Here is a 144,179-nt window from a genome sequence, read left to right as displayed (position 1 = left end):
CCCCACAGCAGTTACTGTCTAGTAAGCCTTGAAGAAAACTGTCTTGTGCAGGCACGGCTCGACCCTCAGCCATGGGTTCATGGAAGTTTCCAACACAGATTTTTGGGGTCTACTTCTCTGCACTTCTTCCTCTGCTTTGTGCCTTACTCTGTAGAACCTATCATTTCACCTTTCCTGAACACTGATGTCTGCCTCCTCATCTCAACAGGACTGTTGAACTCTGCTTATCTCCTGAGTTTCCCTTTCCCCAGAAATTGCAGTCTTGATTTTGTCCAGTTTTATTGTTGTTTATGGTGGAGAAGATAATATACTACAGATTACTCCATCATGGCTAGAAACTGAGATTCTATCAGTCTGTTTATGTTTTCTCAGTTTTGTATCATACTTAGAAAAACTGTCTCCATTCTAAGATTGTAATACAATTTTCTCATGTAATTTTTTAGTACTATTTATGGTTTTAATTTTTAAAGATTTTAATTTTTGATCAAACTAACATTTATTTAGGAGGAAATTTGAACCTAATTTCATTTCCCTCAAAATGGCTGCTTTGTAGTCCCAAACCAATTTATTAAAAAAATCCTTAATTTTTAACCACTGAGTTGGAAAGTCCTATATATGTATTATGTACTATATTTTTGTTATTATTTGAGTACATTTTGGGAAACTCTACTGGGCACTTCCACTCTGTCCTATACAGTTGCTTTGAGTCAGAATTGACTCAATGGCAGTGGGTGGGTTTTAGATTTATTTAGTTTTCTTATTTGAGAACTTCGTAGTCTGTTACATTGATCCGTCTGTTCATATACTGTTGTTGTTGGGTGCCATTGAGTTGGTTCCAATCCTGATACCACGTTCTTCTTCATATAGTACAGTTTCTCGGATTATTCACTCAGCACACAGATTGAATAAGTATGATGAAAGGATACAACCCTGATGCATGCCTTTCCTGACTTTAAACCATGCAGTATCCCCTTGTTCTGTTCAAACAACTGTCTCTTGATCTATGTACGGAGTCCTCATGAGCACCTTTAAGTGTTCTGGAATTCCTGTTACCCATAATTTGTTACAATCCACACAGTTAAATGCCTTTGTGTAGTCAATAAAACACAGATAAACATCTTTCTGGTATTTTCTGCTTTGAGCCAGGATCCATCTGATATCAGCAATGACATCCCTCATTCCATTTCCTCTTCTGAATCTGGCTTGAATTTCTGGCAGTTCCTTGTCAATGTATTGCTGCAACTACTTTTGAGTGATCTTCAGCAAAATTTTACTTGCTGTAATATTAATGATATTGTTCAATAATTTCCACATTAATTTGGATCAGCCTTCTTAGGAATAGGCATAAATATGGATCTCTTCCAGTCCGTTGACCAAGTAGCTGTCTTCCAAATTTCTTGGCATAGCCAAGTGAGCACTTCCAGTGCTGCATCTGTTTGTTGAATCATCTCAGTTGGTATTCCATCAATTCCAGAAACCTTGTTTTCTGCCAGTGCTTTCGTTGAAGTTTGAACTTCTTCCTTCACTATCAGTGGTTCTCGATCATATGCTATCTCCTGACATGACTGAATGTCAACCAATTTTTTTTGGTACAGTGACTCTCTGTATTACTCCCATCTTCTTTTGATGCTTCTTGCATAGTTCAGTGTTTTGCTCATGGAGTCCTTCACTGTTGCAGCTTTAGACTTGAGTTTTTTCTTCATTTCTTTTAGCTTGAGAAATGCTGAGTGTGATCTTCCACTTTGGTTTTCTAACTTCAGGTCTTCACATTTCATTATGATATTTTACTTTGTCTTCTTAAGCCATCTGTTCAGCTCTTTTACTTCTTTTCTTCCATTTATATACTAGTTCGTATACAAATTCATCACTATTTAACCAACTTTATGATGAACTTTAACATATGATCAAGTTATTTTCCCCTTATTAATCTTTCTTTTAACAATTTTACTGGCTCTTCTTGCTTATTTGTTTTTTCCATATCAACTTTAGAATCAAATTGTATAGTTAAAAAATTCCATTGTTATGCATTGAATTTATAAATTAACTAGGAAGAATTTATGTCTTTGTGATGTCATCCTGTTAAAAAAAGTATATTGTCATTTTATTTACTTAAGAATTCTTTTGTGTCCCTCAGTAGCATGTTTCTTATTAAATTTTATATCTAGGTACATCCTTGTGCTATTTTTTATAAAGGTCATTTGTCTACTGTATCTTCTTATTGGTTGTTGTTTGTGTATATGAAAATCTTTGGATAGGATATGGGCTTCTATTTCTCATTTTCAACCAATTTTTAACTATTCACTGAGATGATACACGTGTTACCCCATTTAATCTAGCAATATCGCGTTTGAAAAATTAAAAAAAAACCACAAGACAATAACAAGTGATATTAATTACAATATTATCCCTCTGACTTGAAAAGCAAATAAAAATACAAATCTTTTTTCGTTCTTGAGAAAATTGGAGTTTTTGGATACTTTTTACTTCATACTTCAAACTGCTGTCATTTGGCCGGACCCCAGCAGACTTTAAACTTTTTCTTTCTGAGCAGTTCTTCTGTACAACTTCAAACATCTGAATAGGCGACCACGCATCCTAGAAACATCAAGAATGGTTGGTATATTTCTTCATTCCAAAAGCACATCTGAGTTTCTGAGAAACAGCCTATATGGCTTTCACCTTCTATTTCCCACTTTTTTTAGTGGAATTTGGACCCGTTTGCTGTCCAGATTCTCTGCATTCACCTTTGACTGCCTGGCAAGCTTGGTAGCAGACATGGCAGCTGTGCTACCTAAACTTCCACCTCCCCAGGTCTGCCTTTAGGGCTGCTCACCCTTTCATTTTTACCCAGAGAAGTTTAGACCTTGGCTTCTAGTATTTTGGGAAACAGTGAGGAAAGAGGCTTGACTCTCAGCCCTCTCCTTTGTGGAAAGTCCCTCTAGAACTCTAAAGGAACTTTGTCAGAAGTCTCTCTCTAGAACTTCCTGTACCAACACAGACAACTGTGAAGAAAAAAACTGATTATAGATACTGTTTACACTGCCAGTGTTTATCCCTAGAGATTTTATTCCAGGGGCAAGTTCCTTTTTCAATTCTAATGTTATCACTGACACAACCTTCTCAAACTGTTGCTTCAGTCACCCTTTTTTGCTTTCAGTCCTGAGAATGTAATGGGTGCTAGGAAGAAGTTTCAAGGACTGGGGATAACTCATGACACTGAAGGGGTGAGGTCACTGAGGTGTCCAAGTAGAGAAATAAGAGAATAGTGGGTGACAGGGGACATTCTTTCCTTATTTTACATTTTTTGCCTTTGTATGGCCCTACTTTGACAAGGATTTAATAAATATAAGATTAGAGAAAACTCTCTGATGTATCATTTCTCCATTGCTATATTCTGGCTGATGTGGCCATTTTTAATTCCCACATATTTACTCTCTTCCCCACCTAGTCCTCAGGTGAGCATGGTGGTGCCTCAGCTTCACTCTTTCCTTTTTCATCTTTACGGTATTGCCTGTGCTGGGAATGTTGAACTGTCCAACCCCATCACTTTACAATTGAAGAAACTGAGTTGTGACTTTCCCGAGATCTCTTATCACAGACTTCATCACATAAATAAAACAAAAGACAAGAACCACATGATCTTATCAATTGATGCAGAAAAGACATTTGACAAATTCCGACACCAATTCATGATAAAAACTCTCAGCAAAATAGGAATAAAAGGGAAATTCCTCAGCATAATAAAGGGCATTTATAAAAAGCCAACAGCCAACATCATCCTAAACGGAGAGAGACTGAAAGCATTCCCCTTGGGTTTAAGAAAACTAATACAAAGTAAAAAGAGTGTTGTTGGTATAAAGCATGAGAAATGCTAGATAACTATATGATTTATGTCAGGGTTGTATGCAAGGATTATGCAGGTGTTTGTTTACCTAATACTTCAGAATGAATGTTGTTGTTATCAGAATGGGAGGAAGGGATACTATGGGAGGAAAGGATACTACGAAAAGAAGGAAGTAGATCTCTGGAGACTTGAACTAAAGAATGAACCTGAAGATCAAAGTCATGGCTTGTTTGCTTCCCTGTGTTTTTTCTCTTCTTTTATTGTCAACGATGGGTTTAACTTTATCGTGTCAGATTCTCTATCTTTTTAAACAAAGATTATTTCCAAAGACTCTATCTGTATATTTACCTACCCATCCATTTATCTATCGTCTAGTATCTCACTTTGAACTGCCATGACATTTTTTATAGGTTTATTTATTTTTCACATTGTATGGTGATTTGTCTAATTACATGTCTTTTCTTACACCAGGCTGAATTCCTCGAGGAGAAGGTCCATGTCTTATTTGAACTCCGTGGAGTCTATCAGAGAGAGCTTTGGAATAAGTGAATGAGATCATAATGTAAGAGAACAGAGACTAGACATACAGTCTTTTTTTTTAAATACTTGTGCGTGTGTGTGCATGAGCGCGTATAAACTAAGTGACTAATGTGTGGAAAAAACACAAATTAACATAATAAAAATTATGTTAATTGAGAAAAGAGAGAGGGCAAGAAGGCTGTATAAGGATTAGACCCTCAGATAGTCCTTGAAGGATGAAGAAGACTTGGATCAATGAAATGAATGTTAAAAGATGCTCCAGGAAGGGAAAGTGATGTGGGCAATCAGAGGCAGGAAGCAAGGTTTGTTTGGTGAGCAGTTTGGATCAGTGTGCTCAAGGTGGATGACTTGTGTTTGGTAATGATGGTCAAAAGGGCCAAAATTTGCCCGTCCATTGGCAACTTTGATATCTGTAAGAAATTTGTATTTTGTCTTTCAAGCACAAATGAGGATGTTGTGGTATGAAGCAGATAGAAGGCACGAGCAGTTTTGGAGAAGTGCTTTGATGAAAGCACGGGTTCAAGAAAGAGTTTAAAAGCAGTTTGTTCATTTCATACATTTTTATATGCCACACACACAAATACAATACATAATATTTATTATTATTTGTTAAAACCAGTTGCTGTCAAGTCAATTCCTACTCATGGCAACTCCACGTACGTCAGAGTAGAACTGTCGTCCGTAGGGCTTTCAATGGCTGATTTTTTGGAAGTGGATTGCCATGACTTTCTTCCAAGGTACCTCTGGGTGGATTCAAACCTTCAACCTTTTGGTTAACAGTCAAGTATGTTAACTGTTCGCACCACCAGGGAATCCATTATTTACTGTAAATACTAAATAAATACATAAACAAAAAAAAATTTCTTTTTTGTTTATATTTGTGTAAATATACACAAGATATAAATAAAATAAGGAGAAGAAGAGGATGGAGGGGAGGTGCAGGGAGTGGTGACTGATGGATTTGGAAAGGTGAGTATGAAGATCCTGGCCTGCAAACCCAACCAAGTCAGAGATTATATAATTACTATTTTAAAAATTCTTCCTTATAGTCTTCTCTGAGGACTTCATCAACTTACCTCTTTTTCCTTTACTATGTCATCTAAATTTGTTGTATTCCCTTTCCCCTAAGAATAAAAGCTTTCAGGCACCCAAGTCAAAACCAGAGGACTTCTGTCCACAAGATTGATAGATTCCAGTTTTCTTAATTGATATTCTAAACTCTATTAATAAATTTCTAATATTATTATCATCCTTGAGTTCCTGGATTAAACCTGTTTTACTAAAAAAATATTTTTCTGATGTTGTTGGGTTCATTTATCACTACTTTATTTTACACTTTTGCTTATACATTTGCAAATGAGATTGTTTTGCAGCTGTGTTTTATGTGGTCTCAATGAGAATTCATGAAAGACGAGTAAAGTTTGTTGAAATAAATTGGGCACCTTACCATCGTTTTCCATTGTCTAATATATTAGGAAACCCTCGTGGTGTAGTCGTTAAGTGCTATGGCTGCTAACCAAGAGGTCGGCAGTTCGAATCCACCAGGTGCTCCTTGGAAACTCTATGGTGCAGTTCTACTCTGTCCTGTAGGGTCACTATGAGTCGGAGTCGACTCGCCAGCAGTGGGGTTTTTTTTTTAGTATATTTTAAATAGTACAGAAATAATCTTTCTCTGACATCTTGAAAACTTTGTTATTTAGTAAGATAAGCTACTAATGATATGAATTTTCCTCTGAGAACAACTTTGACCCCAAACATAAATTTAGTTCTATAATGTTTGTATCTTATTTTCCTGGATAATCTGCAATTGTGGTTTGTATTTTCAAGAAATTACTTAAAGGTGAGTTTTCTATTTTTTTTTTTTTTTAATTTTATGCCAGCGTTTATTGAGAGTCAAGCACGGAATTGAATACACAGTAAGTGCTCCACAAACATTTGTTGATTGAACAAATATATCAGCAAGGACTTCATCAATACTCTAAGTCTGTCCTTGGAACAAACGACATAATTTTGAACATGTGCTTCAGCTTGAGCTTTACTTGGCTGTAAAAAAGACTTGATTTGAAATGTCTTTTAGCCCTGACATTCTATACTCATGTAAATCTCTATAAACTAAATATTACTTGTGTTGAACAATTACCCCCTTACAGCTCCATTTTGTGGGTGTATGTCTAAGCCTCCATTACTTTAAAGCCCTGTTGTGGGTACCTGTCTTAATTAATTAATTTTTTTGTGTGTGTGTGTTTTAGGTGAAATTACAGCTCAAGTTAGTTTCTCATACAAAAATTTACACACACATTGTTATGTGACCCTAGTTGCTATCCCTGTCATGTGACCACACATTCCTCCTTTCCACCCAGGATTTCCAGTGTTCATTCAACTGGCTCCTATCTCCTTCTGCCTTCTCATCTCACCTCCAGACAAGAGCTGCCCATTTAGTCCCGTGTGTTTTTTTTTTTATCTACTTGAACTAAGAAGCACACTCTTCACGAGTATCATCTTATGTCTTATAGTCCAGTCTACTCATAGTCTGAAGAGTTGGCTTTGGGAATGGTTTTAGTTCTGGATTAATGAAGAGTCTGGGGACCATGTCTTCAGGGCTTCCTCCAGTCTCAGTCAGACCATTAAGTCTGGCCTTTTTACTAGAATTTGAGTTCTGCACCCCAATTTTCTCCTGCTCCGTCAGGGACTCTCTGTTTTATTCCCAGTCAGGGCAGTCATTTGTGGCAGCTGGGCACCATCTAGTTCTGGTCTCAGGCTGTTGGAGTCTCTGGTTTATGTGGCCCCGTTGTCTCTTGGGCTAATATTTTCCTTGTGTCTTTGATGTTCTTCATTCTCCTTTGCTCCAGGTGGGTTGAAACCCATTGATGCATCTTAGATAGCCGCTTGCTAGCTTTTAAGGTTCCAGATGCCACTCACTAAAGTGGGATGCAGAACATTTTCTTAATAAACTTTGTTATGCCATTTGACCTAGGTATCCCCTGAAACCATGGTCCCCAGACCCCTGCCCCTGCTACTCTGTCTGGTTGTGTTCAGGAAACTTCTTAGCTTTTGGTTTAGTCTAGCTGTGCTGACTTCCCCTGTATTCCCTTCACCTAAGATAATTCTTATGTACTACCTCGTTTTACCTCGTTAGTGAATTCCCTTCTCCCTCCCTCCCCACCCTCTTAACCATCAAAGAATGTTTACTTCTGTGTTTAAGCCTTTTCTTGAGTTCTTATAATAGTGGCCTCATACAATGTTTGTCCTTTTGTGACTAATTTCACTCAGAACTATGCCTTCCAGATTCATCCATGTTATGAGACGTTTCGAGGATCCATCTTTGTTCTTTATCATTGCGTGGTTTTCCATTGTGTGAATATATATCATAATTTGTTTATCCATTCATCCGTTGATGGGCACCTAGGTTGTGTCCATATTTTCGCTATTGTAAACAGTGCTGCAATGAATGTGGGTGTGCATATGTTTATTTGTGTGAGGGCTCGTATTTCTCTAGGATATATTTCAAGGAGTAGGATTGCTGGATCATATGGTAGTTCTATTTCTAGCTTTTTAAGGAAGCACCAAATCAATTTCAAAAGTGACTGTGCTATTTTACATTCCCACCAGGAGTGTATAAGTATTCCAGTCTCCCTACAATCACTCCAACATTTATTATTTTGTGTTTTTTGGATTAATGCCAGCCTTGTTGGGGTGAGATGGTATCTCATTGTAGTTTTGATTTGCAGTTCTCTAATGGCTAATCATCGTGAGCACTTCCTCATGTATCTGTTAGCTGCATCCGTGTCTTCTTTGGTCAAGTGCCTGTTCATAACTTTTGCCTGTTTTCTAATTGGGTTGTCTTTTTGTTGTTCAGGTTTCCCAGTATCTTGTAGATTTTAGAGATTAGACCCTGATCGAATATGTCATAGGCAAAATTTTTTTCCCAGTCTGTAGGTTGTCTTTTTAATGTTTTGGTGAAGTCTTTTGATGAATCTTAAGTGTTTGATTTTTAGGAGGTCCCAGTTATCTAGTTTCTCTTCTGGTGTTTGTGCATTGTTAGTTAGGTTTTGTATTCTGTTTAGACCATGTATTAGGGCTCCTAGCATTGTCCCTATTTTTTCTTACATGATCTTTCTCATTTTAGATTTTATATTTAGGTCTTTAATCCATTTTGTGCATGGTGTGAGGTATAAGTCTTGTTTCATTTTTTTGCAGATGAATAGTTATACCAGCACCATTTGTTAAAGAGACTGTTTTTTCCCCATCTAATGAACTTTGGGCCTTTATCAAATATCGGCTGCTCACAAGTGGATGAATTTACATCTGGATTCTCAATTTTGTTCCATTGGTCTATGTATCTGTTGTTGTACCAGCACCAGAATGTTTTGACTACTGTGGTGGTATAATAGATTCTAAAATCAGGTAGCGAGACCACCCACTTTGTTCTTCTTCTTCAGTAATGCCTTACTTATCTGGGCCTCTTCCCTTTCCATATGAAGTTGGTGATTTGTTTCTCCATCTCATTAAAAAATGCCGTTGGAATTTGGGTCGGGATTTCAGTGTATCTATAGAATTTTTTTTTTTATAGAATTGACACTTTCACGATGTTGAATCTTCTTAAACAAGGTATGTTTTTCTACATATGTAGGCCTTTTTTGGTTTTGCAGTAGTGTCTTGTAGTTTTCTTTCTATAGGTCTTTTATGTCTCTGGTTAGATTTATTCTTAAGTATTTTATCTTCTTGGGGAATATTGTAAATGGTATTGATTTGGTGATTTCCTCCCTGAAGTTCTCTTTGTTGGTGTAGAGGAATCCAACTGATTTTTGTATGTTTATCTTGTATCCTGATACTTAGCTGAAATCTTTTATTAGTTCCAGTATTTTTCTTGTGAATTCTTTGGAGTTTTCTGTGTATAAGATCATATCATCTGCAAAAAGAGATATTTTTACTTCTTCCTAATTTGGACACCTTTTATTTATTTATCTATTTATTTATTTTTTATAACCTAATTGCTCTGGCTAGGACCTCTAGCACAATGTTGAATAAGAGTGGTGATAAAGGGAATCCTTGTTTGGTTCCTGTTTTCAAGGGGAATGCTTTCAGTCTCTCTCCATTTAGGATGATGTTGGTTGTTGGCTTTGTATAAATGCCCTTTATTATGTTGAGGAATTTCCCTTTTATTCCTATTTTGCTGGGAGTTTTTATCATGAATGGGTGTTGGACTTTGTCAAATGTCTTTTCTGCATCAATTGATAAGATCATGTGGTTCTTGTCTTTTGTTTTATTTATGTGATGGATTACGTTGATTGTTTTTCTAATGTTGAACCATCCCTGCATACCTGGTATGAATCCCACTTGGTCATGGTGAATTATTTTTTTGATATGTTGTTGAATTCTATTAGCTAGAATTTTGTTAAAAATTTTTGCAGCTATGTTTGTGAGGGATATTGGTCTGTAATTTCCTTTTCTTGTGTTGTCTTTGCCTGGCTTTGGTTTCAGCATTATGCTGGCTTCATAGAATGAGTTTGAGAGTCTTACTTCCTTTTCTAGGCTTGGAAATACCTTTTAGTAATAATGGTGTTAAATCTTCCCTGAAAGTTTGGTAGAATTCACCAGTGAAGCCATCAGGGCCAGGGTGTTTTTGTTGAGAGATTTTTAATTACCTTTCCAATCTCTTCTTTTATTATAGGTTCATTTGGTTGTTTGTGTTAGTTTAGGTTGGTAGCGTGTTTCTAGAAATTTGTCCATTTCCCCTAGGTTTTCAAATTTGCTGGAGTTCAATTTTTCATAGTATTATTATGATTCTTTGAATTTCAGTTGTGTTTGTTATGATATTGCCCCTTGCATTTCTTATTCAGGTTATTTGCTTCCTCTCCTGTTTTTTCTTTTGTCAGTTTGGTTTATTTTGTTGATCTTTTCAAAGAGCCAGTTTTTGGTCTTTTTAACTCTTTCAATTGTTTTTCTATACTCTGTTTCATTTAATTCTGCTTTAATTTTTATTTTTTTTTTCTTTCTTCTGGTGCCCAAGGGCTTCTTTTACTGCTCTTTCTACTTGTTCGAGTTGTAGGGTTAATGTTTAATTTTGATCCTTTCTTCTTTTAGGATGCATTTATTGCTTTAAATTGGTCTCTGATCACTGCTTTTGCTGCGTCCCAAAGGTTCTGATAGGATGTGTTTTCGTTCTTATTCGATTCTGTGAATTTCTTTATTCTGTTCTTAATTTCTTCTATAACAGCTTTTGAACAAGGTGTTGTTCAGTTTCCATGTGTTTGATTTTTTTCCTTTCTTTTTCTGTGCTTGATTTCTACTTTTATGGCTTTATGGTAAGAAAAGATGCCTTGTAATATTTCGATGCTTTGGATTCTGTTAAGGCTTGCTTTATGGCCTAATAGGTGATCTACTCTGAAGACTGTTCCATGTGCGTTGGAAAGAAAGTGTACTGGCTGCTATTGGGTGGAGCGTTCTGTATATGTATATGATATCAAGTTGTTTGATCGTGGCATTTTGATCTTCTGTGTCTTTATTGAGCTACTTTGTGGATGTTCTCTACTTCATGGAAAGTGTTGTATCGAAGCCCCCTATTATTATTGTTAAGCTGTCTATTTCTCTTTTCAATGCTGTTAGAGTTGTTTTATGTATTTTGGAGCCCTGTTGTTGGGTTTGTAAGTATTTATTATGGTTAAGTTCTCCTGGTGTGTATTGACCCTTTAATCATTATATAGTGTCCTTCCTTATCCTTTGTGGTAGATTTTACTTTGTAGTCTATTTTGTCAGAGATTAATATTGCCACTCCTGCTCTTTTTTGATTCTTGTTTTCTTGATATATTTTTTTCATCCTTTGAGTTTTAGTTTGTTTGTGTCTTTGAGTCTAAGTTGTGTCTCTTGTAGACAGCATAAAGATGGTTAATGTTTTTTATTCATTCTGCCACTCTCTGTCTCTTTGTTGGTTCATTTAGTCCATTTACATTCAGTGTAGTTATTGATAGGTATGAGTTTAGTGCTGTCATTTTTTTTTTTTTAAGTTTTAACCAATCTTTTATTTCTTTATATTGCCTTGACTTCCTCTCCATATGAAAGATCTATGACTACTTTTTGAGCCCCTCTTTTTTGTTTTAATGCTATTGTCTTTTACATATTGACATCTCTGTTTCCCTATTTTCGGTGTTTTAGCTTGGATTTATTTTTGTGACTTCCCTTTCTGGGTTGATATCTGGTTGTTCTATCCTGTATTTCTAGTCTTGAGTTGTTATCTGACGTTATTCTCTAATTGGAGGACTCCCTTTAATATTTCTTATAGTTTTGTTTTGGTTTTTACAAATTCCCTAAACTTCTGTTTATCTGGAAATGCCCTAATTTTGCCATCATATTTGAGAGACAGTTTTGCTGGATATATAATTCTTGGCTGGCAAGTTTTTTCCTTCAAGTCTATGTATGTGTTGTCCCATTGCTTTCTTGCCTGCAAGGTGTCTGCTGAGTAGTCAGAGCTTAGTCTTACTGGCTCTCCTTTGTAGGTCTCTTTTCTTTTACCCCTAGCTGTTCTTAAAATTCTCTCTTTATCTTTGGTTTTGGCAAGTTTGATTATGATATATCTTGGTGAGTTTCTTTTGGGATCTACTTTGAGTGGGGTTCGATGAGTTTCTTGGATAGATATCTTCTCATATTTCATGATACCAGGGAAGTTTTCTGCCCAAAAATCTTCAACCATTCTCTCCATATTCTCTGTTATCCACCTCTGTTCTGGTACTCCAGTCACTTGTAGGTGATTCCTCTTTTTAGAGTCCCACGTAATTCTAAGGGTTTCTTCATTTTTTTAAATTCTTTTATCTGATTTTTCCTGAAATAAGTTGGTGTCATGTGGTTTATCTTCAATCTCACTAATTCTGACTTCCATTGCCTCAATTCTGCTCCTATGACTTTCTATTGAGTTGTCTAAAGTTGAAATTTTATTGTTAATCTTTTGGATTTCTGTTTACTGTCTCTCTGTGGTTTCTAGGTGGTGGTGGTGGTTTCTTACAGCCTGTTAAATTTGTCTTTATGCTCTTGTATAACCTTCTTAAATTCCACTATTGCTTTTTCTGTGTGTTCCTTCATTTTTTCTGCATTTTGCCTGATGTCCTCCTAGTCTCTTGAAGAGTTCTGTATATTAGTCTTTTGAATTCTACCTCCAGTAATTCCAAGAAATAATCTTCCTCTGGAAAGTGTCTCAATTCTGTTTTGGTGGCTAGATGAAGATATCAGGGTCTGTGTCTTTATGTGATTTGACGTTGACTGTTGTTTCTGAACCATCAATAAGGTATTATATTTATTTACTTTATGTTTGCTTATTGTGTCCTAGCTTCTTGTTTTGTTTTGATATGCTGAAATAGGCTGGTCACGTGAGCTAGTTTTATTATTGGCATCTCTGAAGTTCTAACATCTTGTCTCCAGGTGGCTAGAGCTGTTACTAGGTGTCTGAGCCCAGGAATCCATTTATTTTTCTTGTGTGGATTCTGCTCAGGTGTCCAGGTCATTGGTTACTGAGTGTGTGGTGCAGGCTCTCACCTACAGTCCTAGACAGGGAGGGGCGACTAGAGTAGGTACAGCTATCTGGCTGCAGTAGGAGGTCATGGGCTGATCACAGTAGGGGGCTGACTGCTGCCCCTGAGTGTCTGGGTGGAAGGCATGTCCCTGTTCCCTAAAGTGCATGGGTAGATGGGTTTTGCAACTGGACTATGGGCACCCAGTGCTGTTGTCTGTAAGGACCAGGAGTTATCACTTATGTTTGGACCCATGTTGCAGGTGGCTAGTTGGTATAAGTGGAGCCACCAGTTCTCAGCCACTGATGTGGGTAGGTGAGGACCCACCCTAATGGGCAGGGCAGTTATGCCACACCCCTTATAACTGATACAGATGTAAATAGGCTTCCAGTATAAGTCCTGTTGTACTTTGCTAATGAGGGTTTACACTGTTTAAAGGGGTTCACACAGGTCTATGCAGGGGTTAAAGGCACTCAAAGTCCATGGACCTCTTATGCCTGTGCCTAGGCAAAGGGGCACTGCCTGCCCTCAGTTCCTGGCCTAGGGGAGCTACAAAATGTTTTTTCCTGTTTGTTAATTTTTTCCCTCTTCAAAGCTGGGATAATGGCTCAGGGTGCATGAATGGTCCTACTACTGGCCCAAGGAACACAGCAATCATTGAAGCTGGACCAGGACCCAGAGCTGAGTGGGGAGGGGGAAGGTAAATGGGGAAGTGGTACTTCCCAAAAGGGCTTTTTTTTTTTTGGATTCAAGCAGTAGGTTAGACACTTGTACTTATTGTTTGCCAGTTGAATGCTGTTTCTTGCTGGTTCTGGAGGTTTGAGCAGACCCTCCGCCACTTGGTCTCTCCTGATGTGGAAAATGTGTCCCGAGCACCACTGTTTGCCTCACCTCCTGTGTGCTAGCTGATTCTTCCTACAGGGTGCTGGTGGCAGCTGGGTCAGGTCTGGCAATTCCTAGCTCCTTCTGATCCATCTCTCCCTTCCCCTACTGCTCAATTCGATTCCTCGACCTTGTCTTTGATGTTCAGGGCTCCTAGATTGTCATATAGAACCAATTCACTTTTTTGGGGGGAGGTCTTTGTTGTAAGAGGGACCACAGTAAGTGTCTGACTACTCTGCCATCTTAGCCTTGCCTCTAGGTTTTCTAAGTTTTAAGTTGATTTTGTCTCCTGATTTAAAATATTGCTATATATGTATATATATATATTTTTAGAAATCATACTATGGTCATAGATTTTGGTTTAAGTCAGGAGTAGACAAACTTTTTGTATAGGGTCAGATAGTATGGCTTTGTAATCAGTAAGGTCTCTGTCACAACTGCTCAACTTTGCTATTATACAAAAGCAGCCATAGGCAGTATGCAAACAAATGAACTGTGCTCCAAATAGTTACGCTCCAATAAAACTTCATTTGTAAAGCAAGCAGCAAGTTGACTTTTGCCTGCAGGTAATAATTTGCTAATCCTAGTATAGACTATTTTTATTTTTATAACTTAGTGACTTTTTGAAACACTAATGTTATGATTAACTATTATAAAAATTCCCCAATGACTAGAAAAGTAGGTATATTCTATATACATATGGTACAATTTTGATATATTAAATCTTATTACAATAATTTAAAGCATTTTAGCCTTATTTTTTGTCATGTTTCTTAGTCTTGGACAAATCAGGTAATTTTTATCAATTATACCAACTTTATTTCATGCAAAATCTTAATATATGTTATATCATGGGTTTCCAGTTGTCTTCCAAACATGTGCATAAAGAGAGAACCAAAAATCTTTCAATAAAACATTGCAAACTGGTAGATAATCTCGTTCACACTTATTTTTGTTTGGCATGCACAGTTTTTTGCTTTATTGCGGTCTGAAATTAGTTACCATCTAGATATCGGGAGATATCTGATATGGCATTCATTATTTTCAAGACAAACCACTATTTTATGTACCATGTTGCAATCTGCTTCCATAAAGATCATAGCCTTGGAATCCTTATGGGGCAGTTCTACTCTGTCCAGTAGGGGCTCTATGAGTCAGAATTGATTAGAAGGCATACAACAGCAATAACAACGGAAGAAAAAATAGCTGCCAATTGTAATTGCAAGACACCACTGATTGTAAGACATATCTTAATTTTAAAGATGTTAAAACGTGAAAAAAAAGTGTATCTTAGAATCAATGAATAATGGTAAAGATCTTTACCATACAATTATGGCTTCCTATAAATGTGCTAGATCTGATAACATTGGGACCACATTGTCATATTACAGTGATAATGCTGGAGTTGAATACTAGCTTCCCCTCTTGATGGTGTTGGGCTTTGCATTTTCCACAATCCCCACCTGGCCCACTAATTTATGTAAATTACCTGCAGGTGAGACCCCTGATCTATGGAGATAGACTCAATCCAGAGGTACCTCCCCTCTCTCCCCCATGGAAATAGAGTGGTTCATTGCAATATTGAAGACAATACAGTACTTATCACGTCATTCAGCAGCATTTGAGTTGTGATGACTTCGCCAGAACCTGGAGTGGCAATGGTACTTTAATCAAGCACATCTGCATGACTAAGACACTTAGAAATGCCCCCCAGAAAAAAATCGACTGCCCTTTATCCTTAGATAAATTTGAGCTCTCAAACTAAGAATCACAGAAAACGATCTGGCAGTCTTCGAATAGCAATTTTGTCTCTATTTCCTGCCACAAATGATCAGAAAGTTTGAGGTCCTTTCTCTGAGTACCGTAGTTCATAGTCTGGATTTTTTTTTTTTTAGATAATTAAAGAAACAGACACTTATGTTCCTAGTAGACTTTATTTTTGAGGTAAAGACAGGAAGCTAAAATATTTTACTGTTCCATTTAATACTAAACATCTAGCAATCTGTTTACATATTCACTGTGAGTACACCCTCTTCTCACTTATCAACATGGTTAGGTTCCAAAGACCAGGTTGTTATGTGAAATCAGTGTTCTATGAAAATGGAAAATGACCACATCAGAATACAAAATGAAGGATGACTACATCATTACATGTTTGCCAAATTACATCATTACATAACTGCCCAATTACATCATTACATAACTGCCCAATTACATCATTACATAACTGCCAAACTGCTGAGAATCGCTGCCCAGCCAAGTCATAACATCATCTTAACCATTAAAGCCACTGTTACTCTCACCTTGCACCTCGGCATTCATTACTGCCAGATGTACATAGTTAATGCACAAAATAGTCGGATAGTAGATTTTTACTATTGTCACGTGAAATGTTGTATAACGAGATAGTTGATAAGTGAGGAGAAAGTATACTACCGTTTAGCACCGTAACATAACCTTTTTGGAATGTTTTATGCTTTTCGCTATGAATTCTAATTTTGTCTGCTATAAATATAGCTATCCCTGCTTTATTTACTGCCAGTTAACCTGACATAGCTTCGCCTGTTCTTTTATTTTAGAACTTTCTGGATCACCACTTTGTTTTAGGCTTGTACTCATACCTAACAGATGACAAGAAGTATGGCATCTCCCAGCATGTACTGTTCCTAGGGCTTCTCTTGTCTTTTCCCAGCCTACAGTGCTTTCTGCTGTTTTCTGGAAGGCAGTGTACCTCTGCCTCCCTTCTTTCAGCTCACTTATTCCTGTAAAATATCTTTTCCTACTTGTTTCAAACAGTGAAGCCTGGTTTTTGCCTGGAGAATTATGATTTGTGTTTCTCAATCCAACTTTCCATAATGGAAATTACTGATAGAGACTGATTATAACTACTAAGCCTTAGTTTTTAGTGTTGTAATTTTTCATATTTCTCTGTACCTTCAGGGATGTTTTAGCGTGAGTTTGGTAGAGATGGGCACCATTTAAACCAGGAAACTCTAAGGGTTGTTTTTAATCACTAATCCTTCTTCAGCTAGAAAGGGAGTTACTAGCTGTGGGGTAATGCTTCTGACTTCAACCTTTTTTTTTTTGTTGTTGTTGTTCAGCATGAATAATTTGGGTAAAAACAATTTTTTTTGTGCTTGTTATTTCCCTTTCAAGAAACATCATGTACATTATCACCATTACTTAGAAATAATACAATAGTTTGTTTGAGTCTTGTGTGTATGGTATGTGTGTGTATTTTTCTAAACAGATATTGAATAAAATCTTCAGAAGGTCATGTGTGAGGCAGAATACTTAGAAGAATGCATCAGGGCCCAGCCAACTTTAAACAACTTGCTAAATCCATTGTTTATTAAAGTGAAACAATGGGAAAGAGGAAGTGGTGGAAAGCTGCTCGGTTAATATTAAATGAAAGTCATCCCTCTCCCCCACATAAGAGATGTCAAACCTCAGTAAATTATAAGCTAAATGAAGTTTGGGGAGCTGGTTCAGAGTTCTTTGAACCAAACCAAAACAATACATATCCTTAATTGTATGAGTTGGATGTGAAATATTTGCCAGGTTGTTTACTACAGACCAGCAGTGAGTCTGCAAGAGGTGGATTCTTAGGGTCAACCTTAGAATTATTCTGCCAAAGGGGAGAAGAGATGTAGCTGGTACAAGCCTCCAGAAAAGTAGATTTAGGAAGGCAAGGAAAATTTTTCTGTTGAAGCAGAAGATCTGGCTTTACTTTAAGTTCACTCAGTGTTTGCTTTTAATGTTCCTTCAGCTAAGATCAAAACATCCACTCGAAGTAGGCTGAGCACTTCCTGGAAAGTCAAGCCACCAGACAGAGGGTGCAGGGTTGTAGGGATAAAGATGATTGATCTCTGGTTTCCTTTCCAAAGTATAAAGAAGATACATTACTACACAGGCCACCTAGGCAAGTGCCAACTCCTCCATTCTTTGATAATAATTCAGCCACCTTCCCCAAGCCTAGCAGTCAGGTTACACTTGAATTTGAGAAGCTCCTGTAGTGGCTCCCCATCGTCTACAGGCTTCTCTGGCTGATAATTAGGATCCTTTACAGCCTGGCCTCATTGTACTCACTATTCCCCTCTAACACAAGACCTCTGCTCTAGGCAGACAGTTTTTTTACTCTACCTGCATTTGCTAGAAGAATTCCCTCTTTGGCACCTTGATACATTCTGTTTCTCATGCATGGAATGGACTGTTTTTCCTTCTTCAAATCCTCCCACTCATTCAAAGCACAGCTCAAATTCTGTCTCCTCCATGCAATCTCTTCTGACTCTCCCTGTCTCAACTCCACTCCCGTCTCTAGTCAGCAGCACGTTGTAATGGCCTATTTCTCCAATATTGCTTCAAGTATGCATTTTCACCATAGGCTCCTTCTGGAGTGCTCACTGCATGAAGGCATCATCCAGTACTTGACAACTGATGGCTGAAAGAATTGTCACCTGGGGTTATACAACTTACTTTGGGTCTCCTAGACTCACAAAACCAAAAAACTGAACTTGTTGCTGTTCAGTCAATCCCAACTTATGGCAGTCCCATATGTTATAGAGTAGAGCCGTTCCACAGGGTTTTCTTGGCTCTGATCTTTTATTTACGGTAAAAATATATACAGCAAAAGAGACACCATTTCAACATCTACACGTACAATTCAGTGACCCTGATTACATTCTTCAAGTTGTGTAACCTTTCTCAGTTTAAAGATCATCTCAGAGCAATAGTTTCAGGGGTTAATTCAGCCTCCATGGCTCCAGAAATCTGGATTCCATTCAGAATTTGAAATTCTTTTCTGCATTTTCTCCCCTTTTGATCAGGATTCTTCTATAGACGCTTTGGTAAAAACTTTCAGTGGTGGTTTGGCTGGTTGTAATCTTTGTGGAAGCGGATCACCAGGTATTTCTCCCGTAGGGCTTCTGGGTGGGTTCAAGCTGCCAACCTTTAGGTTAGCAGCTGAGTGCAAACCATTTAAGTCATTCAGGGACCTCTCCTAGACCCATAAAAAAAAAAATTTTTTTTTTTTTTTTTTTTAGTTACACCTTAATCTGTACAGTCTGCCACATACTTTTTTTTAGGAGAAAATTGTCCTGTCTCTATGTGACTTCAGTGTGAACAATGGCAATGACCTTCTAGCACTTATTGCCCATGTCAGTCATTAATAAATTGCCACTTACTGCCTTGGGGCAGCTCTTGGCATAATTCTTTTTTAAGGTGTTGTTTGCTTATCCTGTGCTTTAATATTTCACCAATTTGCATCTCAGAGTTAAAGACTTTTAGTATGTCTCACAGTGCCTTGCACAGAAAGGGCTCTCCATTACACAAGCCATGATATAAAGAATACGGGGAGATGTTGTAACTCTTTGCTGCTATCTTTGGCCCCCAAAGTTTCACCAAGAGAAGACCCTTCATCCTGGCCTTGGATCATAGTGAGTGGGCATGAAGGAAATCAGGTTCAAGATTTTCTACCTGTGTTCAGGAGGTTGCTTTAAAATTCTGTGCTATGGCTTTGTAACATATCATGTTTGTCCATCAAATGGTTCTGCAATTTCTTCTGTCCATGAGTGTAGCCATAGTTTTTAAAGAAAATATGTTTGAAGAAGATTTTAGACACAGAACAGATGAGAAAAATATTAGGGAGTGAAAAGCCTGATTTCCATCAAAAGGCTATGCTCCATCAAAAGATTCAAGGACTTTTCATATAAGCCATCTCAGAAGAAGTCCCTTTTCATGTTGAACTGAAGTGTGTAGATGTGCCTCTAATCTTGAACTCTGAGAAGCCTCATCTTTGATAAATGAACTCTGGCTTTCTCCCTGCTTTCCGTTTCATGCCCCCTGTTCATCCAAACTGTATAAGACCCCGGTTACATTTCTGAAAACTCAACTTTAGTATTTATTTATGCAACAAATAATTGAGTGGCTACTATATACTAGGCACTTCAGGTGCTGATTGTGTTGTTTTGCTCCTTAAAAACCTTTTGATTCCTCTTTGCTCCTAAATTAAGTTCAAAGAACTTCTGCTGTAGCTGTCATCACTCCACTCATAAGCTGTGTGTTCTAGTGACAAACATTCCGTGTTGTTCATACCTCCCTGCCTTTGTTCACATAGCTTCCTTTACCCAAAATATGCTTCTTCCTTTTTTCTGCCTAGAAACTCCATCCTTTTTTTTTTTGGTTTTTGCAATTCTTTGTTATGGAAATCATCGCTTAAACACATAAGGAGAAAACCAAACCTGTTGCTGTCCAGTCCATTTCAACTCATAAGGCAAGAGTATGGTTTAATGCCATGTGTTTCACATTTCAGCGTGAATTGGAATCACGGATCAGAATTCCCTGAAGGACTTGGTGAAAGACACGTTGCCGGGCCCCACCCCCAGAGTTTTTTATTTAGTAGATCTGAGGTCTGTGGCAGCCTGAGAATTTGCAGCTTAGAGTTCCCAGGTGCTGCTGATGTTGCTGGTCTGGAAACCACACTTGGAGATCCACTGGTATCATAAATTCTCAAGTAACCCTCGCCCAGCTTCAATGTGTACGCTTTCCCCGCCATGTTTTTTCTGTTCACATCCTCTCCCCTGCAAATTGTTTTGTTTGCTGAAGAACTTTAAAGCAAACCCTGGACATCATGTTATTTCACTCTTAAGGATGATTTTTAATTCAGTAGTAGAAACTCCATCTTACCCCTCAAGGCTCAGCCAAATTTCACTCTTCTGTATGCTTCCTTTTCACTGAGGCTGTGCTAGTTAGTTACTCCTTCCTCTAAACCCTTGAAGCACTTTGCTAACAGTTCTGCTGTGGCACTTGAGTTGTGGTTATCTGCTTCTTTGTACTTCTTTCTCAGTCCTAGACCCCAGTAGGACATAAGGCCCTTGAGGGCAGAACCTGTGTCTTACTCACCAAGGGCAGAACCCGTGTCTTACTCATCTCTGAATCCCTAATTCTTGGTACACAAAAACCAAACCAAACCAAACCCATTGCCAAAGAGTCACATAATAGGTGATAAATAGATGTTGAATAAATACATGAAGACTGAATGCTATTTACACTTGAATATGCCTCTTTTTGGAGTCTTGACTTGCAAATGGGATGGAAGTCTATGTGGTACTGTTTGAGGAGAGGTCTTTCTGATTTCCTAAATACCTTTTTCAACTGCCCAATGATTCTGTTCTCATTGACTGAAGAACATGTTTTCCTTTACTGGGGTACAATAACCTTCTTTTTGCTATTAGGAAGACTATTGTAAAATTACCTTGGGAGAGGTTATAAAGCAACTGTTGTTCACGTTGAATGGTACCATAATTAACAGCAGAGCTTTACCTGAAAGCAGACTTTGGTGGATGATGAGGAGGGAAGTGAGAAAGAGCACTGCCCAGCCCATTGCCATTGAGTCGATTTTGACTCCCAGCGACTCTATAGAACAGAGTAGAGCTGCCCTATAGGGTTTCCAGGGAGCGACTGATGGACTCAAACTGTCCACCTTTTGGTTAGCAGCTGAATGCTTAATGACTGTGCCACCAGGGCTCTGGGAAAGAGTATTAGGATCCTGGATATTTGATGGGTTGGGGTAAGAGGTCATAGAAAATGATGCTGGGGTTTTCAGGACAGCTGCATTTGACCACTCTAGGAACTCCTCTGTGGCATTCTAAAATCGCTACAGGCAAGATTGACTTCGTGCCCCTGCAGGTATGTGTTTATGTATTTTTACACAAATAATGCACCAGTTATTATTATTATTTTTTTTTGCCAACCATTCAGCACCACCCCCCCTACTATTTTGTTAAGAGAGCTATGCTGTTCTTTATATGTGTGGGCATGTTATTTGTGATAAAAATATGGTACTTGTCTTAGTTATACCAACTCTGCCACATTCTAGTCACACAATCTCAAAGTATTTAAACCAACTGAGTTTCAATCACCTTATTTATAAACGGGGAATAGAATATATTATTCAGAAATCTGTTGTAGAGATTAAATAAGATCATGCATATGAAAAATAATTTGACTCTTTGCAAGAGGAACAGATTAATATGTTATGTTGTATTTGTTTCCAGTAACTAGCATCATTCCTGGCATATAATGGGTATTTTTCTTTTTTGAATGCCACACGTGATCGTGCAATGGACAACTTGTATGACCATATGCAGTGACCCTGGTTTGGATTCCTTCAAGCCAGTTTCTTGGAATGAATGAGGAAAGAGGTTTGTAAGAGGAATAACTGACTCACCTTTCCTTCCGCTAAACCTTTCCTTCCACTAGTAAGTATCATGCCCCCCCACTTTCTGATGACACAACACAACCCACCTGAGCAGCCATAGACTCCTGTTCTCCTTTTTCCCATTGGTGGATATATATCTTTTTTTTTTTAGAACCCTACATTGTTCCCTGGTGGGCACCCGTAACTTGGCAATTTTTTTTTTTTTTCCTCAGGGCCTCTTCCTGATGACAATGCAGACTGTTATGGATCATGGCTGGGGAGTGGGCCATGGCTGGTAAGGGCTTTTGGAACACAGTCATCAGCATAAATTTTCATCAGTCTTGGGGAATGGCCATGTTGGAGACTCTTAACCACTGAGGAGATCTCTTGCAGTTCCTTTCCTATCCAGAGGTTGTTCCATTGTTCCTGAGCCCATATTAATATTCATTTTTAAATACTGATCTGGTTTTTAAAAAATTATCCCTCCTTTCCTGAGCTATGGTGGAAGGGACATTTGAGTTTGGGGATAGAGGAGTGGTGTTGAGGGGAAAAATGTGGTTGGAATAAGGCCAGAGCCTGTCCCTCTGCAGGATCCCTTGGACACTACGGAAAGGACCCCACAAAGACAACAGCCAGAATGTCTTTAGCATGCTCATTTCTGCCCCACCGTCCAGCTGCAAGTAGTCTCTAAGAGCTGGAATATACTTGCATACCTCCTGAATATGTATTGGGAAATGGGAACTAGCAGGCCCACAGGCTGTAGTTCACTGGTCACCTTGGGAAGATTTCTCTAGGAAGAAGGGGATGGTATCAAACAAGAAGTTCTTCTTGCCAGGTGACAGGGCTTGCTGGATTTGTGATGCTTTGTGGCTGTAACTGGACTGTGTGTGGATGTGGCCAGTGCTGGTCTCCACGCACTGCTCTGAGCTCTGCCTGACATCTGGAGTTAGACCAGCAGGAGTTGATAACAATGTAAAGTTCACAGGGAGGTTATTCTACCAGCTCATGTGGCCATATCTGGTGCCTGGTTCCTGATTCCTGTCTTGTGTTTCCAGTTTGGCAGACTAGAATTTCTGGTGCTCAAGCATGGACTGACCCAGGGCAGTGTTTCCCAGAAGGGAATTTTCTAGACTATTAAGAAATCTGGAGCCTGTCTGATAAAAGGGCCTAAAACCCATTGCCATTGAGTCGATTTCAACTCATAGTTGACCCTATAGGACAGAGTAGAATTACCCCATAAAGTTTCCAAGAAGCGCCTGGTAGACTTGAACTGCCAACATTTTGGTTAGCGGCCGTAGCACTTAAACACCAGGTTTTCTGATAAAAGGGCCTGCAAGGAGACATATGAGGATAAAATCAATAGAGTACTAGGATTTGAAGGGAGCCAGTACAGCCTAGTGGCATAACAGGAACAAGAACCCAATCAGATTTTATGAACTGCAGTTTTTGCCCCAGTGTACCTATTGGTATGTGTTCCCTAAATAACAACAAAATGCTCTTTTTGATTCTAGGCCTCAATATTTTTAAGTGTGAGAGGTTCAGAAACTTTTCCCAAAAGTGAAAGAGATGGGACTGTCTAGGGAAACATATATACTCTCTATGTACTATTTTATTCAATTGTAAGGGCAAAAGTCTAGAAACAAGTCTAAGGTAGAATCAGGGTCAGTGGAATAGTTCCTCATTTTAGTTATGCTATTAATGCACGAGGTGACCTTGGGAAAATCACTTAATTGCTCTCGGCCTCTGTCTTAGTTACCTAGTGTCACTATAACAGAAATAGCACACCTGGGAGCGTGGCTTTAAAGAACAGAAATTTATTTTTTCACAGCTCAGGAGGCTAGAAGTCTGAATTCAGGGCACTGGGTCTAGGGGAAGGCTCTCTGTCTGTCGGCTCTGGGGCTCTTACAGCTTCTGTCTCTTTCTGCTTCTATAGCCCCAGCATTCCTTGGCATCTATCTTTCCTCCCACCCCTCCCTTTTTGCTCGCTTCTGTGTCTAATCTGTTCTTATTAACTCAGAAGTGATTAGGTTTAAGACACACCCTACACTGGTATGACCTCATTAAAAGAAACCCGATTCCCAAATAGGATTACATCCACAGGTATGTTGTTGCTGTTGTTAGGTACCATCGAGTAGATTTCAACCTGTAGCAGCCCTATGCGACTGAGTACAACTGCCCCATAGGGCTTTCTAGACTTCAATCTTTATGGAAGCAGATCACCAGGTCCTTCTCCCAAGGAGCTGCTGGGTAGGTTCGAATTGCCAACCTTTGGTTAGCAGCCAAGCACTTGACTGCTGTGTGGTCAGGATTCCAACATACATTCTGAGGGGTGGGGTGGGGGGACACAATTCAGTCCCTAGCAGCCTCCTTTTCTCCACTGTGGTTCAGACTCTTGCCTCTCAAAATGTGGTCCTTGAACCAACAGCAGCATGTGGAAGCCAGTTAGAAATTTAGAATTTTGTGCCCTCCCCAGACCTATTGAACTGCATTTTAATGAGATGGCTAAGTGATCTATTTGCTATATCAAAGTTTGACAAACGCTGGTGTAGAGGAAAGAGCAGACGTTTTGGAGACATTTAGACACTACTATTTTTTTGGCCTTGACACTCCTGTGTCACTTTGGACATGTCAGTGAAATGCTCTGGGCCTCAGTTTTTCTATCTGGAAACTAAGTATAAAAATATCTGCCTACCAACCTGATACAATTTCCATGAGGATCAAATTAATTTATAATAACATATATGTTGAGTAAATGACTTTCATGTGCTTAGCCCTGAGCTAAACTTTGCAGGGTACAGAGATGAGTCAGACACGGTCCTTGTATCCAGGGACTCAGCCTCTAGCATAATGAGGAAGTATGGATGAAAACACTTTGTAAATGCAAGGGCCTACCTAAATGTTAGCTATTATTAGTATTAATTGAGATAATAATACTTGCCCTACTTATGCTGCATGCTTATTACAAGCTCAAGTGAGATAAAGCATGCCAAAGCCATTTGAAAAGCTGAAAAGTTCTGACGTCAGGACTTATTATTAGCAACATTATTGCCATCACTGAGTGAATGATAATTAAGTCCAATAGGGGAAAACCTAGTTTTAATTACATTCACTCAGGTTTCAGAGGATCTTGAAGTTTAGATACCCAAGCTGGGACTCTTGAGTTGAACACTCAAAGGGATTCTTGCTTGCCTTTCGTTCTGCAGGGGAGCTGCATCGAAAATTAACAGTCTATTAATACCTCTGCCATTTCAGACTATCTGATCCTAGATGCAGGGATTTCTTTGCAGTTTACTGGCGACCCACTGAAATGCATCCACCTGTGAGGTGGAATGTTCTATCTGATGGGCAGCCTGACAGGAGCACTACCCTACAAGTTAGGATGTGGTCAGGTAGAAAAAACACAGATGGCTTATGTGAGGTCCTCTGTCTGGGCACATGCTCAGGGGCAGCCTCCTGCTCTGTGTATTACTGCCTACAGCCCATGGCATGGTGCTAAAACCCTGGGGAGTCCAAAGTTGACAAAAGAACTTGGGAATCATCTAGTCTAATTCTCTCATTTCCAGGTGAAGACACTGTGGCCTGGAGAGTTGATGTGCTTTGAATAGTTTGCTCCAGACCACAGTGCAAGTAGATGGAAAAATCAGAACTCAAAAACTCAGTTTTCTCCACTCCCAGGCCAGTGCCCTCTCATTCCTGATGCATTAAACCAGTTGCTGTTGAATGGTGCCATTGGGCGATGCTTTTTTGCTTTGAGCAACATCCTAGGAGGGAGACAGGTGTCACTGCAGTTTTGACCTAGATGTGTCTCAGGTTTTTACCTCTTTGCTCTTTGTTCTTGATAGTGGGGCTGCAGACCCTGCTCTTCTTCCTTACTGGTTGCAGGTCTTCTCTGTCAACGCTGCCTGTGACACAGTCAGGGAAAACTTTAATGAGGCAGAGAAAAGAGCAAGATTAACATTCCCCTCCCCTACAGTCTTCATGCATGTTCTTTATTCTTTTGTTGCACACTTACTATGGTCTGCTTTGATTTTGAGTTATTCTACCTCTCCCACTATATTCTAAGGCCTTGGGACTCTGGAGGTGGTAGCTCCACTGTTGAAATCCAGCTCTGTCACTTGCTAGCTCTGTAATCTTGGGCAAATCACATCATCACCCTGAAACTCATTTTTTAAAAAAAATATTGAGAACAATCATACCTAACTCACAGATAAATAATACATGTGACATCATTTGCCCATTGTAGTTATGGCTAATTCATTTGAATCTGCTGCTGTCAGATGTGGGTTTGAGGGGGAATGGTATCTGGTTAGCCACAGCCACCCTCTCCCTATCTCCCCATGCTATACCCACCCAAACAGACTCTCAAAATAAAAATGGCCTGAACTCCCAACATCACAGGCCTATTGAATTACCCATGAGGTCACTTCTCCTAACTCCTGTTTTTTTATTCCCCCCCAGGGAGAATGGGTCAGCTTCCTCTTGGACCCTTAACTACTATTTCCTTTGACCCTTTGTTATTGTTTTTCAGCTCTGGATATCTCTCATCCACACAGTTCCAAGCTCACTCTCATTTTGTTTCACAGGATGATGGTTCTTTCAGGAGAAAAATACTGCCTACTTACCCGTATGTGATATAATGTGTACTGAATTGATACTAGCTGGATGCTACCTGGCTGTGAACTCTTACCTGAGTCTTGGCTCCTTATTCATGGCATATTTACAATCAAACTTCTTCCTAACCCGAAGCTTACAGCTGGAAGTGGCCTCTTCTTCATTTAATCCTTTGCTTTCTGTGCTGCCCACACAGATTACATGCATCTCAAGAGCAGGCGTGCCTTATCCTCCTCGGCCCCTGCAAGCACCTTCCATCTAGTAGGAACTCCGTCTACAATTCCTGGATTCCTGCTTCTTGAACTTGGTGTTCCTCCTTTAATTCAAAGGACATGTTTCCGCCTTAGCAGTGGATATTAGCTCTCTTCCTTTTGTTAGCCCACTTGGAGTAGAAATTTAGCCTCCAGGACCTGGATGCCTGTTGGTGCCAAAGTTTCTAAAGGAGAAAGATACCTTGCTTAATACAGGGGAAAGTATTTGGTGCTGGGTAAGGGGGAATTCAAGAGGGAGGAAGAATAGGGATAGGGAGAGAAGGACTTAGCGGACGGGTGAGTGGGATGGCAGAATGCTATGCCCCTTATGATGTCACCTTTACTCTGACTTGTAAATAGAGCGGCCTAGTGTACCTGGATCTCTGTGCACACTGGGGAAAGGCTCCTTCTACCTGGGAGCTGACATCTAGAGACTGTAAATCTCTATGAATTCATAGAACCATGAGGGAGGAGCACAGATAGGAAACAGACTTTGGACTTCCCCAGACCATCGAAACTGAGGGCTGATGCAAAACGTGCAGGGGGTAGAAATTCAAGGAAATGAAGTCTAGAATGCAAAAGGCAGAAGGCCTCCAGCTGACCTCTAGATTATATTCACATTGAATCTGGCACAAAGTAATGCATTTAAAATGATATCCTGCCAGGATCTTTTGTTTCTTTTGAAAAAAGAGATATGGGAAAATTTCACGGGGTAAACTGTTGGTACCAGAAGGCCACTCTGGGTCACCTTGTCTGGGATTCTGGGTACAAGCCCCCTGCACCCAGCCATAGAGTTGACCTTAGGGACTTGGGCCACAGCTGTTCTCTCTTTACCCTCTAGCTGGACATATACAGGTGGCAGCTATCACAGACTACTAGGCATTTGGGGAATCTTAATCCTGCTTTTGTTGTGGGCAACTATTACTTTCTCTGAACATTACCTCTTCCTCCATTGAAATCAGTGGTCCTAGGCTGGTGACTGATCTTGTAAACCTGAAAAGGGGCCACTAGAGCACAGAGACTAAGCTCAGTTTCCTTAGTTGCCTGGTCAGGAAGAGGAGATTACCATTCAAGCTCATATGGAGGTATAAAAGACGAACACATGAAGGTTTCTGAGGAGTTTCTCAAATTATTCCTTTCAAAGAGCACTTCAGCAGCCTTTCCTGTGCTTACTGTAAGACAGCAGCTGTGCCTCTGGCAGCAAATGCCGCTGTGATACGGGATTGTAATCGGTGGATCAATATATTTTTTCAATATGATTTACCCACAGCTGTTCACGTATTTGGTTTCTTTTAACGTCCGTTTCACTGGATTTATTCACAGGACAAGTTTCTTAAATGCTATGTCCCCAAAAGCCTTAAAATTAATAGCAAACAGTTGAAATTAAAAATGGGTTAACAGAGAAATCAAAACTATGATAACAGACTACTTAGAAAATAACCAACAATGAGATACTACCTATCAAAACATATAGGTATGCCAAGTGGTACTCAAGGGAAATTTTGTTGCTCTGAATGCTTTCAGAAGTAAATAATAAAAATGGAAGAGAATTAAATTGAGAAATGCAAGAAACGAGAAAAAAAAATAGACTTGGGGGAAGCAAGAAGAAATTTTTGGAAATTGATATTATTAAATTATAATGCATGAAAGCAATATAATAGATTAAAAAAGCCAATAGGTATTTCTTTTTCATATAATAAAATAGACCAAATACTGGCAAATGTACATTACAAAGGCAGTGAAAATACAAGCAGTTAATATTAGAAATAAGAAAGAGGATGTACCCTTAGAGAATGAGGTTCTGAAAGAGTAAAAGAAATAATATGGACAATTTTATGCTAGTAATTCTGACAATAGTACATAAATAAATGATTTACTTATCAATATAGTATTATCAAATTGACTTAAGAAGAAGTACAAAACCAGAACAGGATAGGAGCCAAAAAAAGAAAGAAAGAAAAAGAAAAATGTATTTACAGAACTACTTCTAAAAAAGAGGAACGGTGTGGAAGTTTTACTTTGTTCTTCTTTCAAACTTTTAAGGCAAACCCAGAAATCGTAAAGAAAACAATTGACAGATTTGAGTACACAAAGCTTTAAAAAATAAGGCACAAGATAGGAATCCCTGGGTGGGGCAAATGGTTAAGCTCCCTACAACTAACTGAAAGTTTGACAGTTCAAGCCCACCTAGAGGTGCCTAGAAAGACAGGCTTGCCAACCTGCTTCTGAAAGGTCACAGCCTTGAAAATCCTACAGAGCAGTTCCACTCTGCATACGTGGTTCACCATTAGTCAGAATCAACTTGACGGGAACTAGCAACAAGAATAAAGCACAAGATATAAATAAAGTTCAAAGGAAAATGATAAATGGGAAGGAAATACATGAGAATATATTAAAAACTGTTAACACTGTTCACATGGCAAGAGCTTTTACAGATTAATGAGAAAAATCACCAAATAAAGTGGTAGAACATATAAGCAAACAAGAGAAAGGAGATATAATCTGTCAATAATATATAAAAAGATACATACTGTACTAGGTTGTTGTTGCTAGGTGCCGTAGATTCATAGCGAACCTATATACACCAGAATGAAACACTGCCCTGTCCTGCATCATCCTCAAAATTGTTGCTATGTTTGAGCCCATTATTGCAGCCACTGTGTCAATCCATCTCATTGAGGGTCTTCCTCTTTTTTACTTACCTTCCACTTTACCAATCATGATAACGTGATAACATATCCAAAGATATATAAGATGAAGTCTCACCATTCTTGCTTCTAAGGAGCATTCTGGCTGTACTTCTTCCAAGACAGATTTGTTCGTTCTTCTGCAGTCCATAGTATATCTACTATATGCAGATGACACAAGCTTCGTTGCTGAAAGCAAAGAGGACTTGAAGTACTTACTGATGAAGATCAAAGACTACACCCTTCATTATGCATTACGCCTCAATGTAAAGAAAACAAAAATCCTCACAAGTGGACAAATAAGCAACATCACGGTAAGCGGAGAAAATATTGAAGTTGTCAAGGATTTCATTTTACTTGGATCCACAATCAATGGCCACGGAAGCAGCATTCAAGAAATCAAATGACATACTGCATTAGGCAAATTTGCTGCAAAAGGCCTCTTTGTCCTTTAATTGGGAAAATCTGTTTAAAAGCAAGGATGTCGCTTTGAGGACTCAGGTGCACCTGACCCAAGCCATGGAATTTTCAGTCACCTTATATTCATGGGAGAGCTGAACAATGAATAAGGAAGGCTGAAGAAAAAAAAATATATATATATATATATTTTTTTTTTTACTATACTAGGAGTTAGGGAAAAATAAAACAATACTGAAAAACTGTATTTTGCTTGTCAGATTGGCAAAAATGAAAGGCTTATTTGAACCTTTATTACATCCTTTGATGACAAGGAAGTGGGGAAAATGGCACTGTCATCCATAGTTGTTGAGATTGTAAATCATAACAATCTCTCTAGAAAGTAATTTGACAATATTTATTAACAATGTAAAATGTGCCTACCTGTTAATACAGGAAGCCTGGTTCTAGAAGTATCTATCAGAAATGCTTACTAGCTTTTTTTGGTGAAAATATGCACGGCCATACACCACTGCAACAATTTCTACATGTATAACTCAGTAACGTTGATTAGATTTTCAAGTTGTGCAACTATCCTCTCCAACCTTCTCTAAATTGTTCAACCACTGTTAATTTAAACTCACCGCCCCCCTAAACTTCTCATCTAACCTTTTGAGTTGCTGTTGTTAATTTGATCTCACATAAATAATTCTTTTGAAGAGCATAATGCTCAAGGCAGGCATACTTTATTTATTAAGATAAAATTTTTTTTTTTGGTTCAGAGAAGACTTCAAGGGATAGTTTTTGTTTAAGGTTGAAAGTTTTGAAAGATTATCTCAGGGCAATAGTTTTGGGGGCTCATCTAACCTCAATGGCTCCATAAAGTCTGGATTCCATTGATAATATGAAATTCTGTTCTGCATTCTTTCCCCTTTTGATCAGGATTCTTCCATAGAATCTTTGATGAAATGATCAAAACAGTTATGAATTTTCAAAGATAAATGTTGTTGTTGTTAGGTGCCATTGTGTCAGTTCCTCTTTTCTGCTGACCCTGTACTCTGCCAAGCATGATGTCCTTCTCCAGGGACTGATCCCTCCTGACAACATGTCAAAGTATGTAAGATGCAGTCTTGCCATCCTTGCCTCTAAGGAGCATTCTGGCCCCACTTCTTCCAAAACAGATTTGTTCCTTCTTTTGGCAGTCCATGGTATGTTCAATATTCTTCGCCAACACCACAATTCAAAGGCGTCAACTCTTCTTCCGTCTTTCTTATTCATTGTCCAGCTTTCACATGCATATGATGTGATTGAAAATACCATGGCTCGGGTCAGATGCACCTTAGTCTTCAAGGTGACATCTTTGCTCTTCGACACTTTGAAGAGGTCCTTGGCAGCAGATTTGCCCAATGCAATGCGTCTTTTGATTTCTTGACTGCTGCTTCCATGGCTGTGGATTGTGGATCCAAGTAAAATGAAATCCTTGACAACTTCAATCTTTTCTCCGTTTATCATGATGTTGCTCATTGGTCTACTTGTAAGGGTTTTTGCTCTCTTTATGTTGAAGTGTAATCCATACTGAAGGCTGTGGTCTTTGATCTTCATTAGTAAGTGCTTCAAGTCCACTTCACTTTCAGCAAGCAAGATTGTGTCATCTACATAATGCAGGTCGTTAACGAGCCTTCCTCCAATCCTGATGCCCCCTTCTTCTTCATATAGTCCAGCTTCTCATATTATTTGTTCAGCATACAGATTAAATAGGTATGGTGAAAGAATACAACCCTGGCGCACACCTTTCCTAACTTTAAACCAATCAGTATCCCCTTGTTCTGTCCGAACAACTAACCTCTTGATCTATGTAAAGGTTCCTCATGAGCACAATTAAGTGTTCTGGAATTCCCATTCTTCACAGTGTTATCCTTAATTTGCTATGATCCACACAATTGAATGCCTTTGCATAGTCAGTAAAACACAGGTAAACATCCTTCTGGTATTCTCTGCTTTCAACCAGGATCCATTTGACATCAGCAATGACATCGCTGGTTCCATGTCCTCTTCTGAAACCGGCCTGAATTTCTGGCAGTTCCCTGTCGACATACTGCTGCAGCTGTTTTTGAATGACCTTCAGCAAAATTTTGCTTGCGTGTGATATTAATGATATTGTTCTATAATTTCCACATTCAGTTGGATCACCTTTCTTGGAAATAGGCATAAATATGGATCTCTTCCAGTCACTTGGCCAGGAAGCTGTCTTCCATATTTCTTGGCATAGACGAGTGAGCACCTCCAGCACTGCATCTGTTTGTTGAAGCATCTCAATTGATATTCCATCAAGTCCTGGAGCCTTGTTTTTCACCAATGCCTTCAGAGCAGCTTGGACTTCTTCCTTCAGTACCATCGGTTCCTGATCATGTGCCACCTCTTGAAATGGTTGAATACCGACTGATTCTTTTTGGTATAATGACTCTGTGTATTTCTTCCATCTTCTTTTGATGCTTCCTGTGTCATTTAATATTTTCCCCATGGAATCCTTCACTATTGCAACTCGAGGCTTGAATTTTTTCTTCAGTTCTTTCAACTTGAGAAATGCCGAGCGCGTTCTTCCCTTTTGGTTTTCCATCTCCAGCTCTTTGCACATGTCATTATAATACTTTACTTTGTCTTCTTGAGATGCCCTTTGAAATCTTCTGTTCAGTTCTTTTACTTCAATTCTTCATTCCACATGAACCCCCACAGTACGACAAACTGACAGACATGTGGGGGATCATAAAAGATAAATGTAAAAGGATTTTTTTTGGAGCATTGTCTCTAATAATTTTTCTGGAAACAATCTGAATATTCAGCACAAATGGATGATTATATAGATTACAAAGATTGCAGTACTTATTATTTTCTCAGGCCCAAATTTTTGCAGCCATCCTTTACTCCTCTTTTCCTCTACACTCCATGTCCAATCCCTCAGCAGATTCTGTGGGCTGTCCCTTAAAAATGACTTCAAATCTGAATGTACCTCTCCACTTTCATGGCTACACCTTGGTCCAAGCCACCACAACATCTGCCCTAATGACTGCAGTAGTCTCCTACCTGGTATCCCTGGTTCCATTCTGTTCCTCCTGCCATCTACTATGTGCACAAGTACCAGAGTGGGCCTTTTAGAATATAAAATAAGTGGCACCCTTATGCTCAAAACCCTCGAGTGCCTGTCTTCCCATTATACTTAAAATTATATTAAAAATTCTAACTAAGGCTTAAAAAAAAAAAAACAAGGTGTTATTTCATCTGGCACTTGATGCCATTGCTCCAATCTACCATTGTTTCCTCCCAGGTGTTCTGTTGAGTATGAGTACATTAACCATTTACACCACCCAGGAATTCCTGAACGTGAATGAGGGCTGTTGAATTGAACTCGAACATGAGTTAGGACCCTTGAACTTCACATTCCATCTACTTGGTACCCTTGTCCTCAAGTTACTGACATGGCTTTCTCCCTCACCTCCTTCATGTCTTTATTCAATTTTACCTTTTTCAGACTCTTATTTAAAACAACAACTCCGTTTCAGTCCTATCAACATGATAACGTGTTCTGAGGAAACACCAGTCCAAAATCCAAAAAAGCATTAAAGAGTAGTGTGAATCATTGCTAAATTTTCCCTCAGACAGCTCCCAAAAGTGGATTATAGTAGTAATTCCTACACCTATTACGTGCTTAAGTGTCAAGTACTTTTTACAGATTAGATTCTCTTATTTAATTTTTATCACAACTCTTTTATAATTATTCCTTACTTACAAACTATGAAGCCCAGGATGAGAGGTTAATCAAGTCACTCATGATTTCCTACAGAGTAAATTTTTTTTTTTTTAAGTAGGGGAGTCAGGATTCAAATCCAGACAGTGAGGCTGAGCACCTATGGGCTGTACCATCTCAGAAGACACTAGATGTTTCTTCTCACTGGTCTAACAAAGCACAACAGCTGTCTGTAATCTCACGTTTCATTCTGTCAAAATTTCCCAAAACATCTTCCCAAAACTCAGCCCACTTGCCCTCTCATGCTCGTCTGTCTCTCTCCATTCAGGTCGTCTTCCTTCTTGGCTGCGTCCAGTGTAAAACAGCCGAGTATCCCTGCATCTATATTACCAGCCACTTTGACCTCATTTGTACAAAAAAGCCCAAAAGGCACCCTGGGGCATGACACACCCTCCTACAAAGGGCTGGAGGTGAGACATACAGAATCCTTTTTACACTTATTTCCAAGTTCTTCCGAGCCACCTTTGTAGTCCTGTCCTGAGCACGTACTCACAGAAATACTCCAAGTGGAAATGATTTCACATTCCTCTGATGTTCTATGAGTCAGAATTGGCTCCATGGCAACCGATTTTTTCTGACGTTCTGTAGTACTTAATACCATTTACATTCATTTGGGAGCCCTGGTGGAGCAGTGTTAAGGGCTTGGCTGCTAACCAAAAGTTTGGCAGTTTGAATCTACCAGCTGCTCTTTGGAAACTCTATGGGGTAGTTCTACTCTGTCCTATAGGGTCGCAGTGAGTCAGAATTGACTCAATGGCAAAAGGATCTATCTGTCTGTCCATCCAACCATCTAAACTTTTGTGCAACTCATCCATTCGATCCTATCTCCTAAAGTTTATCCTTTTTTGTTATCTATCACCTGTCTTTGGGGCCAAACTGAAACAAGAACTATGGCTTCCATCCAATGAAGCATCATTAAACTTGTTCTCAGCCAAGTGGCAGTCTAAATTTGGAAACCCATAAGGTTCTGAGAATGTCTTACAACCTTTGGATGATTATCTGAACTAAATCCAAACCTTCATGCTTGAAGACTCTGCTATTGTTAATTATGGCTCCTGTTCACTGCTGGTCAGTCACCTGGGTGTTTTCATTTTGCCTGGGAAATGACCTTGTACAAATTCCCTGGACTGTTTAAAACCAGCTGCATGGCAGAGGCTGGTCGATGACGGGCGAACCAAAGAAGGTGGATAGCTTTCAGCTCGGCATTCCCTGGACCAGGGCCCAAAGCTCCTATCTTCACATAAATGCAGAAGCAATTCACCTGAAAAACAGCTTTCCCTAAAAGCTGTTTATATTACAGTCTAAGCCACAAAAGCCTCATGAGAACTCTGGGCCAGAAAGCACATGGATGGTTGTAGTTCTGGAAGGGGCGAGGACAGAGTAGCTGATTATAGCGTACATGTTCCCTCCCCCACTCCCCCCACCTTTTCCTGCCCCATCACTGATGTAGCTTTGGCTCGGTGGTTTGATTTTAATACACTTCAAACTAATTTAGTTCTCTCTACACTGAATTCTAGTTGGGCACTTGGGAAGGAGCTTCTATTTCATTCTTGGCTTAAAAAAAAAAAAAAGCAATATGTTCTTTTAAAAGAGAAAACAACAAAACAGGTTTTTCAAGGGCTGGATTTTCAGTTCTGGAGTTTCCCACACTATCTATGAAAGGCCTTGGCAAGGGCAATCCATGGCTATTAGAGTGAAAAAAGATAAAAATACTATCTTATGCTTCCATAGAGCTTTATACTTTAAAGTGCCTTTTCAGCCATCGTTGATTGCATACGTAATTGTTGCTGGGCAATGTGCTGGGGACACAAAGGAATAAAAGTCAGTGCTCTCAAGGACCTTACACGGTAGTAGACGGAGATCAACACTGATGTAAGTAGATGTAACAATCTACTGTTCATGCTACCATGCCATGCAAGCCTGCAGATGGGAAGAGAGAGGGGACAATTATGTTTTGTTGAGGGCAAGGCTGTTAGACGAGTAGGACAAAAATGCCATATGTAGGCTGTTCAAGTTTGAAGTGACTGTGGTTTTTTTTATTGTGCTTTAAGTGAAAGTTTACAGCTCAAGTTAGTTTCTTATACAAAGATTCATACACGCATTGTTCTGTGACCCTAGTTGCTCTCTCTATAATGTGACAGCACACTCCTCCTTTCCACCCCAAATTTCCCGTGTCCCTTCAATCAACTCCTGTCCCTTTCTGCCTTCTCATCTCACCCCCGGACAGGAGCTGCCCATTTAGTCTCATGTTTCTACTTGAACTAAGAACCAAACTCTTCATGAGTATCATTTTATGTCTTATAGTCCAGTTTAACCTTTGTCTGAAGAGTTGGCTTCAGGAATGGTTTTAGTTCTGGGCTAACAGAGTCTGGGGGCCATGTCTTCAGGGGTTCCTCCAGTCTCAGTCAGACCATTAAGTCTGGTCTTTTTACTAGAATTTGAGTTCTGCACCCCACTTTTCTCCTGCACTGTCAGGGACTCTCTGCTGTGTTCCCTGTCAGGGTAATCATTGGTGGTAGCCAGGCACCATCTAGCTCTCTAGTCTTAGGCTGATGATCACCTAGCCTTAAGCTGATGAAGTCTGGTTTATGTGGCCCTTTTGCCTCTTGGGCTAATATTTTGCCTGTGTCTTTCATGTTCTTCATTCTCCATTGCTCTAGGTGGGTTGGGACCAATTGATACATCTTAGATGGCTGCTAGCTAGCTTTTAAGACCCCAGATGCCACTCACCAAAATGGGATGCAGAACCTTTTCTTAATATGTTTTTTTATGCCAATTGACCTAAATGTCCCCCAAAACCATGGTCCCAGGCCCCCACCTCTGCTACTCTGTCCCTCTTAATGTTTGGTTGTATTCAGGAAACTTCTTAGCTTTTGGTTTAGTCCAGTTGTGCCGATATCTCCTGTATTGTGTGTTGTCCTCCCCTTCCCTAAGATAATTCTTGTCTAATACCTAGTTAGTGAATACCCCTCTCCCTCCTTCCCCACCCTTATAACCATCAACAAATGTTTTCTTCTGTGTTTAAGCCTTTTCTTGAATTCTTATAATAGTGGTCTCACACAATATTTGTCCTATTGTGACTGACTAATTTCACTCAGCATAATACCTTCAAGATTCATCCATGTTACGAGATGTTTCAAGGATTCATTGTTGTTCTTTATGGTTCCAAAGTATTCCATTGTGTGGATACACCATAATTTGTTTATCCATCCATCCGTTGATGGGCATCTAGGTTGTTTCCATCTTTTTGCTTTTGTGAACAGTGCTGCAGTGAACATGGGTGTGCATATATCTGCTCGTATGATGGCTCTCATCTCTCTATGATGTATTACAAGGAGTGGGATTATTGGATCCTGTAGTGCTTCTATTTCTAACTTCTTTAAGGAAGTGCCAAATGATAAAATCTATTAAGAAAATATTCTGCATCCCATTTTGGACAGTGGCATCTGGGGTCTTAAACTCTACAAAGTGGCCATCTAAGATGCATCAATTTTTCCTAACACATATGGAGCAAAGGAGAATGAAGAACACCAAAGACACAGGGTAATTATGAGCCCAAGGGACAGAAAGGGCCACATAAATCACACACTACATCAGCCTGAGACCAGGAGAACTAGATGGTGCCTGGCTACAACTGATGACTACCCTGACAGGGGACACAACAGAGAATCCCTATAGTTTTGTCAGAATGAGAAGTATAAGGAAGCTGGTCGGTTGGTCCTAGCTTCGTTAGGCAAACTGGTGATGGAAAGAGATGTGCTCAGGGCTTCAGAGTCAAAGCTCAAGTGCTGCATAAATGACCTCAAGTTTTCCACTTGTGGTTTTAAAGAAGGCCTTATTTCTTGTAGTAACAGAGCTGAAATTGCCGAAAACCAAACCCAGAGTTCTATTGTAAGAGTGGCTGAATTACAACACCAGCTCAATTGCCAACTTTGAGAGTTGTCTGAAGGTAAAGTAAGGGCTTTGACTTGGAATAAATGGGATCCTGAAACTTGGGACGAGGACATATGGGCAGATAATCAAGAAGTTGGAGACACTGAGCCCCTAAGTTCCGTCGAATCACTCCTGCTAGCAGAACCACTCCCATCTGAAGAGATTACTTCATGTTTGTCTGCTACACTGCCCTGCCCAGAAAAACCGTTAGCCCCTCCACTCCCATCTAATGAGATTAGCCCTAGCCCAGCTGCCTATAAACAGCCCTTGTCTGAGTCATTGCCTGGGGCATCACCTGAGGCAGAAGCTTTGCAAGACAATACTGAATGTTTTCAAAACAATTCCACACTACCAATTCTGGCTCATAGACCTATAACTAGGCTTAAGTCCCTGTGAGCCCCAAAAGGTCAAGTACAAAGTATGACCCAGGAGGAGGTATGCTGGACTGCAAAAGAACTGCTTGACTTCTCTAATATGTACAGATACCTGGGGAATATGTGTGGGAATGTCTATTTAGGGTATGAGATAATGGTGCAAGGAACATAAAGATGGATCAGTCTGAGTTTATGGGTATGGGTCCACTAAGCACAGATTCTTCATTCAATGTTTCAGCTTGAGAAGTTAGGTAAGGATCTAATAGTTTATTTGGTTGGGTTGCTGAAGCATGGATTACATGGTGGTATACACTAAATCAAGTTGAAGTACCAGACCTGCCTTGACATACTGTAGAAGGAGGTATTTGAAGGCTTAGGAAATTGGCATGCTAGAGTGGATTTATCAGGTTAGAACCACAGACCCATACATGGAGTGCCCAGAGGATACACCGTTTACCACAACTGTGAGGAACAAATTTGTGAAGGGACCTCTAGCATCCTTGAAGACTGCTGTGATTGCTATTTTATGTAAATCGGATTTGACAGTGGGAACTGCCCTAACTGAATTAAGGCATCTAACTACAATAGGCTGGTCGGACCCCATGGTAGTAGGTGCCAAGTGGTTGCACTCAATTGACAAAGAAAAGGTGGACATGGTTACAGTAAAGGACTGTGGAGTCAAAGCAGTGATTAGTCTGACTCTCACGGACTTATGGCATGGCTACTTAGTCATGGTGTCCCTAGGAGTGAAATAGATACGACCTCTAAATATTTACTTGATCTGTACAAATGGATGAATTCTAGGTCAGGTGAACAGTAGTCTAACTTGAATTGCCAGAATAGAGAATCACGGTCCCTCAATCAATTCCCAGATTTTAGCGAGTTTAAAGACCCACAACTTCTTGAATAAAGGAGAGGCCGGATCCCCTTGAGGAAGGACTTCAATACGCTGCCAAAATTTTTTACTGTTAATCTTTCTCCCAGCCTTCCCCAAAGGGATCTATTGTCTTTTACAAGAGTCACTGTTCATTGAGGAAAAAGAAATAATCAGACTATTTGGGGATTACTGGATACTGGCTTTGAACTCACCCTAATTCCAGAAGACCCAAAACGTCACTGCGGCCTACCAGTTAGAGTGGGGGCATACAGAGGTCAGGTTATTAATGGAGTCTTGGCTCATGTCCATATCTCAGTAGGTCCAGTGGGTCCCCAAACCCAACCTGTAGGGATATCCCTAGTTCCAGAATGCATAATTGGAATAGATATACTCAAGACTGCCAGAACCCCCACATTGGATCCCTGACAAATAGAGTAAGGGCTATTATGGTAGGAAAAACTAAGTGGAAGCCATTAGAACTAGCCCTTCCTAGGAAACCAGTAAACCAAAAGCAATACCACATTCCTGGAGGGATTGCAGAGATTACTGCCACCATCAAGGACCTGAAGGGTGCAGGGATGGCAATTCCCACCACATCCCCATTCAACTCACCTATTTGGCCTGTGCAAAAAACAGACAGATCTTAGAGAATGACAACAGATTATCAAAAACTTAACCAGGTGGTGACTCCAATTTAACTGCTATACCAGATGTAGTTTCCTTGCTTGAGCAAATTAATATATCTCCTGGTACCTGGTATGCAGCTGCTGATCTGGCTAATGCCTCTTTCTCCATACCTTTTTCGAAGGACCGTCAGAAGCAGTATGACTTCAGCTGGCAAGGCCAGCAATACACCTTCACTTGCCTGCCTCAGAACTACATCAACTCTCCAGCCGTATGTCATAATTTAGTCTGCAGGAATCTTGATCACCTTTCCCTCTACAAGATGTCACACGGGTCCATTACATTGATGACATTATGCTGATTGGACCTAGTACAGAAGAAGTGTCAATGACTCTGGACTTATTGGTAAAACAGTTGCATGCTAGAGGGTGGGAAATTAATCCCACAAAAATTCAGGCGCTTTCCACCTCAGTTAAATTTCTAGGGGTCCAGTGGTGTGGGGAACGTTGAGATATTCCTCTAAAGTGAAGGTTAAGTTATTGCATCTGGCTGCTACCACAAGTAAAAAGGAGGCACAATGCCTAGCAGACCTCTTTGGATTTTGGAAGTAATATATTCCTCATTTAGGTGTGCTACTCTGGCCTATTTATCAAGTGACTCAAAAACTGCTAGTTTTAAGTGGGGCCCGGAACAAGAGAGAAGACTCTGCAACAGGTTCAGGCTGCTGTGCAAGCACCTCTGCCACTTGGGCCATATGATCCAGCTGATCCAATGGTGCCTTGAAGAGTCAGTGGCAGATAGAGATGCTGTTTGGAGTCTTTGGCAGTTCCCTTTTGGTGAATCACAGTGAAGATCCTTAGGATTTTGGAGCAAAGCCCTGCCATCCTCTGCAGATAACTACTCTTCTTTTGAGAAACAGCTTTTGGCCTGTTGTTGGGCCTCAGTAGAGACTGAATGCTTAACCATGGGACATCAATTCATCTTGGGGCTTGAGCTGCCCATCATGAACTGGCTGTTGTCTGACCCACAGAGTCACAAAGTTGGACATGCACACCAGCACTCCATCATTAAATGGAAGTGGTATATAGGAGATCTGACTGACCCGAGAAGAAACTGAAGGTACAAGTAAGCTGCATGAGGAAGTGGCCCAAATGCTCATGGTCTCCGCTTCTGTCACATTACCTTTCCTCTCTCAGTCTGCACCTATGGCCGCATGAGGAGTTCTTTATGATGAGTTGACTGAAGAAGAGAAGACCTGTGCCTGGTTTACAGATGGTTCTGCGGAATATGCAGGCACCACTCAGAAGTGGACAGTGGCAGCACTACAGCCCCGTTCTTCGATCTCCCTGAAGGACAGTGGTGAAGGGAAATCCTCTCAGTGGGCAGAACTTGGAGCAGTGCATTTGGTTGTTAATTTTGCTTGGAAGAAGAAATGGCCAGATGTGCGGTTCATGGGCTGTGGCCAATGGTTTGGCTGGATGGTCAGAAACATGGAAGGAACATGATTGGAAAATTGGAGACAAGGATTTATGGGAAAGAGGTATAAACATCTCTGAATGGGCCAAAGAATGGGCCAAAGAAGTGAAGATAGTTGTGTCTCATGTGAATGCTCACCAAAGGGTGACCTCAGCAGAGGATGATTTTAGCAGTCAAGTGGATAAGATGACGTGTTCTGTGGAAACCAGTTATCTTCTTTCCCCAGCTACTCCTGTCATTGCTCAATGGGCTCATGAACAAAGTGGCCATGGTGGCAGGGATGGAGGTTATGCATGAGACCAGCAACATGGACTTACATTCACCAAGGCTGACTTGGCTACAGCCACTGCTAAGTGCCCAATCTGCCAGCAGCAGAGACCAACTCTGAGTCCCTGATATGGCACCATCCCTCGAGGTGATCAGCCAGCAACCTGGTGGCAACTTGATTGCTTTCATCTTGGGAAGGGCAGTGTTTTATTCTTACTGAAATAGATATTTACTCTGGATATGGATTTTCCTTCCCTACATGCCATGCTTCTGCCAAAACTACCATCTGTGGACTTACAGAATGCCCTATCCACTGTCACGGTATCCCACACAGCATTGCCTGTGAGCAAGGGACTCACAGCAAATGAAGTGCAGCAGTGGGCCCATGCTCATGGAATTCACTGGTCTTACCATATTTCCCAACATCCTGAAGTAGCTGGCTTGATAGAATGATGGAATGACCTCCTAAAGACACAATAACAGCACACACACACACACACAAAAACCAAACCTGTTGCCATCGTGTCAATTCCGACTCACAGTGACCCTAAAACTGCCCCATGGAGTTTCCAAGAAGTGCCTGGTGGATCTGAACTGCTGACCTTTTGGTTAGCAGCCATAGCACTTAACCACTACGCCACCAGGGTTTCCAATTATGTCACCCATTAGGTGAAAATACCTGGCAGGGTTGGGGCAATGTTTTCCAGGAGGCTGTATATGCTGTAAACCAGTGTTCAATATATGGTGCTGTTTCTCCCCTAGCCAGGATTCGTGAGTAGGAATCAAGGGGTAAAACTGGGAGTGGCACCACTCACTATTACCCCTTGAGGCTCACTTGCAAAATTTTTGCTTCCTGTCCCCGTGACCATTTGCTCTGCGGGTCTATAGGTTTTGGTTACAAAGGGAGGAATGCTCCCACCTGGAGACACATCGCTGTTTCCATTTAACTGAAAGCTAAGAATGACATCTGGCCACTTTGGGCTTCTTCTGCCTCTGGATCAATAGGCAAAGAAGGGAGTTATGCTGGCTGGTATGATTGATCCTGATTACCAAGAGGAAATCAAATTGATATTACATAATGGAGGTAAAAAAGAGTATGTCTGGAATGCAGGAGATCCCGTAGGGTGTCTCTTAGTACTACCATGCCCTGTAGAAAAGGACAGCAACCCAATTCTGACATGACTACTAATGACCCAGACACTTCAGGAATGAAGGTTTGGGTCACCCCACCAGGCAAAGAACCACGACCAGCTTAGGTGCTTGCTGAGGGCAAAGAGAATACGGAATGGGTGGTGGAAGAAAGTAATTCTAAATACCAGTTATGGACACGTGGCCAGTTGCAGAAATGAGGACTATAATTGTTGTGTGTATTTCTGCTTTGTATGTGGGCATCAAGTATTTTTGCTTTCTTCACTTATAAAATATAAGATGTAAATCAGGGGTGGGCTGTGATGGTTAAGATTGTGTGTCAACTTGGCTAGGCCATAATTCTCTGTGTGTATACGTGATCACTCCCATTGGCTGCTGTGAGTAGCCAATCAGTTGAAAGGAAGTTTCCTTGGGCTTGTGGCCTGCAACGAAATATAAGCAGACGTTCTGGCTTTTTGCTCCCTCTGGATTCTGCAGCCACCTCCTATTCATCTGACCTCTGGTTCTTGGAACTTGACCTCTCAGCTTGCCTGCCAATCTTGGAATTCTACGATCTTTACAGCCTGTGTGCAAGAGCCCTGGAGCCCTGCTTTCTGACCTGCCGATCTCGGGTTTGACAGCCCCTGTGGCTATGTGAATTGGGACAAGCCTCTATTCTGATTCACTGACTAGGGACATTTCAGCCTCTATAATCACCTTGATATAAATCTCTCTCTATATATGTTTATATACTTTACTGGTTTTGCTTCTCTAGAGAACCCAGCCTAAGACAGTTAGTAATGTTTTGTATTCTGTTTATGCCATGTATTAAGGCTGCTAGTGTTATCCCTGTTTTTTCTTCCATGATCTTCATTGTTTTAGATTTTATATTTAGGTCTTTGATCCATTTTGAGTTAGTTTTTGTGCATGGCATGAGGTATGGGTCTTGTTTCATTTTTCTTGCAGATGGATATCCAGTTATGCCAGCACCATATGGTAAAGAGGCTGTCTTTTCCCCATTTAACCAATTTTGTGTCTGTCAAATATCATCTGATCATAGGTGAATGAATTTATGTCTGGATTCCCAATTCTGCTACATTGGTCTGTATATCTGTTGTTGCACAAGGTTGTTTTGATGACTGTGACAGTACAACAGGTTTTAAAATCAGGAAGTGTGAGGCTACCCACTTTTTTCTTCTTCAATAATGCTTTATTTATCCAAGGCCTCTTCCTTTTCCATACAAAGTTGGTGATTTGTTCCTCCATCTCGTTAAAAAATGTTGTTGGAATTTGGATCGGAATTGCAATGTATCTGTTGATTGTTTTGGGTAAAATTGTCATTTTCACAATGTTGAGTCTTGCCTTTCACTTATGTAGGTCTCTTTTGGCTTCTTGCAGTAGTGTGTTGTAGTTTTCTTTGTATAGGTATTTTACGACTCTGGTTAGATTTATTCCTAAGTATTTTATCTTCTTGGGGGCTATTGTAAGTGGTATTGATTTGGTGATTTCTTCTTCCAAGTTCTCTTTCTTGGTGTAGAGGAATCCAACTGATTTTTGTATGTTTATCTGTATCCTGATACTTAGCTGAAATCTTTTATTAGCTCCAGTAGTTTTCTTGTGAATTCTTTGGGGTTTTCTGTGTATAAGATCATATCATCTGCAAAAAGAGATATTTTTACTTCTTCCTTACTAATTTGGAAGCCATCTATTTCTTTTTCTAGCCTAATTGCTCTGGCTAGGACCTCCAGCACACTGTAGAATAAGAGTGGTGATAAAGGACATCCTTGTCTGGTTCTCCTTCTCAAGGGGAATGCTTTCAGACTTTCTATTTAGGATGATGTTGGATGTTGACTTTGTATAAATGCCCTTTGTTATGTTGAGGATTTCCCTTCTATGCCTATTTTGCTGAGAGTTTTTATCATGAATTGGTGTTGGACTTTGTCAATGCCTTTTCTGCATCAATTAATAAGATCATGTGGTTCTTGTCTTTTGTTTTATTTATGTGATGGATTACATCGATCGTGTTTCTAATGTTGAACCATCCCTGCATACCTGGTATTAGTCCCACTTGGTTACGGTGAATTATTTTTTTGATATGCTGTTGAAGTCTATTGGCTAGAATTTTGTTGAGAATTTTTGCATCTATGTTCATGAGGCATATTGGTCTGCAATTGTCTTTTTTTGTGGTGTCTTTACCTGGTTTCGGTTTCAGGATTATACTGGCTTCATAGAATGAGTTTGGGAGTATTCCATCTTTTTCTATGCTCTGAAATACCTTTAGTAGTGGTGGTGTTAACTCTTCTCTGAAAGTTTGGTAGAATTCTCCAGTGAAGCCGTCAGGGCCAGAGTTTTTTTTTGTTAGGAGTTTTTAAATTACCTTTTCAATCTTTTCTTTTGTTTTAGGTTTATTTATTCTACCTCCGTTTGTGTTAGTTTTGGTAAGCAGTGTGTTCTAGAAATTTGTCCATTTCCTCTAGGTTTTCAAATTTGTTAGAGTACAATTTTTCATAGTATTCTGTTATGATTCTTTTAATTTCAGTTGGGTCTGTTGTGATATCACCCATCTCATTTTTTATTATGGTTCCTTGCTTCCTTTCAAATTCTTCTTCTGTCAGTTTGGCCAATGCTTTATTGATTTTGTTCATATTTTCAAAAAACCAGCTTTTGGTCTTGTTAACTCTTTCAATTGCTTTTCTATCCTTTATTTCATTTAATTCTGCTCTAATTTTTATTATATGCTTTCTTCTGCCCGAGGGTTTCTTTTGCTGCTCTCTTTCTATTTTCTCGAGCTGTAGGCTTACTGTTTTGAATTTGGCCCTTTCTTCTTTTTGGATATGTGCATTTATTGCTATAAATTGACCTCTGAGCACTGCTTTTGCTGTGTCCTAAAGTTACTGGTAGGATGTGTTGTCATTCTCATTTGATTTTGTGAATTTCTTTAGTCCGTCCTTAATTTCTTCTATAACCCAGTAGTTTTTAAGCAAGGTGTTGTTCAGTTTTCATGTATTTGATTTTTTTTGCCTTTGTTTTTCTGTTACTGATTTCTACTTTTATGGCTGTATGGTAAGAAAAGATGCTTTGTAATATTTTGATGCCTTGGATTCTGGTAAGGCTCCCTTTATGACCTAATATGTAATCTACTCTGGAGAATGTTCCATACGCATTGGAGAAGAAGGTATACTTGGCAGCTGTTGGGTGGAGTGTTCTGTATATGTCTATGAAATCAAGTTGGTTGATTGTGGCATTTAGATCTTCCGTGTCTTTATTGAGATTCTTTCTGGATGTTCTGTCCTTCACTGAAGAAGGTGTGTTGAAATCTCCTACTATTATTGTGGAGCCGTCTACAACTCTTTTCAGTGCTGTTAGAGTTTGTTTTACGTATCTTGGAGCCCTGTTGTTGGCTTTGTAAATATTTATTATGGTTGTGTCCTCCTGGCCTATTGACACTTTAATCATTATATAGTGTCCTTCCTTATCCTTTGTGGTGGATTTTACTTTAAAATCTATTTTGTCAGAGATTAATATTGCCACCCCTGCTCTTTTTTCAAATGTTTCTTGCTTGATATATGTATTTTTCCATCTTTGAAGTTTTAGTTTGTTTGTATCTTTAAATCTAAGGTGTGCCTCTTCTAGGCGGAATATAGATGGATTTTTTTTTTTTAAGTCCATTCTGCCACTCTCTGTCTCTTTATTGATGCATTTAGTCCATTTACATTCAGTGTAATTATTGATAGGTATGACTTTAATGCTGTCATTCTATTTTTTTTTCCTGTGTGTGTGTTATTGAAAGTTTCTTTATTCCACTTAACTATCTGTGCTGAGTCATTTTTCTTTATATATTTTCTTTTCATCTTTTTCACTGTTGTTAGTTTTGTATTTTCTGAGTCTTTATGTTTTTCTTGTTTTTTATTTTGATGTGTAAGACTATTAGTTTCCTTTGTGGCTACCTTAATATTTACCTATCTTTTTAAAGTTTAAACCAATCTTTTATTTCTTTATATCGCCTTGACTTCCTCTGTATATGACAGATCTATGACTACATTATTTATTCTCTCTTTTTTGTCTTGCTATTGTCAACTTTTACATATTGATGTCTCTGTTTCCCTATTTTTGGTGTTTTTGCTTTAATTTATTTGTGACTTCACTGTCTGGGTTGATATCTGGTTGTTCTGTGTTCTAGTCTTGGGTTGTTATCTGATGTCATTGATTTTCTAATTGAAGAACTCCCTTTAGTATTTCTTGAAATTTGGTTTGGTTTTTACAAATTCTCTGAACGTCTGTTTATCTGGAAATGCCCTATTTTTGCCATAATGTTTGAGAGACAGTTTTGCTGGATATATAATTCTTGGCTAGCAAGTTTTTTCCTTTAACTCTTTACGTATGTCATCCCATTGCCTTCTTGCCTGCACGGTTTCTGCTGAGTAGTCAGAATTTAGTCTTACTGACTCTACTTTGCCGGTAACTTTTCATTTATCTCTAGCCACTCTGAAAATTCTCCATCTTTGGTTTTGGCAAGTTTGATTATAATAAGTCTTGGTGACTTTCTCTTGGGATCTACTTTGTGTGGGGTTCGATGAACTTCTTGGATAGATATCTTCTCATGTTTTCTGATATCAAGGATGCTTTCTGCCAGCAAATCTTCAACAATTCTCTGTGTATTTTCCGTTGCCCCCCTTGTTTTGGTACTCCAATCACTTGTAGGTTATTCCTCTTGATAGAGTCTGACGTAATTCCTAGGGGTTTCTTTATTTTTTAAAATCTGGTTTTTCTTTAAATAAATTGTTTTCAAGTGCTGTATCTTCATTCTCACTAATTCTGACTTCCATTGCCTCAATTCTGCTCCTATGACTTTCTATTGAGTTGCCTATTTCTGAAATTTTATTGTTACTCTTTTGAATTTCTGTTTGCTGTGTATGGATTCTCGTAGCCTGTTAAATTTGTCATTATGCTCTTGTATAACCGTCTTAAGTTCCTCTGTTGCTTTGTCTGTGTGTCCTTTGGCTTGTTCTGTATTTTGCCTGATCTCTTAAAGAGTTCTGTATATTAATCTTTTGAATTCTACCTCTGATAATTCCAAGAAATTCTCTTCCTCCAGATGGTTTCTTTTCTTTGTTTTGGGTGCTTGCTGAAGCTAACATGGTCTGCATCTTTATGTGATTTGATATTGACTGTTGTCTCTGAGCCATCCATAAGGGATTATATTCATTTATTTTGTGTTTGCTTACTGTGTCCTAGCTTCTTGTTTTGTTTTGTTTTGATATGCCCAAATAGGCTGCTCATGTGAGCTAGTCTGATTATTGGTGCATTTGAAGCTCTCACATACTGTCACTGGTTGGTTAGAAATGTTACTAGGTATGTGAGCCCAGGAGTCTATTTCTTTTTCTCATATGGATTCAGCTCAGGTGTCCAGCTAGTTGGTCACCAAGTGTGTGGTGCAGGCTTTCAATGACAGTTCTAGACAGGCAGTGGTGATTGGAGTAGGCACAGGTACCTGACTGCAGTAGAGGGTCATGCACTGATCAAGGGAGGGGGATGACTGCTGCCCCTGAGTGTCTGGGTGGAAGGCATGTCCCTGTTCCCTACAGCGTGTACATAGGTGGGTTTTGCAGCTGGACTATGGGCACCCAATTCTGTTGGCTGTAAGGACTGGGAAGCACCACTTATTAATGGACTCTTGTTGCGGGTGGGTAGATAGCATGGTTGTATACACCAGTCTTCAGGCCTCTGATGTGGGTAGGTGAGGACCCAGCTTAACGGGCAGAGCAGTGTTAAATGTCACAAATCTGCCACTCCACCTGATAGCTGATACAATTGAAAATAGGCTTCAGGTACGTACGCTGTTGTGCTGTTCTAGTGAGGGCCTATTCTGTTGAAATGGGCCCACACAGGTGTACGCAGGGGTGAAAGGCATTCAGAGTTCGTGGACCCCTTATGCCTGTACCTAGGCAAAGGGGCTGTGCCTGCTCTGAGTTCCTGGCTTGAGGAAGCTGGCAGGTCTATTTTTCCTGTTTGTTAATCTGTTCACTCTTCAAAGCCAGGAGACTGGCTCAGGGTATATGGTGTGTCTTATTCCTGGCCCAGGGGACATGGCAATCAGCAAAGCGAGCCCGGGACCCAGTGCATAGTGGAAAGGGGGCAGGTAAATGGGACAGAGGTCCTTCCCAAAGAGGGTGTTTTTTGATCAGTGTGGTAGGTTAGATGCATATACTTATCTTTTGCCAATCGAGCGCTACTTTTCACTGGCTCTGGAGGTTTGAATAGACTCTCTGCCTCTCAGTCTCTCCTGATGAGGAAAACACGTCCCAAGTGCCACTGCCTGCCTCACTGCACATGCCAGCTGATCCAGCCTATAGGGTGCTGGTTCCCTCCGGATCAGGTCTGGCAACTCCTTGCTGCTTCTGAACCATCTCTTCATCCCCCTGCCGCTTAGTTTGATTCCTCAACTTTGCCTTTGATGTTCAGGGCTCCTAGATTGTCATATACAATTGATTCACTTGTTTCTTCGGGTCTTTGTTGTAAGAGGGACCACAGGAAGTCCCTTACTACTCTGCCGTCTTCACCCTGCCTCCTGACAGTAGATCTTATATAATCCTACACACTCATATTAAAGATGATAGCACTTTATTCCAGATGTAATGTCACTCACCTAGATTAAGCAGAGCATTGGGTCTAGGATGCTAATCTTCCAGTTTTCACGGCAGTAGTTTTTTTTTTCTTCTTCTTCCACACCAGTGTCTTGCATCCTCAGGAAGCAACCAGTTTGATGGGACGCTGGACTGCGCAGGTGAAAACCCCATCTTCCCCTCTGTCCTAGATGCTAGTTCAAGGCTAACTGGGTTTCACCCTTACTCTCTCTGCCTTTTTCAATACCTTTCATCAATGATCAGTGCTTTGATGATCAGGGTCTCTCCAGGTACCAGATCTACTCATTCACTCTACGATATTAAGGATGTCATTGGTAACTTTTCCCTGAGTATAGCACTTAATGGAAGATAATAAGAAAGGTAGCTAAAAGTAGACTTTCGGGCATTTAGAATAGATATTTTTCAGGGGACAGGAGGGTCTTCTTAAGTTCTCTCAATCATACTATGCCCAAAACCACTCAGAAGGCCTAGTTGTAGTATCAGTGATATTGTGGGGGAAAACCTCTGCTTTATTGTTTCAGAACCATCTGCTCACAGGTGAAACCAGATAAAGGTGTTACTGCCATTTTACAGGAGACACAGGGAAGTGGTAATTGGTCAATGTCACACAGCTGGCATGAGAAAACCAGCGCTCACTTTGACTAATAGAGTAGTGGCTTTCTACTTATAAGGCTCTGGTTCAGCCTGGACACCCACAGATGTTTGTGAGAATGCTGAGGCTCGAGAATCAGGGCAAATCCATCACTCTTTATGCTTTTGGTATCACCTTGCCTTTCTTCCTTGCATAGGTCTCATAAAGAAAAATAAATAAGCAAGCAAATAAAAGAAGTACCAACCCCTTGTGTTTTATAAGCACTCTATGTTGTGGACTTAACTTGTTACTTAATCCTGGTTGCTTTTTGGTCCCTGTGTGCAGAATATTAGCCCTAGCGGTCAGGTGTGTGTGTGTGTGTGTGTGTGTGAGAGAGAGAGAGAGAGTTTTAATCTCTGTATGTCAACACACTGAAACAATAAAGACTCAAAGTTCAAACCAGATATCTGAGTATGGTACTATTTGAATTCTAGAAGGCCTGGATCCTAGGGTATTCTAGACTAGAGGGTTTTAAAATTGTTTAAAGTCACAGAATCTTCACAAAAAAATTGTGACTTATATTAATGTGTGTGTACGTATGTATACCAAACCAAACCCACTGCTGTCGAGTCGATTCTGACTCATAGCGACCCTATAGGACAGAGTAGAACTGCCCCATAGAGTTTCCAAGGAGCGCCTGGTGGATTTGAACTGCCGACCTCTTGGTTAGAAGCTGTAGCACTTAACCACTACGTCACCAGGATTTCCATATGTATGTAAGTATATATATATATATAGAGAGAGAGAGAGTGTCCTGGTGGTGCAGTGGTTAGGAGCTTGGCTGCTAACCAAAAGGTCAGCAGTTTGAATCCACAAGCCATTCCTTGGAAAGCCTACAGGGCAGTTCTACTCTGTCCTGTAGGGTCTCTGTGAGTCAGAATCAACTCAATGGCAATGAGTTTAGTTTTTTATCTATATACACAAACACACATATATATCTTTAAAACAGTATAATGTCTATCTGTATCTATATATCTATGTGTCCATATATCTATATATCTGTGTATCTAACAATCATATTTTTGTCATGAGTAATTGCAACTGACCCCTAATATATTGTGCTATAATCTAATCAAATCATCTTTGTTGCCTACTTAAATATGAGAAATTTATAACACCATCTGTCATGGACTGAATTATGTCTCCCCAAAAATATGCGTATCAATTTGGCTGGGCCATGATTCCTGGTATTGTGTGACTTTCCTACATGTTGTAAGTCCTGCCCCTATGATGTTAATGAGGGAGGATCAGTGGCAATTGTGTTAGTGAGGCAAGACTCAACCTACAAGATTGGATTGTGTCTTGAGGCAATGTTTGAGATATAAAAGAAAGAATCGAGCAGAGAGATAGGGGGACCTCATACCACCAAGAAAGCAGTGCCAGGAGCAGAGCGCATCCTTTGGATCCAGGGTCTCTGTGCCTGAGAAGCTCCTCGACCAGGGGAAGTTGGAGGACAAGGACCTTCCTCCAGAGCCAACAGAGAAAACTTTCCCCTAGAGCTGACACCCTGATTTTGGACTTTTAGCCTACTTTACTGTGAGAAAATAAACTTCTCCACTTGTGGTATTCCTGTTATAGCAGCACTAGATAGCTAAAACACCATCCAAATCCTAAGTTTGTTAGTAAATAGTCACCTGAGTCTAGAAAATGACCGTATAATCCTAGGGAAAAGAATCAAGGATGGGGATTGGGTACAGGAAGGGAGAAAAGGAAGCAGAAGTATGTTGATAAACATAATTAATGTCACTGAATTGTACATGTGAAGAATGTTGAAATGGCAAATGTTTTGTTATGTATATATTTACCACAAAAAAAAAAGTCCTGGGTAAAATATATAAAAAAAAAAAATTAGATGATTGACTCAATTTTTTTGAAATAAAAATATTCACTGTATCTAACACACGCATGAGCAAACACACACATTTATACATATTTAAAATATCAAATACTGAAGCAGAATTTACATGAGTTTATAGCAAAGATCCATGTTAAGACCATAGATCTCTAAGGAGCCCTCGTGCTGCTGTGGTTAAAGTGCTGATGATAATAACACATGATTCATGGGGAGAAGCATGGAGTACTGAATAGGAGAGTGGGCTGAGTTCTAAGGTTTTAAGGCAAGCACAACCACTTACCAGTGACATAAGCTTGGGCATATTCCTTCCTATGGGCCTCAGTTTCCTACTCTGTTAAATCAGGGGCAATGACTTTACCTCTGAGGGTGGTGAAAATTAAACGAAATCGTAAGTTGCTCGATACATGGCCGGCATTCAATAAATGTTTTTTCCTTTAGAATCTTAGAACACTTTGTTGTTTATAAAGCATTTTCACATGATGGTATCTTATTTGTATAAACCCCCAACCTTCGGAGTAGGCAGGGCTGGCTTGATTCCCATTTTATGATGTTATAAAGCCCAACATTGCATTAAAGGGCTAGAGTCAGGATTACATTCCATGGTTCTAGTGTATAGGATCGCTATGAGTTGGAATGGACTTGACAGCAATGGGTTTGGTTTTTTAATTTTTTTTTGTACTTAAGCATCTAAGTCAGCATTATTCGGTGATGCCACACTGCTGTCTGTCTATACAGTGATGGTGCTCTAATGTCAGAACTGGAGATGCTGTGAATTTAGTCTTATTTCATTGTCTCTGATTTAGTCCCTTATTTGGGTAGTGTTTCTTAACCTGGTGGATTTTGCCTCCACCCCCACCCCCCAGGGGAAATATTTGGCAATGATTGGAGACATTTTTGGTTGTCATGATTTAGGGGAGAGGGTGCTACTGGCATTTAGTTGATAGAGACTAGGAATGCTAGCCATTCTACAATGCATGGGATAATCCTCTAAAGAAAGAATTATCTGGCCCAAAACATCTATAGTTGTCCACTTGAGAAACCCTCAGCTGTGGTAATACTTCCCATTGCCATCTGGTTGATTCTGAGTCATGGTTACCCCACATGTTTCAGTGTAGAACTGTGCTCCGTAGGATTTTCAATGGTCTTAATCTTGCAGGTGGAGCCCTGGTGGCTAAGTGTTTAAGAGCTACACCGTTAACCAAAGGGTTGGCAGTTCAAATCCATCAGTCACTCCATGGAAACCCTATTGGACAGTTCTATTCTGTTTTGTAGGGTTGCTATGAGTCTGAATCGACTCCACAGCAAAAAACAACAACAACAAAAATTTTGCAGGCAGTTCTTCTGCAGTGCCACTGGGTAGATTCAACCTGTCAATCTTTTGGTTAGCAGCCAAGTGGAAAACATTTGCATCACCCAGGGATCTTACGGTAATACAGCGTAACACAGTTTTCACCTGTAAATAGCAGTGCCTGCACTGTTTACTTTCTGCCATCTGCCATGGCCTCTGCTGAGTTTGGGGATCAGTATTTTGCTGCAGAGTGTAACATAAAGCTAGAAGAGGAAAAGGAAATTAGTCGCAGAAATAATAGTCTCTGGACACTTTGAAAATATGACATTGACAAAACAATGTTAAAACAATAGAAGATAAAAATATTTCTCAATCTCAATATCCAATCAAATCATCTTTATGGGTACATAAAAGATGAGAAACTTATAACACCATCCAAAGTCTAAGTTCATTAGTAAATACTTGATTCTAGAAAATGACTTTGTAATCCTAGAGGACTGACAAAATATATTCTGGGAACTTCTTCATGAATCTGTTGTTAAAGAAACAAACTGAAACTTTGACTAACTGATTCCTGCTTAATTGGAACGTCTATAATCTTGTTAAACAAAAAAGATAGAAATGGCAAGAAAAATAAATTCATGAAGGCAATTAAATTGTAAAAGAAGCTTTCAGAGCATTTACAGAGGTCAGCGCAGATTGCTACACGCCCTGCAGGTACTAGAACAATCTGGTATATGATGTAAGTGATCATAGGGCCTTGTGGAGCCTCAGTTTTCCTGGACAGATTTAGTTTGGCTTTGCCAAGGCAGGAAAGTAAACCCAAAAAGAATTGCATCAGCGCTAAGGAGTAGGAAGGAAATGTTGCAAACATTTTTTTTTTTTTTTGTGGTTGGGGGGTTGACATTAATTGGCTGGAACTATCAGTACTCTGGAGTGCTCTAGTTAATGAGTTTTATTGCAAAACAACCCTGTACATGTGAATTGACTAAGTAGGAAACTTGACAAAAGATGTATATTCCAGCACACAAGTTTTATACAAGTTAGTTTCCTGCAAGAAACTCCTGGAATCCATCCTCAGTAGAGCATCAGGGGAGGTGTTAGGCTGAGCAGGCCTGGATTAATGTATGTGAGAACCCTAAATGCTGATAATCTGTGGTGCCCCCTCCTTTCCTTACTCATGCATTGGAACAGGATATGTGAGTTATATATACATGTGTATGTGTGTGTCTTACTTATCTATGATGTAACTTCTCTTTAAATGCAACTATAATATTAGTGATTTTAGCAGAATGAGATGAACCGGAGTATAAAATTTTTAGTGGATGCAGGGTACTTAGATTTTTACTAAAAGCCACATTTTCTAGAAGAAGAATATTCCACATACTCTACAACAAAGAAAATGAGTCAATCAACTTAGTTATTTCAACAATCAACGTAAAATTCTGTTGATCTCCCACAATGAAAAATTGACTTTCACTAATTTTGCTTTAAATGGCTCATACTTCAATTTTTTGTTTTTAATTTGCTGTGCTTTAGGTGAAAGTTTACAGCTCAAGGTAATTTCTCATACAAAAATGTATACACAATTATTATGTGATCCTGGTTGCAATCCCTATAATGTGACAGCACACCCCCTTTCCACCCTGAGCTTCCTGAGTCCATTCACCCAGCTTCTGTCCCTTTCTGCCTTCTCATCCCACTTCCAGATAGGGGCTGCCCATCTAGTCTCGTGTATCTACTTGAACTAAGAAGCACACACTTCACGAGTATCATTTTATGTCTTATATTCCAATTTAATCTTTGTCTGAGAGTTGGCTTCAGGAGTGGTTTCGGTTCTGGGTTAACAGTCCTGGGGCCATGTCTTCTTGGGTTCCTCCAGTCTCAGTCAAATCATTAAGCCTGTTCTTTTTTACATGAATTTGAGTTCTGTACCTCCCTTTTCTCCTTCTCTATCAGGGCTCTATTCTCTGTAAGTCATTGACGGTAGCTGGGCACCATCTAGTTTTTCTGGTCTCAGGGTGATGGAGTCTCTGGTTTATGTGGCCCTTTTGTCTCTTGGGTTAATATTTTCCTTGTGTCTTTGGAGGTTTTCATTCTCCTTTTCTCCAGTTGGGTTGGGACCAATTGATGCTACTCTGTCCCTCTTAAGTGTTTGATTGTGTTTAGGGAACTTCTTAGCTTTTGGATTAGTCCATTTGTGCTGACTTCCCCTGTATCGTGTGTTGTCCTTCCCTCCACTTAAAATAATTCTTGTCTACTTTATCTAGTTAGTGAATTCCCCTCTCCCACCCTCCTCACCCTCCTAACCATCAAAGAATGTTTTCTTCTGTGTTTAATTCAACCTTTTCTTGAATTCTTATAATAGTGCTTTCATACAATATCTATCCTTTTGCAACCGACTAATTTCACTCAGCATAATGCCTTCTAGATTCATCCATGTTATGAGATGTTTTGTGGGTTCATCGTTGTTCTGTATCATTGCGTGGTATTCTATTGCATGAATGTACCGTAATTTGTTTATCCATTCCTCCCTTGATGGGCATCTAGGTTGGTTCCACCTTTTTGCTATTGTGAGCAGTGCTGCAATGAACATGGGTGTGCATATATGTATTCATGTGACAGCTCTTATTTCTCTAGGATGTATTCCAAGGAGTGGGATTACTGGATCATATGGTACTTCTATTTCTAGCTTTTTAAGGAAGTGCCAAATCAATTTCCAAAGTGATTGTATCATTTTACATTCCCACCAGCAGTGTAGAAGTGTTCCAGTCTCTCCACAACCTCTCAAAATTTATTATTTTGTATTTTTGGATTAATGCTAGCCTTGTTACGGTGAGATGGTTTCTCATTGTAGTTTTGATTGGCATCTATCTAATGGCTAATGATCATGAACATTTCCTCATGTATATGTTTTTAATGTTAGCTGCCTGAATGTCTTCTTTGGCAAAGTGCCTGTTCATATCATTTGACCATTTTTATTTGGGTTATTTGTCTTTTTGTTGTTGAGGTTTTGCAGTATCTTGTATATTTTAGAGATTAGACCCTAATTGGATATGTTGTAGACAATTTTTTTCCCCATTCTGTAGGTTGTCTTTTCACTCTTTTGGTGAAGTCTTTTGATGAGCATAAGTGTTTGATTTTTAGGAGCTCCCAGTTACCCAGTTTCTCTTCTGGTATTTGTGTATTGTTAGCAATGTCTTGTATTCTGTTTATGCCCTGTATTAGGGCTCCTAGCATTGTCCCTCTTTTTTCTTCCATGATCTTTATCACTTTAGATTTTATATTTAGTTCTCTGATCCATCTTGAGTTAGTTTTCCTACATGGTGTGAGGTATGGGTCTTGTTTCATTTTTTTTGCAGATGGATACCCGGTTACGCCCGTACCATTTGTTAAAGAGACTGTCTTTTCCCCATTTAAAGGACTTTGGGCATTTGTCAAATATCAGCTACTCATAGGTGAATGAATTTAAATCTGGATTCTCAATTCTGTTCCACTGGTCTATGGATCTGCTGTTGTACCAGTACCGGGCTGTTTTGACTATTGTCACAGTATAATATGTTCTAAAGTCAAGTAGACTGAGGCCTCCCACTTTGTTCTTCTTTAGTAATACTTATTTATCCAGGGCCTCTTCCCCTTCCATATACAGTTGGTGATTTTTTTCTCCTTCTTGTTTAAAAATGTCACCAGAATTTGGATCAGATTTGCTTTGCGTCTGTAGATTACTTTGGGTAGACTTGACATTTTCACAATGTTGAGTCTTCTTATCCACGAGCAAGGTATATTTTTCCACCTGTGTATGTCTCTTCTGGTTTCTTGCGGTAGTGCCTTGTAGTTTTCTTTGTATAGGTCTTTTACGTCTCTTGTTAGATTTATTCTTACTTCAATTTCGATGCTTGTTTCATAAGTGGTATAATTATAAATGAACAAATGAAAAGTTGTCATAAAATTTAATGATCAGAAAACAAATATTACAAAAAAATTACTGTATTTTATTTTGAGATAGATCTTTCATCTCTAACATGTTATAATTAAAAACGTTTCTTTCTAATCTTTGCTCTTACAAATTCTTCAATGATTTCATCACAATTAAGCTGCCAAATGATATCTACTTCCATACGTAATATGGAGAATGAATCAAGTCTTTCTTGAATCATTGTTGTATGCTGAGGGCTTTTGGGTATCTTTAGGACGAAACTGACCATTCGGCTGTGCAGTTTGTGATCATTAAAGTTAGAATATGTGTATAACGATTTCAACATTGGGAAATATGCATTGTATTTTATCTTCTATTATGAAATTGTACATGCTTACATGAGTAAAATTTGTCTTTCCTGAATCTGTAAACTTAGTTCTTATGTAAGAATGAAATTGTCTCACTTCTCCGTGAAAGTTTGTATTTAAGTCATTGAGATAAGCCTGCCCTGGCGGCACAGTAGATAAGAGCTCAGCTGCTAACCAAAAGGTCAGCAGTTTGAATCCATCAGCTGCTCCTTAGAATCCCTATGGGGCAGTTCTACTCTCTCCTATAGGGTCACTATGCATTGGAATTGACTCGATGGCAACGGGTTTGATTTTTGGTTTTTAATTTCTTGGATACCTTCATGTATTCTTCATCAAGTATATCCATGCCCTTGGTTGCTTTCTGGGAAAATGAATTTAGCAACACACTGGTTGCAAAACAGAAACGTGTTTTAAATGATCAATAAATATTGAATTTTGTGCCCTCTTAATGTGCCTAATACCTCATTTATTAATGCATATAGAGTAATATCAAGCACCGTGTCCTGTGCAACCAACAATAAAAAACAAAACTCAGTTGATACGTAAGTTAAAACTTTTTGTATTAGACAAATACTAATATTTCCAGTATCTTTTGGACATTTGTTAGGTTACTATTATAGTAAATTATTACCCACATTAGTATTATATTAGATATGTGCTGGGTTGTGTCCAAGTGTATACCAAACATATTTTAAAGTTAAAGTTATAAATATTGTTGTTTATAAAACTTAAGACATTGCTCTGTACATAAATGCTATATGGTTAAAAAGTAACTTGTTTGAATTCATTGCAGTGGTCCACTTATTTGTGTTCCCCCTCACTTTTGCACTTCATCTGGACTGGAGTTCCCATTTGTTTACCAGGACGTGTGCAAGAGCATATCCTTGTGTTCGTATCATCGCAAAGAGTGTTGCTGGCCCGCCTGGCTGTGTTGCTGGATCAGCAGACGTGGATGTACAAAAAGGTTCTCTCAGAATTGATCAAAGACCTGTTATCTATTAATATAGTCTGTCCTTGTTCAGTAACCATTCATGTTGGACCCAGTGGCATATTGATTGGTTGTAGCAAGATTTAGACTCTACAGCCCACCCCACCTCTTGTGTATTAGAAGGAAATAGCATACTCCCTTGTGAATAGCAGCAGAACATCATCTGATACAGTGCTGAAAGATGAACCCCCCCAGGTGGGAAGGCACCCAAAAGACAACTGCAGAAGAGATGCCTCCTCAAAGTAGGGTCAGCCTTAATGACTTGGATGGAGTCAAGCTTTTAAGACCTTCATTTGTTGATATGGCGCCACTCAAAATGATAAGATACAACTGCAAACATCCATTGGTAATCAGAATGTGGAATGTATGAAGTATGAATCTAGGAAAATTGGAAATAGTCAAAAATGAAATGAAACACATAAACATTGATATTCTAGGCATTAGTGAGTGAAAATGGACTGGTATTGGCCACTTTGAATCAGACAATTGTATGGTCCATTATGCCAGGAATGACAACTTGAAGAGGAATGGCCTTGCATTCATCGTCAAAAAGAACATTGCAAGATGTATCCTGAAGTCAACACTGTCCATGATAGGATAATTTCCATATGCCTACAAGGAAGACCAGTTAATATGACTGTTATTCAAATTTACATGCCAACCACTAAGGTCAAAGGTGAAGAAACTGAAGATTTTTACCAACTGTTGCAGTCTGAAATTGATCAAACATGCAATCAGGATGCATTGATAAACTGGTGATTGGAATGCAGAAGTTGGAAACAAAGAAGAAGGATTGGTAGTTGGAAAATATGGCCTCAGTGATAGAAGTGATGCCGGAGATCCAATGATAAAATTTTGCAAGACCAAAGACTTCTTCATCGCAAATACCTTTTTTTTCACCAACATATACAGTGACTATACACGTGGACCTCATCAGATGGAATACACAAAATCAAATCTACTACCTCTGAAAGCTTTACTCCATCCACATCAACTCTACTTTGAGGAGGCAGCTCTTCCCCAGTCATCTTCTGAGTGCCTTCCAACCTGGGGGGCTCATCTTTCAGCACTATATCAGGCAATGTTCCGCTGCTATTCATAAGGTTTTCACTGGCTCATGCTTTTCGAGAGTAGACTGCCAGGTCCTTCTTCCTAGTCTGTCTTAGTCTGGAAGCTCAGCTGAAACCTGTCCTCCATGGGTGACCCTGCTGGTATCTGAATACCAGTGGCATAGCTTCGAGCATCACAGCAACACACAAGCCCCCACAGTACAACAAACTGACAGACACTAGGGCCAAAGATGAAGAAATAGAAGATTTTTATCAGCTGCTGCCGTCTGAAATTGATCGAACATGCAATCAACATGCATTGATAATTACTGGCGATTGGAATGCGAAAGTTGGAAACAAAGAAGGATCAGCAGTTGGAAAATATGGCCTTGGTGATAGAAACGATGCTGGAGACCGAATGATAGAATCTTGCAAGACCAACAACTTCTTCATTGCAAATACCTTCTTTCACCAACATAAATGGCGACTATACACATGGACCTCGCCAGATGGAACACACAGAAATCAAACTGACTACATCTGTGGAAAGAGATGATGGAAAAGCTCAATATCATCAGTCAGAACAAGGCCAGGGGCCGACTGTGGAACAGACCATCAATTGCTCATATGCAAGTTCAAGCTGAAACTGAAGAAAATCAGAGCAAGTCCATGAGAGCCAAAATATGACCTTGAGTATATCCCACCTGAATTTAGAGACCATCTCAAGAATAGATTTGACGCATTGAACACTAGTGACTGAAGACCAGATGAGTTGTGGAATGACATCAAGGACATGATCCATGAAGAAAGTAAGAGGTCACTGAAAAGACAGGAAAGAAGGAAAAGACCAAGATGGATGTCACAGGAGACTCTGAAACTTGCTCTTGAGCATTGAGCAACTAAAGCAAAAGGAAGAATTAATGAAGTAAAAGAACTGAACAGAAGATTTCAAAGGGCCTCTCGAGAAGACAAAGTAAAGTATTATAATGACATGTGCAAAGAGCTGGAGATGGAAAACCAAAAGGGAAGAAAACGCTCAGCGTTTCTCAAGCTGAAAGAACTGGAGAAAAAATTCAAGCCTTGAGTTGCAATAGTGAAGGATTCTGTGGGGAAAATATTAAACGATGCTGGAAGCATCAAAAGAAGATGGAAGGAATACACAGAGTCATTATACCAAAAAGAAATAGTTGATATTCAACCATTTCAAGAGGTGGCATATGATCAGGAACTGATGGTACTGAGGGAAGAAGTCCAAGCTGCTCTGAAGGCATTGGTGAGAAACAAGTCTCCAGGAATTGATGGAATATCAATTGAGATGCTTCAACAAACAGATGCAGCACTGGAGGTGCTCACTCATCTATGCCAAGAAATATGGAAGACAGCTTCCTGGCCAAGTGACTGGAAGAGATCCATATTTATGCCTATTCCCAAGAATGGTGATCCAACCAAATGCAGAAATTATCAAACAATATCAAGAATATCACACGCAAGTAAAATTTTGCTGAAGATCCTTCAAAAGTAACTGCAGCAGTATATCGACAGGGAACTGCCGGAAATTGAGGCCAGTTTCAGAAGAGGACATGGAACCAGGGATGTCATTGCTGATGTCAGATGGATCCTGGCTGAAAGCAGAGGATACCAGAAGGATGTTTACCTGTGTTTTATTGACTATGCAAAGGCATTTGGCTGTGTGGATCATAACAAATTATGGACAACATTGGGAAGAATGGGAATTCAAGAACACTTATTTGTGCTCACGAGTAACCTGACACAGATTAAGAGGCAATTATAGTTCGAACAGAACAAGGGGTTACTGCGTAGTTCAAAGTCAGGAAAGTTGTGCATCAGGGATGTATCCTTTAACTCTACCTATTCAACCTGTATGCTGAGCAAATAATCTGAGAAGCTGGACTCTGTAAAAAAGAATGGGTCATCAAGATTGGAGGAAGATGCTTTAACAACCTGCGTTATGCAGATGACACAACCTTGCTTGTTAAAAGAGAAGATGACTTGAAGCACTTACTGATGAAGATCAAAGAGCACAGCCTTCAGTATGGATTACACACCAACATAAAGAAAACCAAATTTCTCGCAACTGGACCAGTAAGCAAAATCATGATAAATGGAGAAAAGACTGAAGTTGTCATGGATTTCATCTTACTTGGATCCACAATCAACACCCACGGAAGCAGCAGTCAAGAGATCAATAGATGCATTGCACTGAGCAAATCTGCTGCAAAAGACCTCTTTAAAGTGTTCAAAAGCTTTAAGGTGCGCCTGACCCAAACCATGGTATTCTTAATTGCATCATATGCGTGCAAAAGCTGGACAATGAATAAGGAAGAATGAAGAAGATTTGACATCTTTGAATTGTGGTGTTGGAACAAATCTGTCTTGGAAGAAGTACAACCAGAATGCTCATTAGAAGCAAGGATGATGAAACTATGTCTCACATACTTTGGACATGTTAACAGGTGGGATCAGTCCCTGGAGATGGACATCACGCTTGCTAAAGTAGAGAGGGTCAACATAAAAGAGGAAGACCCTCAGTGAGATGGATTGACACAGTGGCTTCAACAATGCGCTCAAGCTTAACAACTGTTGTGAGGATGGCACAGGACTGGACAGTGTTTCGTTTTGCTGTACATGGGGTCGCTATGAGTTGGAACCTACTTGATGGCACCTAGCAACAACAGCAACAGTGTACTCCCAAGAAACCCTCTGAGATAAGGAGTTTCAGTTACACAGGAGGGAACCATAGGAGACAGATATCAGTGAAGGTTTTGAAGTGATAGGGGCCTCAGAGCTTAAACAACCATGTGTGTGGGTGCCCTGGTGACCCTGCCTGAACTTTATTTCCGGTCGGCACATTCTCAAATGTACTGGAGCTGGTATCAGTTTTATTCAGTGCTCTGCCAATTCCCTTTCACTGTGGTGCTCACTTTTCCTTGTGCTTATCTGCTTGGCATCTATGGGTCTTTGCTTTGGACAACTGGTGCCCCTGTTTTGTTGATGCTCTAAGCAGGTGCTTACCTTGCTTATTGGGTAATCTGTCCCTGAGGCTGGGGGATGCTGATGACTGTGGCCTCCATGGTTCCTCCCCTGCAGCACACTCTGGTTGTGGCAGTGGAATTCTGCCTATTGAAGTAAATGTTCTGGGAGGTCATGTAAAGCCCTGAGTGGTGTTTTGGCAAACCACATTTTAAGAAAGTAATTAAATTTTATTTAGAAAAATTTCAAATCCATGGAAAATTAAGAACATAAGTATAACAAATACTGTGCACCCTTCACTTAGATTTTCTAACTGCTATCATCTTGCCACACCACCTTCAGCTCACTTTCTATATATAAACACACTGCCTTTCTTCCAAGCCATTCGTAAGGAGGCTGCAAACACCATGATGCTTCACTCTTAAATACTTTAGCATGCATCTCCCAGGAGCAAGAGGATCCTCATACACAACCATACCATTAACAAATCTAAGGTAATTAACAATAAGTTAATATCATCACCTAACAAACAATCCATACTCAAATATTCCCAGCGGTTCCAACAATGTTTTCTGTAACTTTTTGGTATTGTGTTGCCTAATATGTCTCTTTAGTTTCACCCACTCTGGAACAATCTGAATGTCTTTCTCTGTTCTTCATTACATTGAAATTTTTGAAGGTTCTAAGATTGGTCAAACAGTTTCCTCATGATTAAATTCAGGTCAAACAATTATGGAAACAGCACCAGACAAGTGACGTTGTGTATAATCACGGCATCACACAAGGAAACACAAAATGTCAGCTGTTCCACTATTGGTGATATCAAGCTTGCCTACTCAGATGAAGTGGTGTTTTAGTCATCTAGTGCTGCTGTAATATAAATACTACAAGTCAATGGCTTTAACAGAGAGGTTTATTTTCTCACAGTAAAGTAGGCTAAAAGTCCAAATTCAAGGGGTCAGCTCCAGGGGAAGTCTTTTTCTCTCTGTCTGCTCTGGAGGAAGGTCCTTGTCCTCAATCTTCCCATGGTCAAGGAGCTTCTCAGGAGCAGGGACCCGGGGTCTGAAGGACACATTCTGCTCCTGGCGCTGCTTTCTTAGTCGTATGAGGTCCCCCTGTCTCTCTGCTCCCTTCTTTCTTTTATATCTCAAGAGATTGCCTCAAGACACAATCCAGTTCTGTAGGTTGAGTCCTGCCTCACTAAAACAACTGCTGCCCAACCTCCCTCATTAACATCATAGAGGCAGGACTTACAACATATAGGAAAATCACACAATACCAGGAATCACGGCCCAGCCCAACTGATATACACCTTTTTGGGGGGAATTAATTTAATCCATGACAGATGGTGACTGGCAGATTGCCCCATTGAAAGACAAACCCTCTCCCTCTAATAAATTGATCTTTATGGTGATACTTTGAAATTTTGTTTTTAGCATGCATTGATGATCTTTGGAAACCTGGTGGTGCACTAGTTAAGTGCTTGGCCGCTAACCAAAAGATCAGCAGTTTGAATCCACCAGCTGCTCCCTGGAAATCCTATGAAGCAGTTCTACTCTGTCCTATAGGGTTGCTGTGAGTTGGAATTGACTCGACAGCACAGGTATGGTTTGGTTTTGGTTTTGGTGATCTTTGCCTGAATTAATTATTACATTGGGGGATTTTCTAATTTTTTAAGTTGTTTTACGTTTACTAGCTGGCATTCTTTTGTAGAAAGAGATTTCCGTTTTGTTCTTATTCCCACCCATCTCTCTCTCTTTCTATTTTTGAAGTATTATTATTAACTTATGCATTTACTCAGTGTTGTGATTTATTACCATTGTTATTCTTTATGATGTCCACATTGTCCCATATTTGTATGAAAGCCCTTTCAAGAAAGCTCCCCTATCTTTTTGACTTATTTGTATCAGCTTGTGAACACTTGCTTGCTGACACAGATGTGCCAGACTCATCTTCTTTTTCTTCTCCAAATCTGGAATCAGCGCTTCTGAAGGAATTCTAGTTCCTATCAGTAGGGAATGGTATTTAGAAATACACGCATACACACACACACACACACACACACACACACACACACACACCATGCTTAAACATCTGATTCAAATAGAACACCACAGAATTTTTTCCCAGATTCCCTCATTCTATCTTTGTATCTCCCTTCCCTCACAGTGAAAACCCTGGTTCCCTACAACATTAATTTATTTACATATTTCCTTGATATTATACCACCAACAAAATAGTTCCAAAATTAGTACACTAAGAACAGCAAACCTACTTGTAAATTTCACAATTTCTTTTTAATTCTTCTTGTTCTTACACTGTATACCATTATTTCAAATTACTTGAAGTATTTTTTCTCTGTAGGAGTGTGTTATTAATTTGACATGTAATTAGGCTTATTCATTTCTGTTTGCATGCAATTCCAGGGTTTTTTTTTTAAATCATTTATGTTTTCTTTTTGAATACATAAACCCTGAATATGCTTCAAAAGTAAAAACTATATAGAAAGATATACTCAGAGAAATATCATTTCTTCCCCATCCCCCCTACCCCATTCCCATCATATTCTCTAGGTATTTATTTTTGTTAGTTTCTGGATTATGCTACCTGATATATATATATATATATATATATATATATATATATATATATAAAAATACCAAACTCATTGCCATCAAGTCAATGCAACTCTATAAGACAGAGTAGAACTGCCCCATAGAGTTTCCAAGGAGCAGTTGGTAGATTCAAACTGCTGATCTTTTGGTTAGGAACCAAGCTCTTAACCATTGCACCACCAGGGCTCTCTCTCTCTCTATGTATACACACACACACACACACATATGTACACACAAATGTATTCTTATTTTCCTGCTTTTCTTTTACAAAAAGCAGAATATGCGATAATCCCTTAAACACTTCAATTATAACATGCAAAATACAAGTTACCTCTGTCCTCTATCCCTATCATAATCCCACTTTCCTGAGATACTCACTGTTCCCAGTTTGCCATCTATCCTTCCAGACTTCCCTTGAGGGTTTCTATCTTAATTTCTCAGTGCTGCTGTAAGAGAAATACTACAAGTGGATGGCCTTAAAGAGTAGGAATTTATTTTCTCACAGTTTAGGAGCCTAGAAGTCCTGACTCAGGGCACTGGCTATAGGGGAAGGCTCTCTTCAGGGGAAGATCCTTGTCTCAGCTTCTGTAGCCTAGGAGTTCCTGGGATCCTCCGCAATCTTCACATGGCATCAGTCCCTCCCCTCCTCCGTCTTGTCTCTGTGTCTGTGCTGCTTCTTATTACTCAGAATTGATTAGGTTTAAGACATGACCATACACTGATATGGCCTCATTAACATAACAAAGAAAACCCTCTTCCAGAATGGATTACCTCCACTAGGTAGACTAAAAAAACCCAAACCCGTTGTTGTCGAGTCAATTCTGACTCATAGTGAGCCTATAGGACAGAATGGAACTGCGCCATAGAGTTTCCAAGGAGCACCTAGTGGATTCGAATTGCCAACCTCTTGGTTACCAGCTGTAGCTCTTAACCACTATGCCACCATGGTTTCCTCCACAGGTGTGGGGGTTAGGATTCCAACTAATATTTTGTGGGGGGGGGGGAACTATTCAACCCATAATAGTTTCTAAGTGAGTGGTGGGCTCATATCTCTACCTTTGTTTTAAAAGTGTCTCTTGGCACCAGATTGGAAGCCATGTGTAATCTAACTGCTCTGCTGTCCTGTGGTGTTTAGGGTTTTTCCAGTTATGGTCCAAATTAGTCTCACGCTCCTCGTACCTGCGACGGTTCCTTGTTCAGAATCATGGGTTGACACTTAACTATGACACAGCATTCTATTAACTCTCAAATTCAGGACTCTCTTGTTAGGAAGACTAGATGAGAGAAAGGTCTGCTTATATACCCTCTGAATTAGGGTATCTGATATACTGTGCTTTCTAGAATGATGGTGGGAGGGTGATGCACATGATGTTTCTTTTTTAAATAATGTTTATCTTCCAAAGGGGCTGAAAATTTCTGTTTGGTTATAAATTAACAATTGGCTGAAATTCCCACTAGGAATACCTTCAATGACAGTTCAACCTCTGTTAGAAAGGGTCAAGCTAGTCAGAGTCTGTTTTAATGCTGGAAAACCCATTTTGGGATACAGAAAAGCAGATAGGCTGGGTAAATTAAAAAAAAAATTTATAACTCTGTTGTTACAAAAGCAATCTTTTGCTAATTCCACTATGCCCCAACTCTATGAGGTGTCTCAAATTTCACTGGTGCTCACCAAGAATAAAAGTCATCAATGAGGCAATTAAAAAAAAAAAAAAAAAAGATGCTTTCCAGGCTCTGAGCACCATTTAGGCAGAGGAGCCAGAACTGTGACAAGAGTGGCCTCTGCAAGGGACAGTTTGCTAAAGCCTTGGAGAGAAGGACAGGGTCAGGATGACTGCACTAGAAAGAGGCTGTTTTATTAGGCTGGGAATGCCAATTGAAAACATGGTCCTTTTACCGGAGGGGCTCTGGAAGAGGAAATCATAAACATAAGGCTTTGGAGATGACTTCCCTGGAAGACCATTTATTGCTATGGCTTCATGAGCTTGGCTTTGGAATTCTGTCTCCAGCACAGCTCTAGTTCCAATTCATTCTGCCCTGCCCAAGCAATTGAGTCATTTCCCCACCAGGGTGTTGGACACTCAAACTTTTAGGCACAAAGACAGCATGTTATTAGTACAAATCTCTCCTGTTATCCTATGTATAGAATCCATGTCCTTCAGCAATGAATTTGAATGTCTGTCAAGGCCACCATATGCCCATCTTAAAAATGTCACATCTTATTCAATAGGGAACCAGTTTAACACTGAGTCTCAGGTTGAAAATTTCTTGTAATAACAATACACTTTATCAGGATGAAAGCCAGAGAGGCTTTTGCCCACAGCATGAATGTTCAGGCTGAACATCCCTGGGGCATCTCTTTTAGCAGCTTCTTCCTCCAAAAAGCAGTATCTCTTGGTGATTGCCAGGGGTAGGGTATAGAGAAAGACCTTACCATCTTCTGGGCTCCCTTGTACAGAGGCTGGAGGTGGTGGAAGGATGGTGGCAGGATGGGGGTGGTGGTGAGAGCATTGTTCTATAGACCATATACCACCTTTCCCCCAGTTCTCTGACTTCCTCAGTGCCCTGGGATTTGGAAGTAGGATTCAAAGATGTAAGGTAGTGGGGGAAACTAAGATACATTGAGTGTCTCCTAGATGCTGAGTAACATACATCCTTTGTTAATGAACCCATTCTGTATCCTACAGAAGAGCAACTGAGTCTCCATTATATTGAATGGCTTACCCAAAGTCACACAGACAGCAGAGGTGGAGCCAGGATTTGACCCCAGTTTTGTCAGCCCTTTCTATTAAATCATGCTGCTTCTATACACTGGTGTCAGCAATAAAGAATACTTACAGAAGTCCAAACATTGGAAGGAAATAGAATAATGCCCAAAGATGGGAACAGAAGTAATAAAGGATAACTTCATCCCTTCATCTCCATTATCTCTTTCCATTACCACAGGATTAGAGGTGGAGAACTGGGAGGCTGGGTGTGGTAGTTCTGTGGGGAGAAGTGAAGGCGTAATAAGCCAAGGGCAAGTGAAGGAGGACACTTTTGAGAATCTGGGGAGAATGTAAAAAGGCACTTACTTATCTCTTTCTCTGTCTTCTTTCTTTTTTTAGGTAGTAAGACACAAGGCCAGGACGCATTCAGCTTAAAAGACAGTTTTGACTCTTGACAGACAAGAGTAATAATTCTCAAACTTTTTGGAATCAGGTTCCTTTTAGTTCTTAAAAATTATGGAGGGACTCTAAGTACTTTTGTTTATGTGAGTATGTGTATTGATATTTATTAAAGTAGAAATTAAAATACAGAAAATTTAAAAATACTTAGTTTATTTAACAGGAACAATAATATACCCATTGCATGACCCCTTAAATAAAAAATGACAATATTTTCCAAAAGAAAATATGTGATGAGAAAAGAAGCATTTTTTTTTTTTTTTCATTTTTACAAGTCTCTTTCATTTCTGGGCTAATAGAACACAGCAGCACTCTCACATCTGCTTTTGTGTTCAGTCTGTTGCAAGATATTGTTTTAGCTGAAGTACATTTGGTTGAAGCTTCACACAGATATAGTCAGAAAAGGAATTATTTCAATAGCCTTTTCAGATAATTGTCAATATTCTTTGATTCTTCACCAAAGCCCACTTGTTGGGCTTCAAGTAATAGCCTTACTTCATTCACTTTTAAGAAAATAATTAAAAAAAAAAATATCAGCCAAATATACAAAGTTAAATAATTACAGTATTATGGCTAATTCAAGTAAAAATGGCGCTCCATGGAAAAAGTAGGTAGTTTAGCTCATAGCTCTAACCTTCACACAAGAGCTTTTCCTTGAGTCAGCCAATGTACTTCAATTTGCAATAATAAAGGAACGGCCAGGGTTTAGACACTGGATGAGTTAACAATTCGGGGCCAAAATCAAACAAAGAAAATTTGTCAAATAAAATGTGGGCACTAAGATAATTGTAGCTCATACCATCTTCTTGGACAGGCGTCGTATGTACCCTTGTTAAATGATTAGGAAACTTGGACTGCACTGAAGGCATGACTTCTATCATATGGGAGACAGTGCTCACCCATCGAAGCTGGAAAAACTTAAATGTGTCATATATTTTAGAAATAAAACGTATAAATTATAACCACATATACACTGAAGAGAAATATACAGATGGTGGATGAATAGTTTCTGCCATTGAGAAGAGTTCACATTCTAGCTATACAAACACATAGAAAAATAGAACAATGTGATAATGGTATGTTAACATGAACAAAATAAGATGGAAGTCTATCAGAAAGAACGTTTAATTCTGCTTTGTTTTTAATAGCCACATCCTTCCAAATATGAATCCACTGCTTAGTGCTGTGCCTAGCACAGCGATGTTTGTTGAATAGAGGAATGAATGACCTTTTTCAGAGACAAGAGTACCCGCAGTGACCATGCTTTACCTCTGGTTCTTGTAATCTGAGCCTCACCTCCTCATTATAGCTCATTAAGATGCCTTCAAACTCCTGATTCTAGATGAAATTCGCCCCTGAATACTTGGACAGCTTTCCTTCCATTAGTAGATAATCACTTAACCAATGTTCGATGGAGCATCCTGCATACAGCTGGCTGCTGTGGAAGATAACATGTGTAGGTCTTTGTCCTCAAATAACTTAGAATTTTTTGATAGCGAAACAAGCATAATGCACTTAAAAATATCATCACCAATCCAATACAGTGTGTGTTAAATATTAGATGAATGGTGCAGACATAAGTACTAGGCCAGTCCTGAGGGGGGAGGGATACTTTCCAGCTGGTGTGATCCAGCTGTTGTAATTAATCAGCATAAGGGTACCCAGGGGGATGGTAGCTGCGTCTGTTTTCTGAGGCCTAAAGCAGATAAGTAAGCCATTCCATGGAGTAAGGAAACATTCCAGTGAAAAAGTCCTACTCCAGCTTCCTCTTTTCTAGAAAAGTGTTGGCAAGTGGACTTTCTATTGTAATTTAATGACCACCAGCTTGACGCAACTGTCACAGATTGTCCTGTTTTCTTTTTTCTTGGGAACTTCTGGGTGAGAATTAGGCCCTTTGGGAAACTGTAGAAATTATTTAAGTTCACAAAAGTATCATTCTGACGTCCCGTTCTTGTACATTACAAAATGTCCCCTTATTAATAAGCCTCATAGTTTATTTGTGATTCATGGCAATGAGGAGTTAGACATATCTGGATTTGAATTCTAGTTTTACTACTTATCAGCTATGTGATCTCGGAAAAGTCAATCTCTCTGGTCTTTTGTTGTTTTTTTTCTCCTATAGATTTCTGATTTTTTCCATAAGTAAAAAAACAAACATTGCTGTCGAGTTGATTCCAACTCATAGCTACCCTAGAGGATAGAGTAGAACTTTCCCATAGGGTTTCCAAGGAGTGCCTGGTGGATTCCAACTGCCAACTTTTGGTTAGCAGCTGGACTCTTAGGAGTTAAATGATCTCACATGTGATTGGCTTTTTGGTATATTTCACTGGTTTTGTTTCTCTAGAGAACCCAGCCAAGGCAGCATCTAAATTGCTTTTGTTAATACACTGAATGAAGAAATAAATCAATAAATTATTTTATCTCTTCTTGGTCTAGATTTGGGGTGGAGTTGCATTTACAATAAGTAAGTAGGCTATACAGAACCTATCTAAGTATATTTTCCTTAGCTGAGCTTTCCAAGGTTAACATTTACTGAATTTCTGTTCCTTTCTTTTGATTGTCTGTGATCTTCAGAAAGAGTCTTGATAGGGTAAGAAATAGATTCTTTAAGACTCCGATAAAGTAACTCTAATGCTGAAACAGTTTAATGTAGTTGTGCTGTCTTGGAAACGGTAAGGGAGAGTAATATGGGTAGAACACTAGATGGACAAAAATATTCCAGAATTGCTGAATAACATGTTCAAGAGTATTTTTGTGTATGTATTTTTTGAGAATTTATGTGTGTTTGGGATGGATAATAAGGAGTACAGGAAGGGATCCATGGGGGTGTTGGTGATGGTTATGGTGATATGGACTTCTATTTCTCTTAACCAGTATGCCACCAGGTTTTCCGTATATGGAGAGAGAGAGACAAAGATTTATGTCAAGAAAATGGCTCATGTAGTTGTGGAGGCAGGCAAGTCTGAAGTCTGTGGGTAAAGTGTCAGGGTGGAGCTTCTTCTGTGTTAGGTGATGGAGACTTAATGGTGTTTCTTACACATATTTTATAGTGGTTTTCATCAACACCTCATTCTAAAGAATGCTGCCTCCTCCTCAGGCCTGAGAGGCAGCAGTCATATTTTGTCCTATGCACCCTCACCCCCTCCAACCACAGCTAATTGTGAACATGACCCAAGACAGAGATTTGGGGAGCAAAACCTAGTGTTTTCTTTGAGTAGAAAAATAATTTTTCCTGAGAGTAACAAGCATGAGTTGTTTACTGAATGTATCTGTGAAGAGTTGCTGTGGTACAATAGGGTTCTTAATATGGCTTTTCTGGCCCTGGGTTTGTAATTCTCCCAAAATTCTCTCTGCAGTCTTGCAAGTGATTGGTCAGTTTACAACCCACCCTGTAGCTGACCTTTACGGGATTGGCTGGGGGGCCCCACACAGTCTGATGTTTTATGTTTTCTCAGATTGGTTAGGGAGTCTCCCTTGTAATTACCAAGGACTACATGCGCTAGCTATAAAAACCCTAGAACAAGATGCCTTGGTTGGGGCTTGCTGATTGATGAGAGCCAGGAAAGGAGTGGGTCCTTTGGACACAGGGCCTTGCCCAACAACCCTACCAGACCGGTAAACGTGCGACAGCAGCTGTGTTGGTACCGGAAGAAGTGGAGACAACGAGCAGATCCAAATAGTGGGAGAAGAGTGTAAAGACCCAACCCTGGCCGAGAGCTAAGAGAAGCAACCAATAGCCAAGTCTACCAAGTGACATCATTGAGTTTCCTGTTTGAAAGTTTCCTGATGGGTAAGAATGAATATTGGTTTTCAGGAAGGGTAAGTGTGTCCCCTTTTAAACCTATGTGGGTCAACTTTTAGACCTAAGTGGATCTCTTTTTAGACATGGAGGCCCATAGTGGGACCTCCCATGAACCTCACCTCCTTTGCATATCTCCCTTTCTGTTCATATCCTTTTCTGTTGTTAAGCTTGCTATTGTAGCTATGTTGTCTGCATGAGTTCTCTGTGACCACTCCAATGAATTACTGAATTATTAATTAATAAATTTTATTAATTTTACTTGTAGCTTTATGATCACATTATAAAAGGGTTATTGAGATTGACAGAACCTACATTAAATATACAGTTAAATTTACTTAAAGCTATGTAGATAGAACCACAAGTAATGTAATGTGGTTCTATTACTAATGCCAATTCTCCTGCATGAGGATGAAGAAAGCCCTCATCAAGTGTGGCAAAGAAACATTTCTCTGTCCTGCTTCTATATCCTCTTTTTGCTTTTTCTGCAACATTTACTTTTCTTTTTCTAGAGCCCATTATGTTCTGGTCCCATGCAGGCCTGTCTGGGGATGTGTGTTGCTTTAAATTGGGGTTCCTATTCAATTGTTTAAATTTCAGACTTTAAGTTGAGGCTTTGAGGTCAGGCAACCTGGGTTTGAATTTTGAGCTCTGCTAGGGTACCTACTCTATGCCCTTGGACTTCCTTCTTAATCTCGGGGTATCTCAGCCTCCTCTCTGAAATGGATATGAGAGTAGTATTAAACTTAACAGGATAGCGGTGAGGATTAAAAAAGATAGCTACATGTTTAACATTCGGTGTGATCTCAATAAATATTAGCTCTTAATGGTAGTAACGCTAACAATAACTCTAGACAGTGCCGTTGCTGTAAGGCAACTGTACTGCTCCGTGCAATGCTGGGCTCAGAGATATTCCTTCTTCACTAGGCTCTGTCAGATACCTGCTGCGGCTGCTGTTGACCCAGGAAAGGCTTCTCTCTGTATTGCTTTGCATTCTGTGGCATCTCAGCAAGAAAATTTTCTTGTTCTTTGTTTTTGTACGAAGAAGACATCTTCTAGGTTAAGTAAGAAATAGTAAAGATCTCTTTCTCACCTTTCCCCTACACCCACACACTTTGCAGAAGTCATTTACTCTAATTTTTCCTATATTGCACCATCACAAAATCCCTTTAGGATGAAGTAGCCTGAGGATTTTGTGTTTTCTTGTTGCTTCATGCTATGTGCAGGTTACATTTATACCGCCCCAAATGATTATTCATTTTTTAATAAATGTCAAGAAATTTCTCCATTGAATTAGCTGCCTTTTAACTACTTACTGTAGTGTTTTGGCAGCTAGCTGTACCCAAGCAAAATTATGGGAAAGATAAAGCTTGGAGGTATTCCTTCTCATATTCTTTGTCTGAGTTGCCTTATCTTTTTCTGCATCTCTTCTCCATTGGTTCCAATGTTATTGTTTTTAGGTGCTGTCAATACTTGAGTATTATTGAAATCATTTAATTTTTCAGGTGTTTTCAAGTTCATCTAAGTCCCTTAAAATGTATTAAATTCTGAACAAGGAGAGAAGCTGAGGTGATGGTTCATTTATACCAAGAGTTAATAAATTTGTCTTCTTTCCAGGAAAAATTTACACAAGAAATAAAATGAAATGGCAATGCTTATTTTGAAAAGGAGGTCCCTGGATGGTGCAAATGGTTTGTGCTCAACTACTAACCTAAAGATTGGCAGTTTGAACCCACCCAAGGGTGCTGTTGAGGAAAGACCTGGTGATCTGTTTCCGTAAAGGTTACAGTCAAGAAAACCCTATGGAACACAGCTCTACTCTGTCATATCTGGGATTGCCATGAATTAGAATGGACTCGATGACAATGGGTTTGTTTGTTTTTTGTTTTTGTTTTTTGGTTTTTTAATCCGAAAAGGAAAGTGAACCCAGAAAGGAAGGAAACAGCTATCTATTGAGTGTCTCCTCTGTGATAAGCAAAGTGTCCATGGACATGCTCCCCTTATGTATTAACTCCTGGGGTGGGGAAGGAGGAAGGAGTTGTGATTTGACTATTTACAGGGATAAACTCAGGGAGATGAAGGGACTTCTCCAAGATAATCAGGTCAGCAAGTGGTAGAGCTTGGATTTTAGACAACAAAGTTGCCTTCTCAGGGGATTTGGCTGCACCTTACATCTTACCAGCTGGGCAACTGACCTTCTACTCTGACTACGTATTCACATTGGTGCCTGAGACTTCTGGGAGGTTGATCAACAGGTACTTCCTTGACATGAAGTCATATTTTCTGATGGCATGCCTGAGAAGTGAGCTCCAAAAGGGTTAACAGATGGGCTGTAGTTCCTTCAAGAACCCTGCTGACTTTTATATGGTAAAATAATAAAGTTCCAGTTCGGGAGAGAATTTGCTACTGTGACACTAATACAGCCCCAGGCTATTAAAGGATTAGATGAGCACAAAGCTTTATGAGCCATCAACTGTGGCATTGGAGGGTGATTCAGCATGTCGGTTGCTGGGAGGATAACTGTTAATTGGAACGGGAGAGAAGGAGCCCTGGTTTTGCAGATCAGGTTTAAATGGGTAGATTGCTTGACAGAGACTTTTTCTGTTCTCTTTTGGTTTTGGTTCAATGCTTATAGCCAGACTGTCCTGCTCCCAGCTGAGCCTTGCTTGCCTGGAAATGCTTTTTTGTTAGTTTGTAGCTCCAGATTTCATGAGAGCTTGGGTAAGGGAGAGGCAATGGCAATATAGCCTACTTTCATCATTTCACTCTTTGAATTCTCAGGGGACCCTGTTTTACTTTTGAGCTAATTCCTTTCTGCTATCAGCATTGCCTGGGGCTCCTTCTCTCCTAACCAGTCATTGACTGAAAATTTACTTTCAGTTTATTTCATTTTAGCAAGTGTTTATTAGATACTTTGTGAGATGGAAGGAGCAGAAGATTTAGTAGCTGAGCTCAAGAACTGCTTTTGCACATAGATGAATTACTTCATTGCTCAAAACTTTCATTTTTTTCTTTGTAAAATGAGGATTATGAAAATTATACTCATCTGGCAGGTTGGTCTTTAGTATTTCAGAGGCTTCCATAGTCACTGCATGGTGCAAAAGATTAACGCACTCAGCTGCTAACCAAAAGGCTGGAAGTTCAAGTCCACCTGGGGGTGCCTTGGAAGAAAGCCCTGACAGTACAATTCCAAAAAAATCAACCACTGAAAACCTTATGGAGCACAGTTCCACTCTAATGCACATAGGTTTGCCGTGAGTCAGGATCAACTCAAGGGCAACTGTGATGATGGGTGATACTAAAGTAAAAATGCAAAGACACCAACAGTGGTATTATTGGTTCTGAATTTTGCCCATAAGCTCTCGATGGTCATGAAGTTCCAGAGCCAAAATCTCCATGAAGGCTTTTTCAAATTCACTTCAGGCGTAAAGAGTCTCCCCCTCCTTTATGTTCCTTAGCATGTAATCTCTGTGTGGCCTTCTATCATATTGGGCACAGAGTAGATGGTGGAGAGAGGAGCACAGGCTTTGGAGGCAGACAGACTTGGCAGTGTGACCTTGGGGAGAGTTACTTCATCTCTGTAAGACTCAATGTCCCTACTCTAAAATTAATACCTATCTCTCAGGGTTATTGTGAGGAGTAGAGGTGGTAATGTTTGTATGAGCTTTGCACATCTTGTTGTCATGTTGCTCTTAGGTACCATTAGTCGTGTCTTTATTATCCAGTGCTGATATAACAGAAGTACCACAAATGGATGGTTTTACCAAAAAGAAATTTATTCTCTCACAGTCTTTTAGACTAGAAGTCCAACTTCAGGGCTTCAGTTCCAGAAGAAGTCCTTCTGTCTCTGTTGGCTCTGGAGGAAGGTCTTTGTCATCAGTCTTCCCCTGGACTAGGAGCTTCTTTGTGCAAGAACCCTGGGTCTAAAGAACCACTCTGCTCCCAGAGCTGCTTTCTTGGTAGTATGAGGACCCCTTGTGTCTCTACTTGCTTCTCACTTTTATAGCTCAAAAGAGATTGGCTTAAGACACAATCTAATCTTGTAGATTGAGTTTATGTAACTGCTGCTAATCCCATCTCATCAACACCATAGAGACAGGATTTACTGCACATAGAGAAATCACATCAGATGACAACATGGTGGACAATCATACAATACTGGGAGTGATGACCTAGCCAAGTTGACAGGTATTTTTGGCGCACACAGTTCAATCCATTACAAGTTGATTCCGACTCATAGTGTCCTATGTGCAACAGAACAAAACACTGCCTGGTCCTGCGCCATCCTCACAATCGTTGCTATGTTTCAGCTCATTGTTGCAGCCACTGTGTCAGTATATCTCACTGAGGGCCTTTCTCTTTTTTGCTGACCCCCTACCTTACCAAGCATGATGTCCTTCTCTAGGGACAGGTCCCTGATAATATGTCCAAAGTACATGAGATGAAGTCTCGTCATCCTCATTTCTAAGAAGTATTCTGGCTGTACTTCTTCCAAGACATATTTGTTTGTTCTTCTGGAAGTTCATTGTATATTCAGTATTCTTCACGACAACCATAATTCAAAGGTCTCATTTCTTCTTCAGTCTTCCTTATTCATTATGTAGCTTTCACATACATACAAGGCGATTGAAAATACCATGGCTTGGGTCAGGCGCACCTTAGTCCTCAGAATGACATCTTTGCTTTTCAACATTTTAAAGAGGTCTTTTGCAGCAGATTTGCCCAATGAAACATGTCGTTTGAATTCTTGACTACTGTTTCCATGGGCATTGATTGTGAATCCATGTAAAATGAAATTCCTTAACAACTTCAGCATTTTTTCCATTTTTGGTGTGTTGGTTATTGGTCCAGTTGCACATCAAGGGACCATAATAAATGGCTACTATATCTCTTCTGTGAGTCCCTGGGTCGTGTAAATCATTAATGTGCCTGGCTGCTAACTGAAAGGTTGGAGATTTAAGTCCTCTCAGAGGTGCCTCAGAAGAAAGGCCTGGTGATCTATTTCCACAAAAACTAGCCACTGATAACCCTGTGGAGCACATTTCTACTCTTACACGCATGGGGTCACCATGAGTCAGAATGGACTCAACAGCAACTGGTCTGTCTCTTCCACCCCCTCATTTTCATTCTTCTTATCCCCTTCCTCTCTACCAAATGACTAAGCTTGGTGAGAGCAATGTTCATGTCTTATTCATATTTATAGCCTCCCAATTTCCCCTTCACTCACACCCTCAATGCTTCACATTATATTTTGGCCATAGTAGATTTTAATAAATGTTGGTTTAATAAGTGGCCCTCATACTCTCCCTCTGCAATTTGTAATTAGAATATAGCTAATAATCATGATTTCAATAATCACTGGATTGAACAGCCGCCATTCATCTGTCAGTTTGTCATTCTGTGGTGGATTGCGTGTTGCTGTGATCTTGGAAGCTATGCCACCGGTATTTCAAATACCAGCAGGGTCATACATGGCAGACAGGTTTCAGCAGAACTTCCAGGCTAAGATAGGCTAGGAAGAAGGATCTAGCAGTCTATTTCTGAAAAATTCACCAATGAAAACCTTTTGAATAGCAACAGAACATTGCCTGTTATAGTGCTGGAAGATGAACCCTTCAGGTTAGAAGACGTTCAAAATACAACAGGGGAACAGCTGCTTCTTTAGAGCTGACCTTCTTGACATGGATGTGGTAAAACTTTTGGGACCTTAATAGGCTGATGTGACATGACTCAAAATTAGAAGAAACAGCTGCAAACATCCATTATTAATTGGAATGTGAAATGTATGAACTATGAATCTAGGAAAATTGGCATTCATCAAAAATGAAACGGAATGCATAAATATCAATATCCTAGGCATTAGACCATCTCAAGAATAGATTTGACGCATTGAACACTAGTGACCGCAGACCAGACGAGTTGTGGAATGGCATCAAGGACATCATCCATGAAGAAAGCAAGAGGTCATTGAAAAGACAGGAAAGAAAGAAAAGACCAAGATGGATGTCAGAGGAGACTCTGAAACTTGCTCTTGAGCGTCGAGCAGCTAAAGCAAAAGGAAGAATTGATGAAGTAAAAGAATTCAACAGAAGATTTCAAAGGGCATCTCAGGAAGACAAAGTAAGGTATTACAATGACGTGTGCAAAGAGCTGGAGATGGAAAACCAAAAGGGAAGAACACCCTCAGCACTTCTTAAGCTGAAAGAACTGAAGAAAAAATTCAAGCCTCGAGTTGCAATAGTGAAGGATTCCATGGGGAAAATATTAAACGACGCAGGAAGCATCAAAAGAAGATGGAAGGAATACACAGAGTCATTATATCTAAAAGAATTAGTTGATATTCAACCATTTCAAGAGGTGGCATATGATCAGGAACCGATGGTACTGAAGGAAGAAGTCCAAGCTGCTCTGAAGGCACTGGCGAAAAACAAGGCTCCAGGATTTGATAGAATATCAATTGAGATGTTTCATCAAACAGATGCAGCACTGTAGGTACTCACTCATCTATGCCAAGAAATATGGAAGACAGCTTCCTGGCCAACTGACTGGAAGAGATCCATATTTATGCCTATTCCCAAGAAAGGTGATCCAACCGAATGTGTTAATTATAGAACAATATCATTAATATCACACGCAAGCAAAATTTTGCTGAAGGTCATTCAAAAATGGCTACAGCAGTATATTGACAGGGAACTGCCAGAAATTCAGGCCCATTTCACAAGAGGACGTGGAATCAGGAATGTCATTGCTGATGTCAGATGGACCCTGGCTGAAAGCAGAGAATACCAGAAGGATGTTTACCTGTGTTTTATTGACTATGCAAAGGCATTCGACTGTGTGGATCATAACAAACTATGGATAACACTGCGAAGAATGGGAATTCCAGAACACTTAATTGTGCTCATGAGGAACCTTTACATAGATCAAGTAAGTGGTGGTTGTTCGCACAGAACAAGGGGATACTGATTGGTTTAAAGTCAAGAAAGGTGTGTGTCAGGGTTGTATTCTTTCACCATACCTATTCAGTCTGTATGCTAAGCAAATAATATGAGAAGCTGGACTATATGAAGAACAACGGGGCATCAGGGTTGGAGGAAGATTCATTAACAACCTGCGTTATGCAGATAACACGACCTTGCTTGCTGAAAGTGAAGTGGACTTGAAGCACTTACTAAAAAAAAAAAAACTTACTAACGAAGATCAAAGACCACAGCCTTCTTTATGGATTACACCTCAACATAAAGAAAACAAAAATCCTCACAACTGGACCAATGAGCAACATCATGATAAATGGAGAAAAGATTGAAGCTGTCAAGGATTTCATTTTACTTGGATCCACAATCAACAGCCATGGAAGCAGCAGTCAAGAAATCAAAAGATGCATTGCATTGGGCAAATCTGCTGCCAAGGACCTCTTCAAAGTGTTGAAGAGCAAAGATGTCACCCTGAAGACTAAGGTGCACCTGACCCAAGCCCATGGTATTTTCAATCGCATCATATGCATGTGAAAGCTGGACAATGAATAAGGAAGACTGAAGAAGAGTTGACGCCTTTGAATTGTGGTGTTGGCGAAGAATATTGAATATACCATGGAGTGCCAAAAGAAGGAACAAATCTGTCTTGGAAGAAGTGCAGCCAGAATGCTCCTTAGAGGCAAGGATGGAGAGACTGCGTCTTACATACTTTGGACATATTGTCAGGAGGGATCAGTCCCTGGAGAAGGACATCATGCTTGGCAGAGTACAGGGTCAGTGGAAAAGAGGAAGACCCTCAACAAGGTGGATTGACACAGTGGCTACAACAATGAGCTCAAGCATAACAATGCTTGTAAGGATGGTGCAGGACCGGGCAGTGTTTCATTCTTTTGTGCATATGGTCACTATGAGTCGGAACCGACTCGACGGCACATAACAACAACAACAGGCATTAGTGAGCTGAAATGGACTGGTATTGGCCATTTTGAATTGAAGAATCATACGGTCTACTATGCCAGGAATAACAAACTGAAGATGAATGGCATCGAATTCATCATCAAAAAGATTTACTCTGAAGTACAACACTGTCAGTGATAGGATAATATCCATACGCCTACAAGAAAGACCAGTAAATATGACTATTATTCAAACTTACCAACTTCTGCAGTCTGAAATTGATCAAACATGCAAGCAAATGCATTGATAATTACTACTGATTGGAATTTGAAAGTTGGAAACGAAGAAGGATCAGTAGTTGGAAAATATGGCCATGGTGATAGAAGATTGTGTTATGGAATTTTGCAAGACAAGTGACTTATTCAATGTAGACATCTTTTTTCACCAATATAAACAGCGACTATACATGTGGACCTCAGAAGTTGAACTTGAAGAAAATTAGACCAAGTCCATGAAAATCAAAATACGACATTGAGGATATCCCACCTATATTTAGAGAATAGATTTGATGCATTGAACACTAATGAATGAAGACCAGACAAGTTTTGGAATGACATTAAGAATATCACACATGAAGAAATCTAGAAGTCGTTAAAAAGGCAGGAAAGAAAGAAAAGACCTAAATGGGTGTCAGAAGAGACTCTGAAACCTGCTCTTGAATGTAGAGTAGCTAAAACCAATGGAGTAAGTGATAAACTAAAAGACCTGAACAGAAGATTTCAAAGGGCTGCTCAAGAAGACAAGGTAAAGTATTATAATAAAAATGTGCAAAGACTTGGAGTTAGAAAACAAAAACAAAAGAACATGAGTAACATTTAGCAAGCTGAAAGAACTGAAGAGAAAATTCAAGCCTCAAGTTGCAATGTTGAAGTATTCTATGGGGAAAAAAATGAATGACACAAAAAGTGTCAAAAGAAGATGGAAGAAATAGAGTCACTGTACCAAAAAGAATTAGTTGATGTTCAATCGTTTCAAAAAACCAAAACCAAACCCGTTGCGGTCTAGTTGATTCTGACTTATAGCGACCCTACAGGACAAAGTAGAGTTGCCCCATATGTTTTCCAAGGAGCACCTGGTGGATTCGAACTGCCGACCTCTTGGTTAGCAGCTATAGTTCTTAACCACTATGCCACCAGCATTTCAGTAGGTAGCATATGATCAAGAACGGATGGTACTGAAGGTATTAGCGAAAAACAAGTCTCCCAGAACTGACAGAACACCAATTGAGATGTTTCAACAAAAGGATATGTAGCACTGGAAATGCTTGCTTGTCTATGCTAAGAAATTTGGAAGACAGCTACCTGGCCAAATAACTGAAAGAGATCCATATTTATGACCATTCCAAAGAAAGGTGGTCCAATAAATGCAGAAATTATCAAACAACATCATTAATACCACACGCAAGTAAAATTTTGCTGAAGATCATTCAAAAGCGGTTGTAGCACTACATCAGCAGGAAACTGCCATAAATTCAAGCCAGATTCAGAAGAGGACATGGAACAAGGAATGTCATTTCTGATGTCAAATGGATCTTGGCTGAAGTTAGAGAATACCAGAAAGATGTTTACCTGTGTTTTTACTGACTATGCAAAGGCATTCATCTGTGTGGATCATAAATTATGCATAACATCGTGAAGAATGGGAATTCCAGAACACTTAATTGTACTCATGAGGAACCTACAGATAGACCAAGAGGCAGTTGTTCAAACAGAACAAGGGGATACTGCATGGTTTAAAAAGAGTATTCTTTCACCATGCTTATTCAGTCTGTATGCTGAGCAAATAATCTGAGATGCTGGACTATATGAAGAAGAATGTGGCATCAGGATTAGAAGAAGACTCATTAGCAGCCTGTAGTATGAAGATGACACAACCTTGCTTGCTGAAAGCACAGAGGACTTGAAGCATTTACTGATGCAGATGACAGACCACAGCCTTCAGTATGGATTGTGCCTCAAAATAAAAAAAATAAAAATCCTTACAGCTGGACCAATAAGCAACATCATGATAAACAGAGAAAACTTTGAAGTTGTCAAGGACTTAATTTTACTTGGATCCACAATCAACACCCGTTGAAGCAGCAGTCAAGAATTCAAATGATGTATTGCATTGGGTGTATTTGCTGCAAAAGACCTCTTTAAAGTATTAAAAAGCAAAGATGTCACTTTGAGGACGAAGGTGTGCCTGATCCAAGGCATGGTATTTTCAATTGACTCATGTGCATGGGAAAGCCGGACAGATGAAAAAGGAAGACTGAAGAAGAATTGACACCTTTGAATTGTGGTGTTCGTGAAGAATATTGAATATGTCATGGAATGCCAAAAGGATGAACAAACCTGTCTTGGAAGAGGTACACAGCCAGAATGCTCCTTAAAAGCAAGGAATTTGAGACTTTGTCTCACCTACTTTGGACATGTTATCAGGGACCAGTCCCTGGAGAAGCACATCATGTTTGGTAAAGTATAGGGTCAGCGAAAAAGAGGAAGACCCTTAATGAGGTGGACTGACATAATGGCTGCAACATTGGGCTCAAATATAACATTAGGTGAAAATGGCGTAAGACCAGGCAGTGTTTTTTTCGGTGAGTCGGAACCTTCTGGAAGCCATATGACAACAACAGCATCACAAGGAGCACATTTTCTTTTAAGGCCCAGAAAGAAGAGTCTAAGAAATTCTCCTTGAGAAATGCAGGAATTAATAAAAATTTTCTCCCTCAAATTTTAAAAGAATATGTTTAATCTCATTTTAATTTCATACAGTTTATAAAGTCAAATAGTACTATATGTCTTCTACAAAAAACATCCCTCTGTACCCCTGATTTCTGGTCTCCTGATCAATTCTAGTAACTCTTTCTTTTGGTGGTTACCTCCTGATATTTAATTAACTGAATATAATACTTTTTTTTCTGATTTTTCTATTTAGACAAAACCTAATAGCTTCCTACCATGGGAGATATGAATTTATTTCTCTTTTATCCTTTCCTCTGGGTAGTTTCCTTGGCTTCTGTAACAAATTATTGCAAATTTGATGGCTCAAAACAACAGAAATTTATTCCCTCACAGTTCTAGAGGTCAGAAGTTTGAAATCACTGAGCCAAAGTCAAGGTGTTGGCAAGACTGCACTCCCTCTGAAGGCTCTAGGTGAGAATGTGTTCCTTGCCTCTTCCAGCTTCTGGTGGCTACAGGCAATTCCTTGGTGCTCCTTGGTTTGTGGTCTTATCACTTCTGTCTCTGCCTCTGTCTTCACAAATGCCTTTTTTTCTGTGTCTGTCTAATCTCCCTCTGCCTCACTTTTATTAAGATAAATTTGATTGCATTTAGGGGAAACCCCGACAATCCAGAATTTTCTCCTCATCTCAAGCTGAGAAAAATTTCTTTCATTACATTGATAATTTCATCCTCACTATTTTCATTGTTTCTCTTTCTAGGAATTCTACTATAAATGTCTTTCACCTCTTGGATTGGTCATTTAATTTCTTATCTCTTTGCCGTCTGTATCGTGTCTTTTTTCTTATTGTTATACTTACTGTGAGCTTTTCTCAACTTTCTCTTCTAACCCTTTTAATTAATTGTTTTGATTTCTGCTTGCAAATTTTTAAATTTCCAAGAAGTCTTCTTTCTTAAATAGAACGCTGTTCTTGTTTCTTAGATCTTTATCTTGTTTTACTCCTTCTTGTAATGCTGATGTTGTTATATATGTTTTTAAAATTTTTCTTCTACTATATTATCTTTTTTTCCCTGATTTAATGGACATTATTTTATTTACCACAGTTTTATGTTTGCATTTGTGTTTTTTGGCTTTGCTTTTTTTTTTTTAATGCTCCCCTTAAAATTTGATTGTAGTGAAAATATACATAACAAAACATACAACATCTCAACAATTCTTATACGTACATTTCATTGACATAGATTACATTCTTCAAGTTGTGCAATCATTCTCGCTATCCTTTTCCAAATCATTCTACCATCATTAACTGAAACTCAGTGCCCTCTAAACAAAAACTTGCCCTTTCCCTCTTCCTCCTATCCCTGGTAACCACTAATGATCTTTGGTTTCTATATATTTGCTTGCTTCATATAAGTAAGATCATGCAATATTTGTCCTCTTGCAACTGACTTATTTCACTCGTCATGGTGTTTTCAAGGTTCATTCATGTAGTAGCTTGTATTAAGACTTAATTTCTGTTTATGACTGAATAGTATCCCACTGTGTATGTATTCTACATTTTGTTTATCAATTCATCTGTTAATGGATGCTTAAGTCCACAATTTGAATGCATCAATTCTTCTTCTGTCTTCCTTTTTCATTGTCCAGTGTTCACATGCATATGAAGTGATTGAAAATACCATGGCTTGGGTCAGAATGATCTTAGGCATCAAAGTGACATCTTTGCTTTTTAACACTTTGAAGAGGTCTTTTGCAACAGATTTGTCCAATGCAATATGTTGTTCGATTCCTTGTCTGCTGTCTCCATAGGCAATGATTTTTGATCCAAGTAGAATGAAATCATTGACAACTTCAATTTGTTCCCCATTTATCATGATGTTATTTATTGGACCAGTTATCTGGATTTTCATTTTCTTTGTGCAGAAGTGTAATTCATACTGAAAGCTGTAGTGTTCATCTTCATTAGTAAGTGCTTTGAGTCTTCTTCACTTTTGGAAGGTAAAGTTGTGTCATCTGCATATTTCGGGTTGTTAACAAGTCTTCCTCCAATCCTGATGCTGTGTTCTTCCCCATACAGCCCAACCTCTCTGATTATTTGTTCATCAGATAGATTGAATAAATAAGGTGAAAGAATACAACCCTGTTGCACACCTTTTCCAGTTTTAAACCTTCCATTACCCCCTTGTTATATTTGAATGACTGCCTGTTGACCCATGTGCAGGTCCGGGTTCCACATGAGCACAATGAAGTGTTACGGAATCCCCATTCTTTGCAGTGTTATCCGTAATTTGTTATGACACACATAGTTGAATGCCTTTGCATAGTCAATAAGACACAGGTAAACATCTTTTTGGTATTCCTTGCTTTTGGCCAGGATGCATCTGACATCGGCAATGATATCTCTCTCTTCACATCCTTTTTTGAATCTGGGTTTAATTTCTTTTTTTTTTTAATTTACTTTAGATGAAGGTTTACAGAGAAATTAGTTTATTATTAAACAATTAATACACATATTATTTTGTGATATTGGTTGGCAAGCCCCTGACATGTCAACGTTCTGCCTTTCTCAACCTTGGGTTCCCCGTTACCAGCTTTTCTGTCCCCTCCTGCCTTCTTGTCCTTCGGAGTAACTTCAGTACTGAGTTAAAAGCATGTCCAGGGGCCATACTCTCAGTTTCCCTAGTCCCTATCAGACCAGTAAGTCTGATCTTTTTTTGTGAGTTACAATTTTGTCTACATTTTTCTTCAGCTCTGTCTGGGACCCTCTCTTGTGATCCCTGTCAGAGCAGTCAGTGGTGGTAGCTGTGCACCATCTAGCTGTGCTGGATTCATCTGGTGGAGGCTGTGGTAGTTGTGGTTGGTTATTCCTTTGGACTAATCTTTCCCTTGTGTCTTTGGTTTTCTTCATTCTCCCTTGCTCCAGATGGTATCAGACCAGTGGAGTATTTTGGATGGCCACTCAGAAGATTTTAAGAGCCCCAGATGCTACTCACCAAAGTAGGATGTAGAACATTTCTTTATAAATTCTGTTGCCAGTTGAGCTAAATGTCTCCTGAGACCATGGTCCCCAGCCCTCAATGCAGTAATTCGGTCCTTCAGGGAATTTGAATGTGTCTATGAAACTTCTATGACCTTGCCTTGGTGAAGTTGTGCTGACTTCCCCAATATTATGTACTATCTTATCCTTCACCAGAGTTACTACTTACCTATTGTCTGTTGTTGTTGTTAGGTGCCATAGAGTCAGTTCCAACTCATAGCAACCCTATGTACCAAAGAACAAAACACTGCCCGGTTCTGCACCAAACAATTGTTATCCTTGTTTATCCATTTTTGCAGCCACTGTATCAATCCATCTCCTTGAGGGTCTTCTTCTTTTCCGCTGACCCTGTACTTTACCAAGCATGATCCCTCCTGACAACATGTCCAAATATGTAAGACACAGTTTTGCCATCCTTGCTTCTAAGGAGCATTCTGGTTGTACTTCTTCCAAGACAGATTTGTTCCTTCTTTTGGCAGTCCACGGTATATGCAATATTCTTCACCAACACCATAATTTGTTTAGCTATTTATCTCTTGATGGGCACTTAGGTTTTTTCCATCTTTTCGGTATTGTGAATAATGCTGCAATGGGCATGGATATGCGTATGTCTATTTGTGTGACAGCTCTCATTTCTCTAGAATATATTCCTAGGAGTGAGATTGCTGGATCATATGGTATTTCTATTTTTAGCTTTTTAAGGAAATGCCATATCTTTTTCCAAAATTGTTGTACCATTTTACATCCCCACTAGCAGTGCATAAGAGTTCCAAGCTCACGGCAGCTTCTCCAACCTTTGTTATTTTCTGTTTTTTTGATTTGTGCCAGTAATGTTGGGGTGAGGTGGCATCTCACTGTAGTTTTGACTTGAATTTCTCTAATGGCTAGTAATCGTGAGCATTTCCTTATGTGTCCATTAGCTGCCTAAATGTCTTCTTTGGTGAAGCATCTGTTCATATCCTTAGCCCATTTTTTAATTGGATTATTCGTCTTTTTGTTGTAGAGGTGTTGGATTTTCCTACAGATTTTGGAGTTTAGGCCTTTCTTAGCTTTGTCATAGCGAAAATTTTTTTCTCAGTCTGTAGGTTCTCTTTTTACTCTTTTGGTGAAGTCTTTTGATGAGTGTAAGTGTTTAATTTTCAGAAGATCCCAGTTATCTAGCTTATCTTCTGGTGTTTGTGTATTGTTAGTTATGGTTTATATGCTATTTATGCCATGTATTAGGGCCTCCAGTATTAAGCCTATTTTTTCTTCTATGATCTTTTATTGTTTTTGATTTTATATTTAGGTCTTTGATCCATTTTGAATTAGTTTTTGTGTATGATGTAAGGTATGGGTCCTGTTTCATTTTTTCACAGATGGACATTCAGTTTTGCCAGCACCATTTGTTAAAAAGACTGTCCTTTCCCCGCTTAATGGACTTTGGGCCTTTGCTGAAAATCAGGTAACCCTAAGTGGATGGATTTACATTTGGGTTCTTGATTCTGTTTTATTGATCAATGTGTCTGTTGTTGTACTAATACCAGGCTGTAGTGTGAGTCCTCCTATTTTATTCTTTTTTTTCAATTGTGCTTTACTTATCTGGGGCCAGCTTTAATTTCTTGAAGTTCCCTGCCGGTGTATGGCTGTAGCCATTTTTTAATTATCTTCAGCAAAATTGTGCTAGCATGTGATATTAATGATACTACTAGATGATTTCTGCATTCTGTTTGTCTTTCTTTGGAATAGGCACAAATATGGATCTTTTCCAGGGCTGGCCAGGTAACTGTCTTATAAATTTCTTGACATAGATGAGTAAGTGCTTCTGGCGTTGCATCAGTTTGTTGAAGCATCTCAATTGGTATTTTATCAATTCCTGGAGCCTTGTTTTTCCCCAATGCCTTCAGCACAGCTTGAAATCCTTCCTTCAGTATCAGTGGTTCTTGATCATATGCTATCTCCTGAAATGGTTGAACATTGACCAGTTCTTTTTGGTACAGTGGGTCTGTGTGTTCCTTCCATCTTCTTTTGATGCTTTTTGTGTCGTTCATTTTTTCCCCCATGAAATACTTCAATATTGCAACTTGAGCCTTGAATTTTCTCTTCAGTTCTTTCCACTTGAGAAACCTTAATTGTGGTCTTTTGTTTTTGTCTTCTAACTGCAAGTCTTTGCACATTTTATTAAATACTTTACCTTGTCTTCTTGAGCAGCCCTTTGAAATCTTCTGTCCAGCTCTTTTACTTTATTGTTCCTTCTGTTTGTTTTAACTGCTCTGTGCTCAAAAGCAAGTTTCAAAGTCTCTTCCGACTGGCATTTGTTTTGGTCTTTTCTTTCCTGTTCTTTTTTTTTTTTTTCTTAATGGCCTTTTATTCTCTTCGTGTATGATGTTCTTGATATAAAAATTCTAGACCCTTATTAGACATATGGTTCCCACAAATTTTCTTCTAATCCGTAGGCTGTTTTATTGTCTTTTTTTTGTTTGTTTGTCTTTTATGGTGTCAGTTTTCTTCAAATATCAGATACCCCTTGGCCACCCTTATTAAAGAATGAACTCAAAGGCTGAATGTCATAGCTGTGTGTGTGGGCAGGGCTTTTTCACATACAACACTCAGGCAGGAATCTGGATAATTTGTTGATGACCAAACATCAATTATCTGTAGGTTTGTTTTTATCCTTGGGCTTTTCAGTTTCCTCAGAGAGGAGCTCTTTAGTTTTTAGCCTGGGAATTATAAACCTGGTTGTCATTTTTCTAAGCATTAACTAGAGTACACTGAAGGTGCGGTGCCCATTATTCATTGCTCATACCTAATGCCCCTGTGTTCTATGCTGTGTCTCACTCCTATAGCAATGCCTGGTATACCTGTGTCCAGAGCTTCTGTATTTAACCTGTTCAGAGATTAAGTCTCCAATCTTCTGCCAGGGTAAAAAGATAGTAAAACTTTGGCTGTGTAGGCTAGGGGAAGGTATCTGGGTGTCTAACTGCTTCTTACACAGATTTCCAACCAGTCTACTTTTCTTCTCTCACCCTCATTCTGGCCTCCAGAGGCTCCTGCTGCTACCAATTGTTGAGGCTTTCTAAGCATCCTTCTCCCTCAAGCAGGTACCTGCAACAGTCTCTGGCCATCTTTATTGCCCAGTTGGTACTAAAAGCCATCATGCAACAACATGACACGGCCCTACTTTGATTGGAAAAGATATTCGTCTTGTGGTAGGAAGCTTACTGAGTACTAGTTCTACCGTATTGAGAGATATTCAGTGTAAGCACCCCCAGGGATCTCCTTTTGACTCGCCTTTACATACTCATTTGGGACAACGGGGTGTGAGTAGATCCTTGACCAGTTGCATGCTGTCTGCCAAATCCTTCCTGCCTTCTTATCTTACTTTAAGAACCTGGATGACCCTCATATCCTCCTGAAAGTCTTTGTGACTATTTCAGTTGACAGTTTTTCTTTCTTTATCCATGGTGCTGAGCCCTGTGTTTCTCTGGGTCATCTTCTCACCTTGCTGTCTAGTTTTGTGTCATTATCTTTTTTGGTGATTACCTCTTTTTTCCCACATGGGTCTTGAGTACTTTGAGGATAGTGGCCCTGAATTACACTTGTTAATATCTCCCATACTGTGGAAAGCATTTTCTTACACAAACACACTTGCACATACACTCACACACATCCTCCCATTACCTTCAACTTGCAGGTATTTGATTATAAATTAATAATTACTGGTGAGTATTAACAACAAATGTACATAGTCCTTTATATTTCATTAAAAAACCCCTTCTTATACTTTATCTCATTTAATTAAATTGCACTCTTTTTATAGTTGAGAACACTGAGGCTCAGAGAGTCGAGATAACGTGCAGGACTTGCCTCTAGACCTTTGGGAATCAAATAATGTTTGCAACACACTATAGCTAACTTCCTCAACAAAAGGTGAGATGGCAGGAGCACACACTCTGACTCACTTTGCAGAGGGAGAAACCTAGCCCCTAGCAGCATATACAAGAGGTGATGAGGCAGAGCCAAGCTATGGCTATGATGGACTAGTCGGGCAGAGCCCAGGTGTCTAGTCTCTCAGGCTATTTAGATTCCACTTCTCAGATGAATGTAGGATAGTTTTGTCATAAACATTGAATACAAGTGTAGTCATAAAACATGTCTTTGTGGGTGAAAAAGTTCCCAGGCAGAGGAATGTGTGTGTGCGTATTTGTGAGACAAGCTAAGACAGGTGTCTCCCCCACTCTCCTGGCCCAGAGGCCAGCATGGCCAGGTGTGATCTCATGCCAACCTACAACATGGTGGGAGCCCTGAAAGGCTAGTGGCATCTGATACCCTCAGTATCAGGATTAGAGTAGTTTTCCAAAAAGCTTTGCATTCCCTGGTTCAGGAACTTGTGTCCCCCGCCTCCCCCTCAATAAACATGTGTACTTCAGCAGAAATTTAATCCCCGGGGTTCCAACTCTTTCACATTTACATCAGTTAAAATGGCATTTCTGAAGAGGCATGTGATCCTGCAGAAGCCTCCAGAGACTAAGCTCAGCTTGGTATCCTCTTTTCTTGACCTTAAACAAAAAAGAGGAAGTCACGTTTCATTTTCAAAATGATCTTGACAAAATCTTTCCTTTGCATTGGCCTGGATGGAATCTTACTCTCATGGATTCTTTTGCTACATTGTCCTATTGCTTTTGCATGATGGAAACAGCTGTCAGACCTCAGGGCTGTGGCCTGTGAGCCATGTTCCTGAGTTCAAGCTTCTGGGCTCCTAGATAGAGCTAACACAGGGAAGGTGGGGCTTCTGCATGAAAATTGGACATGTTTAGTTGTGAAAGTACCCTAGAAATGATCTTTCAATTCTCTCCTTTCCATTTCATAGATGAAAAAATTGATGTCCAGAGAAGAAAAAACTTTCTTAAGGTAACAGAGATTATTAATAGAATTTCCCTTTTCTTTTGAGGATCTAAACTGCCAGTAAACCAAAAAATCCAAACTCTTTTCGTCCAGTAGTTTCTGACTCACAGTGATCCTATAGGACAGGGTAGAACTGCCCCACAGGGTTTCCAAGGCTGAAATCTTTACGGAGGCAGACTGCCACATCTTTCTCCCATGGAGCAGCTGGTGGATTCAAAGTGCTGAACTTTCAGTTAGCAGCTGAGCACTTAACCAATGCACCACCAGGGCTCCTTAAATTGCCAGACACTGTGCTGAATGTTCTACATTTGTTATTTATTTATTCAGAAATTCATTAATAGATCATTATTATGCCCATCTTGTTGATGGTGGAAATGAGGCTTGGAGGGATTAGGCATCTTGGCTAAACTTGTGCATCTTCCATTTCAAGATGAGAATTAGAATCCTGTGTCTCATGTCCATGTTCATGCTTTGAACAAGTGTGCGTTTTTCTCCTATAGGGCAGAGACGGTAGATCGGAGGCAAGGACCCAGGGCACTCAACCCCTGTCCTGTAATGTCTTTTTGACTTTGATCTTAAGAATATTTTATATAGTCACTAGACTTCAGTAAGTATGTGTGGCTCCTAAAAAGTTTAATCTATTTTCATCTGATTTTGGTGATCTGAAAACTAGCCCCAGTGCTAGCTGATATTGTTGATTTAATTTCCAACACAACTATTTTCCTTTCTACTCCATTTTAGCTCTTCCATGGTTCTTCCTCTTCATCTTCCATCTCTTGCTGGCATCCAGTTCTCTTCTCTTTCCTTAGAAGCAGTTTTCCAGAAAAGATCAAATATTGGCAGTTTATTAACTCAGCGTGTACTCAAGCCAATCGGGAATCTTGACTGATGGTGGAAGGAGAGATTTTAAAGAAGGAGAAAGGCATGGATACTACATTCACTGGCATGTACTTTCCGTCAGATAATGTGCTAGATTATATTATATAACTTCACTTATAAAACTCCTCCCACGCTTTTATGAACAAGGAAACTGACCCTTACAGAAGGTTAAGTAGCTTACCCCAAGTCATCAGAAGTAATCAGGTTATTACTTCTATTTGTGGGGTTCTTCCCACTGTACCATCAGCTAGCAGGGAAGGATTTGGGGGAAGGTAAGGCCTGGGGGGTGGGGGCGGGGCGGCCCTCTCTGTGCTGTTAAATCAATTGCGAGAGACTGACCTCTGCTGGAGCACATATCTTGAACACCAAAAGGAAGAAACAATGATCTTTTCTCACGTGTTGGAGAGGAGCCAATTTAACATATGTATATCAAATGCCTACCATATATGTTTTACCGTATATGAAATACTGGACAAAATGCTGAGATACAGCACATAGAAATCGATTGGTGTCTGCAAGTCACACTAGGAGCACTATGCTGGCATCCGACACACCATCAGTGGTCTCTGCGTCACCAAGGAGATGCTTGCAAAGAGCAAAAAGGACAACGTTCTCTTCTGGAGAGGCTGGAGGGCTCAGGTCTAGCCAAGGCACAACCTCTCCTTTAGGTACGTTATCCTTATATCATATTCCATGTTTTATTACACAAATATCTGCATTCTGTATCATTCATTTTTGCCCCATTGTTCATTTTTGTCCCATGGAACATTGATTCTTTAGAAAGCCACACGTACTGAGCATCACATAAAATGTGTTTGAGACATAGAAGGCTGACTCTTATGCATGTTTCATTTACTTATCTGCCATTCTTATCAGTGGCCTTCTTCCCTGTCTGTGATTACCTATCTCACCTAGCTGGCCAACTGAGAATTAGACGAAGGATGAAAATAAATTGGCAGATTGCCTTTAGCTGCCAGACAAGTGTTCTTTCTTTCCGTGTTTTAGTTTCACACAGGGTTTTGTAGGTATTGGAAATTTTGGTACCAAGCAGAACCACCTAAAGGCTGCAGCCTGGAGGGAGAATGAGAAGACTAGTGACCTTGGCTTTGTGTTGCCATTTTTGATGTCAGGAAGTCACTTATACCTCTTGTTGTCCCATTCTTGCACTTGGGAAAACTGAATTATGATGACTTCTTTTTTTTTTTTTTTGGTGATAATTGTTATTTTACTTTTTATTTGAAAATAAGTTCGAATTTATAAAAGAATGGTACCCACTGGGACTGTGCAGCACACAGCCTGGGTGGCATCATATAACAGGTCTAGGTCATGTACAAGATCACTGTGTGTATAAAAGAAGTGATTTTCTATTAATTTATAATGTTTTTATTGTGCTTTTCTTATTACAAAAGTATTTCATGCAGAAAATTTGAAAAGTACTGATAAGCAAAAAATAAATTTATGAAAATCACTTGAATCCTATCACACAAAGATATCCACTGATAACATATTATGTTATCCTTTAGGCCTTCTGGAGCTCTAGTGGCCAAGTGGTTAAAAGCTTGGCTGCTAACCAAAAGGTCAACAGTTCGAATCCACTAGCTACTCCTTGGAAACCCAATGGGGCAGTTCTACTCTGTCCTGTAGGGTTGCTGTGAGTCAGAATTGATCCACGGCAACGGGTTTTAGGCCTTCTAAATGCGTGTTTTGACATATGAAGAATTATACTGTTCACTTTATATTGTGAATTGCTTTTTCTCAACATTACATCTGAGTATTTTTCCATTTGTAATAATCTTCTAAAATATATATTTGATGGTCATACAGTATTTTGTCATATAAGTACATTATTATTTATGTAAGTATTTCCTTTCTCAGGGAAGTTTAACTTATAGCTAAAATTTTGTTATTTTAAACACTTCTGCCCCAAACATCTTTGTTGCTAAGTCTTTGAGGGACATTCATAATTTATTCTTTAGGATCAGTCTAAGGTTATATAAAAAAATTTAAGGGTTTTAATATTTATTGCCAAATTGTCTTGAAGAAAGTTGTACCAATGTATACTTCCGTCCATCGAATCATACCTAGAACAGCAATAAGTGACAAATTATTTTAAAGTTTTTCCAATTTGATGGAATAAAATAAGTGTCACATATTTAAATTTCTTGATTATTATTGAGATTGAACAAGTTTTTTGGATTTCTATAGTATACTTATTGATTTTTTAAAACCCATAAAGACCTTTTTCTTTTAATTTGCATACATTTATACATTCAATTATATGAATTGTGGGCTCTGGGAACATATTGTCTGGGTTCCAATCCAGGCTCTGCCTTTTTTTTTTTTTTTTTGGTCATTTTTAGAAAGGCTTACCCCCAAGACTGTACAAATATTAACCTCAAAATTTTTTAGGTATTTTTTTAGTATAATTTCCTACATCTAAAGAGGGGACTTTTTTTTTTTTTTTTTTAATGATACACTAGTGGCTGTGTTGGATATTTTCCATTTACCCCTTCAGATTCACGCCCTATCCTTTTCCAGCCTGCTCTGTGCCACAGAAGTCTGTTGGAATGGGTTGCGTCAATGGGCTGCCTTGTTCTTTGGCTTTTGGTTGGGTCCAACCAATGGGTGGCAGATGAAGAGAGGGGGAGCTAAAATATTAGATTGTGGAGAGTAGCATGTGCTAGGCTAATGGGTTTGGATTCCATTTTATGTTCAGTGAGAAATTGTGAAGGAATTTGAGTAGGGGAGTGAGATGATCAAAGATCAAGGTGGTCAATTAAGACAGTTAATTTGATGGCACTGGTCAGGCTTGATGAAGTTCTTAGGTGGCACAGATGGCTATGCACTCGACTACTAATCGAAATGTTGGTTGTTTGAATCCATCCAGAGGAACCTTGGAAGAAAGGCCCAGTGATCTTCTTCTGGAAGGTAAGAACCTTGAAAACGCTATGAAGTGCAGTTTACTGTACAGCACATGGGGTCGCCATGAGTCACAATCTACTTGATGGCAACTGGTTTAGTTTGGTTTTTTAGTGGCTAGGTTTGAGGAACACTGAAGATAGGGGGAACTATTAAGGCCATAAGGATTGCAGCAATCCAGGCTGAATAAATATGTTGACCATGAGAGTGGAAAATAATAAAGAACTGATTTAAGAGACATTTCCAAGGAAAATGGGCTGGTCCCGGGGATGGATATTTTAAGTGTAAAGAATTGAATAGAACTACTGCTATTACATAGTTTTCTGGCCATGGCTGCTGCCCTACCAGAATTACAGCCCACGTGAGACTTTGCAGGGAGGCCCTACCTTGTGCCTAGTGGAGAATGGTGTCCTTTGTTATCATGTTACTAAAGTCCAAAAATATTTCTGCATTATCTTTTTGTTTGATTTCTGGGACTTGGACTCTTGAAACTTGAAACTTATGTACTTATAAGAATAACAGCCAATTTTTAAAGCACTCACCTCTCTCATTTTTTAAGCACTGTACATATGATCTCATTTAATATTTTTATTCATAACAGGCCTGGAAGTTATTGGGTAATCGGTTCAAAATACTAATTGGAAGGCAGCCCAGTATAGTGAAAAGAGCTTAGGCTTGAGGTCAAGCAGAGCTGGTTCCAAGCAAAGTAGAGGCAGCTATGTTTTCTCTTCCCACAAACTCCAAAGCCTACATATGTGTTGTCCTTTTGCAACTTCTTTTTTCCTCTAAATGCTTTCCTTGATAATATGATTTCATCTAGGAAGGAGAGGGATTTCAGTCTCTTTGAGAGAGATGGTAAATTTGACCTTCTTTACTGTAGTTTCTCTTCAGTATTTTCCAAGAGAATATTTTTGGCCTAATAATTTAGCAATGCTAGTTGTATAGAATATTCACATTGAAAGTGACTTTAGATATCGTGTAGTCCAATTTCTTTATTTTGCCTGCAGAGAAACAAAATTCAGAATCCCCCTTTTCTACCCTCTTAGTCTCTTCACACTGCAAGTGTTTTGGCTTCTGTGAATCAGTTCTGTTAAATACAATTTAGATTACTTGGATGCAACTGGTGAAATGTGACATCTCTGACGATGGCCCTTGCACTTCTCCAGACCTTTGGTAATTTCTCCATGTTTGGAGCACCTGTTCAAATTTTATATTTGCTTTTGTTTCTGAAGCATGTTGATTTTGGTGAGGACTAGAGCATACTGGGGGCTATACAGGGAACAAATGATCTTTGCTAAACATGGTTCAATGGAAGTGGAGGAGGGGCATACAACCGTGACCTGTGGGACAAAAAGGCAGGATTTTATCTGGAAAGGCCACATTGGTCCCTCATAGTAGAAGAAATTCTTCAGATTAATTCTTTTTCAAAAGAAAATGGGGGACTGGAATGCTATTCACCAAAATGTTAACATTGGTTACCATTGAGTGGTGAATTTTTCATGGTTTTAAATTTTATTCTTTGTGTATTTCTTTATTTTCCAGGTTTTCTGCCATGAAAGTCTTACTTAGGTAATGAAAAAATTTTATTTTATGTGTATGCATCTACATCTAAAGGAAGATCAAAGAAGAATTGACGCCTTTGAATTGTGGTGTTGGCAAAGAATATTGAATATACCATGGAGTGCCAAAAGAAGGAACAAATCTGTCTTGGAAGAAGTACAACCAGAATGCTCCTTCAAAGCAAGGATGGCGAGACTGTGCCTTACATACTTTGGACAAGTTGTCAGGAGGGATCAGTCCGTGGAGAAGGACATCATGCCTGGCAGAGTGCAGGGTCAGTGGAAAAGAGGAAGGCCCTCAACAAGGTGAATGGACACAGCGGCTGCAACAATGAGCTCAAGCATAACAAAGATCGTAAGGATGGCTCAGGACCAAGCAGTGTTTCGTTCTGTTGTGCATAGGGTCATTATGAGTTGGAACCGACTCGACGGCACCTAACAACAACAACATCTATATCTATGTCATTTTTAAGGAAACAAAATGCTGGAGAAAAACAGCTTTGACTTTGTGGGAAATTTTCACAACAATTGAAAGGGGGAACCCTGTCCTAAATTGTTCTGTGGGCGGTGATCTTGGAAAAATCATTCTGTGGTCAGATACTCTTGGAGTGATGTACCTCAACCCCTTATCAGAGACACAAAATGCTCATTAAGGGTTCTGAACCTTTCTGTAGGGAAATGAAACAAAACAAATAAAAAACAGAATTCTTTTTAAATTCCTTTAACACAGTATTTCCTAAACATTTAGCTTTATTTAGGCTACGTTTTGTGTTTTAACATTCCAACAGGACCAAGGTTTTGCCTTTGCATTTATTTGAAGCCCTTGGGTCTCTGAAAAAGTCCTTAGGGACTTGAGGCAACCCACATTGTGATTGTCCCTTCTCTCCTCTCTTGGTATTCAGGTGAAAACCAGTTAAAGGCAATACTAGGGCTTGCCAGGAAGAGAGAGAGAAAAAAAGAAAGCCATAAAACCTCACAGCTTGGTATAGGAGGGGAGGTGTCTTAATGGGGGAAGGTCAGCCTTATGACCTGGAAGCAGCGGCTATTGGTGCATCAGAACAGCTGAGAGGGCTCCCAGATCATTGACTGACTTCCGGAGTCACTGCCCAGGAGCTTGGTTGCAGCTGCCCAGAGAACCCTCAGCCAGGAGAAGGGCTGCTCTTGTTCTCTGCTGGAGGCCACAGGTAGATGTATTATGAGCCCATCCTACATGTGCAGTGCTGTTCAAGGTGCTCTGTGGCCACAGCCTTGCCAAACTGAGCTAACAACCTAGTTGAGGAGATGAGACATTTACATATGGACTCCACTTCTAAATTCAGAAAATATGACATTGTGACCATGTGCTTTGTCAAGTGATATAGATTTTAATGTTTCGTACATATCTAGAGATCATGAGGAGATCTCTGAGCCTGGATTGATTAGAAAAGACTTTTCTAGGATGTGGAAAGTAAGGTTGGAAAAATGAATAGAATTTAAAAATATAGAGATGAGAAGATGCATTACTTTCTTGTTCCTACCATAACAAATTACCACAAACTTGGTGGCTTAAAACAACAGAAATTTATTCTTTCACAGCTCTGGAGGCTGGAAGTTCAAAATAAAACTATTAGCAGGGCCGTACTCTCTGAAAGCTCTAGGGAGGAATCCTTTCTTGCCTTTTCTAGCTTTTGGTGGCTCCTGGTAATCCTTGGCATCTCTTGGTTTATAGCTGCATCACTCCAATCTCTACCTCCATCTTCACAGGCCTTCTCTCTGTGTTTCTCTTTGCGTGTCCCCTTCTCGTATAAGAATACCAGTCATTGGATTTGAGGTTCATCCTAGTCCAATGTGACTTTATATTAGCTTAATTATATCAACAAAGACCCTATTTCCAAACAAGGTCACATTCTGAGATTCTGAGTAGACATAAATTTTAGTGGATGCTATTCAACCCACTACAGAGAGGATGGCAATCATGTTGGAGAAGCTGTGAAGGACAGCATTGACAAGAAGACTCAGGCCACCCTGAAAGATGCTACACTCAGCAGAACTTCTCAATTAAATTATAGAAGTGACTGTAGACCTGAGTACCTCCTCCATGAATTCTTACTTGACTGCTCTAGTCTTCTTCTCTGCTTGGTATGGCTGTTATGGTAGAGTTGCCCATTCATTACGTGCAATTACTGGCTTGCTCTTGCGTACTGTGAATACATTCTGCCTCCTGGTTAGACCTATGAGCTCTTCAAAGTCATGAACCATTATGATCGTACTTCTCTGCTGCCCCTTTTCTTCCTAATAATTCACACCGAGCATCTCACACAGTGCTCAGCATAGAGGATGTACTCGGTAAATGTCTGCTGACCAGTCAGTTGATTTCTGAATAACTCCTTTTACTTAGATGTACATGTATGATCGCATTATGTCATTGGTCAATGTTAGAATTCCCATTTCCTTGGGGCAGAACAGAAGGAAGGAGGACCAATGCACATTATCCAAGGTTGTACAGCCTCAGGCAGTTATAGTGTCTTATCTAAAATCTAGCTCTGTTTTTAAGGCTTAAGAGCTCAGTTGCCTGCTCAGTTCAGTATAACCATAAGCATTTATTGAGCCCTGTCTTCAGTCCAGTTTGGTGTATGTGTGTGTGTGTGTGTGTGTGTGTGTGTGTGTGTGGCGGAAGGAGAAGATGGAAGTGCAAAGATGATTGGGACACAGTTCCTACCCTCAAGAGGTTTACACTCTGGTGTCTCCTGAGGAACTAGGGTAAGTACTAACATCTATAGAGAACTTGCCTTAAGATGTGGGGTGCAAGGGAAGGAGGGGCCAGCTCAGTTACACTGTTACATGCTTTCCAAGAAAGAATTGGGATCTTTTGTTGCTCACTGTAAAGCCTCTCTTTTTCCTTGATGCAGAATAGCGTGCCAAGCACCCCAGGCCTTATTACCTTCTCCCCTTCTGCCCTGGGGCAATGACTGGCAGGTTCTGCAGCTCCTTGGCAATAACAGAGCAGACCCTGTACCTCCAGGCACAGTCCACCAGATGGTGCAAAACAAATGAAACACTGTCTTTGTGGTTTATCTAACTTATCAAACTCAAAATTGGACAGCTGATGAGAGGCCTTTCTTTCCAGGAGTTTTCCACCTCTGAGTTCAGCAGGAATGGTGTGGAAGTGAATACTTAAGATCTGAATAGAAAGTTTGGGGTAGCTTTACAGATTAAAAACTTGTATGTGTGTGTATCTGTCTCTGTGTGTATGTGGAGAGGCCTCATATTTGTAGGCAGAAGGTAGGCACTTGGATACCTATGATTGCAGGGTCTGAGAGACCTCCTGTCCTCACCCCAAATATTCTTCCACCTCATGGCTCAAGGCTCAACTTTCAAACCACAAGATATTAAAGGTGTTAAAGTGTTAATACCTAGGGTGAAATAATAATAATACCTCATTTATCTCAAGCTTTGCATTTACATTCGTGTATATTACTTCATTTGAATTTCATAACAATCCTGTGAGCAGGTGACGTTGTTATATTCATTTGATAGATGAGGGTATTAAAGGTTAGAGACAGTGAGAGAGTTCCCCAAGGTCACACACTTGGGAAATGGTAGAGCTGCTAGATCAGATGGAGATCTTCAGACATTAAATCCTGTGCTCTTTTTCACTGCTGTGGGCTAAATTCAGAAACCCTGGTGGTGTAGTGGTTAAGTGCTATGGCTGCTAACCGAAAAGGTCAGCAGTTCGAATCCACAAGGCGCTCATTGGAAAGAAACTCTGTGGGGCAGTTCAGTTCTGCTCTGTACTATAGGGTCGCTATGAGTTGGGATCAACTCCAGGGCAAAGAGTCTGGTTTTGGTTTGGTAGGCATAATTCACTCTATAAATGATTAAAAAAAAACCAAACCCATTGCCACTGAGTCGATTCTGATTCATAGCAACCCTATAGGACAGAGTAGAGCTGCCCCATAGAGTTTCTAAGGAACACCTGGTGGATTTGAACTCCCGACCTTTTGGTTGGCAGCTATAGCACTTAACCACTACACTGTCAGGGTTTCCCCATAAATGATTAGAATCTGCTTTTTTAACTCTTTCATGCTCATCAGAACCTCTAGGGACCAAGTACTTTTTCTGCCTGGGAAGTTGCTCCACCGTTGATAGTGTGTGCGGACAGAATAACCATTGATAGTGTGTGCTGCCAGAAGGCAGAGGCTTTCATGACCGAAACTGAAAGAACAGGCACATGTCACAAATTGCTGTTTTACAGGGTATTGTATTTGGTGTCTGAATTTTTGGTAGGAAAAGTAGAAGTTTGGAAATTTTTATGTTACGCATATATACCTATAGACCCCGCCCAGTGAAGACCCTGGGATAGAATTAGTGGTACCTCATAAAAACATACGTACCACTAAACACTTAAGTTAGGCTTGTGGGAGGGGGCAAGAAAAAAAAAAATCCATACGACCTAGCAGATATTCAGATACACTCAGTGATTCAGCATGCGTCCATTAATGGAAGCACTTGGTATCAACAAAAAATTCTCGAAAGGGTTAAAAACTGGATTGTGGGAGAGGGCTGACCTCTTGACAAGAGCTGAGAAGGCACAGCAAGGGAAGACTAGCAGCCCAGAGACAAAATGTGCTTCTCTAATTTTTCTTTGAGCAGTTGTGTGTATGTGTTTGTGTGTATATGAGTGTGTCTGTGAGAGAGAGAGAGACAGGGGAAGGGAAAGAGACATGTATGCACATGCACACATACGCAATACCGAGTGAACGTTACCTTACCTGGATACCATTTTATTCAGGTTGGTTGTACTTGATTCCTGCTCTAACAGTGAAATATATTAGATAACCAAGTTCTAAACAAGAAATAACAGGAAAACAAATAGATGTCATTGTTAAATCATGGTTGTACTAGTACACCAATATGGTATAGTGCCAGCCAGACCCAGGAAACAGGGTTTCCATGCCTTTTCCTATTTTCTCCTCTGAACTGCCTATCCACTTCCCTTCTTGGCATCTCATTCCAGCCTCCCCCTCAACAGAATGTACAAGACTGTCACAGCCCTCAGAGCCTACAAAGTGACCAACAAACCACTCAGAATCATCTGTGTTAAATATATTAGTGAATGATAATGATGGATTAGGCTACTCCTTCTCAGTAATACAGAAGCTCAGGTTTTATTTTATTCAAAGCCTTAGACATAATGTAACACAAAACAATATGGAGGTTTTAGACACTGATGTTGGCCAGGTCTTCAAGATTCCTCAGAACTTCTCGGAATTCTCCACACCACACCAGTTGTCTGTCCATCCGGCTTTTGGAGTCAGTCTTGTAACCCTGCCCTTAGAGTTGTTTTCTGGTGGTAAATTGGATCTAATTAGGCAAAGTTGTTCATGTCTGCTCCCTTCTTTCTCATCTCAGTGCCCCTGGTCTAGTAGAGATCCCTAGGACAGCCAAGATGGATTATTGCCTTTATTATTACTATTATTATTGTCTCCAACCTCCTTGAACTTTTATTCTAGATATGGCCACCAGAGCAATTTTTGTAAAACTTAGATTTAAACTTTTCACTTTCCTATTTGAAAATATTAAATGCCTCACTATTGCTTTAAAAAAATAGTTTAATTGAGATATAATTCACATGCCATAAGATTACACATAAAGGAGGCCATTGACAGGGGAAAGAAAAGGCACAGCAAGGGAAGACATATGAGTACAATTCAATTCAATGATTTTTAGTTATGCGACCATCACTACAATCTAATTTTAGAACATTTTCATCATTCCAAAAAGGAAACCCATACTCATCATCAGTCACTTCCCATTTACCTCCATCTCCCCCAAACCTACCGTTCGCCATCAAGTCTATTCTGACTCACAGCGACCCTATACAACAGAGTAGAACGGCCCCGTAGGGTTTCCAAGGAGCGCCTGGTAGATTTGAACTGCCTACCTTTTGGTTGGCAGCTGTAGCTTTTTAACCACTACACCACCAGGGTTTCCCCCCCAAACCTAGGAAACCACTAGTTTACTTTCTGATTCTATACATTTGCCTATTCTGGACATTTCATATGAAAGAAATTATACAATAAGTGGTCTTTTGTGACTGACTTTTTTCACTTAGCATAATGTTTTCAAGTTCATCCATATTGTAGCATGTATTAATACTTATTTGTTTTTATGGCTGAATGGCATTCTACTTTAGAAAATATCACATTTTATCCAGTCATCAGTTGATGAACATTTCAATTGTTTCTTCTTTTTGGCAAGTATGAATAATGCTGCTACGAACATTCATGTGCAAGTTTTTATGCGGAAGTATGTTTTAATTTTTCTAGAGTATATATCAAGGATTGGAATTGCTAGATCATATGGTAACTCCATGTTTCACACTTTGAAGAAATATCAAATAATTTTCCAAAATGGCTGTACCTCAACAATACTTGCTGTGGTCTGTCTTTTTGATAATAACCTTCTTAGTGTGTGTGAAGTGGTATCTCATGGTTTTAATTTCCATTTCCCTTAATTATTAATATCTTTCATGTGATTATTGGTAATCTATATGTCTTCTTCTGACATAATTCTATTCAGATCCTTTGCCCATTTTTAAATTGAATTATTCGTCTTTTTATTATTGAGTTGTAAAAGCTCTTAATGTAATCTGGATATAAGTCCCTCATCATATATATGATTTACACCAAATGTTTTCTCTTATTCTGTGGGTTGTCTTCTTTCTTGATGTTTTCATTTGCAGCATAAATGTTTTTAATTTTGATGAAGTTCACTTTTTCTTTTGTCATTTGTGCTTTTGGTGTCTCATTCTGAGAAATCATTGCCTAACCCAAGATGATGCTTTACTCCTATGGTTTCCTATAAGACTTTTACAGTTTTTATTTTTTACATTTAAGTCTATAATCCATTTTGAGTTCCTTTTTGTGTATGGTGTTAGGTAGGAGCCCAACTTCATTCTTTCATCTGTGGATATCCAATTGTCTTAGCACCATTTGTTGAAAAGTCTATTCTTTCCCCATTAAATGGTCTTCACACTATCGTTGAAAATCAGTTAACCGTAAATGTAAAGTTTTGTTTCTGCACTCTCAATTTTATTCTATCCATCTTTATGTCAGTACCACATTGCCTTGATTATTATAGCTTTATACTAGGTTTCAAAATCTGGAAATGAAAGTCCCCCAACTTTGTTCTTTTTCAAAATTATTTTGGCTATTCTGGATCACCTTTTTCATGTAATTGTTAGGATCACTTTGTCAATTTCTTCTAAGAAATCTGCTGGGATTTTGAAAGAAATTGCCTTGAATCCGCAGATCAATTTGAGGAGTATTGCCATCTCAACATATTAAGTCTTCTGATCCATGAACGGAGCCCTAGTGGCACAGTCACTCCTTGGAAACCTTATGAGGCAGTTCCTATGGAGTCACTATGATCCATGAGCATTGAATATCTTAACATTACTTAGATCTACTTTAATTTCTTTCAACATTGTTTTGTAGATTTTAGTGTGCAAGCCTTCACTTCTTTTGTTAAATTTATTCATAATCATTTCCTTTTTGATTCTATTGCATAAGAAACTGTTTTCTTAATTTCATTTTTAGATTATTCATTTTTAGGGTACAGAAATACAGCTTTTTTATTTTTTATGTTGATCTTATATCCTATAACCTTGCTGAACTTGTTTATTAATTCAAATAGTTTTTAAGTGGATACCTTAGGATTTACAATGTACAAGATCATGTAAATAGCAGTAGTTTTACTTCTTCCTTTCCAACCTGGGTGTCTTTTTATTTCTTTTTCTTGCCTAATTGTCTTATCCAGATCCTCTACTGCAGTGTAAAGTAGAATTGGTGAGCAGACATTCTTGTTTTGTCACTGACATTAGGGAGGAAACATTCAGTCTTTCACCATTAAAACTTTTATTAGCTCTGGGTGTTTAATAGATGCCCTTTTTCAGGTTGAGGGATTCTCTTTTATTCCTTGTTTGTTAAGTTTTTATTTTTATTTATTTTTTTAATCATGAAAGACTGTTGGATTTTGTCAAGTGCTTTTTCTGTGTGTGTCTATTGAGATGGTCATTGGGTTTTTGTCCTTTATTCTCTTAATGTGGTATATTACATTGTTGGATTTTCTGTTCTGAAACCAGCCTTGTATTCCTGGTATAAATCCCACTTAGTTTTGGCGGCTGATCGTTTTTGTATGTGGTTGGGTTCATCAGCATTATTTTTGCTAATTTGGGTCTTTTGATTTTTCATATAAACTTTAAAATTAGTTTGTCAATATCCACAAAATAACTTGCTGGGATTTTGACTGGGGTTATATGTTGAATCTATAGATCAAGTTGGGAAGAATTGGCATCTTAGTAATATTAAGCCTTCCTATCCATGAACATGGAATGTTTCCATTTGTTTAGATCTTTAATTTCTTTTGTCAGAGATTTATAGTTTTCCTCTTATAGACCGTGTGCATATTTTGCTACATTTATTCCTAAGTATTTATTTATTTATTGGTGCTAATATAAACAGCCTTATTTTCTTTTTTTAATTTTAAATTCCAGTTTTTCATTGCTGGTATATGCAAAAGCAATTGACTTTTGTATAGTAACCTTGTACCCTGCAACCTTGCTATAATTGCTTATTAGTTCCAGGGTTTTTTTTTTTTTTTTGGTAAATTCTTTGGGATTTTCTACATAGAAATCTTCAATCAAAAATAGTTTAATTTCTTCTCAATCTGTATACCTTTTATTTCTTCTTTTTGTGTTATTGCATTAACCAGGACTTCCAGTACAATGTTGAATAGGAGAAGAGACATTCTTGTCTTGTTCCCAATTTTAGAAGGAAAAGCCTGGGTACCGTACTCACTCTGGCATGTGCAGAATTTTCTCACACTGCTTTTTGCATTACAGTTTGTTCTTTGCTTTCCTCTTTAAAGTAATTTAAAGGTTTCTTTCCACTCTACTTTCCATTCTCTTTTCTTTAGTCATTCTGTTGTTCAGCTGTCTTTCCTTCTCTACTGATATAAAAAAGGACCAGTAGTATCAAGCTCTCTTAAACAAATGGTTCATTTTAGAATCATACTTGTTTCACTGCATTTGGATTTAAAATATATTTTTTGCTCTATAATCAGTGCTATTTGTTTGGCCAGCTAATATTATCATGTGTTAGGGAATCCCATCAGCTATAACAGAAGTAGTCACCCTGCTGGCAGATTCTGCAGTGCTTGCACCCCGAGATTTTCCATCCTTGACTTTTATGCCTCATCCACCTTCCTGCCAGCCTCCCTTTTGTCTTCTCTGTTCTGTTGCTGGGCCCTCTTCTGATATTATGTCAGGGCTTTTCTGTTACTGTCCCAGGTTGGCCTTGCTCTAGCCTCTCTTAGAGATCCAAAACTGTGTCTTCTTGCTTGGCAGAAGAGGTAAATTCTTCAACCCTTCTCTCCACAACCCTCTCCAACCCCCAAAACAAACAAAGGAACTAAAGAACAAACAAAAAACAAGTCAACAGTATAGTTTTTGTTTACAAACACAAGTCTGTTGGTTAATCTTTTCATTCAGTGCTTCTCGGGGCTCAGGAAAGAGAATACCTGGATCAAAAACAGATTCCAATTTCATAACATCAGGCTTTACCTTGCTTTTTCACTGGGATGAGAGGGGGCTATAATGAGCAGCCTGATCTCCCAGGTTTCTTAATAGCAGACTATATTCAACTCCTTGGCCTTGTGGCTATAGCTGTAAAATGCCCTGTGGAATCTAGAGTATGTGCCCTTTTCTTCCACTCTTTTCCCCTATTTCTTAGTCTCAATTTTTTTATCTTTAGGAGGAAAATCCTCCTTGCTCCCTCACTGAGCTCCTCCCCACCCCCCAAGTACCTGAAGTCATGATCATGGCCACTCCCATTTGGAATAATCCTAGGCTGTTTGAAGTGACAGTATTTTTTTTTTTTTTTGGATTATGTAAATTGAGAAGACATATTAATCCTTTTTTGCAGATCACACCTGACACATCTCCAGAAAGTTAACTTATCCATTTCAACAGAGTCCTTAGGTTCTAAAGGAAATGCCAATATATGGGCAATTCATATCATCACTCCTCTGAAATTCTAATGTTTAAGCATTAGGAATCTGTAAACTTTACTTTTTTTTTGTCTTGCGGTGTCATTCATTGACTTACACGTGGCAGCCTGTGCACTTCACAAATTTATTAGAAAAAGGGAGGGACAGAAAGAGCATAGAACAAGAGAACTGAAAGAGGCATTTGGGTATTTGGAAAATGAGTGCTAGTACTTCATTTTTTTTTTTTTTTAATTAACTTCAAGAAAAGAAATGCAAAAATGACAATGGAAAATGGATAGCATATGGCACGTGCTATGAATTGAATTGTGTCCCTCCCAAATATGTGTCAGCTTGGTTAGGCCATGATTCCCAGTATTGCATGGTTGTCCTCTATTTTGTGATTTTCCTATGTGTTATAAATCATAATCTCTGCCTGTGGTTAAAAAGGATTGGGGTGGGATGTAACAGCCTTGCCTAGGTCACATGTGTGATCCAAGGTAGACGAAGTTTCCCTGGGGTATGGCCTGTACCACCTTTTATCTTATAAAAGATAAAAGGAAAGGGAAACAAGCAGAGAGTTGGGGACCTCATACCACCAAGAAAGCAGCACCGGGAGCAGAGTCCATCCTTTGGACCTGGGTTCCCTAGGCCTAAGAAGATCCTTGACCAGGGGAAGATTGATGACAAGGTCCTTCTTCCAGAGCCAACAGAAAGGGAAAGTCTTCCTCTGGAGCTGACGCCCAGAATTTAGACTCATAGCCTACTAAACTGTGAGAGAACAAATGTCTCTTCATTAAAACCATCCACTTGTGGTATTTCTCTTATAGCAGCATTAGATGACTAAGGCAACAGGTTTTATGAAAATATTTTTAACACTATCCCATTAAACTCATTGCCATCAACTCAATTTCAACTCATAGCAACCCTATAGGACAAAGTAGAACTGCTCCATAGAGTTTCCAAGGAGTGGCTGGTGGATTTGAACTGCTGACCTTTTGGTTAGTAGCCATAGTTCTTAACTACTGTGCCACCAGGGCTCCTTTAATATTATCAGGGTGAACAAAAGGTCTTAAGGAAATACATCAACTTAAAAAAAAATTATCATGGTAAAAATATATTACAAAACATTTGCCATTTCAATGTTTTTTATATGCACATTGAAGTTACATTAATTATGCTCATCATGGTGTATAACCATCCACACTATCCTTTTTCATTACCCTTTGTAGAAATTCAGTGCCATTAAGCAATAACTCCCACTTTCCCTCTCTTTCCTGCCTCTGGCAACCACTAATAAATTTTGGTCTTCATAAATTTGCCTATTTTAGAAATTTCATATAAGTGTGATCATACAATGTTTGTCCTTTTGTGATTATGCAATAGTTGTCCTTTTGTGATTGACTTATTTCACTCAGCATAACATTTTCAAGGTTTACCCATGTCGTAGCATGTATAAGAACTTCATTTCTATTTATCACTGAGTAATATTCCATTGTATTTTGCTTATCCATTTATCTGCCCTATAGGGTCACTATGAGTTGGAATCGACTCCACCACAGAATTTTTGGTTTGGCCGAACTTTCAATTGGTTACTTGTCTTTTTCTGTTATATTGTTGTTGTTGTTCTTAGGTGCCGTCGAGTCGGTTCCGACTCATAGCGACCCTATGCACAACAGAACGAAACACTGCCCGGTCCTGCACCATCCTTACAATCGTTGTTACGCTTGAGCTCATTGTTGCAGCCACTGTGTCAATCCACCTTGTTGAGGGTCTTCCTCTTTTCCGCTGACCCTGTACTCTGCCAAGCATGATATCCTTCTCCACGGACTGATCCCTCCTGACAACATGTCCAAACTATGTAAGACGCTGCCTCACCATCCTTGCCTCTAAGGAGCATTCTGGCCACGCTTCTTCCAAGACAGATTTGTTTGTTCTTTTGGCAGTCCCTGGTATATTCAATATTCTTCGCCAACACCACAAGTCAAAGACATCAACTCTTTTTCCCCACCAAACCCACCACTGCCGTCGAGTCGATAACTCTTCTTCAGTCTTCCTTATTCATTGTCCAGCTTTCACATGCATATGATACAATTGAAAATACCATGGCTTGGGTCAGGCACACCTTGACCTTCAGGGTGACATCTTTGCTCTTCAACACTTTGAAGAGGTCCTTTGCAGCAGATTTGCCCAATGCAATGCATCTTCTGATTTCTTGACTGCTGCTTCCAGGGCTGTGGACTGTGGATCCAAGTAAAATGAAATCCTTGACAACATCAATCTTTTCTCCATTCATCATGATGTTGCTCATTGGTCCAGTTGTGAGGATTTTTGTTTTCTTTATGTTGAGGTGTAATCCATACTGAAGGCTGTGATCTTTGATTTTCATTAGTAAGTGCTTCAAGTCCTCTTCACATTCAGCAAGCAAGGTTGAGTCATCTGCATAACGCAGGCTGTTAGATTCTTCCTCCAATCCTGATGCCCGGTTCTTCTTCATATAGTCCAGCTTTTCATATTATTTGTTCAGCATACAGATTAAATAGGTATGGTGAAAGAATACAACCCTGACGCACACCTTTCCTGACTTTAAACCAATCAGTATCCCCTTGTTCTGTCTGAACAACTGCCTCTTGTTCTATGTAAAGGTTCCTCATGAGCACAATTAAATGTTCTGGAATTCCCATTCTTCTCAGTGTTATCCATAATTTGTTATGATCCACACAGTCGAATGCCTTTGCGTAGTTAATAAAATACAGGTAAACATCCTTCTGGTATTCTCTGCCTTCAGCCAGGATCCATCTGACATCAGCAATGATGTCCCTGGCTCCACGTCCTCATCAAATTGTAGGAGTTCCTATATATTCTAGATATTGAACCCTGACCTGGTACATGATTTCTAAATATTTTCTCCCATTCTGTAGGTTATCTCTTTACTTTGTTGGTACAGTCCTTCGATGCATGTAAGTTTTTAGTTTTTATAAAGTTCCATTTATTTATTTGGTGTTTTATTACTTTTGGTGCCATATCTAAGAACCCATTGTAAAACTAGGTCCTGGAGCACTAGCCTGTATGTTTTGTTCTAATAGTTATATGGTTTTAGTTCTTATGTTTAGGTCCTTGATCCATTTTGTGTTGGTTTTTATATATGATGTGAAGTGTGATCTTAGCATTATTATTTGCAGGTGGAAATCCAGTTGTTTGTCCCAGAACCATTTATTAACAAGACTATTCTTTCTCTATTGAGTAAACTCAGCACCCTTGTCAAAAACCAATTGACCATACATAAACAAACAAACAAAAAAAAAACAAACTCAGTGCCATCGAGTCGATTACGACTCATAGCGACCCTATAGGACAGAGTAGAACTGCCCCATAGAGTTTCTAAGGAGCGCCTGGCATATTCAAACTCCGACCCTTTGGTTAGCAGCCATGGCACTTAACCACCACACCACCAGGGTTTCCATTTGACCATAGATGTACAGCTTTATTTCTGGACTCTCAGTTCTATTTCATTGGTCTACATGTCTATCATGATTCCAGTACCAGTCTGTTAGGTCTAGTTGGTTTATACTGTTCAGTCCCTCTATTTTCTTACTGGTATTCTCTCTAGATGTTCTGTCCTTTTTTGAAAGTGGTATATTAAAGTCTCCAATTATTATTGTAGAGCTATTTCTTTCAGTTCTGTCAGTGTTTGCTTTATATATATATATATATAAATATATATATATATTTATAATTGTTACATCTTTTCTATGAATTGATTTTTTTTATCATTGCATAATGTTCTTCTTTGTCTCTGTCTTAGTTTTCTAGTGCTGTGATAACAGAAATATCACAAATGGATGTCTTTAACAAAGAGAAATTAATTTCTTCACAGTAAAGTAGACTAAAATCCAAATTCAAGGTGTCAGCTCCAGGGGAAAGCTTTCTGTCTCTGCTGGCCTTCTCATCGGTCCTCCCCCAGACTGGGAGCTTCTCTGGGCAGGGACCCCAGGTCCAAAGGATGTGCTCTGCTCACGGCACTGCTTTCTTGGTGGTACGAAGTCCCCAGTTCTCTGCTAGCTTCCCTTTCCTTTTATCTCTTGAGAGAGAAAAAGTGGTGCAGGCCATACCCAAGGAAAACTTCCCTTACATTGGATCATGGAAGAGACCTAGTAAGGGTGTTACAATCCCAACCTAATCCTCTTTAACATAAAATTACAATCACAAAATGGAGGACAACAAAGAATACTGGGAATCATGGCCTAACCAAGTTAATACACACATTTTTTGGTGGGGCATAATTCAAGCATGGCAGTCTCTATAACAGATTTTGATGTAAAGATAATTTTTTTCTGATGTTAAAGTCACCACACCAGTTCTTTTTTGAAGACTATTTGCGTGGAATATTTTTTCTATTCTTTCACTTTCAACCTCTATGTGTCCTTGTGCCTAAGATGTGTTCTTTGTAGATAGCAAATAGTTCACTTTTTTTTTTTTTAATCCATTCTGCCACTCTCAGCGTTTCGATTGGAGCATTTAGTCCCTTTATATTCGTGGTAATTACTGATAAGGAGGGACTTACTTCTGGCATTTTGCTATCTGTGGGGTTTTTTTTGTTGGTTTGTTTCTTATGCCTTCTTTTTCCTTCCAATACCATTAATTTTTGTATTTTGTTCATTTTTTTTGTAGTGGACCATTTTGATTATTTTCTCATTTCCTTTTATGTGCATTTTTAAAATATTTTCTTTGTGTTTACCACGATGATTACATTTAACATCTTACATTTAAACTAATACCAACTTAACTCTAGTAATCAACTCTGTACTTACACTATTCCCTCCTTTTTATGTTGTTGTCATTGCCAATTACATTTTTATGCATCATGTGTCCTGGAAAACATATTTATACTTATTTTTTATGCATTTTTCATTATAAACATGAAGGACATAACAATTAGAATTATCAAGCAAGAATACCTTAAAACCTGCCCTTATACTTGCCTGCACAGTTATCTTTAAAGGAGACCTTTCTTTATAGGTACAGCTTTGAATTACTGTCTAGTGTTCTTTCTTTCCCACCTGCGGGACTCCCTTTAGCGTTTCTTATAGATCCTGTCTAGCAGATACGAACTGTCTCAGCTTTTGTTTGTCTGGTAATATCTTAATTTTACCCTTATTCTAGAAGGTCATTTTTGCTGGTAGAGTATTCTTGGTTGACAGTTCTTTTTTTACCCCAGCACTTTAAATATGTCATTTCATTGCCTTTGATGTCCAATATTTCTGAGGAAAGATTGGCATTTAATTTTATTGGGTCCCTGGGTGGTGCAAGTGGTTAATGAGCTTGGATACTGTCTGAAAGATTGGAGGTTTGAGTCCACACAGAGGCACCGCAGGAAAAAAGCTTGTTACCTATATCTGAAAAATCAGCTATTTAAGAACCTATAGAGCACAGTTCTACTCTGACACACATTGAGTCACCATGAGTCAGAACTGACTCAACGGTGACAGGATTTTTAATCTTCTTGAAGATCTTTTGTATGTGACTGTTTGCTTTTCTGCTTTCAGGATTCTCTCTCTTTATATTTTTGTGAGCATGATTATAACATGCCTAAGTATGAATATAAAAATGATTAATGGACTATTTTACATTCTTTTTTTTTGTACTAACACTTCAAAATCCGGTGTGCAGTACCTACTAGCATGTTTTAAAGGCTCAGTGCCTCAGTGAGTCCAGTGGCTGCCATATTAAACAGTGCAGCTGTAAGTGATTTCTAAAAGCTTGTTCAGTTCTAACATTCTGTGATTCCATGACTACCCATCCTTACACTGCTTTGCTTTTTTCTTAGTCATCTTCCATTTCCTGATTCCTCAACTCTCATGGACACCTGTTCCAAAGCAACAACCTGAGCAACAGGAAGAAGTAATTTATGACTAAGACCTTCATCCCCAGATTGGTCATAGATCTCCCAGGAACAAAGCCATTAACTCCTCTACTTATGTTGAGAAATTGCTTCAAGATCCCGTGTGAAAGAAGATGATAAATAAAAAGTGGAGTAATTAGTCCGTGAGCATTGCTTTTTACATAGTCACAGACGTAAGTACATCTGTGATGCATGTTCCTGCCTGAAGCCCTAGGAAGCCTCATTAACTATCTCCTGTAAAGTGCTACAAGATCCTCCAGATGAAAGGTGACTAGTGAGAGCCAAACGTCATCCTGAGGAACATTTCATCATGCCCATCCCCAGGCTGCACTGATTACATGCCTGGACTGATGTCACTTTCTGCAGTTAGCAGCTCTTCTGCCTGGGGAAAAATGTAATGGCAGCACTGAGGCCCCACCAGGTGACCCGTTAAAAAAAACCCAAAAAACCCAGATTTCTGCTGCGAGGGTCTTGCTTGGTCATATATTCTAAGAAGCCAGATCCCATTTCCACCAAATTGCACACTTACTGCCTAATTGAGGTTTCTTTAAACTGAAGTCACTTAGAGTGGAAGATGAGTCAGAAACAGCAGTGTGGCTTAATTTGCTTTCGATGCAGTTTTTCTTTTCCTTTCTGCTTTCCTTTCCTCCTTCCCTTCCCTTCCCTCCCCTCCCCTTTCTTTCCCTCTGCTTCCCTTTCTGTCTCTCCCTTCCTCCTTTCTTTCCTTCCTTCCTCTTTTCAAATAGAGAAAAAAAAAATGCGAAGAAAAAGTGGGATTTATCTTTAGCACATGCCTACTTTCTATCCAAGATCTGGTACCCGTTATAAGGAACCTGTTATCTAGCAGGCTACCCACACCCCTTGCTCCCTTCTTTCTTCCCCTCTTGGCCTGCTATCTGCAAAGCAGGCCCCTCAACTCATTTTCCTCTTCTCTCATCTTCAAAACTGCTTTCTCATAATTGTTATAAAAATCTCGCCACATTCTCTCAGATGTGAAAGCCATAAGGATTTGTTTCATTCATCCATTTCTGTATTTATTCACTCATTGCTACTCTGTCCTGTAGGGTTGCTGTGAGTCAGAATCGACTCAATGGCAATGGGTTTGGTTTTTTGGGGGGAGTTTATGTACCAATGTTCTTGGTAGGAAATGAACTGAACTTCTGAGGTAAGATCTACCTCTTTCAATGATTCCTTTTTTTCCTGCCTGTCCTTTAAGTGCTGATATTTTCCTGGATTCTATCCTTAAACTATTGTTCTCACTTCCTCAGGGAATGCTTTCCTCATTCCACATCTTCTCCCTAAAGGCTGCTGCACTTTGCTGTGAAGGTTGTAAACTGCGCAGCTCCAGGAAACATTGGAATGGAGGTGAGTTCTACAACCATAGCCCCTGCTTTTCCTGAGAAATCTCATCTAATCTTCTGCCAAGCACTCCCAAATCCGTATCTCCAGGCCCCTCCTTAGTCTTGAAACCTAGTCTTAGATACCTTTTTTCTTTTTTTTCACTGAGGTAGCATACACATAGTAAAGTGTATCAAGGGAATTCATCTTAAGTGTACAGCTTGATGAATTTCCACATATTGATACTTGTGCATATTTTCTATCCAGTTCAAGATATAAAACATGTCCAGCATCCTAGAATATTCCCTCATGCCCCTTCTCAGTCAGTGCCATGCCAAGAGGTAACCATTTTTTAAAAAAGTTTTCACTATAGATGAGTTTTGCTTATCATTGAACTTCATATATACGGAACATACAGTTTGTATCTTTTTTTGTGTGTGACTTCTTTCACTCAACACAAATGTCTGGGGGACTTATCCTTATCCTTGTTGTTGCATATATTAATGGTTAGGCTCATAAATAAAATTCAATGCTATATATCAAGCCAAATAGTTTTATTTCTATATTTTCAAATTTGACCAATAGCTACCCTATCATCTAAATAATTAATACTGGCCTTGTAGACTTGCTGTGATGTTTCAATGAGATAAATAAAATGTTTAGCATAGTGCCCAAGTAGTTAAAGCCAAAAGAATTATTCAGAATTAGGGGAGTAGTGACATCCTTATTGGTCCACTTTAATCTTAGCTGCCTACTTTCTATTTGTGGAAGATCAGCCTGAACCATGGTGGTCATGTTATTACCTTGTGTAATATTTTAGCCTTTAATAATAAATACTAAATAAAGTGATTTTGTACTCTGGGAATTTAGCAATACATTGGGGTCTATTGTACATTTGAATGTATGTTAATTTCTTGGGAGCTACGAAGCTTTGGTAGTGACAGCTGAACGAATAATCAAGTGTGAGATAAGTAATCAAGATGTTTTGTCACCTTTAGCTATGGAGTGACATCTTTAAGGATAGAGAAAATTTTAATGTAGATAAATAATAAAAAGTAAAATAGGAACCCTATTATAGTATCCTTCATTCCAAGTAAATATCAGACATACTGTATTGATAGAGTAGTAATTTCTTCATTTTGCGTAACTTTAAAGCTTAAACGTGTGAATCAGTGATCCTCACTGAAACTCTATTAAATATTATAAATATCTAGACAAAGAAGAAAACAAAATTCTAGGAATTTGGAGTATAGAATCAGTGAATTAATTACTAGGAACAGAAAGCCAATGAATTTGCAGATGTACAGAGTCGGGAAAGGTTCTAAGTGGCTGGGAATTTTGTAAAGAAAAGATTAACTCCTGAAGAGGAATTAATGCTGTAGATTTAGCGGTTATAACTATAATGCTATAAAATACACTTGTTGTTGTTGTTAAGTGCCGCTGAGCTGTTCCATCTCATAGTGACCCCGCATACAACAAAACGAAACACTGCTTGGGCCTGCGCCATCCTCACAACCGTTGCTGTGTTTGAGCCCATTGTTGCAGCCACTGTGTCAACTCATCTCATTGAGGGTAGTCCTCTTTTCTGTTGACCTGCTACTTTACCAAGCATGATGTTCTTCTCCAGGGACATGATAACATGTCCAAAGTATGTGAGAAGAAGTCTCGCCATCGTTACTTTCTAAGGAGCATTCTGGCTGTACTTCTTCCAAGACAGATTTGTTTGTTCTCCTGGCAGTCTATCATAGGGGTTAAGTGCTACGACTGCTGATCAAAAGGCCAGCAGTTCGAATCCACCAGGCGCTCCTTGGAAACTCCATGGGAGGCAGTTCTACTCTGTCCTGTGGGGTAGCTATGAGTCTGAATTAACTCGATGGCAATGGGCTTTTTGTTTTCTGGCAGTCCATGGTATAGTCAATATTCTTTTCCAACACCAAAATTCAAAGCCATCAGTTCTTCTTTGGTCTTCCTTATTCATTGTCCAGCTTTTGCATACATATGAGGTGATTGAAAATATCACGGCTTGGGTCAGGCACACCTTAGTCCTCAAAGGGACATCATTGCTCTTTAAACCTTTAAAGAGGTCTTTTGCAGCAGATTTGCCAAATGCAATACATCCTTTGATTTCTTGACTGTTGCTTTCCATGGGCATTGATTGTAGATCCAAGTAAAATGAAATCCTTGACAGCTTCAACATTTTCTTCGTTTATCGTGATGTTGCTTATAGGTCCAGTTGTGAGGGTTTTTGTTTTCTTCATGTTGAGGTGTACTCCATACTGAAAGCTATAGTCTTTGGTCATCATCATAAGTGCTTCAAGTCCCCTTCACTTTCAACAAGCAAAGTTGTGTTATCTGCATATCACAGGTTGTTAATGAGTCTTCCACCAATCCTGATGCTGTGCTCTTCTTCATATAGTCTGGCTTCTTGGGTTATTTGCTCAGCATACGAATTGAATAAGCATGGTGAAGGGATACAACCCTGACACTCACCTTTCCTGATTTTAAATATTCCCTTGTTCCTTTCGAATGACTGCCTTTTGGACTATGTACAGGTTCTGCATGAGCACAATTAAGCATTCTGGAATTCCCATTCTTTGCAATGTTATCCATAATTTGTTATGATCTACATAGTTGAATGCCTTTACATAGTCAATAAAACACAGGGAAACAGCTTTCTGGTATTCTCTGTTTTCGGCCAAGATCCATTTGACATCAGCAATGATAGTCCTGATTCCTTGTCTCCTTCTGAATCCAGCTTGAACTTCTGGCAGTTTCCTGTCAATGTACTGCTGCAACCACTTTTGAATGATCTTCAGCAAAATTTTACTTGTGTGTGATATTAATGATACTGTTTGATAATTTCCACATTCTGTTGGATCGCCTTTCTTTAGAATGGGTGCAAGTTTCAGAGTCTCTTCTGACATCCATTTTGGTCTTTTGTTTTTCCTGTCTTTTTAATGACTTTTTGATTTCTTCACATTTTATGTCCTTTATGTCATCTCACAACTTGTCTGATGTTCAGTCATTACTGTTTAATGTGTCAAATCTACTCTTGAGATGGTCTCTAAATTCAGGTTGGATATACTCAAGGTTGTACTTTGGTTCTTGTGGACTTGTTCTAATTTTCTTCAGCTTCAACTTGAACTTGCATATGAGCAATTGAAGGTCTGTTCTGCAACTGGACCCTGGTCTTGCTCTGCCTAATGATATTGCACATCTCCATCATCTCTTTCCAGGGATGTTATCGGTTTGATTCCTGTGTATGCCGTCTGGCAAGGCCCACATGCATAGTCACCATTTGTGTTGTTGGAAAAAGTATTTGTAATGCATAAATTGTTGGTCTTGCAAAATTGTATCATGCATTCTTCAACGTTCTTTCATCAAGGCCACATTTTCCAACTACTGATGCTTCTTTGTTTCTGGCTTTCTCATTTCAATCACCAGTAATTATCAATGTATCTTGATCTTGATTGCATGCTTGATCAATTTCAGACTGCAGATGTTGGTTAAAAATCTTCAATTTCTTTGTTTTTGGCATTAGTGGTTGGTGCATAAGTTATGGTAATTATATCGCATATTAAGTGTATACTTGAAATACCATTGGCATAGCTTGAATAAGTTTGAATAATAGTTGTATTAACTGGTCTTCCTCATAGGTGTGTAAATGTTATCCTATCACTGACAGTGTTACACTTCAGGATAGATCTTCAAATGTTCTTTTTGATGATGAATGCAACACCATTCCTCTCCAATTTGTCATTCTGGCATAATAGACCATATGACTTACTGATTCAAAATGGCCAATACCAGCCCATTTCTGCTCAGTAATGCCTAGAATATCAATTTTTATAAGTTCCTCTTCATTTTTGATGATTTCCAATTTATCTAAATTCATCCTTTGTACATTCTGATTAATAATGGATGTCTGAAGCTCCTTCTTCTCCTTTTGAGCTGTGCTCTATCAGGAAATGAAGGATCTGAAAGCTTTACTCCACCCAAGTTATGAAGATGGACTCTACTTTGAGTAGGCAGCTCTTCTTCCGTCGTGTTTTGAGTGCCTTCCAACCTGAGGGGCTCATCTTCCAGCATTACATCAGACAGTGTTCTGCTGATATTCATAAGGTTTTCACTGGCCAATTTTTTAAAAAAAGTAGATTGCCAGGTGTATCTTAGTCTAATCTGTCTTCGCCTGTAAGCTCCACCACTCATCTGTTAGTTTGTCGTATTGTGGTGGCTTGTGTGTTGCTGTGATGCTGGAAGCTATGCCAGTGGTATTTCAAATATACACTTAATGTGCCATATAATTGCCATAATTATAATCTCTTCTATACCAAATGTTCTCAATTTAGCCTAATATGAAATATTTATAATAGTGACACATTTTAGAAATGAAAACAACAGGGAAATAATATTTAATTTATGCAGAATTATTCCCCAGTTCATTTTGTGGCCATATATTCATTCTATAACAAAAGACATGCCTACAGTGAAAGGAAAGAACTGGATCTTCCTTTCCCATTTCTCAGCTTCTTCCCTTTATGTAAGTGCAGTAAAGAGAATGTAGAAGTGACATCATGATGGAAATGGAGCATTTTATATTGGCCAAGTGCATCTGTTGGCTGGTGAGAATTTGGGGCAGCAGCAACAGACTAGCTAAATGGGAAGCAGGAATCAGAGGAGGCAGGGCTCCTTCTCAGCAGAAGCTGTGATGGCCCACATGATAAAGAGGGAGAACTACCTTTGCTTAGATGGTGACAAAATGTCAGTTGAACAATTTACCTAACCTCTCTGTGCCTCTGTCCTCCAAGTTGATGATATTAATGGCACCTCTGTCCTTGAGTGGTGCAAAGAGTTAGCATGCTTGTCTACTAACCACTTGTCTCCTAACTGAAAGGTTAAAGGTTCCAGTCCACCCAGAGACACCTTGGAAGAAAGGCATAGCAACCTACTTTGGAAAGGTCACAGCCATGAAAACCCTATGGAGCACAGTTCTACTCTGAAGCACATGAGGTCATTATGAGTTGAAATTGACTCGATGGCAACTGTTATTATATATTTTTTTAATGTTATTGACTATATTATTATTTATTCATTGAATATTTAAAACTCCATTTGGGATATTGTGGTAAGTTTTGAGGAACACACACATGAGCAAAACCTAGCAACTCATAAGTTATTGCTGCCCCTTCTTTACCATGAGGATGACCTGTTTCATGAGAAGAGTTGTTGGCTTGCAGATAAAAGAGTCAAACATAACAGCTTTAGGTATTGGCTTATGTGCCAAGGTCAAGAAGTGAGAATGTGTGATGGAAAAAATGTAGCATGGTGTGAGACTAAAAGTGTAACTGGTAAATCAAGACTTAAATCTCAGTCTGTGCCTTGCTAGTGTGAGATCTTGGACAAATTACTGGCACTTTCTGAGCCTCATTTGTGGAATGGAGAATGTAATAGCTACTTCCCAGGACTGAGGTGAAGTTCAATGAGATAACATATCGGGAAGGTGGCAGAGAGGAAGGAAACCCAAATAACTCAGTGCCGTCGAGTCGATTCCGACTCATAGTGACCCTACAGGACAGAATAGAGCTGCCCCATACAGTTTCCAAGGAGCACCTGGTGGATTCGAACTGCTGACCCTTGGGTTAGCAGCTGTAGTACTTAGCCACTGTGCCACCAGCTTTTCCGTGAGAGGAAGGAAAGTGATAATAATTCTTCATCCACTTGCTTACCATGTATTTATTCATCACCTACTATGAGCTAGGATCCAGCGATATAGCAGAGAAGAAGAGAGTGACTCATAGTATGGAGAAGGTAGTATCTGCTGCATCAAACATGTCACAGAAATATGGCTCTCCTGGGGTATAGGTTTGGGTTATTTTCTACATTGATGGCCTTGGGCCAGATTTGTGTTGGATGGCCGATTAAGAAATACAGGCGATAACAAAAATTATCTTCACTCAATTTACATAAGATGGCTTACATGTTTCGTGATATATCTTGCTTCACCATCAAGACTATTTCTTGGGATAGTTGTGTAAAACAGAGAGGGAAAGAATAACTAAGGTGGCAGGTTGTAGATATCTGTTCAGTTAGCACTGATATTCCTACAAGGTTGTCATTAGCTTTTAGGGAAGTCTTTATCTCTGGATTAAATTTCCAGCATACAGAGAGGCCTTATTTTCCACAGTAGTTGGTTTCCTAAGAAGTAACATGTAAGAAACGAAAACAAAACCTTATTTTTAAACCCACTAAAAGAGTTGTGGGGTACATATGCTCAAGCAGCCCTAGATTCATATAAATGATCAGCCTCTAATTTATATTAACCTGGTGAAGTTAGATGATCAAGTTCTGGATTTTCTAATAGTAAGAGATATCCCTGTCTTTAGTTACATATTAACAGTTACCACATGGGCATGCTGGGGCAGCTGAGAGCAGGTTATTCAGCTTCTGCCTCAGATAAGCACTGAAGAAAAATGTCAAGTCTCTAGCCCCCTCCCCCCTTTCCGGTTCCCCACACTGCATACCCGCTCTCCCAGATGTTTCAGATTCCAAGAATGTTTGCATTGATTAGACATTCTATTTTTTGCTTGTTTCCCCATCCCAGACCTTGAAAATGTTATCTTTACTTTTATTGCTTGAGATCAGGGCTATTTCTGGAAGGCATGGAGTTCAGGGAAAATCACATTTTGTGCTCTTCTCTCCTCTGGTTCTTTCATACAGGTGGAAGCTAAAGTGCTTTGAGGGGAGCTGTTTTGGTGAAGAGATTATCTCAAGCCTGTCCCTGAAGCATTCTGTTAGAATATTCCTTTAGTAATGGGTAAAGGAATGTTTATGGACTTGTTGGATATAAATGACTCTGCCATCTTGTTTAGAGCCAGGTTGTCTTTGCTCAGCAATTAGGAGCATAGGGTGTGTAGGGGTAGGGTGTATGAGGAGGATGAGGATGGTCAGATCCCCATACACTGGGGGAAAAAGTAAAAGGCAGCAGTGCTGAGGAGCCAAGCTATGGAAAGTAAACCACTATCTTAGGGATTAGTTTACAGGGATCAAGCAGTCTAATTTCAATTCAGTTCTAATACGCTGCAGTGATTTGGTACCTAGGTCATTGCCTTTAAGCTATACTTGGGCTGGTGATTAGAGGCAGCTATGTGATATAATACAACAAATTGAGGGCTTTGAGTCCAGAGACTTGGCATAAAACTAAAAGCTATCACTTTCTAACTCTCTAGCCTTGGGCAAGTCAGTTTTAGCACTTACCTCATAGGATTGCCATTTCGATGTTCTTGTGAGAATTAAATGGTATAATTTATGATAAAGTTTTAATCCAGTATTTGGCACACAGTTTACACTGTCCTTTTGTGAGCAGGGGTTGCTTCTGTGGGGGCTTCTATGCTCCAAAATTCTTTAAAATTACTCTTCACCTGTCTAAAGGTGAAATTGAGTTGGTGAATGCTCTATAAAATTGAAAGTTTCAGTAGTATTTCATAAGTGGCTGTCCTTTTAAAGTTGCTCTCATTTACTGTTGTGTGAAATATGTGGGGTTTGCCAGAGCTGAGGAGCCATGGTAGTAGGAATACCTGGGGAGGCTTTAATTTCCTAAGTGCCGTTAAGGCAGGGCTGTTGATTTATCTGTTGTTGTTAGCTGCTGTCCAGTGGGCCTCTGACTCCACACAGAATGAAATGCTGCCGGTTCTGTGCTATCCCCATGATTGGTTCCATATCTGGCTGGTGTGATCCATAGTGTTTTCATAGGCTAATTTTCAAAAGGAGGTTACCAGAATTTTCTTCCTGTTCTTAGTAGTCTAGAAGCTCAGCTGAAACATGTTCAACATCTTAGCAACACAAAAATCTCCACTGACAGGTAGGTGGTGGCTGCGCATTGACTGGGAGTTGAACCTAGGTCTCCAGCATGGAAGGTGGAGAATTCTACCGCTGAATTACCACTGCCCGCTTGGAATTACTTAGGGAACTGTTAAAGACTCAGTTTCTCAGGCTCCCCCACCCCAGACCTGCTGCATCAGAATATCTGGGGGTCGTTCTTCACATTGTGTCAGTATTCTCACTATCTCTACCCATATTGCTTCACCACATTTAACTCTTACCCCTTGAAGTCCTTATCTGTGATTTAGAGTTACTACTGTGAACTTAATCTCATATACTTAATTTTTTAAAAGAGCCCAATGTTCAAGGCCGACATTCTTTATTAATTGAACTAAGCTACTGTTTAGTTTAAAGATGACCGCACGTGATAGTTTTGGTTGAAATTTAAAGATTATTTCAGGACAACAGATATGGGGGCTCCCCCAGCCTCAATGGATTCAGTATGTCTGGTTTCCATAAGAATTTTGAAAAGTTCTATTGCACATTTTTCCTCCTTTTGATCAGAATCTATTAGTCCTTGATCAAAATGTTCAATAATGGTAGCCAGGCACCAACCATTTCTTCTGGTTTCATGGCAAAGAGCTAGTAGTTTGTGAAGGCAATTCGACCTGCAGTCCATTTTCTTTTCCAATTCCTATCTCTCCTTCTTCTACTGTAGAACACAGGTTTCGATTGATGTAGAAGAAAGTTGGGGAATGACAATCTGGCCAAGATGGTAGGTGGGAAGTAAAGGTAGGAGTGACTGAAGGCCAATTTGGCTGACTTCGTTGACTTGAGGCTGAATTACTTTGCCTTATTAACAAGGGCCACATTATGAGGAGTGAGAGCAGGGCTGACTCCCAAGTACTTGAGCCTGGAGTGAGTCAGGAAATTAATCTGCATTTATTTTTCCTCAAATTTTTGATTTTACACAAGGACCAGAGAATGTATTCTGACCATAGATTTCTCTTTGGTAAACTGTTTGGTCCTAAATCATATGTATGCTAGCTAGCAGCGTAAGAAACAGGCATGAATCAAGTTACTGTATTTCCTGAATTTAACTCTGCTTTGTAATGCTCAGCCCACATGAATAAGGGTATGTTTTCCTTCCAGTGATATGTCTGAAATTCCTCCCTCTTCCTCCTACCCAGACTCCCTCAAGAAAAGGAAGAGAGCTTTAGTACCAAGCATACAACCTAGGTTTCACGTAATTTAACAGGCTGTAGTGGAGTTCCTGAAACAAAGTGTAAAGCTCAAAATAGATATCTGGGAAGACAAAAGGAAGTGGCCACAAATAATTTGCTTTAAAATTACAGGACCCTCCTTTTTTTGCCACAATTGAATCACATAAATTTTTGGCCTCTTCCACCACAAGGGGTGTTTCCCATGGGTTGATTCATGTCCTTGAAGAAATAAAGGAAACTACTCTGATGATCTGAGTAATTACAGCCATCAAAGTAGTAAGAACTCATTGATCTCAGGCGCACACAGAAATCTCAAAGAAATAATGCGGGGCTTTGAGATTTCGTTCCTGTGAAAACTCATTAATTCAGCAAACATTTATTGAGTGCTTATTATATGTCAGACACTGTGCTGAGCATTAGATACAGAAACTAATAAGAAATTGCTCCTGCCTTTAAGGGTGACCCATTAAAAAAAAAAAAAAATTTTTTTTTTTTTTTACTGGAGAAGACAAAAATTTAACAAGGAGTGCTATAAAATGTGAACAGAATGCAATTGGGAATCCAAAGGACCACCCTGATTTTCTCTGTAGACCTTCAAATGACTCCCACCCAGTGAAATTCAGCCAGAAGTGTTTCACAGATAAGTTGCTGTGCTGGGTTAAATAGTGTCTCCTCAAAATTCATATTCACCCAGAATTGTAGAATGTGCCTTTATTTGGAAATAGGATCTTTGCAGATGTAATTAAGTTAAGATGAAGTCATATCAAATTAGCCAAAAAAAAAAAAAAAAAAAAAAACAAGAGAAAACAAACCCTCTGTCTTTGAGTTGATTCCGACTCATGGTGACCCCACGTGTTACAGAGTAGAACTACTCCGTAGGCTTTTCTTGGTTATAATCCTTATGGAAGCAGATTGCCAGGACTTTTTTCCATGGTGCCATTGAGTGGGTTTGAACCTCCAATCTTTAGATTAGCAGCTGAGTGCAAACTGTTTCTACTACCCAAGGATTGGGGTAGACCCTAATTCTAATGACTAGTGTCCTTACAAAAAGAGCTGATGATACACAGAGACACAGAGAGAAGGAGGCCATGTGAAGACAGAAGCAGAGTCTGAAGTTATGCTGCCATAAGCCAGGGAGAGCCAAGGGTCACAGACACTAGGAGAGAGGCATGAAACCTCTCTCTCAGAGCCTCCAGAAGGATCCAACCCTTGCGAACACATTGATTTTGGACTCTGGCCTTCAGAACTGTGAGAATATACATTTTTGTTGTTTGAAGCTACCCAATGTATGATAATTTTTTTACAGCAACCCTAGAAAATGAATACATTTGCTTTTGGAAATTGTATTATATTGTCCATTTGTGCACTCGCCCTGACCCTACTTGAAATTACATGAAGTATTTCTACTGGTATTTGAAAACTACTGGCAATTGCTAAAAGGGAGAAATGGACAGGAGGCAGTTCAACATTGCAAATATTCCCACAGTTACTTTCATCTTTGCTTTAGTATTTTCTAACCAAGTAATTCTAACTGGTTTTAACACTTCAGTACTGATACCTCCCTTGACTGTGGTTGTCTTCTTCTCCATTCTTACCAGCTGTCCTCCTTCACTTGAGCTATCTCCCACATCCATTCTAAAAAATCTTTGTTCCTTAGAATATGCTGTAGTAGCCAACCACATGGACCTGCTAATTCATGATCTAGTGATTCATTGGCCCCAGCCCCTTGACAAAGATTAATAAGAAAATAATAGGGTTTGTGGATCTATAAGAATTTTAGCTCAATATGCTTCTGTTGTATTTATACATGTTGGAGCTTAAATGCTGGGAGAGGTAAATCTAGTAAATATTGTACTGACACTGACGCTGAGGTGAGTGTGATTTGTTCAGTATTTCACAGCTGGCCAGCATCAGAGTTGAGATTGAAACAAAGGTCCTTCCATTCACCTCCCCACTGTGTAGGGTATGGAGGAAGTGGCCATTATTCCACAGACTCTGGTGACATAGATGCCAGAGGTTAAGGAATTCTATATCAGGTTGGTTTATCTGGTGGAAAAAAAAAATTAAATTAAACTTCTCTTCCCTTCCCCCAGCTTCATTATTAAGCAAATGCCAGATGGTGGGTTGCAGATTGTATTTCAGTCTCTCCATTCACTCAGAACTTTTATTTTATGACCTTGGTTTCATATCCACAGGGGGGAAAATGTTTCCAAAGAAGCTTGAACATTATTGAGGGGATTGAATGTCCCTCCAGTAGCCCTCTAGGACACATTTAGGAATAAAACTTATCTTTTTAATCTATTCATTTTGCTATGTCCGTGGGGGCTACTGGGTATATCATGTGGAAAGAGAAAAATAGGTTAATTTCATCAAAGAAACGGCCCGACTGATTCCCACTCTCTCCCCTCCTGCTCCCCAAACATGATTGTCTGTTGACACTTGTGTGTAGAAAGAGAACCAGGGTTGTTAATGGGCCTAGCTACTGACCATACTTCCGCATTACAACACAGGCACTCACACCATTTCCGCCAGCTGAGGAGCAGGCCAGCCCCACCTAAAATCACCACAGCAGCCACAATCGTTCATCCCTACTCTCAAGTTAGGCATGAGTGAAAGGACAAGATTCCAAGTAGCCCAACCACTTATCAGAGGCACTACTTAAGGCAAGTTACTTAAACTCTTGGACCTCAGTTTCCTCATCTGTAAAACGATGATCACTGTATCCACTTATCAGGGTCCCTATGAGAATTAGAGATAAGGTGTAGAAAGCAGGGCTTAGCAATGCGAAAGTGCTCCATAATTGGGAACTATGCTTTTAATTTTTTTAAATTATTACAACCATTTGCGTATCTTTCTGCAAAATTAGTCTTAATCACTGTGGAATCTTGAATTGGAGGAAACTTCCCTTAGGCTTACTAATTTATTTAATAGGTAAAACATCTTTGACTCACTTTTCGCTCACATTTTGGCTGTGGTTCATTTGCTTATTATTGTATCTGGACTTTCCCAGGGTTGGTAGGAAACTGGGCAGCTGAAGGTACTCATGGCCTCTTCCCTGGCTTCAGACATCCCAATACGGCAACTGGGTAGGGGGAAGGAGGAGGAGGAGAGTGGCCCCTCTCTCTAGGAAGGTGTTGTCTTATAGTTGGCTGAACTGCTCAGGCCTCAAATGGGTCAGAGAGGCATCTCAAGACAGAGAAGAGCAGTTTAAATTATGAAAATCATGGGGGGAATCATTCTGTTGTCAGATCCCTCTGGGAGAGACAGCTTCTCTGTCCTTGTAACAATCGTATCAATTCTCTTTCTGTAGCCATTTTTGGATGCTGCTTGGTATGCTGCCCTCCATTTTTCCGTATTTCTGATAAGACAGGGAACTATCTCCCTTCTCATTTAAGTGGAATTAAAATTGAGCCCCTCTGTGTTTGGCGCAGTTGTTAAGAGCTTGGCTGTCAACCAAAAGGTAGGCAGTTACAATTCACCAGCTGCTCCTTGAAAACCCTGTGGGGAAGTTCTACTCTGTCCTATAGGGTGGTTATGAGTCGCAATCGACTCGATGGCGACAGGTTTGGTTTTTTAGTTTTGGTGCTTAAAGAATATGGCTGGTGTGTTATGGTTGTTGTGTGTCATCAAGTCAATTTTTGACTCATAGGGACCCCATCTGACACAGTAGCACTACCCCAGAGTGTTTCCAAGGCTGTAATCTTTGCCGAAGTGAACTGCCACATCTTTCTCCTGCTGAGTGGATGTTAGGTTCGACCCCCTGACCTTTCGGTTAGCAGCCAAGGGCTTAACCATTGTGCCACCAGGGCTCCTAGGTGTATTGTTTAGGCTTGCTAAAGAGGCTGAAAATACTAAGATTGAAGGAGAACCATACTTAGTATCTCCTGTAAGAAATCAATTTAGACAAACCACTAGGTATCTAATTATCCAAAATTGGGACCATTGGAAAAATGGAAGGAGCTGTATATGAGCAAATTAAGAATAATCAATAAAACTGTCATAATCATAATCACCTAGAGGCATGTGAGTTTCAGTATGTAGTGCTGGAGACAGCATTTAAGATCAGAAAATTGGAGTTGTGCCTCAACTCTGCTTCCTACTAGTACTATTACATTGGGCAAGACTGGAGCCTCAGTGTTCTCATCTATAAATGGGGATAATAATGCCTGTCCTACCTGACAGACTGGTTGTGATGATCAAATGAGTTTAATGCCTGCAAAAGTGCTCTGTAAATTACAAAATGCTGTATAAATATTACTACCAGGTTATGGCCTAATAAAAAGTGGTTTTATACCTATTTGTGTTTACTCAGTGCATAACTGATCTTGATCTCCAAGGAAACTGAGATCAGCTATTGACCTTTTATGGAAAACTAAAGAAAAGTGTCTGCAAAACTCAAATCTTTGCACATGGCAGTTTTTGTCATTTCCAAATGAACCTAGAAAGAATTTAACAGCTGAAGCAGTTTCACTGCTTCATTTGCCTTCAGAACCTCCAGTCATCTGGAAAATTACAGGGTTGGAGTGGCTGAGGATGTGAGGCCACCAAGGAAGGCATTACTGAAGAGCCCTGTGGCCCAGGACTGCTGAGTCCTGCTCCACACGCCACAAAGAAGTCAGCTGTTTTCAACGGGAAAGCAAGGTTGGAAAAACTAAATAAACTGGAAGAGCCTTTCTGCTTTCAATCCCATAAAGCCTGAGGAGGAAGTTAATTTGCTTGAGCTTGCTCAGGGACTTTCTGGTGCAGTGGGGGAAAAAGGGGAAAAAAAAAAAATCTTCATGAATAGGAGGTGGAAAGTTAGAATTCTCGAGACTCTCTCTGAACGGCTGGAACCAGAAGAAGGCAGCACGGGAAATGGAGAATCCAGTGTGTCCCTCCCTTGACTCAGTTCCTTGATCTCCTTCTCGGCAGGAAGTGCAGAATTTGTCTCGCTAATAGAACTCTTGAAATATTGCAGCCAGCGTGTGGGCTCAAGTAGGATACACATCTTGAGCGGTTTTCCTTCATTATATGACAGTGGTCGATTTATGTCAGGACCACAAGGTGTGTCTTTCATAGTCTGCCCAGTTGAAGGATTAATGCTGATGTGATTTTTTAATTCAGAAATGGTTCCCATCTCTGGGCCATGGTGTTAGAGAGCCAGGAATATGTTCAGTTTTTAAAGAATAGGATTAAGCTCTCCTCAGGGAGGAAGGGAAGGAGCTGGCTCATGGTGAAGAGACAACACGTCCAGAATAATAGCTTTATTTCTTTACAGGGTTCTATGCTTCATTCAGAGCTCTGGTGGCATGGTGGTTAAGCACTTGGCTGCTAACCGAGTGAGAGGTTGGCTGTTGGAACCCATCAGCTGCTCTGAAAAAGATGTGGCAGTCCGCTTCAGTAAAGATTTACAGCCTTGCAAGGGCAAGGTCATGGAAGCTTCATAGATACATTCAGACTCCCTGAGGGACCGAATTACTAGGCTGAGGGCTGGGGACCATGGTCTGGAGGAACATCTAGCTCAATTGCCATGACCTAGTTTATAAAGAAAATGTTCTACATTTTACTTTGGTAAATAGCGCCTGGGGTCTTAAAAGCTTGTGAGCAGACATCTAATATACTCCACTGGTCTCACCTCATCTGGAGGAAGGGAGAATAAAAAAAATCAAAGACACAAGAGAAAGATTAGTCCAAAGGACTAATGGACCACAACTATCACAGCCTGCCCCAGACTGAGTCCAGCACAACTAGATGGTGCCTGGCTACTATCACCAACTGCTCTGACAAGGATCACAATACAAGGTTCTGAACAGAGCTAGAGAAAAATGTAGAACAAAATTCTAACTTGCAAAAAATGACCAGACTTACTGGTCTGACAGAGACTGGAGCAACCCTGAAAATATGGCCCCTGGACACCCTTTTAACTCAGTACTGGAGTCACTACTGAGATTCACCCTTTGGCCAAAGATTAGACAGGCCCATAAAACAAAATGAGACTTAATGGGTACACCAGCCCAGGGGCAGGGACGAGAAGGCAGGAGGGCACAGGAAAGCTGGTAATAGGGAACCTAGGGTTGAGAAGGCGAGAGTGTTGACATGTCGTGGGGCTGCCAACCAATGTCATGAAACAATATGTGTGTTAATTGTTTAATGAGAAGCTAATTTCCTCTGTAAACCTTCATCTGAAGCACACACACACACACACAAAAATCACAGCCTTGGATCCCCTGTGGGTCAGTTCTGCTCTGTCCTGTAGGGTCTCTATGAGTCAGAATCAACTTGACAGCAATGGGTTTGTTTTTTCGGTATGCTTTATTCACTATCTTTGGCACTCCTTTTTCTCATTTAATCATCAAAACAAACTTATGAGGGAGGTATTATTACTCTGGAGTTCCTGGGTGGAGCAGATAGTTAACGTACTCACCTGCTAACCAAAAGGTTGGGGCTTCAAGTTCACCCAGATGCTCCTTGGAAGAAAGTCTTGGTGAAAAAGATCAGCCATTGAAAACCCTACAGGGCACAGTTCTACTCTGATAGATGGGGTCACCATGAGTCAGAATCAACTCCACAGCAAATTTTTTTTTTTTTATTGCCCCGTTTTTCAGAGGAGAATACTAGTTCTAACAGAGGTTAGTTACATAACCAGCTAAAAATCACACAGGACATTTGGCAGACCCTGGGTTTGAACCCAAGTCTGTTTATGATTGATACTGTACTGCCTCAACTAAACAAAAGTTTATTGAGAATTCCTCAATTTTCAGGGCGCTATTGAAGGAGCTGTGTTGTCTTACTCTCCGCTTTCAATGGGTTTTTAATCTCACAGGATAAGAACAGGAAACAAATGAGCATAACAGAAGGCATAATATGGTATCATCTTAAGAAGTGGTCATATTCAAAGTATGTAACAACAGGCAACTGGCCAATCAGAAGAGCGGCTGGTACTAAACAACTAGTCCTGTTTTATCAGTGGCTACAAGCTAACCAGCAGTCCCAATATGGAATAGATGTTTGATAGACATTTTTACTATTAACAGTTAAAGATAAATAAGTTAATCACGGTTGTGAAGTCACATCTAGAACTTAAGTTAAACCTTTTGTAACTCAAATTGTAATTAAACAAACAAACAACCATGAAATTGGTGTGGCAAACTAGATCTCCAGCCTATTCCAACTTTCCCCAAGATACTTCTGAGGGAGGTCCCATGTGTGTTTGTGTAGTGTGTTTTGGATTTTCATCTCTGAACTCCTAGTCTGTGGTGCACAGCTGTGTTTTGGTGACTCACCACTACCACTAAGGACTCCACAGAGAGGCTACACTCTCCCTTAACCTGCCATAGACCTTTCGTCTTATGTGCAGGTCTGCTTGCAAGCTCTTTTGTTGTTAGAATGTATTTTATTTAATGCTCAGGGATCTTTATTCTCCTGTAGCTGCCTAAGAGAATGCTAGCAATATGGCATTATTCTCTTTAACCAATTTTATACGTGGACTAAAGGAAAAATTATCCCTCAATCCCCAAATTGCAAACAGCATATTGAGCTCTTACTGTTAACTCTGCTAGGTACTGGGTCAGAGGCAAAAACAGAAGTCCTATTCCTATTCTTGAAGAGCGTTTTACCCTACCTAAAGAGAAAAAAACTGATGCACATGTGGGGTACACAGCATTAGAGGAGGAGCATGAATATCAGCTCTGCCCTTTGCTAGTGGTATGTTCTTGTTGAAGTCACTCAACCTCCCACTCTCTTCATGTGCTCATCTGAAAATAAAAGAATTGGCTTAGATGATCTTGCATTGCTATTCCAGTCCTTTTTTTCCCCGCCAATTTCATTAAAACACAAAACAACAATGCTACATCATTTATAACCTCGTGCAAAAATAAGACATGGACTGTTTATGTACCAGGAAAGGAAAGAATCATAGTGAGCTCAGTTGTCTGCAGAAGATCTGATGGATGAGAGGAAACTCATTTGGATATTAGAGAATAGTTGGGTTTGGATTGAGGAGCCTTGGTGACTCAGTGGTTAAGTGCTCAGCTGCTAACCAAAAGTTTGGTGGTTCGAACCCACCAACTGCTCCACTTTTGAAAGATGTGACAGCCTGCTTCTGTTAATATTACAGCCTTGGAAACCCTATGGGGCAGTTCTACACTGTCCTATAGGGTGGCTATGGGTTGGAATCCACTCAAAGACAATGGGTTTTTTTTGTTTGGGTTTGGATTAACAATACATGGGAATAATTTGATCCATTTCTATCAGAGATGTAAATGAATTGGGCTTGGGGAGTTGTCTTAGGCTGGGTTCTCTAGAGAGGCAAAACCAGTAAAGCATATAAATACATATATAAAGAGAGGTTTAACCAAGGAAATGGCTCAAGTGATTGCAGAGGCTGGAACGTCCCAAGTCTGTGGATCAGGGTAGAGGCTTCTCCTTATTCACACAATTACATGGGCTGGTGAACCCAAGATAGGCAGGTAAGCTGCTAGCTCAAGTTCCAAGAACTGGAGGTCAGACAAACAGGAGGCAGCTGCAGGATCCAAAGAAGGCAAAAGCCAGAACGTCCACTTATGTTTGGATTCAGGCCACATGCCCAAGGAATCTCCTTTTCAACTGATTGGCTACTCACAGGAGATCCCATCATGGGGATGATCACATACAAACACTGAGAATCATGGCCCAGCCAAGATGACATACAATCTTAACAATCACAGAAGTTAACATCCAAAGTGAGATTTTAGTTAGTAGATGTGGTATTTAAAAAGCAAAGATGTCAGTTTGATGACTAAGGTGTGCCTGATGCAAACCATCGTCTTTTTAATTACCTTATATGCATGTGAAAACTGGCTGGGGAAAAAAGAAGACAGAACTGATACATTCAAACTGTAGCTTTGGTGAAGAATATTGAATATACTGTGGACTACTAGAAGAACAAACAAATCAGTCTTAGAAGAAATATAACCAGAATGTTCCTTAGAAAAGAGGATGGAGAAACTCTGGCCCGTTTACTTTGGATGCATCATCAGGAAAGACCAATTGCTAAAAGAAGACATCATGGTTGATAAAGTGAGGGTCAGTGAAAGAGAGGGCGGTCCTCAGTGAGATGGGTTGACACAGTGGCTGAAAATGTGGACTCAAACATAGCCATGGTAATGAAGATGGCACAGAACTGGGTGATGTTTCATTCTGTCATGCCTTAGGTAGCTATGAGTTGGTGCCAACTCAGTGGCAACTAACAACAGCTAAGAAGAAGTGGTGTTGGAGGTAGGTTATGTGGGCACCTTGGGTGAACTTGCTACATTTCTTTTCCCAATTTGTTTTCCTAAAAGCTAATTCCATTTCTTGTGCTTTTTTCCCTGCTATCTAATTAAAACAAGAAGTGGCAGCACATTTTTTGTTCTAAAGGCAAGGAAGGTTTATTTGCCTATTGATAACTAACTGCCTTTATTCTGGGAAACCCCTTCCCAAAGCCTTCAACTTAAGGATGCACCCAGGTGTAAAGAGTACTGTAGTATCCCATCTTCAGAGGTAACTACACCCCATCACCAAAAATAAAAAAAAGAAGGAACTATGCCTCCCCATAATTCAATCCAGCCTGGCCCTAAAACTCATTCTTGACCAATGGAATGTGGCAGACGTGAGGCTACATGACTTCTAAGTCATCAGAAACCTTGAAACTTCTGCCTGAGTCTTGGAACATTTGCTTTTGGAAAACTTCCTGTTGGAAAGCAGCCACCATTTAAGATGTGTGATTCTTTTGAGACAATCATGCTGTCAAAAGCAGAAGCCATGTGGAGCAGTCTGGGAAATTGAGATGTCATGTGGAAAGAGAGAAAGGCCAGGGAAGACCAAAGTGGCAGACATGTAAGTAAAGAAGCCATCTTGGAAGTGGATACCAAACAAAGACAAACCACCCAACCATAACTTTCCTAAATTTCTGGCCCACAAAATCATGATCAAATAAAAATGGTTAAGTTATTGAGTTTTGGGGATTAATTTTTTTAAACTGCAATAGATAACTGGTATAAGTACCACAGAGCCATAACCACTATTCCTAGAACTGTTTGTTGCATCAGCTTTAAACGTATATGAAAAATAGTAGTGGGGATGGAAAGAAATCAGGTCAGACTGTATCATTCTATGACATTTGCACCTTATATTCTGTTGATAATGGAAAATTCTTAAAACAAGGGTCTAGAAGTTTGGCTCATTAGTCAGAGAGAGAAACAATGGACTGAGGGAAATCAGTTAAGTTGACCCATGTGGGAATAAGAAGGCCTAAAATAGGAAAATGACAATGGGAATGAAGAGTGGAGAATGGGCAACGTATATTTCAGAAGAATTATAGACAGGACTTGACAACTAATTGGATGTGGAGTACAAGGGAGCAGGGGAGGAGATTCAAGAGAACCCTGAGTTTGTAAGCCTCAGTGACTTGAAAGGATTGGGATATTAACAGAACCAGGGAACTTCATAAGAGAATAATGGGGATGGGAGAAGGGAGAGAGGTGAGGGAGGATGACAATGAATTTGGTTTGGGGATGTTTATTAGATACATATTGCTGTGTAACAAATTATTCCAAAATTTAGTGCCTTAAAAAAATATTATATCACACAGTTTCTCAGGGTCAGGCATCAAGGAGTGGCTTAACTGGGTGATTCTGGTGTAGGGAGCCTCATGAAGTTTCCTGGTGGTGTCATGGTTAAGAGCTACAGCTGCTAACCAAAAGGTCGGGAGTTGGAATCCACCAGATGGTCCTTGGAAACCCAAGGAGCAGTTCTACTCTGTCCTGTGGGGTCGCTATGAGTTGGAATTAACTTGACGGCAATGTGTTTGGTTTGCTTTTTTTTTGTCGTATAAATGTCATCTAGATGAGGCTACCATCATCTAAAGATTGGACTGGATCTGGGGAATCCTCTTCCAAGCTCATGTACAGGGTTGTAGGCAGGGGGTTGGAGTTCCTCGATACATGAGCTTCTCCATAGGGCTGCTCACAACGTTGTTCCCCACAGAGTGAGTGATGCCAAAGAGAGGGAGAAATAGAGATAGATATATAGGTAGATAGATAGATAGACAGATATACAGAAGCAGAGAGAGTGAACTGAAAAGGAAGCCGTCCTCTTAATATATATAATCTATTCTTGGCAAGGACATACCATCCCTTCTGCTCTATTCTATGAGAAACCAGTAACTAAATCCTGCCCGCACTCAAGGGGAGTGGAATTAAACTCCACCTTTTGAAGGCAGAATCACCACAGATACGGTAAATTTTAGTTGCAGGAGTCTATCTAGATGAAGACAACGCATTAGGAAATGTGCATACGGAACTAAGGGTTGAGATTAGAGTGTAAACCAGGGATTGGTGAATTAATCTTTAATTCATTTTACACCTACAATGAGCAACTACATTGAGCTAGGCCCTCTGCTAAGTGAGGGGGATATGATCATGAACAAGACTAACAAGATCCCTGGCTTTATAGCACTTACAGCCTAGAGGAAAATTCAGATACATGAATAAGAAATTATAAAATTATAAGGCAAGCCCTGAAAATAGGAATTAGGGAGACAGGAGGTGAAGTTTAAGATGGGATCTGAAGTGTGTGTAAGAATCAGCCAGACGAACACAGGGTTAGAAGAGAGTTAGGGAGAACAGCATGGGCATAATCTGGCCCACAGACTTATTTTATTTGGCCTGAATTCTGCCTTTTTTATTATTATTTTTTAATGAAATAGTTGCCAATATGTTAAAATCCTGGATTTCTAGTCTCTCTAGAAATTTGCATTCTCATGTGCATAACCAGTTAACTTGGGGCTGCCTTCCACGGAGGCTGTTCATTCTCCAGTTTGCCACTCTCAGTTAATGCCAAAGCTGTTGCTAGTAACTATTTCACTTACCCTGATAGATCAGCTTGTTTTATTCATTTGTACTGTCTGCCTTGCCATTGTAGACATTTAAGTTTGCACCTCTTGATCTGATGTTTGGATATGTCATCCTTCTTATAGATGTTTAAATTATCCAAGATGATGGCAGACATGGCGTTGGGAGAAAAATTATCCCATGGAAGAGGGATTCTAGAAGGCACAGACAGCAGAATGATCTGAAAGGGGTGGTGGGCTGGGGAGAGTGACCAGAGGAGTAGGGGCACTTGGCCTTATGAGAATGACGAGTGTCTGTGGAACTGTAATCAAGAATGGCAGTGCATAGTGTTGTGAGATATAATGGGTATAGCAGGTCACAATCTCTTCAAAAGTGTAAGTCCTAGCCATCCCCTGAAAGATGATGGTAAGAATAACTAATCTTTATTGAGTATATACTATAAATGTCAGCCCCTTTTCTAAGTGCTTCACATGAGTTATTTTATCCTCACAACAGCTCTATGAGGAGGTACTAGTATTATGTCTTCTTTGTGCAGATGAGGACACTGAGGTAAAAACAAGTTGAGCTACTACAGTTGTTTGAGGCAGACCAGGATGTGAACCCAGGCCATGTGACTCCAGAGCCTGCCTCTCAACCCACAGACTGTGGAAGAAGAAATTGAAATACGAGTCTGAATGAGCCAGCTGAGACCTGGATTACCTATACTTACAAGGAATTCCTTGTCTCTGGTGGCTACAGAGACCCCAGTCTCCCTGGAAGGAGGTAACTTCCCTCTGGATTGTGTGTTCTGCATTTTACTTTATATTTTTGGCAGGCTCCAGAAAGAGGCTCTTGATCTGAGGTTACTGGCAAACAGACCCCCAAGACATGATTAGAGGATTGGTATTAAACGCTTCTGCAGTCTCAGAGCCTGGATGGTCAAATGCCTGGTTTCTCAAGGATGAACTACGTGCACAATTCAGTTCAGGTTTTTGCAAATCTGTATTTATTATTAGGCACATGTATTCCGCAGTGTTGGGCCAGGCTGTAGGGTAGATTTGAGCTTGGCCTGCTGGTGTCTTGTGTAGTCAAGTGTGACTCAGGGGCATGTAGACAACAGTGGGGTGCTTGGAGGGCTGTGACCAAGTCTCACAATGTGCACTGGCATGGGTATTGTCAATGCGACTAAAAATGTTAAATCTTCACAGTCCTCTTTCTCATCTCCATGCCACTGATAGCTTCACTCTAGATTGGAAATAATATTCCAGTCTTATGGCTAAGGCTTCTTCTTTCGTGGAAGAGGTTTATCAGAGAAGGGATAATTTAATTCACAGAAGCAAATAGCTTTAACTGTAAACACAGTTTGTCAATGTAGGTCTTTGCAATATGGTTTGGTTTATCTCTTGGCCAATGAGTCCTAGGGACCCTCTGAAGAACACTATGAACCTTTCTGGCTCCTGATTTTGGTAATAACTCTTAGCACTAGCTGTCAAGATTTATTTCTAGCTGGTGCCAGTTTTCATTCCTGTTTTTCCTTCTTCTGCTGAATCAGAATAAGGCTGAACGTAGAAACTCTCCCTTTTGCAACATTTGCCCAACATATGCATCTCAGACTCACTGACAGCAATATTGCTGTGGCAGCTTGGACTTCCTGGAAATGGCATTTTGATAGTCAGAGACAGGCTTAAGTAATAAAAGTAGGCTGTCATCCCTGGGTTATGGGTGAAGGAACTATTTATAGATGAGCAAAAAATCTCCAATGTGATAACTTATATTATTGTCCAAGGACGATGGAAAATTCTTCAGAAGACAGATAGCATAAAAGGGATTTAAAATTAACCTCATCATGTTTTATTCATCAAGACCTTAAGTTGGATTATTTTTTTATGAAGACCATATACTTTTGATTCCTTTTACCTCTTTCTTAAAAATAAAACAGCACGCCATTTAAATAATTATGCAGGGTCACTGACTGGGGTTCTATGGGCCTGTCTTGCCTGCAGACTTATTTGTTTTACCCAATAAATATTTTATAATATTCTGATTTTAAATCCTTTCATGTGATGTGAGCTCCTGCTCTTGAGTTCACTGCAGTCTGTACCACTCCCTACAGTGGTACCATGGCTTGTCTCAGCTGGCCCCACGGGCATTTATGTTTGTGACCCCTGCTCTGTGTCTTCCTTCACCTGTACAGAAGAATGCTTATTCTATGTGACTGGAAATATGATTATTACAAGTCTTATACCAGTTGCCATCAAGTCACCTCCAACTCATGGCAACCCCATGTATGTCAAAGTATAAGTGTTTGCCATAGAATTTTCTTTCTTTCTTTTTTTTTTTCATTGTACTTTAGATGAAGGTTTAGGGAGCAAGTTAGTTTCTCATTAAACAATTAATAGACATACTGTTTTGCGACATCGGTTGCCAACCCCACGACATGTCGACACTCTCCCCTTCTTGACCTTGGGTTCCCCATTATCAGCTTTCCTGTCCCCTCCTGCCTTCTCGTCCTTGTCCCTGGGCTGGTGTGCTCATTTGCATAGGATTTCAAGTGGCTGATTTTTCAAAAGTAGATTGCGCAGCCTTTCTTCCAAGGCACCTCTGGGTTGACTCAAATCTCTAGCCTATCGGTTAGCGGCTGAGCATGTTAACAGAGTGTGTTAATCACGCTTTCGATGAATTCACTTGGAATCAATTTCTTCCTTCTTTTTTTCCTTCTCTTTCCTCCCTTCTCTTGTTAACATGCTTGCACCAACCAGGAACTCCACAAAGTGTTACTATAATGTTATAATAAGATGTTAAGAATTTTAATGGCAAGGGCCACGCCATTGGATTGAAAATGCACATCACATTGTTAGGCACGGCTTGTACCTTGGAGCTCATCTGGATTCTAGACTTACCTGGGTCATTTGTTTTGACACTTTGAATAATGAACAATTTGAAATTGGGGAGCAAGCAAGAAAGAAAAGTTGGTGCTTAAATGTGACAAAAACCTTCAGCTAACTAGAAAACTTGACTGCCCAGACCACCTACTTCCACAAAGTTTATAGAGAGTTAAGCATTTATTACATTTGTTAGCTTGCGAATGTGAGGCTTCAGCCTCTCTGAATATTTGGGACAAGGGAGGAAGGCTCCAGGTTGAAGGGATGTCCTTGCAGGGAGTTTCTCTGGACTTCCTGCACTGAGTGTTGCTACGATTGATATGCAGCTGTTCTCCAGTTGCCGGCTCTTCCCCAGAAGCAGCTGCATCTCAGCAGGGGCCCCTTCTATCAATATGACAATCTGCTGAAGGCTTTGGAACTTTTCCAGATGCAAGGCATGTTGAGGTTATAAAATATAATCATTAGCATTATCTCCATTTTCGTTTTAGAGTCTCAGCTGTTATAGTTTCTTGTACAGATTTAGAGCTTAATTGTTCTCATTTTTCTTCATAGGTAGCTTCCTTAGGCAGCATGAGCTCTTCCCTTGGAGCTGTGTTTCTTAAAAAGAAAGAAAGAATAGTGTTGGAGTAATGTTCTTCCTTCTGGCTGGTTGAGAAGATTGAGTTTAGAGAGCAGTCTCTTCCCAGCTGCGGTTATATGTGTGTCTGTGAGCTAAACATAATTGTTCATGGCTTTCTTTTGCTGAATCACAGACTTTCTTTTGCTGAATTCACTTGGAATCAATTTCTTCTTTTCCTTTTTCCCCCTCCCCGCCCTTTGTTAACACAACCCCTTTCTTACATATTGCCTGGAAAGGATCTCTCATTACTTCACCCTTCTTGGTATCTGTGCTCTATTCGAGAGGGGTACTGTTTTTTTTTTGGAGGGGGGATTACTGATTAAAAAGCTAATGTTTCTTTGCGAAAAAAAAAAAAAGACTTTAGATTGAGGGTGAAGAAAATTGGACACATGGAACTTGAAGGTCTGTGAAAATATTAACAAAAAGGGAATAGATAAAATAATAATCTTACATAGATTTGTCCAGAGAAATTCATCTTACTGGTTTACACTTTAGTCGTTTTATCTTAAAATGCAATTCCTCAGAGCACAGACTTGGATTCACACTGAGTTTCGATGACAGGATGAGAAATACACAACTCCAAGCTGATCTTCACAGGCAGGTAATTATGGCATGAACGGCGAGCACCTCCATGCCAGGTGCTTCTGAGAATGATTTGTCACCCCATAATTCGCCGGGAGAGAGAGGCTTACACATAAACTGTTATCTAAATTCACTGCAATCTTTTACAAGTCCTGAATTCGACATTCAGAAGATCCCTGTCAGTTACCAGTTTACAAAATGCTGGGTGGGCTTGTGAGGGACTCCTTGATTGCAGACCTCTTTGGAGGATGGGTGCTGGGCCAGATGGACTCTCAAGATCCATTTTAAACCTGTCTTCTCCCAGGAGCTACAGTCCCTAAGAAGGGCAAAGGCTTGGACAAAGTATTCTGAACCTTAAGTCAGAAACTCATTTCACATAACAATGTAAAAGAGTATGCATGCTAAAATCCTGTTAAAGTACCTATATCTGTATACCTGTATGAAGTCTCTGCATGGCTCGAGCAGTTAAGTGCTTGAAAACTAGCTGAAATATTGATGGTTCGAAGCCACCCAGAGGTACCTTGAAACACAGACCCGGCAATCTGCTTCTGAAAGGCCACAGCCTTGAAAACCCTATAGAATATTTTTACTCTGCACACATGGGTTTCCATAAGTTGGAACTGACTCAACAACACCCAACAATAACAACGCGTATCTCCATATTAACCTATATATATTTATCTAACTCTACATAATCCGTACTTAAAGAAGACTCTACGATACAAAGCTAATACTGATTTTGTCTAGGTGATAGGATTGTGGTTGATCAATATTTTCTTTTTAAAATTCTTTGTTTTTCCTACTTTTTTTTTCAATAAACATGAATTACCTTTATAATCAGAAAATATCTAAAGATATCCACAAATTTACTAAATATTTGAACCCTAAATGAGCATCAGACTTGGACAGAGTCTGTGTTGAGATTCTTTTCTCTACAAATCTACACGAATCACATTTCCTCAGGAAAGTCATTGTGTATTCCATAAAAGCTAGTTCAGGCAGAAGCAGTGTAAAAACGCATACCCAACATTTGTTGTCATTGTCGCTGATGGATGTTTCTACTACCTATAATTTTGAAAACTTCACATACTTTCAACATCGAATGTATTTTCAATATGTGACAAAAGAAGAAAAGAGAAATAATATCCTCATATCAACTGAGGCTGATAAAAGTTAGTGAACAAAATTCTACCACATTTTTAAATCCTATACCAATTTCTTCAGGAATTAGGGGAGGAGGAAACACCCCTAAATCATTTTATGAGGTTACATTACCCTGGTAACAAAACATGTTAAACATATTACAAGAAAACAAATTACAGACAAGTACCTTTCATGAATGTAGATGCAACAATTCTATGTTTATGAATTGACAACGTTAGCAAATCAAATCAGGAATACGTAAAAAAGAATAACACATTATGACAAAGTAGGTTTATCCCAGAAGTACAATACACCATGTTGATAGATAAATGAAGAAGAAATAAAATTACCTTAATTTTGTTGTGTTGTTGTTAGGTGCCATTGAGTCGATTCTGGCTCATAGCGACCCTATGTACAACAGAAGGAAACACTGCCCAGTCCTGTGCCATCCTCACAGTTGTTGCTATGCTTGAGCCCATTGTTGCAGCCACTGTGTCAATCCATCTCTTTGAAGGTCTTCCTCTTTTTCGCTGACCCTCTACCTTGCCAAGCGTGATATCCTTCTCCAGGGGCAGATCCCTCCTGATAAGATGTCCAAAGTATGTGAGACATAGTCTCACCATCTTTGCTTCTAAGGAGCTTTCTCGTTGTGATTTTTCCAAGACAGATTTGTTCGTTCTTTTACCAGTCCATGGTATATTTAATATTCTTCCCCAACACCATAATTCAAAGCTGTCAATTTTTTGGCTTTCCTTATTCCAGCTCTCAGATGCATATGAGGAGATTGAAAACACCATGGCTTGGGTCAGGTGCACCTTAGTCTTCAAGGTGACATCTCTGCTTTTCAATTATCTTAATAGATTCAGAAAAACCATTTGAAAAAAATTCTCCAGTGCTTCATATTAAAAAGTCTCAGCAAACTTGCAGTAGAAGGAAACTCCCTTAAACCAATTAAGGGCATTTACATAAAACCTGCACTTAATATCATACTTAATGGTGAAACCTAAACTTCTTTCCCCTGAGACTGGGAATAAGGCAAGGATGTTTGGTCTCACCACTTTTATTAAACTTTGTATGTGAGGTCTTAGCCAGTGTAGCAAGGCAAGAAAAAGAAATAAAACACACAAGGATTGGAAAAGAAGATGTAAAGCTGTCTTTATTTGTAGACAAGGTGATTGTGTTTGTGGAAATTCAAAGGAATTTACAAACTGCTGGACCTAAAAGATGCTTTAGAAAGGTCACAGTATACAAAGTGAATATTCAAAACTCACTTTTATTTTTCTATACTAGCAATGCATGGAGCTCTGGTGGCACAGTGGTTAAGAACTTGGCTGCTAACCAAAGGTTGGCAGTTTGAATCTACCAGCTGTGCCTTGGAAACCCTATGGGGTTGTTCCAGCCTGTCCTATGGCGTTGCTATAAGTAAAAATTGGCTGAATGGCAAGGGGTTTGGTTTTGGGATAGCAATGCATAATTGCAGAAAGAGATTTGAAACTCTTCCATTTATAATAGCATCAAAAATATAAAATGCATAAGACTAAATTCAATAAAATACATGTTTTACGTCTACATTGAAAACTATAAAACATTGCTTAGAGAAATTAAAGATGACCTAAATAGAGGTATGTTCATAGGTTGGAAGCCTCATTTTTTTTTTTTTTTAATAATTTTTATTGTGCTTTAAGGGAAAGTTTACGAATCAAGTCAGTCTCTCACACAAAAACCCATATACACCTTGCTATACACTCCCAATTACTCTCAATGAGACAGCCCACTCTCTCTCTCTACTCTCTCTTTTCGTGTCCATTCTGCCAGCTTCTAACCCCCTTCCATCCTCTCATCTCCCCTCCAGGCAGGAGATACCAACATAGTCTCAAGTGTCCACCTGATCCAAGAAGCTCGCTCCTCACCAGCATCCCTCTCCAACCTATTGTCCAGTCCAATCCATGTCTGAAGAGTTGGCATCTGGAATGGTTCCTGTCCTGGGCCAAGAGAAGGTCTGGGGGCCATGACCACTGGGGTCCTTCTAGTCTCAGTCAGACCATTAAGACTGGTCTTATGAGAATTTGTGGTCTGCATCCCACTGCTCTCCTGCTCCCTCAGGGGTTCTCTGTTGTGTTCCCTGTCAGGGCAGTCATCGGTTGTAGCCGGGCACCATCTAGTTCTTTTGGTCTCAGGATGATGTAGTCGCTGGTTCATGTGGCCCTTTCTGTCTCTTGGGCTCATAATCACCTTGTGTCCTTGGTGTTCTTCATTCTCCTTTGAGCCAGGTGGGTTGAGGCCAACTGATGCATCTTAAATGGCTGCTTGCTAGTGTTTAAGACCCCAGACGCCACCCTTCAAAGTGGGATGCAGAAGGTTTTCTTAATTGATTTTATTACGCCAATTGACTTAGTTGTTCCCTGAAACCACAGTCCCTAGACCCCTGCCCCTGCTACACTGGCCTTCGAAGCATTCAGTTTATTCAGGAAACTTCTTTGCTTTTGGTTTGGCCCAATTGTGCTGACCTCCCCTGTATTGTGTGCTGTCTTTCCCTTCACCTAAAGTAGTTCTTATCTACTATCAAATTAGTGAATGCCCCGCTCCCACCCTCCCTCCCTCCCGCTTCTCGTAACACCGAAAGCATGTTTTCTTCTCAGTTTAAACTATTTCTCAAGTTCTTATAATAGTGGTCTTATACAATATTTGTCCTTTTGCAACTGACTCATTTCACTCAGCATAATGCCTTCCAGGTTCCTCCATGTTATGAAATGTTTCACAGATTCCTCACTGTTCTTCATCGATGTGTAGTATTCTGTTGTGTGAATATACCATAATTTATTTATCCATTTGTCCATTGATGGACACCTGGATTTCTTCTAGCTTTTTGCTATTGTAAACAGTGCTGCCATAAACACGGTGTGCGTATATCTGTTCATGTAAAGGCTCTTATTTCTCTAGGATATATTCCAAGGAGTGGGATATCTGGGTCATACGGTAGTTCCATTTCTAGCTTTTTAAGGAAATGCCAAATCATTTTCCCTAGTGGTTGTACTATTTTACATTCCCACCAGCAGTGTATAAGTGCTCCAATCTCTCCACAGCCTCTCCAACATTTATTATTTTGTGTTTTTTGGATTAATGCCAGCCTTGTTGGAGTGAGATGAAATCTCATTGTAGTTTTGATCTGCATTTCTCTAATGGCTAATGATTGTGAACATTTCCTCATGTATCTGTTAGCTACCTGAATGTCTTCTTTAGTGAAGTGTCTTGTTCATATCTTTTGTCCATTTTTTAATTGGGTTATTTGTCTTTTTGCAGTTGAGTTTTTTGCGGTATCATGTAGATTTTAGAGATCAGGCGCTGATCAGAAATGTCATAGCTAAAAACTTTTTCCCAGTCTGTAGGTAGTCTTTTTACTCTTTTGGTGAAGTCTTTAGATGAGCATAATTGTTTGACTTTTAGGAGCTCCCAGTTATCTAGTTTTTCTTCTACATTCTTTATAATGTTTTACAAAACATTATAAATACTGTTTATGCCACGTATTAGGGCTCCTAGCATTGCCTCTACTTTTTCTTCCATGATCTTTATCATTTTAGGTATTATATGTAGGCCTTCGATCCATTTTGAGTTAGTTTTTGTGCATGGTGTGAGGTACGGGTCTTGTTTCATTTTTTTGCCGATGGATATCCAGTTATGCCAGCACCATTTGTTAAAAAGACTGTCTTTTCCCCATTTAACTGTTTTGGGGCCTTCGTCAAATATCAGCTGCTCATATGTGCATGGATTTATGTCTGGATTCTCAATTCTGTTCCATTGGTCCATGTATCTGTTGTTGTACCAGTACCAGGCTGTTTTGACTACTGTGGCAGTATAATAGGTTCCAAAATCAGGTAAGGTAAGGCCTCCCACTTTGTTCTTCTTTACAGTAATGCCTTATTTATCCAGGACCTCTTTCCCTTCCATATGAAATTGGGGATTTGTTTCTCCATCTCATTAAAGAGTGTCGTTGGGATTTGGATCAGAATTGTATTAAATGTATAGATCGCTTTTGGTAGAATAGACGTTTTTATAATGTTAAGTATTCCTATCCACGAGCAAGGTATGTTCTTCCACTTATGTAAGTCTCTTTTGGTTTCTTGCAGAAGTGTACTGTAGTTTTCTTTGTATAAGTCTTTTACATCTCTGGTAAGATTTATTCCTAAGTATTTTATCTTCTTGGGGGCTACTGTAAATGGCATTGATTTGGTGATTTCCTCTTCAATTTTCTTTTTGTTGGTGTAGAGGAATCCAACTGATTTTTGTATGTTTATCTTGTATCTCGATACTCTGCTGAACTCTTCTATTAGTTTCAGTAGTTTTCTTGAGGATTCCTTAGGGTTTTCTGTGTATAATATCATGTCATCTGCAAATAAAGATACGTTTTACTTCTTCCTTGCCAATCTGGATGCCCTTTATTTCTTTATCTGGCCTAATTGCTCTGGCTAGGATGGAAGCCTCAATTTTGTTAAGGTATCCATTGTCCTTAAATTAATATGTGGATTCAATGCAATCCTTATCAAAATTATAACAGGATTTCTTTTTTTTTTTTTTAATACATTAACACCCTTAATTTACAATACTTTTTTTTATTGTAATTTTGGATGAAGGTTTACAGAGCAAATTAGTTTCTCATTAAACAGTTAATACACATATTGTTTTGTGACATTGGTTGCCAACCCCAAGACTTATCAACACTCCCCACTTTTCGATCATGAGTTCCCCATTACCAACTTCCCTGCCCCCTCCTGCCTTCTTGCCTCTTCCCCCCAGGCTGGTGAGCCCATATAGTCTTGTTTTGTTTTATGGGGTTGTCTAGTATTTGGCTGAAAGGTGATTGTCAGGAGTGACTTCAGTACTGAGTTAAAAGTGTGTCCAGAGGCCATAATCTCGAGGTTTCTCCAGTCTCTGTCAGACCGGTAAGTCTGGACTTTTTTTGTGAGTTTGAACGGTGTTCTACATTTTTCTCCAGCTCTGCCTCGGATACTCTATTGTGATCCCTTTCAGAGCAGTTGGTGGTAGCTGGGCACCATCTTGTTGTGCTGGACTCAGTCTAGTGGAGGCTGTGGTAGTTGTGGTCCATTAGTCCTTTGGACTAATGTTTCCATTATGTCTTAGGTTTTCTTCGTTCCCCCTTGCTCGGGACAGGGTGGAACCAGTGGTGTATCTTAGATGGCCGCTTGCAAGCTTTTAAGACCCCAGATGCTACTCACCAAAGTAGGATGT

Source organism: Loxodonta africana, chromosome 19 (assembly GCF_030014295.1).
Source record: "Loxodonta africana isolate mLoxAfr1 chromosome 19, mLoxAfr1.hap2, whole genome shotgun sequence".
Classification (NCBI taxonomy): Eukaryota; Metazoa; Chordata; class Mammalia; order Proboscidea; family Elephantidae; genus Loxodonta; species Loxodonta africana.
This window is presented reverse-complemented; position numbering follows the sequence as displayed.